The sequence below is a fragment of the Gymnoscopelus microlampas genome, assembly GCF_963454915.1.
Source record: "Gymnoscopelus microlampas genome assembly, chromosome: 3".
In the NCBI taxonomy this organism is placed as follows: domain Eukaryota; kingdom Metazoa; phylum Chordata; class Actinopteri; order Myctophiformes; family Myctophidae; genus Gymnoscopelus; species Gymnoscopelus microlampas.
The window spans coordinates 35476270-35584586 of record NC_139940.1 but is presented as its reverse complement, the minus strand read 5'-3'; the positions used below and the strand labels follow the sequence as shown (position 1 = coordinate 35584586).

Here is a 108317-nt window from a genome sequence, read left to right as displayed (position 1 = left end):
CCCTTTCACTTTTTAGTTCTTTGCACAATGCACTGAACAATGGTGTTGGTCACAGGAGTTTTTGCACAATCCATTGTATAATGTAGTGTTGAAAATAATGATGTATGAACCGTGCGTGGGTATTGTATGTTTGTGCTGGAAGTAGCTGCTGTACCCCTGTGCTGGATGTGTCTTTACATCCATGCGTATGTATATAAATATATATATTTACTATATCTGTGAGTGAATCAAGGAATGAATGGTGTGACTCTGGTTCACAAAACACTGACCCCACAGTAGAGAGCAATGTTAAATGTCAAACTGACTTTTTTTTGGGGTTGTAGTAGTGATTTCCTCTAATTCCCTCAACACACTTGATCTGTTAAATAATGTTCTACCCAAAGTCCTTCCTTCCAAATTTCAGTTCACTCATCAATCATATGAATAATTAAAGAGATAAAGCCCACCACCTCCAACCACCCAAACATTAGCATTTATTTCCGATGGTATTGGTTTAAAAAAAGAGAGCACCATCCCTTGTCCACAGAGTTCTTCCTCTTTTTATGATCGCGTTACTCTTACGACTAAGCTTACATTTGTAAAAAAAATGTGCCCATTTTGTACTGTAGTCTACAAGAGCACACCTTGGACAAGGTCAGAATGGGCAGAACATCAAAGGTGTGTTTTATTCCGCTGCAGTTGGAAGCTAGTAGCCCGGATGGCGGCCATTTTGCTCTTGCATCACTCTCAGGGGGTGGGAGTCTGGGAGACCACAGCCTGTTGGGGTTATAGAGTAGTGGTTCTCAACCTTTTCTGGATCAGGGCCCACTTGAAACTAAACGCGGCCAAAAGTGGTCAGATTATGGTTGGTGCATTTTCAGAGCATGTTTATTTTAATAATCAATCAATCCATAGTGTTCCGGCTTGGATCAATATACTTTAAGATCCTATTTATCACAATGAAAACAAAATGTTGAAGCTTTTAAAGAAAACATACAGTACAGTACTATGACGTTTATGTATTTATTTATTTACATGAATGTTCTGATGTTAATATCATATTATCAATACAATCTTAGTGTTTTGCCAATTTATTTGGGGGCCCACATGAAATATCCTCACGGCCCACCAGTTTGAGAATCGCTGTATTAGAGCAAAATGGCCACAGTGTGAATGTGAAAAGGTTGAGAACGTATGAGAAGTGTGAGAAACACTACATTAGAGCTTTTGATTAGGATGGATTTTTACACAGTAAAAGTTGTTCTCCATATGAACAAAGATTTCTAATCCCACTCTGGCTGTAGTGTAATTGACATTGTGCAAAGAAATGTACAGTACAAACATTTTTATCTGATTTATCTTGCTGAATTTATAGCTGAGATGTACTGATGTTTTGGAACTATGACACCATGCTCTTGCCAACTGTTGATCTAATCTAAATGAGCATACTGTACGTATGTATGCTCAACACCTTCTTAATCCTTGTCTGGCTGCTAGCCCCCAAAGATGTGAAACTACTCTGGTTTTACAGCACTCCCAACACTTAAAAGCTCATAAAGGTTGGGGTCTTTAAATATAGTTGGTCTGTTTAACTTGAATCAGATTATGTCGTTTTTCAAATGTCATACACATTACTGTAAAATACAAAAGGCTTCACACATTATAGAATATCAAAGTCAAATCCCTTGCTGCCTGCCCTAAGTTGTGGTTGTGTGTGTGTGTGTGTGTGTGTGTGTGTGTGTGTGTGTGTGTGTGTGTGTGTGTGTGTGTGTGTGTGTGTGTGTGTGTGTGTGTGTGTGTGTGTGCGTGTGCGTGTGCGTGTGTGTGTGTGTGAATGAACGAGAGGTCTGTTTTTGCCTTATATAAAACTCATAAGCACTGTAGAACACTTTGTAGACAGGATAGTGGTGAAGTGATCGTGGTCAACATTGTATTAGTGAGGAGGGGTGATTCAGACCTGAGCCCTTTTTCCTGAACATCTCTTATAATATAAGATCTTCTTTGTCCATCTGGGTATAAAGTGCATTTGGGAAACTCGAACCTGATTTAAGAATAATGTTTGATTTACATGATGTACTCGAGGTACTCGAGGTAGCTACACTTTGAAGAAAATAAAACGTGTCTTTTTACCATTACTAACTCAATATGATTCTGTACTACGTAGGTGGCTGAATGCTAAATCAGGTACCCCTCAAGTACAGTAATTTCTGGTATTTTAACTGTAGCCTATACTGTAAATGTGATTTTACAGATTTTGATCTGTCAAAAACATCTCTGCACTAAGGGACTCTTTGTTCCATTTTACAACAATGGGACAGTCTTAGTGCTGAGAAAAAAAAGAAAAAAAACATCAGACCAGGTCCTATTGACCATAGTAGGTCTCCCACCCCTGAGTATGATGTAAGAGCAAAATGGCTGCCATATGAATATCGCTGTTGTCGGGCAGAAACCATCTCCATAACTTTTTGTGTTTTTTGGTACATTTATGCCCGACTTGATCATACACAAAAGCATCAAAAGTATCAGATCTGCAAACTTGAAATGTTTTGACCTTGTATCTGCTGCTTTTGCTATTTTTGAATTTGAATCCTGAAAAGTAACAGTTTTGGAGATATGAGGTTTCCACCCGACAGAGACGATATGGTCAAATGAGGCCGAATTGCTCTCTACCCTAAGTAATGTTTTGTTAACATTTCAGTTCTGATGTGAATGTTTCAAGTGTGAAGTGCAGCACTGCAGTGTCACCATAGAGCTTTGACCAATCAAACACCTTGTCCTTTTCACCTGACCTGACTGTATAGTTAACGAAACCTATGCAACACATGACTGTAGATGGTAGTCTCAAAATATTGGGGCATGGGTATAGGGTGAGGAAATTCAAAAGGTTCTGTAGCCTATTTGTTTAAAATAAAAATCTATTATGAAGATCCCTCTGTGGCCTCAATTTCTTGATTTCTTGTTGGCAGAGATGGGCAATATTACAAATACATGCGTTTGAAATACGTATTTCAAATACTTTTTTTTGTATTTTGTCATTTGTATTTGGCTGGGAAAAATTAGAACTTATTTGTATCAAGATACTTTCAGATTTTGAATTTTCTGTATTTTAAATACTTACATTATCATGTCATTTTATTCTCAAATTGACACATTTTAAACATGTACACAGGTGTATACTGTGGAATGAAAATACAACTAGAAAAAGTGCTCAGCGGAGCACAGGTCTCCGCCAGGTCAGTCAGGTAGGTTATTGTGGGCCAGCAATGTTCTCTAAATTCTCCAATCAGGATGGAATATGAAAAATCAGACGGATCCGTCTTGATCACTTGACTATAGAGATAATGTGAACTGATTTGCGTGATGTTTGGACACAATTTGGGCAAAAATCGGCTCCTGGTGGCGCTATAATAGGGCAATGTTAAAAGGGTTGCATTTGTTCCTCAACGTAGTGCAAATGCGCGTGCAAAGTTCGGACGCAATCGGACGCTGCGTTCATGATCTGCAGCATTTTGTTCAAAACGGGCCACTCCTACAATCTTAGCCAATCAGGATGGAATACGAAAAATCTAACAGATCCATCTTGATCACATGACTATAGAGATCATGTGTAACGATTTGCGTGAAATTTGGATAAAATCTGAAGGAGTAATGTAAAGAAATGTGTTTTACATAAGTCGGCCTCCTGGTGGTGCTATAAAAGGCAGATATGAAAAATGCAGGGTAAAGGTTTTTCCTTGGCCTCTAGTGTGCATAGAAAGTTTTACACAGATCGGTGCAGTTATAGGTAAAAATCGATTTTCAATTTCAATTTTTACCATTGAGCTAAGAGCTGCTTGCTCAGGGGATAAATTGAATGTTGATCATCAGGTCAAGATTCGTGTCAGATCCTGTGTCTACTGTAGGTGAGACATGACCTTTGACACGATCTAAATGTCTCAATAGAAGAGCCCGGAGACAAAATACAACCACCCCAGTTGTGTAAGTTATAATGTATTAATATGCTCTACCATACAGATTGGGCAAAATTATTTTTTGCCCAATTTTACATCATAAAAAAATGAAAACGTTACTTAGTCCTGCTTTTCTCATCCTGTTACTCATTTACTTGTACAATGTCATTACTCTCAGCAGATGGCAGCATTCACACACCATAGGACCAAGATGCAATGAAGAACTTATAGATAATATAATCTGTAAGAAATATATAATAATGATAATAGTAATAATAATAATAAAGAAATGTTTCTTTATTTCTTCCCTTTGAGCTGCATATGCAGTGAATAAATCTGTTGAAGTTTACAGCCATGTCAAAATGGATTTAAAACATTTACTTCTTAAAATGTTTAATTGTACACATTTAAATTCCAATCATGGTTTGTATGTCATTTTTTCCCTGAGCAGGTGAGGTGCCACAGTATATTAAGCAAACAATTATTAAACTATTAACCATTTCAGTAACTTACTTACTTTCTAGTTTCTCTTTCCTTACTAAGAATTTCTGAAGTTATATAGAAACATAAAAAACATAGCATGGTGAAGACCTAGCAAGCACATTATAGTTGAAACATCCTGCAGTCTCCTTGACTGATCATAGTTAAAACACCCTTTCATTGTCCTTGACTTTGTCAAACAATTTGACATTTTTGGGATGCCCAGGGTTAATTAAATTATTATTTGACCTTACGTTGTTTTTAATCTAATTCTATTGGCAACAATGGAATCAGTCACAAATATGACATCAGCAAGAACAAGTCTGTTCAAAAGTTCTAGTTCAAAATAAAACATAAACAGGAACAAAGGGACGCAGCTCGCCACGGTGCAAAAAAACAAACAAAAAAGCCCTATTTGTTTCCATTGTGGTCCTGTGAAATGTACTCAGATAATAATAATAATAATAATAATGATAATCAGATAAAGGTCAGTCCCATAATCATAATCATAACAGTACAGGTGTACAAAAGGCTCAAGTAGTACTTGAGCAGTGACTAATCACCAAACTCAAAACTGCACTTAAGTACAGCACTTGAGTACATGTACTTATACTTTCCACCACTGGTGAGCTGTAAGTAAACACTGCTTAACTCTATGCAGTCTCAAGGTGTTTGGAGTTCAACAGAAAATGTATGCGACGCTTTCTTAACATACAGAAACTGAAGTATCTGCTGTTCTGGTCGAGATGGGAAAAAAAAACAGAAGAAAAAAATCTCCCAACTGGTCCACACAGCCTTGATAGAAATGGGATTAAGGCATGAGCCCTCCCTACAAAAGATTTGTATCAGACAGGCCCACAAAATCATATGAGACCCCTGCCATATACTGTATTCTGATTATCAACACTACCTATTATAGGCTCCCCAGGTGGAGATTAAATTGGTTCAAAAAGTCTTTCATCTTCTTATCATTTAATGCTCTGAACGCAAAGAAATAGATGTGCCTGCTTGGCGAATGGCCTCAAACACCTCCTGCAGACTGGCCACGGCGCCTTTGAAATGCACTGCGTGGGCAAGGAGATCGTTGAGGTGGGTAGACCCAGTGGTGGTTAAAAGTACATAAGTAAAAGTATCAATACGGCAATGTAGAAATACTCTGTTACAAGTGAAAGTCCAGAATTAAAAACTTACTTGAGTAAAAGTACAAAAGTATTGGTATCACAATGTACTTTAAGTACCAAAAGTATAAAGTACTCATTATGCAGAATGTCCCATTACACAAGTTTTCAAATGTATAAAATGTATTAAGTTATTTTCAAATGGCCGAAGTGTACTGTATATAGGGCTGAAGTGGGTAATGCACGTTTTGTAAAAATAATTAAAGTCTACAAAGTAACTATAGCAACTTAAGTTTTCAAATAATTGTAGTGGAGTAAAAGTATATTTGCCTCTGAGATGTAGTGGAGTAGAAGTAACTCAAAATTCTGCTCAAGTACAGTACTTGAGTAAATGTACCTTAGTTACTTTACACCACTGGGTAGACCCCACAGTAGTTCCGGGGGACGCTGGCCAGGAAACAACAGTCTTCATAATAAGGTCATAACCGATTTATTATAACTCTATGCTCATAGACCCCTTAACAGACGACGTCACACTGATAAGAACCAGTATGGGCGCAATGAAACCCATTCTATCAGGTCTCGCTAGGACACACCTCACCAGCCAACACACAAGAGGGAGTTGGGGTGTGCTGAAACCAGCGCACCCCAAAACAACAGGTTGAGAATTGATTGCGTGAAACAATCACCTGTGCATCCAGTCTCAATGTTGGTAAACAAATAATTGGTCTATAACCCATCTCCTAACTCAAATAACCAGGCAATAACTGTAGCATCTGAGGCAATAGGCATGCTGGGATTAAGTCCGTCATTACATTGGCACAATTTAGGAGGACACAGGTCTTATTTTACAGTCCAACAAGCCCTAACCAAGGCTATATAAAATCTTTAACAAATAATACATTTTGTAGTGTGCTTGGCTACTAGCAAAAAAAGTTGTGAAATTATTTGACTGCCATGCATCCACTGTGTACTTGAAAGTCGTATTTTAGCTGACCACGAGCCAGCATGAACCAAACTCTGCCATGTTATATCAGTGTATACATACAACTATAGTAAATGACCATCGTCAAACATCAAATTGCCAGTCTGTGGAATTCAAAATGTACTTTTCAGTGGCATTAAGCTGCCTCAGAATTAGTGTACAAGAGACTATTGTGTAATCATTGTGTTCATTGCAGGGAAGAAAAACAGATACAGTAGTTGTCATAGTTTTGTAACTTGTGTCCACTATGAAGAACCAAACCGTTAAACTGAAACCTTATTTAAACCTCTTTATTCAAAAAGGCATCTTTCACACACCAGCATCCAGTTCATTACAATTGATGGAAGAAACCTTGACTTACAAAATCAACACAAAAGAAAATCCTTGCATTTCATAATGGGATGCTACGTCGTTTACTTCTTTTCTCTTTGAGTCATCGCAGCCTCCAAAGTTCATGTAATAAATACACTCACAGACAGTCTCACTTGAGCTCAGGAAACATTGATATTTTCTTTTCTGCCGGTGTATCTATTAAGGCCAAATAAATCCTCGTCACCTGAATATTTTCTTAGGCATTCTCTTGACAAAACGTCAGACAGAAGAATCACAGTTCACACACGTTGGGTTATGTTAAAATATACTTCACAGGATTTACTGAGTAAAGAGGGTACAATTATCGGTAAAGGGGTTGGGAGAGAAAAGAGTACACACCCCGAAATCAAAATGATCAGATATGTATAAAGACAGATTAGACTTGGGCATTAGATAGATCAGAAAAGAGTGGAGAGTAATCTGATGCAATGTTCCGTCTTTAAACCCATGAAACCACATCCCATTATTCCTTCTCTTGGAAAAGAACAGTTTTCTGAGCACTGACTGAATTAATAAGGGAACTGATGTTACAGGAGGACGATTGACACTCGTTACCTTTGACGAGGCCTATTAAGTGCATCAGAAGGAAAAAAAAGACAACATGAAATCAGGTCTTAACAGTAGATTTGACTTAACTTTCAGAATGGTGGACTGATGGGACTCTAGGTTGAACAACAGGGTACAATTTAGGTGCCTACTGTTGTGTTCACTAAAAACCTGTCTTTATATGACAACATGCTGCCTATTATCTCTAAAGTAACAAAATTGCTTTTGTGAATTTAGCTTTTTAGTGCTCAGCATTCTGGGGATTCAAGGCTAAAAACATTTAAATTAGAGAAATTAAGCAACACTTCAAATGGATCGCAGTGGTAGACATGACTAAAGTGTAAAGCCTGATTTACACTTTGTCGTACGATGGTGCCGCGCAGCGAAAATAGCAGATCTACAAGTTCACAACGTGTTGCATCCGTGACACATTGTGAGCTTGTAGCATAAGGCGTCTACAAAACATATACTAAAGACTAATAGCACATACTGAACAGAGGTGGACACAGGCCCTGTTGGTTAAGACTGGCATCCACCCTGTAATGAGCTGCATAGTAACTCTGACAGCCAGGGGCAGTCACTGCTACTCTGTTCAAATTGACCACAGGTAAATCAGGAAGTGCAAATAATTTTGAATCACACAAGTGATGACTTTTCTTCCGTTACAAAACCTCTTCCTGAACCGACTAAAACAAATCACAGGCATGCATTATTTCACCAACTCATCTAAACATTACCCCGCCTTACTCTCATTTTAAAAGATACTTTCTCACACCGATATAAAAATTGCACGGAATGACTTTGGTGAGACTGAAAACCATTTTCCTTCAGCTTGATATATCTTATCTCATATCTTTATGCTGTGGTGTTGTTTGCGTTCAGCTTGAAAGGGATTGAGTTTCTGTGTGAGCAGCAGGGGGCAGTTTCCTTGACACCGTCATGGAGGTTTGCTGACCAGCCTAGAGTACAAACACTGGAGACAGAATTCTTGTTGGACAAATATGACAACACTAGTTCTGTAGTACACTGGTGGGACCCGGGCTCCAGGGGGTCCCCGACTAAATTATTAATAGTTAGGAACCAAATGGACACTTGCAGATATGTAAACTCTGTGTGTACAAGTAGAACTGTGTGTACTGTGTACAAGTGGTTCCATTTGTACACTCTCTGAGTTATGGGCATCCGTGGCCTAATGCAAACTGGGGAACCTTGAAATAAAAAAAAAAGTTTGAGAACCAGTGTTCTACAGCAGTGGTTCTCAAACGTTTTAATTTCAAGGTTGCAGTTTACTTTCACTAATCATGAGCTTCATAATGTATATAGTTCTTCGTTGTGGGCCCGGTTTACTAAAAGCATCTCAAACAAGAAGTTATCATTGAATCACTGAATTCCATTTGGAACAAAGACGATCGTTGTACAAAAGAAGCTTTTGGGAAACCCAGCTCTGCTCTGTTCCGAGGCACATCCAGGTTGAACTAAGTACCAATGTTACAGATAGGTATATATATATAACACACAAAGCTAAGCTGACAACTTCTGCTGTCTAACAATAGTCTGGCCCTAACCTCACCCTACAGTATCAGCACAAAGGGACAAGTTGACATGGGATGGAGGATGACTGTTAATATCCACTCACACTCGTGCCAGCTTGAAACAGGGGAAGTTTGTTTGCCCACATAACACCAGTCATTGGTGTGCCTTTTGGCCACTGGAGGGACCTTTACCTGTGAGCTGATGAAAGGCAGCAGGGAGAGAGGGGTGCTGGGCAGCTTGGTTGTCACAAACCATCAAGATCTGAAAGGAGCAGACAAACCACTGCTGACACCCTCTCTCCCTCTATAACTAACTTCACAGTTACATGTTACATGTAGGGAAAGCATACAGTCCTTTATGTGCCACATTGTGTTGACCAGCCAAATGTTCTCTGGCTAAGGCAGATTAAGTTGAGGTACTGTACTTTAGACTTTTCATCACTGAGTGGAAAATACCCATATTTAATACCATTATTTAGGGCAAATCGCCACTACGCACCCAGACCTCCCAAGTGGGGGGGATTGCATGTTCTCGTCGAGCAGACCATGCACTAAATAATGGTGTAGATGTATAGCAGGTCTTTTACACTCATGGTACGATCGTTGACTTGGATTACAAGTGCGTGGACTAAGTACGTTTTAGGAACTCTAAGGACCTGGTCACCAGTGACTTCAGTTTCAGGTTTTTTCAAGTGGCATGAGGGTGTGTAGGTAATGACGAATTTTCATTTTTGAGCGAACTATTGCTTTAATCATCAACTTATTGAATTTGATTATGGAAACTTGGTTTTATAGACTCGTGAGTAAATTCACGAGGATCTGAGATCAGTGCAGGACATTCCAAAAGCTTTAGAACAAAACAAACTTGTCTTTCCTCCACCCACAATGGCTGGCACACAACGGAGTTAAGGATACGATACGGTTAAGGAAATTGCACCCAGACAGATGTAAAAGAGTTTAGTCCAAGTGGGCAGCTGGTTAGAATTTTTAAGGGGAGGCAATTATGCAAGTACGTTTTCCTCCACTTCTCCCTAAATAAATGTTTAACAAAGAGGGAAACCATTCATGCAACAAGAGGAATATAATCCTCTTTTCATGCCCTCTAAGACACCTAATATCACTTTTATTTGACCAAGATGACTCAACGGTAAGCTTGGGACATTGAACAGGAGTGCCATAGCATCTGAGCATGTAGACTGCTGTACAAGGTATTATTCCTATCTGAAAACTGCGATACACTGACCACTCCTGAAAGGAGCCCCCAGTGGGAGGACCATTAAATTCTCTCTTTTTCTCTCTCTTGTTCTACTCTCTGCCAGCACATTCAAGTACAAAACAAAATGCGAGTCAAAGGTCATAGTTCCTCAGGTTAAAACCGACAAGGGGAGGATCTCGGGCTAGCCGGTATCTCTCCTCCTTCTCCTCCTCCTCCTTGACCTGTTCCTCATCAGGTCAACGGTTGGCCGGGGGGGCAGGGGCGGGGTCAACAGTACCTCCCGTTTCCTATAGGTGATGGTAGAATCTCCAGGCAAGGACGCTTGGGTTAACAGGGGTCCGGAGAAACCTCTGGTGTTCCTTACTCATCTTGATTGGTGGATTAACTTTGCTGCTTGTTTTGCGTTTTTTTGAAAGTTTTTATTTTATGAAAGATTTTTCCTCTACCCCGATGTGCCTCTGTTGGTGCAGGGCATTCTATAAAGATTTCTTGGTCAGTTTCTTGCCTTTCTTGAGGGTAAGCTTATTCTTGATATATCCACGCTTCCTCTTGGCAGTCTGTAGAAGTAAACAAAAACATTAAAACAGAAATATGAGATCAGGTGGAAGCCAGATGAGACGTTGGCTTCATTTCCTTGCTCGACCGTTCAGAGGGAAAAAAAGGAGATACTTCTTGCTCCAACAAAATGTCTGGCCAGGCCAGACCATACCATACTAAGGTTATGATGAAACAACAGGTACAAATAGTGTTTGCAGAGCTTCACTTCAAACTGAGGTCTGTTGAGAACATTCTTTATTTTTTGCTTTTTACCCATTTTTCTCCCCAATGTAGTCGTTACGCCAATTGATTCCTCCCCACACACATTTCTGTGTATCGTCACTGCTGTTGTATCCTACTGACTCACCTGCCAGTGAGGAGCCCCCACCGGGAGGACGTAGAGCCTTCGTCCTACTCCTCCCGCCCCAACACTCCCTGCTGCCAGGTGCTGCACCGTAGGATTACGTGCAGTGATCACCCTCCCCCGAACACGTGCCAATTGTGTTCGTGTAGAGTAGACGCTCGACAAAGCCGGATGCACCACGGTGGATTTGAACCCACGACCTCCGTGGTGGTGGGCAGCTACTTTTATATATAGCACATATACAAGCTCATAGCACGGCACCGAGTCGCTACGAGCTTTTAGATGTTTTTGTTTTTGAAAAATCGAGAAAATTTGTGCAACTCTTTGAATATATGTGTCGAACATTTGAAACTCAAATCTTTGCTTCTGGGGGTCATTGGAACAATATATTCTGAGTTGGGGGTCCCATCTCAAATGGTTCAACAATCCAAATACATATCATTTTGGGGGTCCTTGACATGAAAAGGTTTGAGCATCACTGATATAGAAATGTAGTATAGAAAAGTATTTTCAGAAAACTGTTTTTAGAAGACAAATAATCGGCCTCAGGTCTTACTGGGTTAAAAAAAAACGTACATCCCGGGTGTAATCCCTGCTTACCTTTTTAGAGGTGTACTTCTGCTTGGTGGTGTCGGTGTTTCGGAGCTTGCGCTCCACTGGGCTCCTGTTGTCCAGTTTCTTGACCTTGTAGATCCTGACCAGCCAGTGCTCGGAGGTGAACGCCTCCTCCAGGTGCTTCAGCTTAATGTCCTTATTGCCGATCTCTGCGTTACGGGTCCGGTCGAAACCTGGCGGTGTCCGGAAGTCCAGCTTTGTGTGAGATGAAGAGAGAGAGGGGTTTATGGGTTGGTAGTGTACATGGTGTGAGATGAAGAGAATGGGTTAATGAGTTGGTAGTTTACACAGGGAGCAAAGAATAGGACGTGTTGTCAAATGTCCATAAGATGTAATTTAAAGTTCTGCTACATTTAACACATTCACTACCAGGGGCTCTCTAATGCTGGCAGGTAGCTTCTGCCAGCTTTTTTAAGCATTCTGACAAATTTTTCAAGAACCACCGAATATTTATCTCCAGTATGATCGATCCCCTGATGGTTGCTAATCACGGAGGGTTTCACTGTGCTTCTGTGAAAAAAAAATATATATCATCGCAACCTCCCGTTCTCTTGTTATACCCAGTGGAAAATAGCATGTCTCGCCAAAAATACATCCATACAATTCATTATTTATCTGAAACTTTGTAAAGATATTAAAGGCTTCACTTCCATGGCATGCTCATCAACTACATAGTACATTTTTAGTCTAGGAATATGAGAGATATCTTTTTTACTTCTTTACTAATTGTTTTTGTCGGATTCCTGAGCCAATAATTCAATGACCGAGTGGCTGGTCAGTAGGAGACTCAATTGAGCACTCCGCTGGTCATCAAATTATTGGCTCAGAACAAAACAAAAAAATCTCCATGAATTCAAGGCTTCATTGGGTGTTTAATTGATAGAAAATAAGTAATTCTTTGGGTGAACTATTCCTTTAAGCCTGATGAATTACATGAATTACAACTTGAAAATGATAACACTTGTCAGCTTGCGATGGTTTACACTGCAACTCATGTATTCATTTGCGAGGAAATAACAAGGTTTGGTAGCTCTGCACAGCTCTTCTAAGCATTCATTTCTGGTAATACATCTTAAAACACACATACCTGCATCTCCCCAAAGCGGTAGTAGGACATCTTATACATAAGGCAGTTGAGCAGGGTGGGGGAGCCGGCCTTGTCCACTCTGAACTCTCCCTGCGGGGTGAAGTAGTCACTTTCCTGGGTGGAGAAGGACAAAGGGACGAAGACAAATGACAGGATGACTGAGTGAACTCAAACCTCGTCCAGTGTGCTGAATAATTTCATTTCATTTCATAGTCACACTACTTAAAAATCCATTAAACTGAAGGACTCAGAGCCCAGAAAGCGTATCAAATCGTTATATGAATTTAACTTTCACGAGCGGCCTTCTCTGAAGTGAAGTCATTATTTAACAACAGTTAAGATGTTCTCCTTCAATTAATATGCTGAATTTTCTTATTTTTCAAGCCGTCACATAATCGCGGAACAAAGAAGCCAAAACAGTATCCCTTCCTCACCCTGATGTCTTTGGGGTGTTCCCCTTCTGCGATGCGCACCATCCACAGGAACTTGTTGATGTCATCGCCTGAGTAGCCAATCACACCTCCAAATATGATCAGCACATAGTCTACATCCAATGACCTCATAATCTCATAAGCTGCACTCTCATTAGATGACATTGCCTTGCCCACCTGACAAAGAACAGAAATAGGAAAAAAGGGTCACAGATTTGACTAAGTACAATCAGTACAGAAAGATGTTACTATGCCTAGGAAGAAAAAAAATGCAGTAGAATCAATTACAAAACTGTTAAGAACATGAAAGTTACATACCTATTGATTACAAATTAAAATAAGTACCACATAGCTATCATAATACAGTATGTCATTGATGTAAACCACAGAAAAACAAAGTCATTAAGAACAAACTTTTGGGATGCAGTGCAGAAATATGGGGCATGTCCACTTGGTGGTGCCATAGATGTAGGCACTATATTTAACCCTGCTATGCCACAGTGTGGCTAATACCCCCTAAATGCATGTACGCTACTGTATATCAAGGGTTCCCAAACTTTTCAGACCGCGACAAAATAATCATATTTAAACTGGGGACCCCCCACCCTGACAAGCACTTGGAATTGTAGGCATTACATTAAGTTTGACTTCAGTCTGAAAATATCAGTTACACAAGTTAACGCCTCGCAGTGGATCTTGTAGATCTGATATTTTCACAATGTTTACCTCTTTCTTACGTAATATTTGACAATTTGGTATTAAAAAGGTATTAAAAGTCCTTAAATTGTTACTTTAGAAATGTGCAGATACCCTCTATACACTCTTACTGTATATTGGTTGTTTACTGTTGCACATTAAGCTGCACTATATTAACAACACAGTATGGAGGTCATTTATGTTTATATTATATGTCAGGATGCACGTTCAACTTTGGGTATAACGCGCAAAGACCAACATGTTAAGATACCTTTAGTGAGCATAAAGTAGCACAGCCCAAAGCCATGGTTTCCCCAAACCACCATGTATGAAATATGGTCTTAGCAAGTTGGCATTCATATACCATTGTCAACTAGTGCAAGTGGATTGGTTCTCATCGATGCATTATGACTTTCCGGTTAATAGATTTATAATTACAGAGGGCCATAGATTTTTAAGAGCTTTGTTTGTGTACATGCAGTAGTTAAAAGCACCACTAGTCACTATTAAAGGTAGGGTAGAGGACAGGTTCTCACCAGTGCTATATGACTGTTGTTCCATGTATTGTTGTCTACCAGTGTGGTCCTGTTAGCCATGCCTGCTATCTGATAGCCATAGTCCCACCAGGACATCACTCTGGCATGTTCATCTGTGTTCTGTCTCAGCCAATAGTAGGCCTCCCTGAAGTCGTCAAGGATATTACGGGAGCTGGTGAAAAAAAATAAAAAGAAAACAGAATTCTTAATGAGAAAAACCTTTTTTTGTGTGATATCCACCATGGTTCTATCAGCTCTGGCCTAAGTCAAAGGTTGGAAGTAATTAGTTACTAACTAAAGTAACTTTTTAAAATAAATTAAATAAAAGTGCAACATACTTACTTTTACTCACATATACGGTATGTGAAGAAAGATTTTTACTTTTACTCCTAAATAATGTGTCTACATTTCGCTGGTTACTTTTATTTTAACCATGTCTTTTATTACATGCACAATCTATTTGTTTAAGTCGCTCAGACAGTCGTCAGCCAATTTCATTATTTCTATTGGACAAGTTACAAGTCAATTGCATTCCGTTTATGTAAACAATAAATCAGATCATATGAAGTAACTTGGTACTTGATGGGTCTTTTCACTAGATTACAATCACTTAAGTAATTATTTGGATGACTACTGTCCCCTCTACTTGATTCATTACTTTAAAGTAACAATACGTTTACTCGAGTACAGTCTCACCCATCGTGGTTGTATGAAGCCAGCACTACACTGGGACTGGAGTAGGCGTTGCTGGTGACCCAGGTACAGTGGACGGCGAACATCATCAGAAGCATCAGCATCAGCATGGTAACTATGGACTTGATGTTGGGCCCCAGGCCCTCCTCAGCCTTCTCCTGCTCAGAGACGTGTTTACGCACTTTACCAGCCTGCAGTGAGACAAGTAGCAATGTAAATGACTTTACCAGCCTGCAGTGTAGCAATGTAAATGACCACTGTTTCTCAACCAGTTGGTCTACGGACCACTAGTGGCCCATGGCATAATTACAGGTGGTCATTGGAACTGGCATTCCATTTGGCCTAAAAGCCAAATGGAAATGTAATTTTCATTCATATGTTCCAGTGTTGAACGACAAAAACACAATTAAATATTGTGATAATCGCAATCATTTGTGAGACAATGAATCGTAATGTAAAATGTCATAATCATGACAGCCCCACACAGTGGCGTGCACAGACATTTTGAGGGGCAGGTGCTCAAGTAAATTATACTTTTTTTTGTTTACTTGGTCTGCTCTTTTTTTCCTCTACACCTATACCTCGCGCTGCGAGGCGTTGTGGGCTTGTAGATCGGCTATTTTTGGCTAAAGTTCTCCTCCGAAAAGGGATGCTAGGTTTCGAGTGGTTATGGTAAAAAGAAAAATCATATCACATAAAGATTTGGCGGGCCCCCTGCAGTAACTCTGAGGACCCCCTCGGGGTCCCGGACCCCCTGTTGAAGACCCCTGCTGTAAACTGAAAAAACTTTTTAAAAACTTTTTCAAAAGGGCACTTCTGGTCAAGAGGGCAAAGGACAAGTGCTCTAGCACCACCTAGAGTCTATCTGTGCACGTCCCTGGCCCCACACACACACACACACACACACACACACACGTAAGCCCTGACCTTATCGTAGAGGTTGCCAGAGTTCTTGCGGTCGTCCTCGTCACTGCTGTCCTCGGCGGGCGGGCTCTCTCTCTTCATGTCGTCGCCCAGGTAGTGTTCAAACACACTGGAGAAGGCCACCGCTGACAGCATGCACACCACCGGCGTCAGCGTCAGCATCAGGCGCACCATCACACCGGCAAAGTACACGGCACTGATGGCATACAGCGCCACTGTGGAAGGAAACAACAGAGAGAGAGAGAGTTCAGGAAGTTATAGGGAAGTAGGAGTCAGAGAAAGGGGAAACGTGTGAAAGTCAAAAAGGAGAGAGGAACATGAATTTGATCACTCTGATGAAAGAGCTCTGTGCTCATGAAATGCAGGGCCAATGGGAGTCGGCGGTGGACAGGATTTCACACAGGGGAACAGCAAAGATGCTATGCATATTTTAAAGACAATGTCAAACGGCTTGCATGAATACCGAATGCACAAACACGCACAGTTGAAACCACAGACAGTCGAGACAGCGACAGTTGAGAGGGAACACACGTACGAGCAGGTGAGAACGAGACAGACATGCAGAGAGGATGTGTAAGAGTAAGAGATATTACAAATACAAATAAGCTAAACTATGTGGGAGATTTTTACCGCCCACTTGTAGTCTCACTAAAGCACTTCTCTCCCTACCCGTCTGTTGTCCTTTGGCAAATAGAAATAGCAATCTTTTAAAACACCTATTAATAAAAACTGCTTCACAACAATGTTGGTGTAACTAAGACATAAGCTGCAAAAAAAAGAGTGGATTGCATAACGTATCAAGAAGTTCCACATGCTCTGGCTTGACTATATTTCCTGGTTGCTGAGGTACAGTACATTCACATCGGGCGCAACACGATTATTTCTTTGAGCAACGCAATTTCCTAATATTAAGTCAGTGTGAGGGGAGGTACATGGTCCTGATATGTCAAGAGTCCAGTCTGTTCCCATTTGCCAGAGAAGCTTGCAGCTTAGAGGTGAAAATACACAGGCAGGACATCCATGCACAGTTTAACCACATGGGGTTTTATTTATTTTAAGGACCCCCATCTCTGGGACCCAAATCTACATTGTAAAATGTTAATTTAACACTGAGAGTGTACAAATGGACCCATACAGGTCCAGTCGGTTCCATTTGTAAACTCCCAGAGTTACAGACCCGAGTGTTCCTTTGGAAACTCTAAATAATTTAGCTGGGGACCCCCTGGAAACCCTCAAGAATCCCCCGGAGGTCCCCAGAGCCCACGTCTAAACCAGTGGTCTAGAGAAGTAATGTCAAGTCCTTGGACAAGAAAAAGTACCAAAATCATGGCACTGCAGTTTATCCAGAGAGTGCTAGCAATAAAACATGGAGCAGTGTTAGCAGCGAGTGTATAAAAATTAAACAGGATGGTGAAACGCTGAGCATGCGGGCAGTGAAGCCTTGACTGGGTCTATAATCCACCCTGGGCTTTGGGGAGCTGTGGGTCCATACACAGGCTCAGCAGTGTGGGAAGAATAGTGATGAAACATAGAAAGCGAGGATTCTCCTTGATCTTAGACAACCATAAATATGTTATGGACAAATTCCCTCTACTGCATGGCAATGGCAACATCTCACTCTCACGTGAGGAGTCTGACATATAAGGGGACATGATTCCGTTCCACCCAACTCCATTATGCTTAAGATGTTATCAAAACATTATCTGGACCTGGACCGCACATGTAAAAATCACTCTCAGGGGGATAAACCATTTAACAACTGCAATTCCGATCGTAGGACCTGTTGCAAAACACTTTTGTGATGTTCTTTTCTGGAACAATGCTACTTTACAGGCCGTCTTGGGCCAGGGTGCATGAAATGGGGACAGTGGGCCAAACGTGGCCACCCATAAAGTGATTGCCTTTTGTAAAGTGCCCCGGAGTCATGGATCAACATCAGACAAGCAATCAATGTTTAAAAGATATGTATTGATTTTGTGAGCCAACCACGCTTTGTTCATGTCAAACACATTTGTGAAACCCTGATTGTGGGTGCCAGAAGCTACACTTCATTCGGTGTTGGACAAGCTTGAAATTAATTTATCCCAGACAGGTACACTTCCACTAGCCATTGTTTCTCAACTACTGTGTAAAAACGGGACAATGGACCACCAGAGTAATACACCAGGGTATTATCTATATATTTTTGAGTGGTGCCAACCACTCCTACATTTGACTTTGTCCGTGTGTCTGTATGTCCGTCCGTCCGTCCGTATGTCCGTCCGTCCGTATGTCCGCCCTACTTATGTTTGAGCACGGCTGATTGGTCAAGCTTCACGTGACAATATGTTGTCACGTGTCACGTGACAACATATTGTTGCTGATTGTTGCGGATGCAACCAGTTACACTTTCAAAGGCACCACTCTCTTCACACTGGGTGTGATTTTTTTTTTTTACTGAAGATGCAAACGGATCAGAAATGCAAAGTTTCTCCATTCTTAACAAATCCACACCCTGGATAATAGCTTGGATTTTGAAAAGACATGACTGCAGAAAGAATTTTAAAGCATTCTGAAAGAGGCTCAGATCTGTTTGCACAGCAGTTCTTAGTCTAAGCATCACTGAGATTTCCTAATACAGAGCAAGATGGTGCTCTATTATGCCAAGATGTTTCATGACTTTACTGCCTTCATTTGATAGTCAGTGGAGAGAGACAGGAACAGCTAGAAAGAGCTGGGGAGTGACATGCAGCAAATGGTCCGGCCGGCCTGGGAGTCGAACCGGGCACTCGTCCTCATTAGAGCCTATGTTAGGCCCAAACACATTTCTTTTTTTTTTACCAGACTCAGAGTTTCCGTTTGGATAATGATTGGCACACCCATTTTTTTCATTGGCATTCTCTTTTTGTACGATTATTTTTTATGGCGCTTCAACTTTATTGGACAGCCTGCAGCAAATGCTGGCTGCAAAGTGGGATGAGTGGGGATGAGATGTAATAGCAGATCAAGGACTAGATTTAAATTCACAACCTGCCACAAGCTTAGATTGGAAAGAGAAAACAGGAATGATACACAGCAGCAGCCTAAGAGCTTGACTTAAATGAGCTAAGACATGAGTACATTTGGTATGCGTCTTGGTCTACCTCATCATACGGCCTCCCTGCTGTTAATGTTCCCAATGCACAGCAAGAGCACAATTAAATACCAAGTGATGGACGCAGCTACAGTATAAATAATTAACTACTTCAGACACACTTTTCACTTTGGACATGGACATTTCATGACCATTTTAATGTCATCACAAAACAAATGTGTTGATTTGACCTCAGCAATATAAACTCAATATACAAAAAAAGCCCTAAAGATCAGCGTACTCTGCTGCTTGTTGTGCATAGCTGCATTACTGTAATCCCATAATGACAGTAAAGAACGCCCTCTCGGTACAATAGCTATAATAATGGATCACGGCCTGTCTGTGCTTTGAGGCTAAGAAGGACTCCGATCAATCACCTGCCTCGCCACCGGTGGGTGCCCTTAATGCGGAAGCACAGCACAACACTTGTCTCGTGAAGTACGCCACTGCATATCATTTCTTACCAACAGCAACACTGATCATACTGGTGCTGGCACTCTTGTCACAGAAGCACATTTTGGGGGGGGGGTAACAGTAGAAAATTGTGAATTAACCCATTAAGACCTGAAGCCGATTTCTACAAAATGTCTTCTAAATCCCAGCAGTTTTCTGAAAAACCTATGTTTCTATATCAGTGGTGCTCAAACTTTTTCATGTCAAGGACCCCCAAAATGATATTTATTTGACCGCGGACCCCCCCCCCCCATCTCAAAATATGTTGTTCCAGGGACCCCCCAAGACGCAAAGATTTGAGTTATAAATGTTCACTTTAAAATAATACAAATATATTAATTTGCATACATCTTCTCGATTTTTCAAAAATAGCAGATCTACAAGCTCGTAGCGCGGCACTCGGTGCCGCGCCACGAGCTTGTATATCTGCTATTTTTGAATAGCCAAAGTGTAAAATAATGCTTTTTAGCTCAAATGAAAAAGTGACACAGATGCTTCTTCAGGTCTTAACGGATTAATTGCCCTGTACGTTGCTCTTATTTTGAAGGTAGAAATAAAATCGGTGTGTTCTGGGACTCTTACCGAAGACGCGTTCGTCGTTGATGTTCTTGATGCAGAACCAGAGGCCCGCTGGGAAGGTGCAGACCAAGATGTGGAGGTCGAAGAAGAAGGAGACCCAGGTTGTGGGCTGGTGCTCCGACACAGAGGCGATGATTGGGATGTGGATCTTCGCATAGCTGAGCATGAGCAGCAGAGCGAGAGAATGAGAGGAAAAAGAGGGAGAGAGAGAAATTGAAATGACGGACCACAGAAGCTGTAAAAGGTCACAACACTAAATAGTCAATGCATGAAAAGGCACAAGTTATAAGTATTGCCTTGCATAGACTGTACTCCCTTTGATTGCATCTACTCTGTATTATCCAGTTGACTTGATAGTATTTCAGCTTCAGCTGATGGTAAAATCAAGTCAATCACGAGAGCCTGAGGAGTGGAAGGAGTAACTCTGGTGGAAAAAGTACTCAAATGTTTTACTTAAGTAAAAGTATCAATACTGCAATATAGAAGTACTCTGTTACAAGTTCCCTGCCAGAGTTTTGTTTTTCAATTCCCAACCAGTGCCAGCATTTTTTAACCATTTTTTAAGTAGTCACAAAATATTTTCCATGATCACCGTCCTCACGGTGATCCCCTCATTACACACACACACACACACACGAGTCTCGTAGAATCGTGGAGAAAAAAAATCTGATCGCGGTAATCCGTTCCATAGTTGCAGCCAGTTGAAAATAGCATGTTTCACAAAAAAATACATGGTAAAAAAAAGTATACAGGAGCCGAGATACAGGATTTTTTTTTTTTAATTTCTAATTTTTATCCCGCGATTTTTGTAACCCATTTTTTTTCACCCGGTGCCAATTTCCTAAGTGATCCTGGGCGCTACACCTGCCCTACACCAGCGCTACACCAGTCCCCCACAGCCTGGGAGGCCAGGGCCGAGCTCATGCTTCCTTCAGTGCATGAGAGCCAACTGACCTTCTTATCACCTGACAGGGGGGAGTTTCCCTGGTTGGACGTAGCGCGTGGAAGGAACACGTTATTCCAACCAGTTCCCTTCCCCTCCATCAGGCGCCCCGGCTGTCATGGGGGAGGCGGTATAGTGACCAGGATTACTACATGTTTTTGTGAGGGTATTAACTACCCTAGGAGACACGGGGAGAACATGCAAACTCCACACAGAGTAGGCCCTTTCGCCAACCCCACCCTGGGTATGGGCGCTGATGACGCGGAGGAGAAGACACGCCCCCAGTGCCCACAGCGTCCCTGGCGGGAATCGAACCCAGGACCTTCTAGCTGTGAGGCGACAGCGCTACCGACTGCGCCACCGTGCCCCTAGAGATACAGGATTTTTAAGTAATAAGTTAACCAGGGAGTGAATGGAGCAGTACATCTTGGATAGCGATATCTCTGGTTCTGTTTGAAAAAAAACCCGGACATGTCCGTTTTTGGCAGGCAATGTGTTAAGTACAGTACTTGAGTAAATGTACTTAGTTACTTTACACCACTGGTTGTCAATCATCTTGGGTCCAAGGCAAGCGGGACCCTACTCCATTATTATACTGCACTGCAGCAAAACCAACTCAAAGTCCAAAGAACGCGCCCAGGCCCAATTGCACTACATACAGTCAGAGTGCAAGTTTTAGAGTTGGAAGGCTGATTCTGCACTCTGGCAGGTCCCTATAAGACCAGAAAAGTAAGCTGTATCTGTTTAGGAATTTATGACGGGGGTTGACTGACAAGCCCAAAGAAACATCTCTCTCTCGCTCTCTTTGAACTACTTTGTTTGATTTATTTTACTTGCTAAATCATGAAGCAATCCAGAAAGGGGAAACATTGCTTGTCACATTAAAAAATGAAAGGACTCTTGCCAAGCCTCAGTGCACCAGTTACAGTAGAAGCACTTCATTTCACCCTCTGTGAGGAACAAAGTAAACAAAAACCATGTACTTGTGGTTCTGTCAGAGACCATCAAAGTAAGGGTGCATTATACATTCTGAAAATGAATACATTTTAATAAAATAATAGATTAGGGGGGAAACAGGATTTTTTTTTTATACATACCAAACATATCACGATGCAACGTTTTAGATCTGCTATTTTGTGTGAGAATGTTGTACGACAAAGTATAAAATAGGGCTTAAGTGAGTGATTAGACTAATCAATTTAGATGATGAAATGTGATATTAGAATTGTTTCACATTGCACTCGGGTGGCGCAGTGGTTAAGTGCCTGCCCACCACCGCGGAGGCTGGGGGTTCGAATCCACCGCGGTGCATCCAGCTTTGTCGAGCGTCTAGGAACGCAACTGGCCCGTGTTTGGGGCCAGTTGGCTCCAGGCTCTACTGTACATCCTCCCGGTGGAGGCTCCTCACCGGCAGGTGAGTCAGTAGGATACAACAGCAGTGACAACACGCAAATGTGTGTGGGGAGGAATACATTGGCGTAATGACTAAATTGGGGAGAAAAAGGGGTAAAAAGCTTAATTGTTTTGCATTGATTCGTTGATTTATAAAAAATATACAACAAAACTGGAAGGGTGTATATAAAGTAGAAGTGACCTACCCAGTATCCCACAGGGAATAGAAGCGTCCGCTCCATGGAGCAATGTAGCCTGAGGGTGACAGAGTAAATACATATTACACACAAAACACGTACAAGAACCCACCAACACACATACTGTATGTATTAGAATACACAGGAACCCACACACAACTTATAATTGTTAGCTTGCCACAAATCAGTGGAACATTTAATTGGGTTTGAATCATTCCTTATACTGTATTGTGTATCAATGATATAATTACTCTCCAATAAGTATGTGCTCTAGTGTAATGTGTGTAAGCAGTCTCACAGACAGTAAATTGTTATATTGAGCTTTCCCTCTACTGGTGAGTCAGCTGGACTGTAGAATGATTAACGAGAACATAGAAACTAATCACATTTAACATATTGAAAACATACAAGCTAGCTAATAGTAGTTGGGCTGCTGCACTCATTAAATAGCAAGCATGATCGTATTTACAGCTAGCCACGGTTGATTAACTAGAACTGACAGGGCAGGAAGGGACCCGCCCTAGTGGTCACAAGAAGAAGAAAATTAGTGATTACTATTGGGCTCCCACATTTTATGCACACAATGGCCGGGTTTCCCAAAGAGCTCGTGCGTAGAGCATCGTCGCAGGTCCGACGACGGGTCTAACGTGTGACGTCACATGCTTCGCAGTACCATAGCAGGCACGTAGATTTCAGGTCATGCGTGGCCGTACGCAGCTTGCGCAAGCGTCTCCTACACAGCTGGGACTCGGCCAAACCTACGCTCTACCCTCATTAGTAGCAGGTGGTTGTGCCCCTGCGTGCCATCTAAACTGGCTGCGTGTGTGGTAAAAGTACATTCGTGAGACAGAATGCGCGCAGCATACTCCCCGCCCACAGTAGGAGGGGAGTACTGTCCTACGAAGCATTTTGTAACGAGCGCCCTGGGCCGCCTGTAACACCCATCGTTCTATGAAATCTATGAAAAGACCGACGGGCCGGGCCGGTGCGTAAAAAGGCGAGCGGCTGCAGTGCTTCGTCCTCTATGCATGAACCCGAAGTTTACAAATCGTACTCTCACGGATGATCCGATCATCTAATAAAAATATTAAGCACATGCCAAGTTAACTAAAGGTATATAAATGATGCTGAGCTAAATATGTTTCCTTAATTTCGAAGTTTTATAGTTAAACGTTATGATGAAAGTGCAGTTCCTCTCACAAAGTGACAGCTGTTGCGCTCGGCGAGCGCAACAGCTCGCCATGTTTATGAATGGTTAAAACATCTTTTGAAAATAGCAGATCTACAAGCTTGTGACACGTTGTGAGCTTGTAGATCTGCTATTTTCAAAAGATGTTTTAACCATTCATAAACATGGCGAGCTGTTGCGCTCGCCGAGCGCAACAGCTGTCACTTTGTGAGAGGAACTGCACTTTCATCATAACGTTTAACTATAAAACTTCGAAATTAAGGAAACATATTTAGCTCAGCATCATTTATATACCTTTAGTTAACTTGGCATGTGCTTAATATTTTTATTAGATGATCGGATTATCCGTGAGAGTACGATTTGTAAACTTCGGGTTCATGCATAGAGGACGAAGCACTGCAGCCGCTTGCCCTACCCAAAATAACAGATCTGCAAGCTATCAACACGGCATGTCGCAGTGTGTTTGTTGTATATATGTCTGTTTTTTGGGGGAGGCGTCGCCCGTTACGCGTTAAGCTGTCAATCATGCAGGGGGACGCCCCCTCTATCCTCTGAATTTTTTTGAACGGCGAACAATGGCCGCAGTGTTTATTTAAGATCATTGAAATGTCACCTTAAAAAAATGCATTTTAATACATTACAGAATGTACCTATAAAAATGTAAGTGTCCAATTCATATAAAGGTAAGTTAGATAAAGGTGCGACTTTATCTTAGTATTTTTGCAAAATCCTGTATATATAGATATATGTATGCAAAGGGTGTTTAAACTATAGTAGGATAGCACTACGTAGTTGACGTAGGCTTTACGTAGGCTACGTCCAGGATCTCTTCACGTGCATGCTGTCTCACGAATGTAGTTTTAGCACAGACGAAACGGAACCTACGAAGATGGTGTCTAACTGAAGCCAATTTAGATGAGACGTTGGGCACACACAGCTGCTACTAACGAAGATAGTGCGCAGTGGGGTTGCTACTGCGCAGATGCGTGGAGGCACCTACGCAGCTTCTAGGCTACGCAGGAGCTCAAATTCGTTTGGGAAACCCGGCCATTGACAGTTTTCAGTGAAAGTGTTTGTTTTCCACTAAAGCTGCAATGTACAGGCAGGCTGCATGTGGTAAATAAAATGGTAAATGGTGCATTTATATTGCGCCTTTATCCAAGGCGCTTTACAATGATTGTGCATTACATTCACCCATTCACACACACATTCATATACCGATGGCGGAGGAAACCATCAGCACTTCATCAGAGCAGTGCTGGTTTAACTCAGAGCTTTGCTGATTCTTTTCATAGATTCAACTACGATCCAATTTTCACACTATTCATGCGTTTCAATTTCAATTAACCAGGTCTATCCTGGAATGTTAATGCTGTGTTCGTTCATGGCCTGAGATAGTTCTGTTTTGTGATGTCATGGAACTAGTGGCATGAGCTGTGATTGATCTACTTCTGATAGATTAGATTGATTTTGAGTGTGAAACCATTATCTGAATCAACGGTTTGTTTCAAGCCTAAATTTATGAGCCACGGTTTGGTATATACCTCATTTTTATGTATTTATTATTAATTACGGAGACACAAAGTGACACAGAGTGAGTAGGCAGAAATGGTGACGTGGTCAAAGTGTTCCTTTAAGTACAAAGGATGTAGCCTGGTAAACCCTCCCTCCGGAAATCTCATTTCCATTTGATTCCAGGAGTGAGTCTGGCATGATCGCCCATTGTGGGGGTTTCTAGTGGAATTACCAGCTAACCGAGCCTATCAGCGTCGTCGCTCATCGTTCTGTGATTGACAGCGACAGTTGGCCAATCAGGTGGCGAGTACGAGTGAGCCCGAATGGGACCGAGTGCAGCCGACAAAAATGGAACGATCTGCCATTGTTTCTGTGGCCAGTTACACTTTTTACTTTCAGTTTTAAAACGCTCTCAAACTTCTTTTTAGAGGCACGGAATTTACTTTTAAGATATCGTTTGGATAGAATTTAGTTGTTTAACTTCATATATGTGGTCAATTAATCATGACAGAGCCTATTTAAAAATAAAAATTTAGAGAACCGGGCAGTGCCACGCATGTATCCGAATAAGGCAACCTATTTTGGGCATGGCCATCTCAAAAGTCCCGTTGCGTCACATTAGTCTGGAGGTCTGCTGATTGGCTGGAGGGGAACAACGATCATTGGCTGAAGGGGTTGTCAGTCAACGGTATTACTCCCGCCCAACTCCAGCCCACAGCCAATATTGCAGAATGGGCGATCATGCCAGACTCACTCCTGGAATCAAATGGAAATGAGATTTCCGGAGGGAGGGTTTACCAGGCTACAAAGGATGTCACTGCCTGCAATGTTGTTTGAAAGATGTATTTGACTCCTGTTAGACAGGTGTTTAAGGAACTGTCCTTGAGCACACTCACCTGTGTATGTCAGGTAGATGACAGTGAGAAACACCGCACCAGCAGCCAGAGACACGCCCAGGAAGAACAGAGTCTGGAACTCCTGTCTGGTCAGCCTGTCCTTCAGATACTGCAGAAACGCATAGGCCTGAAGCAGCGCAAACACACCTGGATAGATACGACACACGCAAGGAAGAAGTACACTTTTAACTTACAGCTGTGATTAGAAACGTGATCATCTAAACCCTGTTTATTAGCCCTTGGGTATTGGGGTTGCATGAGCCAACAAAGTGCAAAATACATTCAAATACCAGTGCAAGCGATTATCAAACCATGACTTCCATTATAATGCCCAAAGACTTTCAATAAAACAAAGAAATCTGCAGCCAAATATACTATTAATTGGTGCTCAGGCGGTGCAGGGGTAAAGTTCCTGTTCACCACCACAGACACTATGGGGGTTTGAGTCCTCTGGTGCATCCGGCTTGGCCGAGCGCCCATACGAACACAATTGGCCGTGTTCATGGAAGGGAAGCCGGCCCAGGAGGCGCATTTCAACAGGGGTTGTTGAACACTAGGAATATCGCGTTTCACCACACGTGCTACATCCTCCCAGGTGGGAGAGCCAGTAGGGATCAACAGCAGTAAAAAATAACACGTAAGTGTATGGGGAATTTTGGAATTGGCATAACGACAAGAAATTGGGTGGGAAAAATAACTGGCTCCTCTAAATTAATTAAGAAAATAAATAAATAAATAAATACTACTAATTACAGCATGTGCATTCTACACACACACACACACACACACACACACACACACACACACACACACACACACACACACACATTTAAGCAGTCACCTGCATGCAAGCAACATACTCATAGACACCGCCTCCAGACATGTAGAGACGCAAAGAAACTATAAAACAAAGTAAACAAGGTAAACGAGGCAATTAACAGAACATATTTTTCTGATTATGAAAAATGGGGCTGCCTGCAGCAAGCACACCCAGAACGTGTTTACAAGACAACTCAACTGAGACACTGCTAATAGAGTTGGTTGGTATACAGCTCAAATCTAATATAACGTCTTCAAAAGTGGTCCAATATGAACAACACATGGAAGATACTGGACAACGAATGTCTATTTTACATTTCTATAGCCATTTCTATTGACTTTAAGGTTAATACATTTGTACACTCTCAGAGTTAAATGAACATTGAGGATTTTACGGTGCACTCTCACAGCAGGTGATTGGTTACTGACCTGCTGCGGACATGTGCTCACTGGTTCTGATTGGTTACTAACCTGCTGCAGCCATGTGCTCACTGGTTCTGATGGGCTGGAAGCCCACAAAAGGGATCTGCATGGAGAGGACCAGGCCTACGATGTAGAAGGTACTGTAGGCTGGAGGGAGACAAAAAGCTCACAAGTTAACATGTACATATAAGCAGACATGGGTGAACAGACAGTTACACACACACACACACACACACACACACACACACACACACACACACACACACACACACACACAGTATAGTATAGATACACATAAAGTCTGTATAAACCAACTGGGTGAGATCAGGGCTAGATTCTTTTTTACAGTGTGGCTCCTAAGTGGTGAGCCGTCTAGACGAGCATTCGTCCGTCCGTCCGTATGTACGTATGTCCCCCAAATGTATGTGTGTCCGCAGCTAATCTCACACAGCCCTACACCGACCAGGGCCAAATGTCTTGTGTACGTTGTCAGTAAGTCAATCCCTGAATAGGTTTCACATTTTTGTGTCGTTTCTTTTTTTTTGCATTAATATTTTTCAGATCCATCTATAAATTGTGTGTATATGTACACTATACGTCTCTAAATTACATCACTGCCACTAACAGGTACTGGCCGTCACTTGGCCGGCAAAATGTGAATGAACGTACACTAGGCTACGCAATCATGTGACATCGGTAGTAACTGATGTGGGTCATCCGTGGTGAAGCTATTTTCTAAACGAGCAAGACATTAGCACACCTACAAAGCAACAGGTGTGTAAGAGAAGATCAAGGGTTCAGAGGTCGCTTTTGACCGTTTTTTTATGACAAAGACCGGAAAAAATAAATCTCTCCGGACATCCTGACCGGTTGATAATGACACGGCAGTTCATTAATTATCACCGCAAATTAGGCACATTTCATATCCTCTACTTTGCAAGCTCTCTCTCTCTCTCTCTCTCTCTCTCTCTCTCTCAGCCTGCGTGTGTCTTTGGGAGAGAGAGCGGTAGAAAGAATGTCACACGCTGTTAAGTTACACCTATTTCCTGTTAATAATAACCAGTGTAAAATGTGCTGCATTGGGCATTAAATGGGAGACACTTTATTGTGAAGATACAACAGGAAGAAGAGAGTTGTTGTTGCTGTAACGTAGTTGTTGCTGGTGCTGCGTAGCTAGACTGCGGTCTCGGCAGTCAGACAGAGATCGCGGTCCGGTTACAAGTTACATTTATAAAGTTGTGTATTTAACAGTCAGTCACACACAAGTTGTATCATTACGAGTTAGAATATGTCACAGATACTAGGCTACTACAAGGGCACTTGTGACTCGTGAGTAAAGTTGGCAAGTTGCCCTACAGTTTAACAACAGTTTCATTGAAGATGAAATATCCAACACAGATGCGTAAATACTCTCCACAACAGCTATAGGCTACTGCAACTATGGCATCGAGGTGAAACACGACGTTAATCATAATCGTGGACCTATTTTTTAACTCTATGAGGTGGACACGTTAAAACGTTACCACTTTGAACTGATTAGCTCTATGAGGAGACGACAAGGTTCTCACAACTCATCAACTTTCCCACGGCTGTCCCAACTAGACGCACGGACGGCATCCACTGTCTAACTAAACAGTATAACCACCTGTGAGTGAGTAGTGGTCTATAATTTATTGCCCTAACAGGTCAGCTGAGCCACGTTATGAAGGATTTATCTGAAATGCCCATTTTTTTGCATTGCCCTTTGATTAGAAAATGCATTCAAACGCAATTGATTATTGAGAAACCATTACGCACGCAGCATGCGCAAATGGTAATGTAGGTAATTAATGTATTTGTGTAAGATGACCCTGCTATATAAAATGTGTATATTATGATGGTTCATGTTCAAATAGCTCAATCCAAAGTGTTAGGCTGTATTTACGCACCTGCTTGTCATTATTGCATAACATTAATTATGACCGTTATTTTTGTCAGATGTCCGGTAAATTTTAATCCTTCCGGACATTGGGACCGGCAGATTAAAATCCTAACCCCTGCAAGGGTTATAAGAAAAAACTCCTGCACTGCAAAAATAAGATTTATAATGGGAAATACAATGTTTCAAGACTTTCATCTGGTAAGAAAACCGGATTGAAGGTGACCGGATCGGATGAAGCGTCTTTTCTTTGCATTTAGATTATTCAACCAGCTTTTATCATGGTCTTGACTTGGATATTTCTAGGTCATTTAACTCAGTTATAAGAGCCTTCCTGATCAATCACAAAAGACTATTTGAGTGCAGCCAAGAACAATTCCCTTGTTTCTCACACACATATATATGTATGCCTGCACACACTCACTCCAGGCCCTTGATACAACAGGTACAAAATTACCTGATGAGTGACAGCCTGAGAACAATTAAGCCTTTACCGCAAAACAATTTATACACTTGGGAGCGAGCAAAGCAACCGCACAACAGACTCTGTGATCGCTCTAACTAAAGCCAAAGCGTCTCAAACAAGCCCACTGTGGCCACGCTAAAAACACTACCACACAGTCTTGACAACAAAGTCTCATAACAGGCTCCTAATGGTTTTGTTTTGACCACAGCAATGCAAACAAAACAAAAGGGCTAAATGATTCTTTAAGTGCCTCATAGAGGCTTACTGGAGGCAAAGTAGATGTGAGATGAGCTTTTCAGACAGACAATTATGACACCTTAGGCTATGGAAACTAAAGACGGCCTCATGAGAGTAAATCAATTCATTTGCCAGAGGACTTGTGTGTGTGCATGTGTACGCCTATGCAGAAGCCTTCAGCAGTTTTGCATTTTAACTGATTAAAATGGCAATATCCTGTGAATTGCTTCAGGGATAGAGTTGGAATGATGATTGGCAGGTTATCATAACAGGTTTTAGGTGGGCTCTGCCAAGACTAAACACACAAAAAGAAGAGTGACAGGGAGAATGCAGAATAGACAATGAGAAAACAAGATGCTGTCCATTATGTTCATAACTCAATCTATTTTCCCTCTAATGCAGCCTTTAAAGACCAGCTGAAATGAAAAACACGTTTCACACTTTTAGAGCATATTCGTGGTCACTCATAATGGTGACATAGTTAGTAATACATGACAAAACGTGTCTTTCTAAATTACTTCCAGTCAAACAAAAACATAATGGGTGATTACATCGGCTGGTTTGAACCAATTTCAACCAATAATATGATGAGAATCACCGCTAGAGGGTTGTCCTACTCTACTCTGACGCAGGAGAGTACGAGTTCCTGCAAGAGTTTAGATCCCATAGCCCAAGGGGATGGACAGTCGGCTTAAGGTGTTTTGCTGACTGATTCTTCAGTGAACGACCCACCCGCACCGCCCCATCTCTGTGATTGGCTGATACACACCCAGCTCCTATAGTGACGGAGGAAATACGTCACAACGATAGGCTTGTGAAAAGCGATTTCAGGTGGTCTTTAACTTCAACTTTATTGTCACATCACATGTTCAGGTGTCACAAAGTGGGTGAAATTCGTACAAGTCGTACAAGCTCCCAACATAATTATGCAGTTTTCAAGAAAGGGGAAATTAACAGACATAGAAAGATAGCAAATCAAATATTGTCAAATATTCCTAACGTGAGAAGAGCAAATACTAAATACATGCTGTATGGTGCATGGTCAAAATAAAAACATAGAATGAGGCAGTTCAAATATATACATAAGGTACATATAGTAGTTTTAAAAAATAGCAACAGGTAATGCCTTGTGCGTATAGTCACATGTGCAGGTGAGACATCATTTAGCAGCAGATATCAGACATGTCAGTGTAAACATAAGTGATAGTGCAGCAGCGACGCGCACCTGAAGTCTTATATACACAGAAAGCAATCCTGTGTGGTGGCCTGTGTCGTCAGGACAGCCTGGTGACAGGCGGAGCTCAGCGCAGAGCCCCAAAGATGACGTACGTGCAAAGATGAAAATGCAGGAATAGGAGAGGTATTCTGCAATATCTCAACTGTCTTTGACTGCCCCTGCCATGAAGGTGGCACAAACCTAGGCAATCAGACAACCTCTCCCACTTTCATTCCCTCCTTTCTGCCTTCTCCCTCTCATTATCCGCAGCCAACTTCCAAGTCCACTTTCGATTGCATTAAAATTCAACCCAAAGAAGCTCTTCTCCACCTACTCCTCACTTCAAAACCATCCTCCACACCCACCCCTGGCTGCAGTAGCATTGATCAGATCAGATCAAGAAGCTTGATGATTAGCCTTTCTCCCAGCTTCGCACTAATCGATCAACTAACTCATCTACAGTAATGCTAACACCAACCTCTCACGCCCATCTTCCTTCTCTCCTAGGTCTTCCAAATGAGGTCCTAAACTTGTGTCATTGACCTGACTGAACACCTGTCCTTGCAAACACATCCCTTCCTCGATCTTACAGACCTTTGCCGCTGATCTATTCCCTTTCATTATCGCCATTATGAACTCATCCATAACCTCAGGCTGCGTTCCCATCTGCCTTCAAGCCAGCCAGATTTACTCCACCACTCAATAAACTCAGACGTCAAGAACGGCAGGGAGTGAGTTGTTTCCAACCAGCTCGCTCTCGATCACTCACAGAATAACCTTTCGGATCCCATCCAGTCAGATTCAAAGCTTCCCATTGTACTGAAACAGCATTATCTGCAGTCACAAAGGTACTCTTCATCCTCATTCTTCTTGACAGATGAATCTACAGTATTTGATACTGTAAACCACAAGGTTGAAGGTTCTTCTATAGACCCTTTGTAACATTAGTATCAGGGACGGCACTCAAGTGGTTCTTCTCCAACCCGATCAGTCAGACCTACCAGGTTTCTTGAAGAGGTTGGCACTTTACATAATCTGGAGGATTCCTCTACAAAAGGAGTCTGCTCAGCTCCAAGCTTCAGTCAGGCGCAAATACCTCGACTCTTTCCTTGCTAGTCTGCCTGCATTCTAGGTCACAACTGATGTAGAACAGCGTGGCCTGGCCTCCCAAAATGTTAATGTCTTTACACTTCTGCGCTCACTCCACTGGCTCCCAGTTGCTGCTTGCATCCGATTCCTAAGGCCATTATACAGCCCTATACCCATTCCCCCACACTATTCATCTTGTCTATTTAGATAGATGCTACGTTATTCAGATGTATGTTTTTTACATGTTCACGTAGGCTATGTACATTGTTTAAATATATGTATGCTGTTTGTTTGTCCATAGCTACTAGATGTTATTTAGACAGATACTAGTTTTGATCTGGTCTACCTGCTATCCTAATGTGTAACACATACATTTCTTAGCAGTCTTATTTATATGACTTGCATTGATGGTTTGAAGTTTATATTAGTTGTCGATTATGACACCGTCACTATACAAGTGTACACTTTGCTGCGAAACGTCTGTTAACACAGCACCAGTCTCATGCTCATGAATAAAGATTGAGGAGAGAGAGAGATTGTGCACTTGAACACATCAGAATATGTCAATAACTGGTTATGATGAGTTAAGTTTGTGACCATGTGATGATTTTAACTGCACTGGAACTGGTCATTTTCTAAGCAGGTTCCCTCCTCTCTGTCTGTGCTGAAAAACAAGTCTGCATGACTGGACCTGTACCAGATGACACCCATGGGAATGGTGGAAAAAAAAGGACGGCCCAATTGGTTCTGGGCAGAGAATCAAAATTCTCTCTTCCCTCCACTGCTGTCTTCGACAGATGACACGATTATTAAAGCCCATAAGGTAAACGTGAATGGCTTTGAAATAGCCTGTTGCTCTGTTGGAGGACCATCCACAAGCCTGGAAGATTATTACATCTGCTCCTTACCTATCCAAAGAACCTCTAATGTGGTCCAACGATCTAATCATCTCGATGGCACATAGCGGAAATGAGGGGAATATAACACAAGGTTGAAAGTTCTTCAGCGTGCAAATCACACAATTCTGTTGCTCCTCAGGCTCAGGGACAGTGTGAGGTGATTTGTGTAAACGTGAAAGAATGGCCTGCCCTGCCAATACTGTGCAAACATTTCAACGCGGTATTATGTTTATGAAGACAGCCTGCTGCCTCTTTGGCTGCCCCAAAATCCCCAAAGAACAGAAATGACACAAATTTTACCAAATTTCAAGGAATAGTACTTTTAAATAATAATTCTCAAAGCTGATCATCTGCAAAACTTTAGGTACCGGTGTTTTAACTTTTTTGTCCATTGACAACAAATCATGTATAGATTACTGCAGATCATTTTACAATGCATACTATAGATTTTCAGATTTTGGAATAATTACCAGATTTTCCTGCAGGAAACCCTGGATTGCTATAGCACACTCACGATGCAAAGATTTTCACCATGACATGCTCAAAATAGGAACACCAGATTCAAAGTGATTAAGTCCGTCTGTGGATTTTATAAATATTCAACCAATGAAAAGTATTAACTAGAGCTTGTGACTAAATAATAACTACAATTGATCAATTGGAACACAGGTTATTTTTTCCATTTCCTGAAAGGTCACGGTTTTGGACATGTAGGTTAAAATATAGCCCCTTCGCTTAACATTAACAAACCTTATTAAGACCCTTCATTGTAGCCCTTTCCTTTGTTGTGTCATATGGGGAAAACAGGGTATTCAGTTGGCCCAACATCCAGACAGCTTAACAATTAATACACCTGATATCCAGCCTCTCCAGGCGGCTTCTCATCAAGTATAATCTAATCATTTAGTCCTGGTACTGGCAACCATGCAGAGTGTCTCCTTAATAGATGAGCTAGTCGCCATACCCAGCAAAACGTCTCAGTAGGTGGCATACAGCACCTGTTCCCCAGATGCTGACTGATGTGAATCCATTCAGTATTCTGGGGGATTCTATTTTGGTGCAGAGGAGTTATTGCTCACAAGCTAATAAAACAGCTTGATTTGATTTAATTAAAAGCATTTTGGCTTGATTGGACAGGAGAAATAGAGCGATGGAGGAATGATATGTGGCAGCAGGTCATGAACTGGACTCAAAGTCTAAGTAGGTATGCACCGGGGGACACCCAGAGCTAATATGAGTTTGAGCTAACTCAATTATGACTATTGTTACTCCAGACAGAATGTAGAGGTCTGAGAGAGAGAGAGAGAGAGAGAGAGAGAGAGAGAGAGAGAGAGAGATGGTAGAGAGGAGAGGGAGACTAGTGCAGAGAAAGCAAAAGAGTAGAAGTGAGAAAGACAAGAAATTCAACTAAATTGCTAAGCGCTAAATTATTCATTTTTACCAAAAGCGCCACAGTGAGACAGCACCATCCATCAAGCCTGACCCCAAGCTCATCTCTGCTCTTTTGGATTTATTCCTCCTCTCATCTCCTTTTACGCTCTCCTTCTCTGCTCCCGTCTTTAGTGTATCTCCTTTATGAAGCTTATTAGCTCTCTTTAACTCTGAAGGCTTTCAGCATTCTAGCACTGTGGTTGCCATAGCACCCTAGATCGAATGTCGATTCCTTATGTCCTGCAGTTTTATACTTTGATTATCATTATGCAGCTATGATTGCATTATGCCGGTTTATTTATCAGCTTCTGTTCCCCGCCCTTCCCCCCATCAGGAGTTAGCTGCACATTTTGCAAATATACATACATTTTGTTTTGACTGCAGATGGTTTGCACCTAAGTCAGCCCTTTCATCTAGTTTTCTTATATTTCTCTGCCCATTCATTATCTCCACTTCTTGCCCCAATTCCCGGTCCCTCTCACAGATCACTTCCATCGGTCTCCTGGGTGTTTGACTGAACTCGATATTTGTCTAGTTATAGACACAACACCGTCAGCTGCTAATGAAAGCTATTAATTATCTGCATCTGTGTGTTTACACTGCCCCTGTGGGGAAGAATAATAATGAGGTTGTATGTACAATAAAATCGTCAGTGTTAAGTTTATGGGTCCATTTGAGTCCATTCTTAAACGCGGACTTAAATCTACACTGGGGATTTTACGGTGTAGTGTGAAGGTGGGATGCATGCATGTCTCTACACCTTCACAAATTCACATCACTTGGGGGTCCTACACCAGCATCTGAGACACAGCGTGTGTGTGTGTGTGTGTGTGTGTGTGTGTGTGTGTGTGTGTGTGTGTGTGTGTGTGTAGCTGCTGACTGTACAAGTATTTTGCGCTTGCGACAAAGGTTTATCCAGAATAAATGTAATGCAGTTTGTCAAATGAGAACACAGGAGAACTGCCAGGTCATGTAAAACTTCCTTTTCAACCTTGAATTAATGTGGACTTAAGTTATTCTTGTGTGTGTGTGTGTGTGTGTGCGTGGTACAGTGTGTGTATTGCATCTCACCTATGTATACTCTCCTACTGAAGCGCTGCATAAGCAGCAGGACAAATACGTGAAGTGGAATCAGGTTGATGATAAATACGTAGCCTCCCCATGCTGAAACCTGCAACACACAAACACAAATAGACCACACACACACAGTATTGATTAATTAAGATGAAATCCTTATTGATGTGGTTATGCATGCACACTTGCACATGTGTCTGTGTGTGCACAGTTTACTGCCTCCTATCATAATTATATTTTGATATCTCTTTTGAACTGCGGCAGGTAATATAGTAATGACTAGCCCACTGTTCCCTGTAGACCAGGAAGTGATGTTTACTTGTTGTGTATGTGCACAAACACGTTTGACACACACACACACACACACACACACACACACACACACACACACACACACACACACACACACACACACACACACACACACACACACACACACACACACACACACACACACACACACACACACACACACACAGAGATGTCTTTCAGACAATAGAGGACGACAGACAAGCTTTCTCATAATGGGATATCAAGGTGACAAGGCTGCACGGCCCATCAGAGAGCAGTGAAATCATTCTGAGCAACACCGTTAACAGTGCCACTCAAATGATGTTGTCCAAAGCCTCAATGGCGCACACGCACACACACACACACACGGATATCTCATCATCACTAGCTTTGTGCAGCTCATTGTCTCAGTGTGGTGTACCCATCAGACAGAAGGCTGTGGTGGCAGAGGTGTGACAGAACACAGATATGGCTACATGGCATTTAAACCGTTCATCTCGAAAATAGCACTTTGGCTGAATGATGGTCATTCATGGGAAAAGGTTCCCCTGGGACATCTGTCTTTGTTTGGGGACAATAGGACAGATGATGTGAGAACATCAAAGTCTGATGGAAATCCACTATGATGCTTTGAGTTAGGGATGCATCGATATGGAAATTCTTGGCCGATACCGATGTTTAATATAACAATTTAGCCGATAGCCGATACTGATACCGATATTTGTTTATTTAGTTTTTGGTGTTATTATTTACCCCCTTTGTGCCAGGGAAACAAATACATCTTCATAATAAGAAATAACTGTTCAGAATCTGCAGAAACACAACATGATTGTCTCCTAACTCCTATAACTTTAACTGTTTTTTGCCAATACCGATGTTGACCGGTGCATCCCTACTTTGAGTCATTAAAAACAACCTTGAGGGCTCTATTAGTTGCCGTGTCTAATTGTCTGTGGACGTGCTGCTCTGCAAGTAGTTAAATAGGTATGTCTCTTTGTGGCTCCTTTTTTGTATGTTTTCTTTTGAAAATGTGTGCGATACTGTGTGTGTGTGTGTGTGTGTGTGTGTGTGTGTGTGTGTGTGTGTGTGTGTGTGTGTGTGTGTGTGTGTGTGTGTGTGTGTGTGTGTGTGTGTGTGTGTGTGTGTGTGTGTGGATTGATTGAATATCTTATTAGACAGAAATGTAACAGCACGAGTACAGTCAAACACTTTGTCTAAAAGGATAACACCAAAACAGTCCTTGCGGTCTTATTTCCATTGGGTACATGTTCTCACCATGTAAAAGTAGGACAGGCAGCATCCAATGGCCCAGAAGATAGATCCCGTCTTCACCGACTTCACCTGTAAATCACATTAGAGACGGGTTATCCATGAACACGCGAGACTTAAAGCATGCCTCGGACCAGTCAGGGCCGTCACAATTACACTTAAGCAAACCGGTTAGATTTTTACGACAGGAATCTGGACAAATCTGGGTGTGATTCTGCAGTTTGTGATGCCCAATCCTTGCTTGGCTCAGTGACAGATTGTGTTGGTCAGCGACTGTAATCTGCAATAGTCAGTTGTTGAATGTGTGACGTGGAGTCTATTCAGTTTTAGCAGACTCCTAGTGTGTTCAAGGAATTAGGCGATAACGCAGATACACACAAAGACACAGAGTCTGTCAGAAAGCAATGGAGGCAGAAAGAGAGGCAGAGAAACAGAGGTGGTGGGGGGGATGTGATCCAAGCCGTAGCTAGGTCATGTGGGGAACAAAAGAAAGTTAGACATGGACAAGCGCTATCTCCATTAACCTCCACCATTAAATAGAGTCTGTTCATTCCGTTCTGTGCCTTTCCGTCCTAAAGGAGACATGCAGCTTGCAACTGCTGCTTACCAAGCACGACCATGTGAATTATTCATCACATTTCTCCCTGTAATGGCCTGTACAGAGGAGAGCAGCGTGTCCTATACATCTTTACCTTCCCTATCACACCCCGAGAGGCTCTGTTAGCGGGCTGGTTCTACCGGAGGGCCTTAACGAGGCTAACGAGGCCTGACTTAACGAACACGCGGTTTGGAGCTGCTGTTGGTTGGAGCTGCAGATTAGGATGAATGGTCGACCTGAGCCAATGAGACGTATCGGATAAGGAAGCGAGGGATGAAATGAAAGCATGAAGAGCAGAGGGATAGAAAGAGATGGATAGGAGGGATGTTATTTAAGGTTCTGCTGATAGCACGGCTACTCTGTCTGCCCAGGCATGATGCAACCTGTCAAGATCTTTGGTTTCTGTGTGCATGTGTGGAAAACTTGAGATTTATGTATTTTTCCAGCTACATTGAGGAGATTAAAAATTCATCTTTATATGGAAATAATGTTAAGCTATTCCCCATCCATCCAAATACCTCCAATCAGCAATTACTTAGGGAGCTCAATCCCTTTTATTAAATTTCAGTGGCACATATATGAAATGCCATGGTTGATTAAGTTCTGTGGGAATAAAATTAGCCTACATATCAACATGCATAAACCTCTGTGGACCAGTATATTGTATGGAGCTACGGTATAGTAGGAGAGCGCTTGGGTTTGGTCTGGGGAGGGAAAAGATTCTCTCAAACATAACTCACATATAGCATCCTATGATCTTAAGTTAAATGAATGTCTGGTATTATCCAGCATCTCTCCAGACTTGAATATTTAAATATCAAATGGACTCCATGGACTTGAAAATGGCTTTATCGGCTCTTTTGTGGCATTGCTAACAAATCAACTTCTAGTATTATTAGTAATAATGCTCACACAGAAAGTGACCTGTTCCCTATGTGAAGGAACCTGGGTAGTGTTACGTAACTCCTCAAATGCCTCAAGCTCTAAAAAGAAAAGTGACATCTTGTTCGCAGAATGAAAAACACAAATAATAATACTATTATGTATTCAATGGAGTTCTCTCACTTAATTTGTCAGTTATTTTTTTACATTTTCTCTCCTATTCAGTTTCAGACGTAGCTGTTGAAGGTACTTTTTACTGCATGGTTGCTACAATATTTCTCCACCCCTGATAGGAACAAGTGGAACGTTTCAAGCTACACGTTTCAGCTACAAGCCAAGGAATGGTCTGGCAGTCAGTCAACAACCCACCAACCTACCTAAATACCTACACATCGACAATACATTATATACAAAAAAGAAAGACGGCAGCTCCACTTCTACTAGTGTATGTGTGTACTGTGTAGCAGTGTTGATTTCGTCGACTAAAACTATGACTAAAAATGTTCGTCGACTACCTATTTTCACTGATGAAATAAAAAATTAAGCTATGATTACTGAAACTAAGACTAAACATATTGGCAATTTTGTCAACAAATAAAAACTAGACAAAAATGTTAAGGAGGGACTTGTGGAGAAGAGATCCAAAAGACAAGTCATTTTATGTTTGGTTGCGCTTAGGTGTTGCGCTCTGAAAATAGCCGATCTACAAGCTCACAACGCGTCACAGAGCTTGTAGATCGGCTATTTTCAGGACGCAACCAAGTGTAAAATCAGCCATTACGACGCCATCAAGGCCCACAAAAATACATTTGAGTCGACTAAATCAACTGTAGATTTAGTCGACTAAAATCTTATATTTAGTCAACCAAAACTAGACAAAAACGAAAACATTTCAGATGACTAAAATATGACTAAAACTAAATGAAATTTTATTCAAAAGACTATGACTAAAACTATATCAAAATATTCTGTCAAAATCAACACTGCTGTGTAGCCATACCCAGAGGTAGTAGGTGAACTGCAGGGCGAAGATGGCGATGCCCTCGTTGTCGAAGGAGCCGGCCACCGAGCGGGAGATGTAGCCGGGCACGATGGCGATGAAGCAGGCCGCCAGCAGCCCGGCTCCCTGGTTCCACAGCTCCTTGGTCAGCAGGAAGGTGGAGATGGAGGTGAGGCCGCTGAACACCGGCGCCAGGAACACGCACACGTCCCGGATGTGGACGGTGATGTGGAGCAGGTTCAGCACATAGTGGATGAGACCCGCTGTGACCATCAGCCCGGGGTACACCTGGTGGACGAACAGGGGGGAGGCAAGGGTTATTTAAGTGCAACTAGTGATGGACCAAATACCTTGATATCGTGATGATAATATCGTATAGGAATTATTCTTTTTTTTTTCTCCCTCTCAAAATGACGATAAAAGATGTTTAAGGTCACAACAAGTTGGGCACTTGTCTCATATCACGAAGAAGATGATGACAAGATCATATCTTGTCTCATATCACATTATATATATAAATATATATACATACACCGTATTAGATCTGCTACTGTCACTATTGAACATCTATCTAGTCAAGCACTTTGAGATTTGTGAAAATGTAAAGTAAGTTACAAATAAAATGTATTATACATTAATATTAGTCTCATATCATGATATCAATATACAGTATATACCTTAATATCGATTTACTGCCCAGCCCTACAGTAAGTGCAACGATTCTAACCTTGGGGGTTTGAATGTGTGCGTGCAAAGAGTCTGCGCATGCTAGTTTGTGGGAGAAATCTGTATTCCAAAGATCAACCTTCCTCTCATATAGGTTACACAGTCAGTTTCATATTGACCTTCCTATATTGAAAGTCAGCAGACAGACAGATAGACTGTAATATCTTTCTTCACTGCAATCCTGGAATCAAAAACTTCCATATTCACTAGAGAGAAAACCTCATATGAAAGTTAGAGCTTCAAACGAAAAGAGTGCGAGTAGAAGGGTGCATCAAAGAGACCCTGCTCTGTGAAGACAATATCCTCCAGAATTACACTTGCCGTTGTGGCCAAGTGCAAGAGTAAACCCTGGGGAAAGATTAGCTTCTCATGACCGTTACGGTTACTTCACCGATTTGTGTGGAGAGGATCTATCTAAGTGAGTTAAATAAAAGACAGGAGACACACAAGATGAGTGGCAGGGTAATGGTGTGTTAAAGTGACCCCGGACTGTGTGTCCTTTAGGGATTTATGAAGATGGATCTACTCTATGCATCTTATCCTGGCTAACTTATTGCCTCCCCCTCGTACCCATTTCACCAGCCAGTCAAGTGAGCTTCATGTGAGTGTGTATGCACATGTGTTTATGTGCGAACAGTATGTGAGGAGATGACTGAGAACTTATCACTGCCTGCGACTCTCGAGAAATTAAGCACAGTGTCCTCCCTGACTGAAGAGTTTATTGGGCCAGTGTGTATATACAGTCATCTTATCAAAATGCAAAGTCCACCTGCAGAAACATCTCTTGTTCTCTCGATAGTAACTTTTTTTGAGACCTAAAAGTTAATTATCTCTTCAGGGCAAACTACTGATCATTCCCTACAAGTTTGAAAATGCAGTTAATCAGTTGTAAATTTTGACCTTGACAGTGACCTAGAAGTTTTCAACCCAAAGATTATACTTCTCCTCAGGAAAGCCGATTTCTTTCTTTCTGGGCGCTTGGGTGGCGCAGTGGTAAAGTCACTGCCCACCACCACGGTCCACGGAGGTTGTGGGTTCAAATCCACCGTGGGGAGGAGTAGGACGAAGGCTCTACGTCCTCCTGGTGGGGGCTCCTCACTGGCAAGTGAGTCAGTAAGATACGACAGCAGTGACAACAAATAAATGTGTGTGGGGAGGAATCAATCGGCATAACGACTACATTTGGGAGAAAAAGGGGTAAAAAATAAATCTATCTATTCTCAAGTTGGCTTCTTTAGAATGGAACACACACACACACACGATTACAATACCCAAGCATGCATTGCTTCAGGCAGGATAATAAGGACCTAAGAAATGGTTGTGATAGAGGTAGATGCATGCACACACACACACACACACACACACGCTTATGGTATTCCATCATATCCGATGATGACTTCTACTTCTATTTTTGGTGAGTTCACACACACACACACACACACACACACACACACACACACACACACACATATAGTCCTACGAATGCTTGCACACACACTACCTACCGTGCCTCCAACGATCCTGCCCAGAGGGTACCAGGCTCTCTCATCAAACCAGTTGAGGAACGCATAGAAGCCATTGGTGGTAAGGTGATGGGTGGCTCTGTAGTTGAACCTGCAATGTAGACATAAGAGAGGATTATTGATAGATGGCAGAGCAAAGGAATGATCCAATATGACTTTAATTAACTTGAATCCATATTTGGCCACAGACAGTAGCTTAATTTGGTGGCAATGTGACATTTCAACGAATTCATAATTTGTGTGTGCCTTGCTGAAAAGGTCAAAACCTAGAGACATGAGATAAATTGTACATACGTTCAGAACCCAAGATATCATTTGAAGATTTTCTGCTTCATTCACTTCTTGTTTAACTTATTACTGAAAAAGGCTGTATCTCGGCTCCTGAGCACTTTTTTTTTACTATGTATTTTTCAATGTTATTATGTTATTTTCAAAAGGCAGACAATTAATGTCAACAAGGTCCAATGACCTCGTTGACATTTGTGAAACCACACAGTGCAACCCTCAGTGATTAGCACCCATCAGGGGATCGATTATACTTAACTGGAGATAAGATAAATATTCTGTGACTACTTGAAAAGGGTATAAGAAAATTGAAAAATGACTGGCACAGTTCGCAATTATTTTTGTATTTCATTGGCACTGAATGAGTTAACTACTTAAGTCCTAATTTGAAAAAAAAAAAAAAAAAAAAACATTTCAAAGGATTTCCGAAAACAGCGATACACAAGCTGTCATAAATGAATGACATGCCCAAAATAGGGACACCAGGGTAAAAGTGGTGTATCTTTCATCACTGTCAGAGAGCAGTAAAGTTTCAGAAAGAAAAACGGCTGAAACTCGCCGCGGGGGACTTCAAAGGCTGATGCTGCCGGTAAACTGATGAAACCACAGCAGCCCAAAGGATGGGGAGAATGCTCTGCAGACGGTCCATCATTAGCATACTGTAAGCCAGTGGTTGAAATAACAGAAGCATAGATAGAAGCGATATAGACAGTGCTGCTTGATCAGGCTGCTGTAAACAGCAGGTGGCCTGAAAATCACTGGCAGTATCAGCAACACTGATAGCAAGCAGCTGCCAGCTGGAAGCACTTGGCATGAACTACAATCATTGCTAAAACAGAGACATGACAACCAGAAAAAAGTTCACAGCGCATAATGGTATTATCAGTTGACTGTGTGTCTGTGTGTGTGTGTGTGTGTGTGTGTGTGTGTGTGTGTGTGTGTGTGTGTGTGTGTGTGTGTGTGTGTGTGTGTGTGTGTTAGAGACACATGCAGCATGTCATACATCCCTACAGTGCCGTCACGATCATGAAATATTAGTTGACGATTAATTGTCATGTAAAATAATTGCAATTAACGGTCTAATTGTTTATTTGTAGGCATGTAACGATTTATCGTAAATCGATTAAAATCGATACAAACTGGTGACAATTTAAATCAATTTAATAAAAAATGTATCACGATGCAAAAAGCAGAGGGCACGTAAAAAAGAGAGAAGAAAATACAGGATCTTTGTAAGAGAAAAACGTTTTCAGTCATTTGCTACTTTATTGAAAAGAGGAAAAGAGAAAACACAGTATAGTAAAAAGAAAAAGGAAAGATAATAAAATACTGGATTTGTGAAGGGAGATTTTTCGGTAATTTGTCTGGAAAATCATTTTTGTGATTCAAAATCGTGAAAAATCGTATCGTGAACCTAATATCGTGATTCGAATCGTATTGTAAATTGAGTGAATCGTTACATGCCTATTTATTTGGCTTTGAACATTGGAACATACATATAAATAAAGATTTGCCTTTTAGGCTTTGTAAGCAAAAGGCAAATATGACAAATAATTTGGTACAAAGAAGTGACTGGCAATGACAAATGACATCAAAATAGTTCAGAACAGGCCATGCATTTAATAATTGTATTTGTATACCTTTAAAATGTTTCAAAAATAGTGGAACTAGCCGATCTATTAGGATCTATATGCATCATAACGCGTTGGATCGCAACTTATCCACATGAACCCTATTGTCCCTATTCTGGACACGACAAATAAACAAAAACTGTGCAAATTGGCGAAAAATTGCAGATCTACAAGCTCAGAACGCATTGTGATGCTCATCTTCGGCAAAGAGATTTGGTGTAGAGGGAAAAAAGGAGGAGACCAAGTATAGATCCTTAGACAACCCGACAAATTTTGATAATAACTAACCTACATCTGGGCACTGAAACCACATCAGGCTCTCATTGCGGTGCTTGAGAAGACAATAATGCATAACATTCCAACAGAGTGGTAGCCTGTGTAAGACTGCAGATTTGACCATGTATCTGTCCGACTTCCTGGCCCACGGGAGAGATGACACTGCAACATTTCCGAACAACTCAAAGTTAACGTTTCCATTTGGCGAGGATGGCTTTTTTTCTGAGATGTACTCAATTAGTGTGATGTTAGGAAAGGTCTGAGTCCACAGCTGTCTAGAATAACGTCATAGACAAGCTGCCATCTGCTGTGCTGAGAAATAAATCATTGTTTGCTAAGAGGACCTTTCGGGAATCTCCGATAAACTTGTTTGCCTCCACAAACCCTGTTGTGATCACAGCTAACAACAGACTCAGAGTCAGTACACAGTACACAAGCATCTATTACTGATGCAGCCACAAAGACCCCATTCCCCGCCCAGCTTCCCTCCTGCGAACGTGGCCGATTGTGTTGTGTATGGACGCTCGTCCATGCCGCATGCACCGGGAAGGATTCGAACCCCTTGTCTCCATGGTGGAGGACAGGAACTTTACTCCAGCGCCACTAGAGCGCCCAGAGAGAAAACGTCTGCCACCTTTCTCCTGTTAAGACACTTTTCGACCTTGCTGTACTTCTTCAACTCTATCATCCACCCACGTCTGTCTGTCTTCTCCTTAGCGGTGAATGAGGCCAGCACAGCCTTGAGTGAAATTAGGCAGGCAAGGCAACAATAAGGTGGTCTCATGGGTATGACTATGCCATTGTGCACATCCTGAGTCTAGCTAGCCTCTGGCCTTGAGCATGAGATGCTGTGCAGCCAAAATTCCACTTTCTCCTTCAGGCGGGCCACCATACTGTACTACTGTACAAACGTGGACTGGACAGAGGGCTGCTGCTAGCCATGAGCTTGAGAGATACCATTGCTTCAGAATGTTTGTCCCCAGAGCTTTTCAAGATGTATTAGTGTCCCGCCATGAAAAACAGTAAAGTGCGGCATATGACTTGCTCAGCTACATCAGCAGTGAATATGTTAGGTCTTTGTGTGTGTGTGTGTGTGTGTGTGTGTGTGTGTGTGTGTGTGTGTGTGTGTGTGTGTGTGTGTGTGTGTGTGTGTGTGTGTGTGTGTGTGTGTGTATGCGTTAATGCTCACTCTCATACCGTAACATTACATAGAGGGGATATGCACACTCAAACACAGCAAAGTGTTTCTAGGCCTTTTGTAATTCCTGCCTCTTTAGAGCCCCAGCAATTGTTCAGCATTCTAAAGCTAGGCGCTCAGCAGAAGGTCTGAAAAACCTCATTGACTCACTAAATGACTCAAATCCTTCTAGCCCAGGACCCAAAATGAATAAAATATTGTCTTTCTCCTTGGTAACAAGCTCATTAAAACATTACTTGTCAAGTGCAGCCCTATAAGCAGCAACAGAGAAACAGTTCAGGTACTCATTTGGGTCCAGAACATTAGTTTCAGAGTGTCACTGTAATATATTGTGGCTTTGAAAGCTACAAAGTTAAAAAGTGTAATAGCTAGCTAGGGACTGCAAGATGGGCTTTTGATTAAGTCACATCCTCTGGCACATCCTCTATTATCTTGATCAATACATGCTGTCCCTGCAACATAAACTGATAAAACTAATGAGATAGGACGTGTCACTCCTGGCTGGGATGAATCCAGTAAATTATTCAGCCTTAGCCTATAGGGTATATATATAATGAATGGAAAATGCTCAGTGAGCCATTTGTATAAATGTAACTGGGGCGACAGCGGTGTTGTTTTCCCTCAGTTCTTTACCAAAACAGAAAACACCTAGAGTTAAGGGCATGCATTAGATATTTATTGTAGTAATATCAGTGCCACTACTAACCCCATCTCAAATCACCATCATTAATAAGTGGAGCTCTCCAGTTTAAAATAGGGCGAAGAGTATCTGGAAATGTCTAAGCACCAATCATCCTCTAGTCAACCTGTGCTGGCTAAATAAGGATCAGCTACAGTGTATATAAATGAGATTATTTGTGAATAATTCACCCACATGCAGCTGAAAGCTTTAATGAAGTAAAAGCTGAACGATGATGATATGGGTTAGTTGTAACTCCTAACGCAGGACACAGAGGCTGCTCTGTAGCTGTGCCCACACACACACACACACACACAGTACGCTGGTAAGATACTAGATACCTGGCTTGATTCCTGACTAATCATCAGTGGTGGAAAAAGTACTCAATTGTTTTACTTAAGTAAAAGATAATCAATACTGCAATATAGAAATACTCTGTTACAGATAAAAGTCCGGAATTAAAAATGTACTCGAGTAAAATTACACAAGTATTGTGTAATTTAGTAGTAAGTCGTATTCATGAATACCGAAACAAAGGCAAGATACATATACAGTACATACACAATTTAAAAACACAAAGGTTCAAGAAGAGAATATAAGGAAAACCATCCACCCCTCCCAGGACCAACGATGCCACGAAAAGCAAGGGCCAAACACCATGCATATCTGTGCAAAGTTACACCACTGTGTAAGGACAGCCTAAATCAAGCCCTTAAGCTTATCTGCAATGTTAGACCATACGTTAACGTTTCTCTCGCTTGCTCCATGTCATCTCGCCGTTGACAGTTCCAGATACACTATATCTAAAAATGTTAGAGCCCATTGGCGAAATGTTAAGCCTCCTCTAATGTTGAATTCAAATCCTGGCTACCAGAGGTAATCTGGGATTGGTGGGTTTTGCTCCTGTATGTCCATGCTGCCCTGACAAAGATCCATAGGTTATCAAAGTGTAGGCCAATAAAAGTTATACATATGGAGTTGTTTTCTCTGCTGATATTGGCCTGTGAAACCTGTATTCACTGATGTCATTTAATTGCCTTCTTCACTTGGTGCTCCAGTCTGTGCCAACAGTCCTCCCCTGCCTCACTGACGCCACCTACCCTTTGTGCCAAATTGCTCTGCCGTACTGTGCAAAATGGCAAAAGGGACACATAACAGTCAATGCTGTGGGTGGCATCACATTTTAATGACCTGTCGCCCATAACACAATATTTTTCAAAGGCCACGCAGGGAGCCGCTGAGCCGGCAGCATCTGCAGGGACATCACGCACCCTGCAACTTCAGAAAGCCTTGTGTGGGAGCCCAGCACAGCGGGACCAAAAAACACACAGCCTCTGAAGAGATGGCAGGAGGTGGCAGGAGGGAGGCATGCACACGCACACATACAGTGCAGCTGTTGTCTGATGCAAACCCATACACACTACACATACAAGTGTGTTGCCCAACTGACAGCCACAGGCACACAAAGACAAAGACAGAGACAAAGACAGAGACAGAGACAGAGACAGAGACAGAGACAGAGACAGAGACACACACACACACACACACACACACACACACACACACACACACACACACACACACACACACACACACACACACACACACACACACACGACTGTGAAGCTTACAGATTGATATCTCTCTGCAGATAAGCCATTTTGATCAATGTGCATATGAAACCATTGATTTATACCACAGGCCAGCCACACAGTGACGTCAATTCAACTCGCTAAGTGTGCTTTTTGGTCAAAATTGTAGTCTTAATTGACACTGAGGAATTCACATAAAGTTGTTTCCCACCTTTTCTTTTATGTAAAGCGACCTTGGGTACTTAGAAAAGCACTATATAAATCTGAGCTATTTTGTGCACATGTTCCCTCTTCATCGTGATTCTCAATCACTTCCCTCTTCATCACTTTTTCACTCATGTTTCGTCGACCCGCTTCCTTTCTTCATTTCAGACATTATGACCTACAGTATGTTAGAGAATAATTCTCTCCTGTTAATTTCCCCCTTAAAGGGGCTACACCATGAATTTCATTTTTTTTTAGGTTTTTAGTATTTTTTGGGCTCCCCAGTGTCTCTTGTTTTTTTAACATTCAGTCATTCATGCTCATTTCATGGATTTCCTGAATGGGCGTGTCTGAACAGGCCATTTCAGAATGGCTGTGCAAGTGATGTCACTTGCACTGATTTTGCATTGACGATGGCCAGACAGAATTGCTCAGTAGCTCCCCCCTGCCCAATAGGACGTTTTGGTATTGCAGCTGAAAAAGCTTGGAATGACAGACAGTCAGATTGTGAGAAAAAATATCTGGATGTTTTTTAGGCTTACAACCTGTTTAAAACGTGTTAGGGGGAAATATTTATATATAATATATTTTTTTTTAATTCATGGTGTAGCCCCTTTAAGTCTGTCTGCATTTCCCTCAATCTCCCTCCCTCAGTGACTTAATCTCTGACGTAATACCTTCTCTTCTCTGCCGGCCCTTCGTGTTCTTCTCTGTCTCAGCCTGTTATCCCAGATGACATGATGTCATCAATGGATATCATGCATCATATTACTGGCTCAGTACCAGCTGAGAAAGTCGCACGCACGCGCACACACTCACTGTACTTTGTGGCCAAACAGCACAGCATCATGCTGCATTGGATTACATGTTTTGATACAGTGCATTTGTACAATTCACACAGCTAACACCCACGCAAAGAAACAAGCAAATAATATGCACTCCTCTCACTGCTGCTCATAAACAGCCAAAGGCAACAGTCTGAGCCCTGTGTTGACAGACCACAGCACTGCTTGGTTGGTAACCGGCAACAAGCTCAATGGTTCTGAGGAGAAGCAATAGGATAATGGTCAGACATTGGCTAATCAGGGTTGTGCCCTTAAAAGGATTCAACAGAATGCCTGGAGAACAGAAGAAAAGAGATCAGCCAACATAAGCTGGTGTAACATATGGCCTGCTGCGACAGGCTACATACTGTTACATGCTAGATGCTAGCAACTAACCCAGACTAAAAGGCAGGTTTTTACAGTGGGCAGGAATATATTCCATGTCACACAGTTAATAACTTGTTTGTGGTGGATGCTATTAGGCTGTTTGTCACACTATGGGATGTCAGTGTTTGTCTGAACAGTATGGGTGGTTTTCAGGCAAAATAAGACCATTTTGGGCCATGCCACAAACAGAAAAAAAGGTTTTGAACCCACGGCATACTGTAGAGAGCCATGGGTCTGTAGTAGGCAGTATAAAGACATGGACAACATTCTGTCACTGTACAACACCGTTGTAGCATTTATCTTGTTAACCAGTTAAGCCCTATATACTGTACTTCGTACTTCGTACGACGATTAAATGTTTTGAAAATATTTGCCTGTGATGACATGCCCAAAATAGGGATGCCAGGTTGAAAGTGGTTATTCAAGATATCCAGCTACCTACAGTATAAAGCAAGGCAGCACAATGTAACTCGGAAAGAGCCTGGGGGAAAGAGAAAAGCTATTGGTCAAGTTCTGCCAAGTTTGGCTTTATTCTCCGTAAGAGGGGAATTCTTCAGACAACAAAATCTATAGCTTAAAAAAAAAAAAGAAACATCATAATAACACTACAATACAGGCAGGGGTCTGAGGCAAGTGGAGAGAAATAGATTAACTTCCACACACCATGCTGTCTAGGGCATTCAGCTACTAGCCATGCCACCAGAGGAGAGCAAGCAGGGGTCGGAGGCCCTGGGGAGAGATGCTGAGAACATAATGGCTAGCTTGTGCTGCTGTGTTGGCAGCCATAGTGTGAGAGAGTGTGTGTGTGTGTGTGTGTGTGTGTGTGTGTGTGTGTGTGTGTGTGTGTGTGTGTGTGTGTGTGTGTGTGTGTGTGTGTGTGTGTGTGTGTGTGTGCGCGCGCGCGCACGCACGCACACGCGGGATCAGTGGAGCATGGAGGTCTGTGGTCTAGATTAGGAGACGGGATGAGGCCAGTCAACATGAAAGCAATACTGGTTCAGTTCTTCCCCATGTCTGTCCCCCCTAACACACACATATATATGCCTCATTGTAATCACTAGACCAGATTCTGCGACGGACCACCGCACTACTTTTTTCTTTTCTTTTTTGTAAAACCTTATTTCACAGTCCATGAAGTCCATGGTTGATAGGGCTTTCCTTCTGTATAAGAAATGTTTCAATGATCTGAGGTCAGGCTGAGATGCAGTCTGGAGAGCACAGTAGAAAACAAAAGTGAAGATACAGCCGGGTAGAGATAAATGTTTATAAAACTGTAGTGATACTTTGCATATATATATGCATAATTAACGTTCAAGAATCATTACCGATCCGAATTCACTACAAAAGGACAAAAGGATACACAGGGGAAACCAGAGGCAAAGAAAGGATCACACAAAGCCTGAGGTATACTTGGTTGTGAATCGTGTCACACACTAAAAATAGCAGATCTACTAGCTCACAATGCCTCGCGGCGACACATTGTGAGCTTATAGATCTGCTATTTTCAGTGTGCGACGCGATCCGCAAGTATACCTCAGGCATAAACCAGACAGGGCTGAGGAAAAGTGAGCTAACTAAGGGGAGGCGAGTTTGACAGAAGACCACGACAGTGGCACAAAGGCAAACAAGGAAGGTGGTGAGCAGAGGACCAACAAGGAGAGAAATGTGTATTCCGACTTGATGGAGGACTTGCACATTCCCCCGGCTGTGCATAGCCATGACAATCAAAGAAAAGACGCCATAGTGCATCGTGGGAGAGGACACTGAAAAACACCTGTTACAGGAAACACAAAGGCCTACATCAGACTCCTATCACGGTCCAACAGAAACACACAGGCTGGCTGTGGAGAAGAACTCTGCATGAGGGCAGATTGAAAATTGCTGGTGTTAGCTGAACCAAGCGACTCCCCCAGTAGACGGACAAAATAAAAGTAATCCAAGTGAAGCCATGTTTGCATTGCGTCTTTGTTCTTTTAAATCAGAGGTATTATGTGGTATTATGTGTGAGTTAATTACTTTTTTAAATTAAACAAATTACAGTCCTGAGCAGTGGGCATGGTAGACACTACGTGATGATTAACACATTCACTGCCATTGACAGAGATCTCTGTCATTAACTCTTTGACTGCCAATGACGAGATTTCTCGTCATATTTTGAGACGAGATTCTGTTTCCAGTGGTTTTACGCTAGATGGCGCTGTTCGCTAATACATGAGTGACCATTTTATTCTCAGTCACACACACAGATCCAGGAGATCACATGATCGCAAGATCTTCACCATTCACTTCCTTGTTATTCGATTTGGAAAAACACCTTTTTCTCGCCTCCCTGGATTTCCTCTGAGACATGCTATATTCAACCGCCTATAACTAGCAAACGGGGGGTCACGATGAAAGTACAGAGAAACCCTCCGTGTTTAGCTACGATCAGGGGATCGATCATACTGGAGATAAACATTCTGTGACTAGTTGAAAAGGTAAGGAAAACGAAAAGCCACCAGCAGTGGCTTAGCAAACAATGTTTTATTTCTGTCAGTCAAAGAGTTAACTAAGAGTTAAAAAAAAAAAAAAGGTGATACAAGGTTTCTGCCCGACGGCAACGATATGGAGAAAAAGTGGGAGATGCCTTCTCCCTATCCCGTTATTTTTTATTCAACGAAGAGATGAGATGCAGTTCAAAACCAGAGAAGAGAGACTAAGCCAGCTTAGAGCTCAGGGGAAGAAAATAAAATCCAACTTCACGCCATACATATATTTATTGTCATTTTCATCAAATTCTCCCAAATTCTGCATTGTGTTAAGCAGGAGCACGCAGTGGGACTTAATGAGGATGACTCAGGCCTGAGCGTGACTGGCTTATTAAAAAACAATACCCAAGGGTGGGCATCAGCAGTCAGCACAAATGAACAAACAACTCTATTGCCCCACCACCACCCCCCGCCACCCACACACGCTGTGGTTTTCCATAAGCAAAATAAATCAGACTGAATATTTTCAGACCAGAGTGACCCAAAACAGTCCACTCGGTTTGCGGTTAGGAGGTATTAGGAGAGATAACGGATCATCATTTTAATCACTGTTCAACCCAGGGCCGCTGACGGAGCCAGGCGCGTTAAACAAACTGAGATGGATTGGGAAATTACCACAGAGAGTGGTCACCCTCATTTATTCAGTAAAATCGCTTCGAGGGGAAGGCTGAAGCAGAGGGCATAAGCCCATAGGGGCAGAGAGACAATACTTTACTCAACATAAACTTTTCTGGCGAGTAGACAAATTCAATCCCAGCCTAGGACGTGCTCTAATGTAAACCTGTCTCTAGTCTGTGGGTGATGCAGCAAGAGATAGGGTCCTGAGGAGGTTTTTGAGGTTCAACAGTTGGCCATCTAAAATTAATCAAGGTTGTCAGCCTGCTAGGTAGACCACCTCCTACACTATAAAATTGACCCCTAAGTTAAGAAGACTCAGGATGTTACAGTACAAGTTCTCTATTATGCATGGTAGATAGGGGTGTCACAATTCTCAAAATCCACGATTCAATATTAAGACCACGAATCAATCCACTTTTTGTATTTATTTCACCAGCAGCACTGCTATGGTAGACTACCAAGTCTGATTTGCAAAGAAAAACACTTTCTATTTATATAGTTTCTCATTATGCTTGTTTATTTTTATAATAACAAGTTTTGGTTCCCTCAACACCTGTGCCAAACTGTCACTTGTGTAAACATCATATATGGGGAATATTTCAAGCCATTAGTGGATTCTCAATTTCCCAAACATGTAGTGCGCTGTGATGGTCGAGTATCTCTGTGTTACACAGCTCTTCAGTAATGCTCTTATTTTGAACGTAAGTCAATGGTTTACTTGACGAATGTGCAAAGCTTTGCAATAGACAGACAAAATAGTGCTCTTTTGAAATTGACAAATGAACCAACATAAACAGTAATACTTTTCATACGGAAGCCCACAGTAATTCATTTCCGATGGGAGCCGAGTGAGAAGGTCCCATCTGTTGCGGTCGGAGCAGTTGAATGGTCTCATCGGTCTGACAGAATCTCTGAAGGTAGTACATTCTACGCACACATACAACATACCAGCTGTGCAGTCTTTGAAACGTTTTCCCTTGTGCGCAAAATACAGAAAGACTAGTAACAGCATGCTCCTTCTGGACCTACGCATGCACGGGATGAACAGAAAAGAAATACTGCAGGAATAGCAAACCTGCATATGATTTCAGTGCTCGAAAGCCAACGTTGATTTCAATCGATTTAGAATTTAAATCGATTGAATTTAAAATGGGAGAAAGTGGTTGGACCAGACCACACTACAGGTGCTGAGCAAGAATTTTAGAAACCAAGTTGTGTTATGACCCTGATTCATACAGATAGCATGCAATTACCCCAAGTGTATTTACTCAGCAATGTCCTAGAACTGTCCCCTATGGGAAATGACTGATGTTGTACCTTGTTGCAGCAAAGAGAGGAGGCATACCAATGGGCACGAACAGGCTAAAAATGTAAAAATATCCTTTTTTTTATGAATCAAGCTAAACTCATAAAAGCATTTAATAAACTAGAGATTGCATTGTACATCTGACACTGTTATGCAATTTTATCAATTGCATAACAGTGTCAGAGGTACAATGCAAATTAAGCCATTTCCACGTCAGATTGATAGCACAATATTTGTTCAGTGGCAAATATAGTGTGTTTTGATGTTCAAAATGTTGTCATTCCTACCTTAAACCCTGCTACATAAGAGAAAAGGGTTCAACTGTCCAAATTTACCGACATTTTGTTCTTTTTTAAGATCATGATGCAGAAAACACACTAAATATGTTGTATGTACGTCCATGCGTTTGTAGTAAGACCTACGTAGGCTGTGTATAGACAATTATTTGACATTTCCTAGTCATGTCTGATCATAAAGTTATAATTAATTTGTTGTTATAATACATTTCTGTGTTGCTGATGTGTTGGCAAAACAGGATATTATAGTGCGGCTCAAGTACTTTAATCATCACCGCTGAAATCCTGCATCCTCCATAACTGCAGTGCATAGGGCTGCATATACTTTGCTATAAATACGTATGGAGTTTGCCCTGTCTGAATCTGCATGGCGAATGAACCCTGCTGATTTGGTGACTTCATGGCCTAACCTCCAGCACCACAATTTCCACTTAAACACAAGAAGATCTCAAAATCTAATCGACAGATTGCCATGAAACTTGCTCAGTGCAGTTATACTCTGCAGAGGATGAACTCTACGGATCTCATATACATGAATGAACAAAAAAAAGACAAATGCCAGGGAATAGAGTTCAGGAGAACCTACTGTAACCCCTCTCCTTTTCAAATTCTCCCCTTCCTAGTACATGCTGATTGGTCAGTAAAAGGCAGTAGCGGTCTTGTGTTTATAGCCCCAGCACAGAGATGATTATTTAATGAGAAGTTGCCTCACTTCCTCAGAAGCAATAACTGCGCGCACGCGCACACACACACACACACACACACACACACACACACACACACACAGAGTACAGGTGCATTCACATTAAGTCCTAGGAAAAAAGGTTGAGCCTTCCACAAAGTACAGATGCCATGCCACGCCATGAAGACTAATGCGCGCGCTGTGCACACACCAAGGGTCATGGACATGGAGTGTCTCTGGGATGCACATTTTCAAATAATTATTTTTTTTCCTGGTACTTTCATAAAATCCTATGAAAAGGCTGATCTAACAGCAGCCCACCATACTACATTAACAGTAGAGTACAGTCTTCAAGTCACAGAATAAACCTGAGCACTAGCTACTTTTACTGCTTGAGTACAGGCATAGACCACTTTCAGCATACATACTGTAAACCAGTTTAAAGATGTAGAACAAAAGGATTGCACTGCCTCTTGAATACCACTTAAGATCCCTCAACACAGCTTATAACACAGAGTAGAGCTACTGCCTAGTCTGCCTAGTAAACATGGTGCCATTGGTGTGGATTCAAAGCTGACCATTTATTTTACCTAGGCAGGTTAAACATGCAATTAAGTTTAACCACAATTATATGTACGATAGTATATAACATTATTTACATTGCCTTATTTACAGCCTTGCCAGATGTCAAACACAATGGTATTATAACTGTTTATTCTGATCTGAGTACAAAGGGCAATTGTGTACTCTACAGGACCTGCAATACAGATATACCTGCATAGTGCATACACATTGCCAGGCAACATAATTTGTTACTCACTGTGGAACCATAAGCTTATCATTACCTCCATGTCAAACACGTATAACAACCATTAACCTACCCACACCGGCGCACACTCAGCATCATCACCTCCCAGACTGTACTTGGCACGAATACTTATAGTGCCGCACAGGTCGCACACTAAGTTATAGTGTTGAGCAGATATTATGATCAAACAATTGGTTTAAACAAGTTTAAAGTTGACTATCGAAGTTTGACATTTATCTTCTTTACATTCGAAGGCTCGCCTAAGTTTAGTTTGTGTTTGCGAGACCCTGCACTAACAGAGGTTCAAGAAGTTATGACCCTATCAAAACTAAATGAACCCACAAACGTCAGCAAGGTTATTCACTCTGACAAATTTACCTTGTTCTTACTGCTGCCAACTAAAATCATAGAGGCTCTACCGTGAACTGTAAAATACTACATCCCCCCCTTTCTGTGTTTGTCATGTTTACAACACTGGCAGTGGTCTGCCTTTGGGTGGTCTGAAGCGTGCACTTTGTCCTCTCATATCTCCCGCTGAATGATGAGGCCATTTTCTTCCATATTTCTGCAGCCTTGGCCTGAGGACGGCTGTTTAGTAACTCATGCCTATCAGCCCCCCCCTACAGTACCGCCATAAAATGAGAGCCTGACCAATGCCAGATTGTTGGGTCCGATGCAATCCCATTTTGGGAGAGTCCTAGCCCACAGATAACCAATGTTTTACCATATTTTGTCAAACAGTGCAAAGTTTTCTAATCAATTTCAGTTTCTATTTGAGAACATTTAACCTACTGTATAGGCAAACAATTACATAAAACATTTTTGATCATCACAACATCAGCGTGTTGTGAGTTCTGCTGTCTTGGAATATTCTTTTTTAACTTTTGCCTATAATGACATGCCTAGAGTAGGGATGCAAGGTTGAAAGTGGTTATACATTGGGAAACATCAGCTGCATAATTGCAGATACTGAAAAAAGTCAAACACTGGCCAATATATCTGTCTGGCCGATATATTGGTCAGGCTCTAATAAAATGATTGAAGTAGTATGAAAAGGCAGTGCAAGTCTTTGTACTGTGCTGGGGCCGACTGACAGCTGATCTTTTAATCTAGCTCTATTAGGAATAGGGAGGTTTGGACTCAGACCTGTCAAGGTTACTACTAGGCCTCGAGGGTTTCTGATCATAAAAGTCATTTGAGCTGTTATTGAGCCGGGATTACAGAGGAGCGCTGATGGCTGGCCTCGTCTTGGTTACTTAGCGTTGCAGATGTGACCGATCGTTCCATTGAGGCTGATGTGTTTGCTCCGTTTCTGGGTCGTAAAAATCTGGCAGCATAAGCATGAGCTCACTGGCTACCGTTGTGTCGCCCTCTAGTATCCTCCCCATCTCTGTTTGTTCTCCTCGCCTCATTCTCCCTCGACTCCTTTTTTGGCAGATTCTGTCTGAGGTCACAAATGACTGAATAATATATAGAGAGGTATGGCTGTGAAATCACTGCTGTATACACACACACACACACACACACACACACACACACACACACACACACACACACACTGAATAAACAGGCTGTTGACAGCTAAACAGGGCTGGGCCGCTGCAGGGCTTTGCAACTGGCTTACCTGCTGAGTCATCAGCATCGAGGGCTACACAGTAAAAATCCTCAGTGTTAATTTAACTCAGTGTACAAATGTAATCAAATGGACCCTTAATGGTCCATTTGGTTACATTTATACACTCTCGGGACTTACAAACAGATTGAGGATTTTAATGTGTACAAGCATGATGAAACCCAGTACAAAATTCCCTGTAACATAGGAGACGATCGGGTCACGTTCAGAAAGAAATATGAAATAGTGATGAAAGTATGTTCTATGAATAATTTATGAATAGAGCGGCAGTGTGTCACAGAAAAGCCTACAGTCCCGTTTCTTAAATTAGAGGTCACAGGCCTGGCTACGGTTTGTGATCGCATGATTAAAGAGGCTATATCTTTCCATGGTCATTGAGTCAGGGTCCAGTATTGTATTTGTCATTTGCGTCTCGGACTGAAAATCACTGCATGGTCTAGTGAAACAACTTCATAGCTTGCGTCTTGGGGATGCCCTCACAATCTTCCTTTGGTTGGGGTTCACTGAAACACACAGTACATACAGTAGGGATGCAAGTTCGAAGACATGGAAACTAAGGCAAATATAAGAAGCCAATTCAGGAGTCATACGCAATGAAATATACTGAGTAATACACTTTATTGCATATCTCATCATATTTCAGGTGGTCAGTTAAATTTGCGTAAATGAGCAAACAAACAAAGTAAGCGCTAGAAATTGAAGCACAACGTTGATTGTGTTTACCATATAGTAGACCCTCCAGAAAAACACGGGCAAAAATCCTTGATTATGCGGGATAAAATCCTTGATTATGCGGGATAAAATCCTCGATTTTGCGGTGAAATATGCGACATTTTTATGTGATTTTATGCGGTGTAATTGTTGCAAAATATGTGAAAATATGCACCGCATATTTCACATATTATGCGATGTGCATATTATACAATGCTATGGGATGCGATGCGCATATTATGCGATATGCGCATGTTATGCGATGTGATGCGATGCAGCCTTTTTGAACAAAATATATCCCAGCATAATCATGCGCCATTTTGCTGATTATGCGGGAAATGATGCGATCGAATAATCGCATTTTTCTGGAGGGTCTAATATAGCCACACTCTTTAGTGGTTAAGAAGCGTACAGGACTTGGTGGATTTCAGCTGGCTATCCCCCACATTACAGGCTCCATGAACCATAGCAAGACAGGATCCAGCAGCATCCAATCAGTTGCATAGATCCACTTATTCACACTCTTCTAATCTTTTTATCTGGACATGAGACGACAGACAGAACTCCTTCAGTGGCATCCCCATATGTTCACATCACACCACAAACATGAAAGGCTTTAGTTCTCTCTCCATGGAGGAGAGGCCAAGAGGTGAGCCAGAGACACTGAGAGATAGAGAGAGACAGACAGACAGACAGACAGACAGAGAGGGGTCTGGAAGAGAAAATAAAACATATTTGAGATTCAGGCATGACCAACGAGGAGGACAACAGAGTGAACAAGAGAGTGAAGGACACAGAGAGAGAAACAGCAATAGGAGAGGTGTCTGACGGGGCTACAACAAAGAGATATGATCCCTGCTAGAATCACACATTGCCTCATTTTAATTGGCAGCCTGTACCGGCAACCTAATGGCTGGTGAACGCTTAGTAATGCCCTGCCTTGCTATTATGTTAATTTGCTTCTTTGTTTGTCATTTTAATTAGGATAATAACATTTTGGTGAGGCAGTATGGGTGCACGCTAGGGCTGAGAAAATAACCGCATTACCGTGGTTATGTGTGCACCGTGGGGTTGAGCTCATTACCAGTTTAATTATTTATTTTTGTTGGTGAAAAATGTGCACATGGTATGTGGTATAAAATAAACAATAATCATTGTTAAGTTATCATAATTGATTTTCTTCAATCCTATGTTCATGGACTTAAAGCCCCACTATGCAATGTTGTATATCAGTGGCCACTATGGACACAAATTACATGGCAGCCAAAGTCTTTGCCTTCACTACCCAAGATTCCCTGCGTCCCTGCTCAGTCGCGCTATATATGGAACTACATGGGCGGGTGGGGCTTTCCATCGCCACTGGGCCGGGCTTTCGCCCAACTGGACTTGGGAAGCCCCTTCGGTGGGGGCATTGTCACATTCTAATACAGCCCGAAAACCCCATTCCAGCACCTGCCTCGTGGCGTGCCTCGCTAATCCTTAAGACAGCCAACCCCAACCTCCTGGAATCAAATCCCGCTGCCGCCATTATTTTTCCAACAACCGCAGATTATTTTTTTTCAACGATTAAGTGTAGTTTTTGACCATGACGGAGGCGTGCCGTCTCAAGCGAACTTGAGCCACGAGAGGCACCGCCGAGCGAGCTAAAGAGCGAAATTTGCTTGAGCCGTCCGAGTTATGTTAAGGCACAGAATCGTAAATCATGTTTTGGGGAGAGCGTTTGACCCAACTGCCACTCTAAGTGACTACTGGGCAATCACAGCTTGTCTAAATGGGCGTGGCTTTGCAGGAACTAGTAGTCGTGAATGAAGCTTTGGTGAGCTCCGTGCCCGTCTGCTCATGCACTGCGCAGTTCATGAGTTTTACACAGACACGTGGCTCATGTTTATACATGATAGAAGGTGAGTTACATTTGTTTGTTTCAAGAGGAGATGGAATGTTTGAAGTGGGGGGTAACAAACTCAGATCAACGCCAACATTTTACTTTATAATGTTGTAAATAATATGCTATATAGTTACATAGTAACAGACTAAAAGATGCTTTAAGAAGCTATAAACTGAAATTTGCACTTACTTCAGCTGCACGGGAGGGGGATGTGGGTGCGTGCAGTTAACCGCCGGGATCTGCTACTATTCACCGTGGTAAGAAACATTCCATACGTCACAGCCCTATAGTGCACGCTCATCCTCTCCTCTTTTAGTAGACAGTCATGTGGAGCTTTGGAGAGCAGCCACATAGATAAATAACAAGGAAATACAGCAGAGCGCTGGGGAAGGATATGGTTAGGTTGTTTCCCAACTGCAGGGCCAAAGGGGATACTAGGTACTGTTTCACCATTGCAAACAAATGTATCTCAAATAACAATTCTGTTGATCCTGGGCCAATGGGAGACCATTTCTCAGCTGGGGTGTTGATTGAGAAGTCTAATATTTTCCGTGGAGGTATTGATAGTTGCTTGGTATCACCCATCCCCGGCCTACTTAGCCCCTGGAGGAAAAGGGGGCTATTGTTGTTAGAACTGTGACAAATGTGATATGACAAACACATTGCACTCCCATTAGCCGCCTGGCGTCATGGTGATATGATCTAATGAAGAAATAAACACATCAGCTGCCCCTTCCCCAGTCACAGATCGAGATTGCTTATTTAAATTGGCAATAAAACTTTGTAATTGCTGTGTAATTAGACAGGTAATGTTGCATACACTGATGTTTGCTTTGGATGAGCAAACTCCCGGTTGATGTTTGTTTTATGCTAGCTGCTGCCCTTGAGGGCTCTTGCCTACTACGAAGCAGTGATTTATTTTTTTTACCTGAGCCAACACGTTGTGCGGTTTGTGTGTGCTTATGGATAATGTGTACGTGCTAAGCCTAGCAACATAAACCCTGAGGAGATAACAGCGATTTGAACTGATCTGTCTCGTTTATGCAACATGTAGAGCGAGAAAATGATAGGACTTACAATCTCAGGAGGAGAGAGAGAGCGAGAGAGGAAAGACAGAGTTAAAGAGAGAGCGAAAACAAGCTGGCAGCCAACCAGGTTACATCGGTTTACTCTTCAAATGAACCATGACAAATCCCAACCACTTGTTCACAGCCCAACACACAGAAACGAACAGCACTTGTTTAATTCCCAGTAGCACGCAGGTGGATTATAATGGCAATGGATGACTCTCTTCAATCAAGTGGGACAATCTGCAAGCACAGCATATTTGTTTCAAATTGAGTTGGAGGTAGGCCTACTTGTAGTTAGACCTGTCAGTCATCCAGTTTAATTGCCTCTGCCTTTGTAAACCTGCTGTCTGCTTGTCTGTTCCCCCTGATGGCTTGAAATAGGAGTTTAAAAAATAATGATTAGCATTTGCGGCAACAGGCATGGTGATACCATCTACAGCAAAACCCGAATTTGCAAATGAGATCAAATCAAGTAGTCTAGATCAAAACATTACATACAAAATAAAATGCATAGTTAATAATAAAATAATTATAGTTGATAAATAGTTACGTTTATGTTTTATTTTCACACTCAAATAGACTGATGCAATGTTGTGTCCACAACTTAAGAAAATTGTGCCCATGGTGAAAGCACAGAATAGAAATCAATTTATTTCCCCAGTCCATCTGAATGATTGTGGTGTCGGATCAGTTGTCTCGGAGGCAGGCTGTGAGCCTCACAAAAGGTGAATGGCCTCAGAAAGAATCAGCACCTCCTGGCCTCCCATCAGCCCTCTCCTGATCACTGCTGATGTGTACAGTACTGACCCACAGTACCGAGCCTAGACCCCTAATCACTGATACGAAGAAGGGGCCTGACTGACTCGTTCCACTAAAGCAGCCAGTGATATCCTGCAGACAGCAAGCATCTCTGCATCAGTTCAGTTGAGAGTAGTTTCCCCACTGGAATCTATGTATTTGTTTACTATTTTCTGAACACTTTCAATGTACACATAGGGGAGAGGGGAGAGTGGCATTTACAGAGAAAAATAAAAACATGGACATACAAGAGCAGAATACCAAGAAACAGGAAGCATAGAAAACATACTCCATGTCAGCCAAAGGCCATAATCTCAAATCCCGGGGCAGTATTTCTATGGAAGGTGAATGAGTAATGTCGACCACTCAGCTACTGTTGTTCGGGTACCCTTGAGAACCAGAACTGACCTCTCAGCTGATCCACTGGAGCTGCTCAATGGCCCACTATAAAAGATGTTTGTTGTACTGCATGGGGCAGCAAGGTGACTGCGAATATGTATACAAGTGAAAGTGGGAAGCCATGCGTTGCTGAAAAGCAGTATGCAAGGTCAGTCAAGCTTCCTTCAATACACAAAGGTGAATAAGCTCACAATGGGAAAACTACAAATATAAGCTTTTTTATTTTTGCTAGCAAATTCCTGTGAAACTTCGAAAAATATTGAGGCGCACCTGTGTTAACTACAGTAGTATGTTTGTGTTGGGGGATTTAGAACGACGCTTTCAATGAGCAAGATTGGGAAATTACTGTAAAAGAAAAGCTTTGAGGTGGGAGTACTGGTAAGGGGAGCATTTTGATAATGAGAAACAACTCCAGGCCATAGACTGGAATACTCAATCACTGTGTAGCTGCATTCTGCTTTGTGACAACTACGACACCACTAGCCTGGTGATGGGAGACAGGAACTTGGCATGCACACTGGTTTATGATAGTGCCTGGTAATCCGTGCCCATCTAGACACCCTCACCAGACGCTGAATCTGATGGGAACGGCAACAAGAATGAAATCGATGCTAGCACACAAGATAACGGGAAACGTGGGTCAGGTAGACTTGATCCTAATCCAGGAAGGAGAGCACTAATCCAGGCATGGCAGAGCAATGCCGTTTGAGATATTGTATCCCATCACAGAATCAAATAGGAGTTCTGTGATCTTGCCCATGTCAAATTCCTGCACTTTTGATGTGGATAACATGTCATAAGTGCAGGAAAGAGAAATCATATCGAGATTGTTTCACTGCCCTCTTTAAACATAGGAGAGTTGGCTTAGTCACATGGCAGCCTCCAGCAGCTGGAAAAGGGAAAGAGGACAGAGGGGAACTGAGAGAACTGGTAATGGGAAAACGGAGAGATGGAGAAAACTGGTGAGGGGAAACACCAGACTTCCCACTATGAAAACTATTATGTGGAATGTGGAAATAAACATAAGTCCAAACTCAGTGACGTTGAATGGTTGCTGGACTGATTGAGTGAGTCATCCACGGAATTCAATAAAAAAAATAACAATAAAACCCTCACACTGCACAGAATGAAACCCTGAGGAGAGCAGAAAGTATAAGTCACTAAAGTCACATTACATGGGCTGAAGTAAAATTCCTGGCAGTGGCACTTTCTCTACTGAGGAGCTTGTGCGTATGCCTCTGTCGCTGCACTTTCGCCGTCTACAGTACATACCGGGTAAAGTCAAAAGAAAAGCCGAGCTCACACTCGCTTCCTGTGTGAAACCAACACACTGGCAGCATAGAGGGACACTGTCAGCACTCTCTTTTGAGAGACAGACTGGAATTCGGTGAGAAAAATAAATGTCATTCAGATATTCAACCTTTTCGTCCAATATGTCTGTCACGTTTTACACCATCATCTATCTATATTTCACAAAACGTCCATCCGTCCGCCCATCCGTCCGTCTGGACATACCTCGGGCACCACCCAACTGATTGACCACAAGCGTGTGGGAATTTGGTTGTACCAACTTTTGTCAAGAACCGAAAAACCATGAATATCTGTGTCTGTCTGTCTGTGGTGATGCCCCAAATCTCTGTGTTTGGGCGGGCGTAGGCATCGGCTTCCATGATTGGCCAACCTGTCCCATTGGCTTCACGGATTGGCCGTCCTTTGTGTCATGTTTGTGCCGTTGCGCAAATCAGTAAGTGGTTGCGTGTACAACAGAACTCCATTAGAACTTCAAATATGGAGATATTCTCCAAATATGGAGATATTCTCCAAATATGGAGATATTCCCGTATCTCCATATTTAGTCGATCGATTGCATGGCAGTGGGTACCGCACTGGGTACTCGGACAACAAGTACTACCACTGTACAACTGTACAAGTACAATGGGTATCGCATAAACGGGTGGGGCATGCATTCCCAACTTGCAACGTTCCTGTGTAAGCCAGTGCCCGTTTATATTCTGAAAGAACATAACTCGTTTATATTCTGTACAAACATAGAGCACCGAAGTCTGACATCACTGCCACTAGAGGGCGCTGTTCCGCTGGTTTGTTGCTTTATTTTTTGTGTTGAAATCCCCATTGGAGAATCTTAGATCACGTCATGAGAACTGTGTTGAACACAGTTCCAAAAATAAACACACCACCCTGGCGTTTCTGTCAGGGGGGGTGGCTCTGCATCGTTTATGATATTCATTCATATTTGATACAGCCTGTTTCAGGCAAAAATGGAATTCATTCTGCCTTAAAAGTCTTAAGAACTACACTTCCGGGTCTGAAATCACTGTCCCTACAGCAGCCGGCGTTCATGGGAAATGTAGTCTTTGGGTCGTTTGACTCGTTTCTAGCGTTCATTGTGTTACTCTTTGGGTAAATGTGTACATTTCCACCTTCAGTCGATGCTTCATATCCATATGAGTAAAATCGCAGAGGTGGTGTCTTTATTTTTGGAACACAGTTCTTATATGAGGCGATGTAAGATTCCCCAATGGGGATTTCAACACCAAAAATAAAGCCACGAACCAGCGGAACAGCGCCCTCTAGTGGCAGTGAGGTCAGGACTTCAGTGCTCTATTACTTGTTTATATTCTGTAAGAACATTACTCATATGAGTGCAAGTACACTGCATACTTCAGTATGGATGACTGGTGCTTGGTTAGCAACGCTATTATACCAAAAATAATCTAGATATAAATGATCATCATTATTTAATTCATGGAAGTGGAGGCTAACTCCACACGGTTTGCATGGTGCAGGGAGCACTCTCTCCCTCTTTAAAGGAGAGTGCCGGTCATTTTAGGTTGTATGTTTGATGTGTCGCTAATCACTCACCAACATACAAAGGAACGTTTCTCTCACAAAATCTGGCACACGCCAGGTTCTGTGAGAGAAACAAGCAACCAGCGCCATGTCGTTCTGCACGAACGGTAGCTCATGCGGGACATTCAGTGTATGTTTGAGTATCATGAGACTCCACGATGAGTAGTAGTAGAAAAAAAAACTTTGCATCGGTTAAAATAGACGATTTTCACTCTTACGCACGTCTCCCATTATGCCGCTGCAAGGGGTCTGCAGAATGGACAACAGGGGCAGATCCGGAAATATTCAACGTTCCTTTGTATGTTGGTGAGTGATTTGCGACACATCAAACATACAACCTAAAATGACCGGCACTCTCCTTTAATGCAAGTGGGGTCAGACCAACCCATCTCCATACACTAAGCAAAGTCCCACCGAGATGTCAACAGAAGCCAATTACCCGCTGACGGGGGCAAACCGAGCCGCAGTCGAGGACCGAGAGAAGAGGATAGTGGGAGAGGGAAAATAGGGGGCATGGAAAATAAGTTAACCCACTAAGGCCTGAGGTTCCGATTCTACAAAATGTCTTCTAAAGCCTAACAGTTTTCTGAAAAACTCATGCTGCTATATCAGTGGTTCTCAAACAACGATGGACTGCCAAGGAGGAGGAGGTGTGTGTGTTGGGGGGGCTACTGCCTGTGCATTATGTTTCCTGAAGTCGAACCTCTATCCTCTCAGTCACACACCACCACACCACCTGTAGCTGTGGGGGTCAGCCAAATGTTTGAGTAGTGCAAGTTAAAAGATTAATGAATCCAAATGTTTCCGTTTAGAGAGATAGGTAGTGTGAGAGTAGATGTTGGCTGAGGAAAGCAGAAATGAAGTCATGCAGGCCTCTATCTGATAAAAAACACATCCTGAAGATACAATATCTAGATCTGCAGCAGGGTTATATCTCCATCCTTCCTGTGTGTTAATCATCACTCTTTAGGCAGGTCAGCTAGCTAATGCATGAAATCAAACCACAAGGTCTCTTCTTAGCGGAGTATTATTAGGCCTACGTTATCAGCTTGATAAGTTGATACCCTGATACTCTTAACAATCAGCCCAAAGGAACACAGATTCACGATCACCACCATGCACTCTTCACATTAGGCTTATCACGCAACACAAGCATTAAAAACAAACAACAAAAAACATCTAAAATTATTACCTTACAGTGTGCAGTTGGAGGCTACTTTTACTCACAGCACGAAACCATAGCTTTTCAAATAAACATAGACTGACATTGCGAAGAAGACCGAACCACAAGACATTATCTGGAGATGTCTGAAAGGAACACGGAGGTTTATTGTACTGTTGCTTCATTATCACTGTGTAATGTGCTTGTACATGAACACATATTTTGGGACCATAAATTGGCTGTGGCCTACAGCCCTGTCCCAGCAAGTCAGAGCCCTAAGCAGGTAAACATATTTATTCAAGCTAGAGAGAGAGATAGAGCGAGAGAAATGAAAAGAAGAAATAAAATAGCAGTGAGTGTGACTAAAAAGCAAGCAATTATAGACGGAAAAATACAAAGGGTGAACTATGCCTATATGTGCTGAAGCTGAGTTTGGTTCTCCAACAAAGGGTGACCATGACCACAGTAGAGATAGATCAGTGTTCCAAACGGGGGAAAATATTACATTAACATATTTATTATTATGTTAATGTTACTTTCTATCAAGACTATTCTGTCCCAAGATGACTAGAAAGTCAGGTGTACTACTGTGTATTCAGTTTTAACTGTAATATAAGAAAAAGCACAACTCCTCTTTCTTTTCCTTTTCAGAATTCATTTATTTTACTGATACTAGGGTGTGAATTGTTTAGTTGCTTTGTCCATTTTGTCTTATGCCTCTATGAACGATGGTAAGCTTAGAATGTTTCATCTTCCCCCGAGCCGTTACGTAATTAAACATCAGATTTCATCTTCTTGTAGACTGAGAAACAGAGATATTCCTACAGAAGAGAGGATTACCTAGTGAAACACAAGTCACAGACAAAATACTTATTTCAGACACAAAGAAAAGGGGAAAAAAAGGTTTTCAAGATTTGCTATTCTGCCAAGTAAATAGGGATAGGAAAAAGAAAATATAAATCTAACCTGAATGTGCATTGGGGTTGACTTGAGATGGAATGGGGATATCATTTAAAAACATTAAAAATATATCGGAAGCCCTGACAAGAGAAGAAATACAAGACAGTCTAATAACAGTGTTCTAATAAATGAGAATGATGATTCGCCTGCTGTATCAAAGTGACATATTATTTCCACTTACTGTAGCCTGGTTGAAAAGTTTTGTTGTTTACAACACAAAAGCGCGAACAAAGTATTCCATCAAAGCAGACAGGGAAAACGCTTTTGAGTGTTGTAAGCGTAACATTTAAAATCCTCATAAAAGAGAAATAATCAAAGGCAGAGTGACATAAGGTTTGTTTTTCCCCTTGAAAATAATGGCAGACAATATTTTCATAATGGAATGTGTCTGAATGGAAAAGCAAGAAATATTCTATATTTTTTTCAAAGAAAAATATAATTTTCAAAAGCTATCGAAACTGAACCAAAACCGTGACCCTCCCTGCCCCATCTGACTTGCTATTTATCGATAGCAAGTCACTAGGCGTGCAGTTTGTGAGAGACGCTGCCAAAAACCACAATGGTATTTAGTGACAAAGCTTCATTATACTATACAGGGGAAATCCAGATGGCATGGCATCACACGCGGCCGCATTGACAAACTACATAAGATAGCTTTATAAATACTTCATCTGTAAGTTAAAAAATGCTTCAAAAGAACACTGCTAGTGTAACTAAGAGATTAGCTAAAAATAAATATATATATATATAGATTGTCAGCTAATGATAGCAACTTTCACACTCTTCATGAGTTTCACTGGCATTTCCTGGTAGTACACAAGGAGCTTAGAATATTTGCAGAGAGAAAGATGTGCTGTCTGTTTTGTGAAATTGGTCTACTTTTGAGGGGACATACACACATACAGACAAACCAAGTCAGGCCAAGCCATGAAAAAACCTTAACAACGCTCAAATCCTGTACTAAACTCTTTTGAGGAAGTGCCCTGGCACACAACGCGGTCTCTCTCTACCACCCAGTGGTTCTGTTGATCAGGCTCTCATTGTCAGCCAGCCTTCCTTCCTTTCCAGAGAACCTACCTGCCCATTTACTGTGTCTCCCTGCTTGTTACTACAAGTCGGGGCAGAATCTCTCTGCCATGTGCAAACAGCCAAGTCTGGCACAGTTATTGACACTCAAGGATCAGGTTTCAGGCAGTACAGTCTGTCAACGGAGCTGACCCGCAGTACAAACTGTGATGACCCTTATCCACTATGCTGAGCATGCTGCTGAAGGCATCAAACAACTGAACATGGAGACTATGTTTACTCTAGTGAATCATCAGGCAAATCACAGTATTTGGGTATAAACCAACACAGGCTGGAATGGATGGTCTTTGTGTGCTGTAGAACCGGGATTTGAGCTTTTCCTTGTCTAAACCTGAAAATAAATAAATAAACCACACAGGTACTTATTTTTACCCTCTCTAGATCCCAACACCACAGAAAATATTGAAAATGTGAGATGGCGATGTGAAAGAAAATCAGATCTGTGCTGGCAGCTGGTATAAATGAAGCCAGTGGAGCCAACTCTGGGCTCTGTTTTCCTATTCAATTTCAAACAGACACATTTTATTTCTACTCCTATGTCTGCATCCCTTCTGCTTTGAAACTTTGAAGCCACCTTTTTCCTGTCTGGCAGATATAAAAGGTAAACATAATCCTTTAAGACAGTTGTACAACAGTGCAGGCTGGACACCTATTCATTACAGACTGCATAAAACCCCCATTCTCCAAGTGCGTCTTGTTGTAATGTGGCACAAATGATTACCACTTCTGCAGTGCAGCCTTGGAGCAAACAAGACACACTTTATCAGTGCTATCCTTATGAACCACTAGCCTATTTCCCATTATCTTCAATTCATGCATAGAGGGATAACAACGATCTTGTACAAGACTGTTCCTATTATCTATATAATGAAAGGATATTCTCCATTTAGCTTTTCTGTATTTTCTGGCCCATTGAGCTCATTATTCATGCATGTGTCGAGTAGAGCCACACTAATATTGGTCGGTCGCTATTGGCTTATCCAGATATATTGGCATTGTCTTATACTGTATGTGGTCCGATATGAAGAAATGTATTTGCAGTACACAATGCAGAAACAAAAAGGCATGATGTGTAACACACAGCAGTCCATGTGTATCTAGTGCTACACGATGCTGTTTGACACCAGTTGTCGTTATATTTTGTACATTTACAACTATAGCGTATGCATTATATTTCACGAAATACCAACACAAAATCAAAGCAGACCATATTAGTCACAAAAGCTCTGGAAATACTGAAGCATTTACCTTCACTGAGTAACATAAGGCTATTTTTCCAAATACGTAGAGCATGCTAAAGTTGTATAATTAACTCTCTCGGTTATACGTTACAAAAAAATCATTCTAAAGTAAAGTTACAAAACTAGACAGTAGGCAACATTGCATATTCAATTTCACTCTCTCCCTTTCTCGCTTGATCACTCTATCACTTTAACACACACACAAACGATGACAGCTGTCAGCAGACTTGATTTACAACAATAGCTGACCGCTTACAAAAGATTTGTTTATTTAGACCAGTAATTTAGCTACATTTATATCAATTTATATAAATCTGTTGTTGTTGCCACAGTAAGGTGACTGACTGTTGGGTTGTCAGCCAGGATCAAACGTGATATTTATGAAAGTCGCTCCTATCCAAAAGTTGAACTATTTTCTGCTTGAAGCGCCCAAGTGAGCCCAAGTGCCGAGCGAGGTGTGGTGCTGGGAAGATGAGCACTCCAGCGCAACTTTACAATTGAATTGCATGCCAGAAAGATGCTGGCACGCTTTCTTTGGTCACAGCCCCTATCTATGACAAATGTCATGTCACTTGTTGAGCTTATCACTTACTGTACGAACTTAGCCATGTAACAGTACATAATTCATTAACAGTAGTCACAATGCTTTAATTTGACCTTGCTCAAAATGTATGCTATTGCTAAAATCAGTACATAATTGAAATTATGGGCCAATTAGTAATTACTAATCGGAATATTTTTTACTCCCAAGTAAAAACTATACGATCAAACTAAGAAAAATCTAAACATTATAATAATGATAAGCTTTGGTTATTAATCAGATTTTAAAAAACGCCTTTGATAAAGATGACAACTCAATAATGAAAAGATTGAATGAACACAACAGTATTTTCTTTTAATCGTGTAACATATAGGCTCTAATGTCGGTATGTCGCGAGTTCAATTCCCAAGCATGACGACCTTTACTGTGTGTCACTCCCTGTCTCTCTCTCTCTCTGTCTCCTGTCACTCTCAAAAGTACTATCCAAATAATCCAATAAAGGCAGAAAAGCCAAAACAAATGTACAGTATATATATATATTTTTTTTTTTTCAAATTGTGCATTTCATGTTTGTGCCATCATTGAGCTAGGTCATTCACCCTCACAAAGTACACCAGATACTGCATTTGAACAAGTACAAAAAAAACTCTAGCTTGAAACAGGAAATGACAAATATATCAACCCTGTCCTTGTCAGACCTTGCTGTAATGCAGTGATTCTCAACATTTTTAATTTCAAGGAAGCCTGATTAGTAAGATTTTTATTTCTGGGGGACCCAATCTACGAATATCTTTTATTGTTACACTTGATTTGAGTGCTAACCAAGTGGGATCTAATGCCTTACAGCGAGTCTCCAGTTCGATTCTCAGCCGGCCAGATCATTGTGCTGCACGTTATTCCCCTACACTCTCCATAACTCCTGTCAATCTCCACTATTATCTATCAGAAAAAGTCTAAAAATTAAAAGAAGAGGGTGCCCGCTAGCCTAGCGGTCCAGGCGCATACGACATAGGCTGGTAATCCAGCTTGACAGTGTGTTGCGGGTTCGACTCCCGATCCAGGCGACCTTTGCTGCGTGTCACCCCCCCCCCCCCCCCCCATCTCTCTCTCCATTTCCTGTCAGCCTACTTTCCTATCAATAAAGGCAGAAAAGGCCCAAAGAAATATCTTTTTAAAAAAAAGACATGACATGGTCTGATGTAATTTTTTCCAGGATTCCTTTACTGTCTTTCCTTCCTTAGTGTCTTTATTGAAGTCTAGGTATAGAGATAACAGTGAAACTCAGATCAATATAGCCATTCTTGTACAGTATGTTTTTGCTGGGGTCCACCTATGACTTCTGAAGGAAAAGGAAAAGTAGGAATATTATTAACTAGCCACTAAATGGCACATCCCAGAAAGAAAGAAGGGAATCGAGAGAGAGATCCAGAAAGGGAGAAAGCTGGGCACAGGTGGTACAATGGATGGTTTACTCGCTCTTCTCTCTAAAGATTATTACAATAACATTGAGAAAGATGTTGGAGTGCAGAGTGTAAGTAAGTCGGTGTTCTGAAGGTTGATGTCCCACCTTGGATTTACTTTGTTGTGACATCTAATAGATTCACACTCTCAGTAGTTCTAGCCTTTGTTTTATTGTGTGAAGTGTGTGCGTACATGTGCGTGCGTGTGACAATGGCCAGATAATACAAAAAAACTAAATACAGCTTATATTCAAATTCTAGCTCCATGAAACCTCTAGGGTTCTCCACTTCACAGAGTTTCACCTTCTCAATTTGTTGAAAGGCAGACAAAAAACTGGCCTCATGCCGGTTGTTTGATGCATGGTGCTGGTCCAAGAATAATAATTTTACTGGATGTTTCTATTGTATAAACAATGATGCAACACAGACTTGGGCTAGGCAACAGTCATTTGGTGTAAAATGTAACTGGCTTTGACACTTCCTGGCGGAAGCTACGGTGGAAAACACTTTGGAAGGAAAGAAAGCGAAATGATGATCAATGCAAGAACAGCATCGTCTCTGGTTAGGCAGAGTGCCAGATTACTCTCAGGTGGTTCATTATGTCTGAAGTTAGCTTCTTAAACCACATTGCATGGACCAGTATTCAATGAGGAAGTAAAAAGTCCTCACCAAATCCTCCATTGACAGCCTAGTGTGACTGTTATATCTTGCTAAAAGTCTTCTATCGCTGACTAGTTGTTTAGCACAGAGGTTCTCAACCTTTTCAGGCCGTGACCCCCCCAAAATAATTACATTTGAACCCCACCTCCTCACCCTGACAAGCACTTGGAATTGTGGGAGTTGAGGCATTACATTTAGTTTGACTCGCTTCCACAGATCCCATAAATATTGTGAAAATAGTGCAATGTTTGCTTTTCTTAAATTATTTGAAAAGTTCCTTTTAGAAAGATCTGAAAAGTACTGAAATTATCACTTCACTGTCATCTGGGGACCCCCCGAAAATCATGTGGGGACCCGACCCACAGGTTGAGAACCACTGGTCTAACACTTCCCCTTCTGCTGAATGCCCAGCATTAACAGTCAGAGCAACATTACGCTGTGTGTGAGTAAATCCAGTTGAGAACCTCAAAGTTTTACAGATGAGTCTGCAAGGTGAGTAAACACCTTGGTTCTTATGCTTCAACAAAGCAAAATAAAAAGCATTTATATTGAATAGCGTGTGTCATGGACATAATTTCCTAATTCCAAAAAGTATAATTATGATTATTATTTAACTATGGTTATTAATATTTTGATATATTTTTTCCTAATCTTCATTCAACAATCCCCTCCAACAGTGCATTTAGTTAGACTTAGAGCAGGCTAGTGTTTGTTTCCCAAAAGGGGGTACATGTACCCCTAGGGGTAGGTGGAGATAATACAGTGGGTAATGTGAGAGAAAGTCAAAAATGGAAACATGCATTTTTTTTAAGGTTATGTTCAATGAAACATTTACTTTTTGTGCATCTGCTGATCATCTGTAGTGTGTTACACCAAATAAAAATAAAAATAAACTTGACTAGCAGAATTGTTCTGCAGAAATCAATACTTGTTTGCATAAGTTATGCGGTATAACGGTTTATGCCGTTATATTTTGAATATATTTACATCAAAACTCACTCAAATGTTATGGCCAGTTTAAAATAAATCTGCACAGGTCAGGAGGTACTAATTGCAAATCTTTTACTCCCATTTCTTATTTGTAATCTTATATTATTCAAAACGTTGGTTATCATAGCATCCACTCCCCTACGGCTTTCTGTTGACATGTTCTAAGAAAGGATTATACTATAGGGGGTATTTAAAAAAGTTAGAGAACCACTGAGTTAGAGGATACCTACAGGATCATCGTCCACCACTTCCAGTTAAAATAAAAACCCCACTATAATTACTATCGACACAGCGCTTCACAGTGTCACCCAAGCACCGTTATGTCACCATTGTCCTCATTCATTGTGCGAGATGCGAAGACCCCCCAACCCCCTCTTCAGCTCCCAATGACAACACAAGCTGCCAGTTTACTTGTCCTGTTGTTACATGTCATATATGTACGGCGCTGCCGGTTAAAATAAGTAATATGACAGACCATCTGATATGACAGCCCTGGAGACAGTAGTTAAACTGGGTGGCTGATGATGGAAACACAACATTTACACCAGAGCATAATAAGGACTATTTGCTGTTCTTGTCACGATTTGTAATGGCCTGATGATCCATGCAGCCTTGTGTCTAGTTAGTAGGAACCCACTGGACTCCTCAAAGTAGGCCATTGTGTGTGTGTGTGTGTGTGTGTGTGTGTGTGTGTGTGTGTGTGTGTGTGTGTGTGTGTGTGTGTGTGTGTGTCTACAACAACTCACCAAGGGTCAAACTCGTGTATGATGCTCTCGAAGCGGATGACAGCGAAGAGCCTGGAGCTGAAGCCGGCCAGCCAGGCCAGGAACAGGACGGTGAAGGACAGCAGGGACTGCCAGCCGGCAGGCTGCGTCAGACCGACCGACAGACCTGCTCCTCCTCCTCCGCCGGCGCTGCTTCTCTCCCCGGCGGACACCACCGCCGTGCTGTTGGTGCGTCCGTTCCCCGAGTAAGATGCTGCTGCTGCCCCGATGGAGGATTTGTGTTTGTTGTCGGAGGAAACTGCTGGGTGATGTTCCGCCATATTCTACGTCAGTCCCCGTTGTGGCTAACCTAACAAGCTATCTGGTACACACACACTCACACATACACACACACACGGGAGAGAAAGCTTGCCACGCTCCACTTCTGAAGCCTCCTTTCGCCCCCTTCCTTCCCTCCGCGCCCCCTCCTTGTGCCCTGGATGTATTCCCTGACTTCTAACTTTACTTTCCCAGCCGAGCAGAGATTCCACAAAGTTATTTATCCCAAGGAGTCACATAGCTAGCCGGGTTTTTGCAGAGCATTACAAGTGACACATGCGGCTAGCTTAGGTTAGTTCCTCCTTCCTTCCTTGGGGAAGTGGGTGATGATGGTGATCAGTGTTGCCAGGTTGTGTGAGAGAAATAAGCAACCAGGTCTATGAAAACAAGCCCAAAAGAAGCGACCACTTGAGCACTTTAAACGGATACAGGATAGGTGGGCACTAGGGACATCTGGATCTGGGCACTTCGATGTAAAGTAAAATTGGCTATTTTGTCCAAAATGCACAAACATGCACGGTACATCATTATCAGACTTAATTTTATCCTTCAACGTATTGTTTATGCCACAAAATGACTGGATATACAGGTTTTGTAGCTATTGTAGAGAGATTAGAATTAGACCTTAATTATCGAATGTTTAAGCATGTTCTAGTTCAAGTTCAAGTGTATTATGTCCCAAACTGTGCAATTTATGTTACAACAGATGATGGGAAACTCCAAGACACAAGACATAACAGACATAGACATGATCACAAGATCCAGATAATAATAGCTACTAATAGCTACCTCCTCCTGCTTCCATTATAATAATTCTAGTCATGTATACTTTACTTTATTTAAAAACATTATCCAATTTTTAATATTTTTTTAGACAAAATAGCAATTTTTACATCGAGGTGCCCAGATGTCCCTAGTGCCCACCTATCCTACCCTTTAAACCTATTACAAGCGATGTCGCTTGTGAGCTTGTAGATCTGCTATTTTCAAAAAGAAAAATCTTGGGAAATAAGTGAAAAATGTAGAATATTTTAACAACACAAATCTTGTATGGGGATCCCTGGCACATATTTTTCAGATGATTGATTGATTGATTGATTGATTGATAGAATACTTTCAGCAGTTTGCTGAAAAAAGCACATGAAAGTAGGCCCTACAGTTCAATACAAGGTCAGCTGACTGAGCTAAGAGGATTTAAAACCATTGGGGTCCCTTTGAGACATTTAATGACAGACAGATATACATTACGATGCAAAACATCATAAAAACAGTTAAGAAATAAAAAACAAAAAATCTGTACAGTAAGCAGTTCGAGGGGGGGGGAGGGGGGGGCTAGGCTTTGACTTTTACAGGGGCCAGTTTCTAACCCTAACCCTAACCCAGCCACCTATATGTACTCTTTTAGGGTGGTTTTGAAGGAGAGTAGGGTTTTACACTTCTTCTTCACTACTTTTGGTAGGGCATTCCACATTTTTGTGGGAGCAGGAGAACGAATTCAACCCCTTGTTTGTGCCAAATCTGGGTTAGACGTGACCAGAGGAGCTTCCTGTGGTGTTGTGACTGTGGACTTAGTGTCAGGCTAACTTTGACATGTACATGGGTGTCTTTTTGTAGATGGGGGTCCTCCTTGGATAATTATTACATAATCATTTGAGGGATTTATTAATGGAACCACTGGTTTAAACAACATTTAGGAAACAAGACCAAAAGCAACTGCACTTTAGAAACAAGACCAAAAAACGCAACCCGAAACCACCAATAATGTATAATATAACAAGCAACTTTACAGAAAAAGAAGCACAAAGTCGCTTAAAATAAGCGGACATGGCAACACTGATGGTGATGATGGGGCGGGAGCAGAGTGGCTAGCAGGAAGAGCCCGTCAGCCTGTCACAGGCAGACAGGTACGGCGGGGCGGGCCGAGGCTCTGGACATCAACCAATCCCGTGGCAGAGGAACGTTGATAGACAGCTAAAGCGAACCAATTGTATCACGCCGTTCTGACAGTGGCCGGATGACAGGTCACGAGCGGACGCACCAATCCGTGCGGAGGATTTAGGGTGACTGACAGCAGGGAGAGCCTATAGGAGATGAACAACACAGGATGGCTGGACGTGCACGAGCCAATTAAATAAATGAATTTGACCAGAAAATATTGACAAGGCGGAAGAGGTGTCACGAGAGTGAAAGTGACAGCCGGGAGTAAAGTAATAACAGTAACTCCACCAGTGGTGGAAAAAGTACTCACATTCTTTACTTAACCTAAAGTATCAATACTGCAATATAGAAACACTCTGTTACAAGTAAAAGTCCGGAATTCTGAATTTACTTGAGTAAAAGTACAAAAGTATTGGTATCAAAATGTACTTAAAGTACCAAAAGTAAAAAAGTACCCATTGTGTAGAATGTCCCATTTCACAAGATTTCAAATGTATAAAAATCTTTTGAAAAATAACAGATCTACAAGCTGTAGTGGAGATGTAGTGGAGTAGAAGTAAAAGTACTGAAAATTGGAAATACTCCAGTAAAGTAAAAAATAAAATACCTACAAATGTTACTTAATACAGTACTTGAGTAAATGTACTTAGTTACTTTACACCACTGAACTCATTCACACCAGGACTAATATCATGATTCTACAACAAGGTATCAACATTGAATAAAGTCTGTTCTATTCTAGCCATGGTTCACATGACACTTGACAGTCATGTTTCAGGGCTAGTTCTATTCTATTCTATTCTATCGTATTATTATATCATATTATGTATGAAAGTCTCTTTGTTGAATAGAACTTGTATAGATCAACAACTTAATTTCACTGCCAGCCAGGGAACATCTTCCTTGGCTCATAAGGTTGATTACTGAAGTTGTTCTTGGAGCCTGTGCCTTTGAAATGAGACAGAGTTGTTTAAAGATCCCCACAAAGGACCAGAGGAGATGAGAGGGGTAGTCTTTAAAGAGCTAGCGCTATAGACTATGGAACCGTGCTCAGGAGGAACAACTTGATAATGCAAGAGTCTGCTGCAGAGGGGAACTCACCGCCAGAGAAGAATGTCCTCCACTCACTCACTCAAATGCAGTGGTGGAAAAAATACTACAATTTTTTACTTAGATAAAAGTATCAATAATGCAATGCAGAAACACTCTGTTAAAGTGAAAGTCCGGTCATCAAATTGTAAGTATTGGCATCAAATATATACTTAAAGTACCAAAATGAAAAGTACTCATTATGCAGAATGTCCAAGTTTTAAAACGTATGAACAATCTTATTTTCAAATAGCCAAAGTTTAAATAGGACTGAAGTGGTTAATAATTCAGTGGTTAATAATTCACAAGGTTGGAGTAATCTATCAGTTTATATATCAATTATACATTGAGTATGGTTAGTGTGAGACTCTCTCTCAACAGATAAATACATAGGCCATACTCACAGTGTGAGTATGGCCTATGTATTTATCTGTTGAGAGAATTCATATATAAATGTGTGAACTGTCACTCAAAAATATTGTCACTCAATAAATTATTGTACTCTACAACTTTGTGAAGACTAAGAGGCGTAATTCATATTCATGAATCTTCCCATTCGTTGATTTTCTGGGAACTTTCAATGAGTAGTTCAAGGGTTGAACAGCAGAGTTGTGAAGGAATATTGGGTGATATTTCCCATTACAGAGTATAGGCTAGCTAGACTCAGTGACCTTATAAGAAACCTTATTTCATTCACTCATTGATAGTGTAACCTTTAAAAACAAACCAGTCATTGCAGTGGCATTGCATTCAACATCCCGTATTGCTAGGGGAATAAAATAACCTAATGTATGAAATGTTTCCTTAGAACAGTGACAGACTGAGTATAATGTTGCATTTAAGCTTCAAGTGCTCTATAGTCTCCTGAAATTAGCATACAGTATGCCTGAATCACAAACATCATGTGAGTGTGTATTTTTATAAACATTGGTTTCCATTTAAATTCAAGACATGGAGCAACTGTAATAGTGTTCCTCCAAGTTGACATGCTGTGTGTATCCATGACAATGTGCGTTTCTTTCATTCTCAGCCTGCAGGTGCATTGTACCTTGTTCACTGAAGAGTAAAGGGGGAATAATAAGTTGAGAGAAAATAACAAATCAGAAAGAACTCTTGTTGCTTTGGATTTATTTGTTATCCTGGATGTTGAGCACAACCTCTCTTCAATTACATTTCTTGTTTTTTTAGGGTTAGGGTTAGGGTTAGGATTAGGTTTAGGTTTAGGGTTAGGTAAGCGGGGCACATAGAACCCGGGGAACATAGACACACTCCCGTGCAAACCAGTCAAAACTCCTACCCACAAATATAGGGTAGGTGTTTTGAGAGAAGCTATGGAATATATTGTTTACTATTTTATACTCTTCTATGCTTGTAAATATTCTATTTTTCTCTGAAGTTATGCTATTTACGTAACTGGCATAAATGAAGTGAGATAACTATCAAAACACAGGAAGCTGCAGTGCTTGCAGTGCTATTAGTGTAAAACCACAACTTGACACGCCAAAAATTTAATTTTACGCCTCAGCTCATTTTCAGAAGGTATAGAGATCATTGATTTGATTCTACTGAGATATCGCAATTCACACTTACATTATATTTAAATATCAATCCCAACGAATGTGCAACATATGCAATGTTTGTTAGCACACACAAGCTGACATCCTTTTTAAATAGGTGACAATTCCAGAAACCCTTTACTTTTAATAAGACTGCTATACTGATGATGCACTCTATCACCGCAGTGTAGGCCAGTGGTTCTCAAAGTGGGATCTGGGGACCCCCAGGGGTACTTGAAGAAGGGGTTCCAGGGGTCCCCTGCTAAATTAGTTAATATAGCATCAAAATCAGTTTAACCACTTCAACCCTATTTTATACTTTGGCTATTCAAAAATAGCCAATTAAAATACCACAATGCATTGCGACACATTTTGGGCTTGTAAATCTGCTATTTTATATCTTGATTTTATTTTAAATTTTTGATTTTGTGTATGTATGTATGTATGTATGTATGTATGTATGTATGTATGTATGTATGTATGTATGTATCAGATCAGCATGTATGCTGTCCACACTTGTTGTTGTGCCATGTTATTCCACCCGATGGTACCCTAGAGCTCTTTTTGTAGAGATAGTTCTGACCATGTGTGAGTGCCTACATTTGCGGTCATGAAACCAAACTGATACTTCAGGAATTACTTCAAAATTAAAATTTGTTTGCCACCCATAAGGGGTGCACTAAATAGGAGACTTTTCAAATTTCAAAGGAATTATGTAAAAATACTTTGTTTGAAAGTAGCCTAGATGATTGCAAGTTTGCAACATATTTTTAAAATGTATTATTCTTTATTTACCCAGGGTAGTAACTGAGCACAAGTGCTCATTTTCAGCAACGCCCTGCACGTAGCCACGTACACACAGATAGACACCCACATTAAAACCTGGGAGCTGACCAGTAGCCTACAACCACAGTCTTATACTTTTTGGCCACTGAGCAGCCCCACTGGAGCAGTTGGTTCAGTGCCTTGCTCAAGGGCACTTCAGCGGTGTTGGGGGGAGGATTGAGTGGTCGCTATTGACTTCCCCACCCAGATTTTTCCTGTCGGTCCGGGGAATCGAACCGGGAACCTTCCTCTAACCTGATTAGGTGAGAACATTCTGAAAACAATACATTCTAACTGTCAGTTATATATTTTTTAATAGATGTGTTGTAAGTAAAACACTGTTGTGGTCCTATAAGAGTTATCATTTATGTTGAGTTTAATACTACTGTGTAGGCAGGCAGTGGGCTCTGCGACACCAGGTAGTATCACACAACAAGTTATGAAGTTTATTAACCCATTAAACCCGGGAAACTGTTAGGATTTAGAATAGTGGGTCCGGGGACCCCCAGGAGTCCATGGGGATTGGGGGGTGTTCCAAGGGGTCCCCAGAAAAATGTGTTAATACAGCATCACAATCATTTTAACCCATTTATCTATATTGTATACATTGGCTATTCAAAAATAGCAGATATTACAAGCTCGAGCTTGTACATCTGCTATTTTTTTTTTACATTTTGAAAAATCTTGAAAGTGTTGATTTTTTTTTACCCAAATCTTCTCTTCTGGGGGTCCCTGGCACAAAACGGATGGGGGGGGGTGGTATGCGGCCAAATACATATCATTTTGGGGGTCCTTGGCACGAAAACCTTTGAGAACTACTGATTTAGAAGGCGTTTATTGTAGAATAGGTCTCAGGTCTTATGGGTTAAGCACAGCACATTATACTGTACAGACTCACAGGGGCCTTCAACATGTTTCAGGACATGGATTTCTATTTTGCAGAAAGCCTTCCATGATGCAATTTTATAAGAGGCTTGAAAAGCTATAGCTCACCATTTAGCTGGTTGTCTGATCAATGTTTGCGGAGAGATTTTAGAGTGGGAGGTTGGAAGTATTCCACAGTTTTTTATTTTATTCTAAGTGCCCATGGGTGGCCTCCAAGTGATGCTGCAGCTTTGGCATCGTAGATTTGACAGCACTATCATACTGAAACAAACACACAAAAAATATAATTAAGTACAATAGAACTTGTAAATTATGTTGGATTCATGCTAATGAATTATTGTTTTTTGGAACTCCCTCAAGGACCCCTGGGGGCCACTGGACCCCAATGATCTATGTGAGAACCAATGATCTATGTGATGTTTCTAATGACGTTTCTAATAACAGGCCATACCTTCAATATAACAACAACATACATGTATTTCTTTGTGTTTCTATTTAGCCTATTGTGTTGAACTCAGTGCAGTTAAGACTGTCCAATCAGTTACTCCGTTTTCATCGATGTAGGCCTACATAGCTACTGTAGGCTACCTGACCAATATAAACGCCTAATTCTAAAAATCTCAAAAACAAACATTTATACATATTACCAGCAATCATTAATACCTCATCATCTGGTAGCCTATGTGTTTGAATGGTGTGAGAGTAGCCAGCCTACGTGTGTGCAGTGGTGGAAAGTACATGTACTTGTTGTGATTTCAAGGGGACCCTCGGTCTGGTGACTCTGGTCCAAACACTACTGGGTGGTGTGTGACAATTCAGTTGAAGTACCCCTCTGTGTAAGCGACGGGCCCGTGGAGAACAAGATGACATATAGGCAGTATCACGCGACAGGTGCACAAGTTTATTACACACAAGGAAATGCATATATAGGGCTGTACACATGACGTGACCAGAAGCTATGAGATCAGAACAGAACGTCATAGGATAAGAGTAAGGATGACCTTGCTGTAGACAGCTGTATCTCGTATCAATAATGAACATGATGTATTAGGACAACTACAAGATGTAAGTCGTATCAAATGCATAGGCGTCAATAGATTGCCATGGAATAATCATAACAGTACTCAAGTACTGTACTTAAGTAAAAAACATTTAGGTATTTGTACTTTACTTGATTATTATCCAATTTCCAATACTTTACTTCTACTCCATCTCAGAGGCAAAATTTTTACTTTCACTCCGCTACAATTATTTGAAAACTTTAGTAGTTAGGCTACTTTGTAGATTTTGATTCTTATTACAAAACATACATAATAACCACTTCAGCCCTAAATACATTTCGACCATTTGAAAATAGCAGATCAAGCTCACAATGGATCACATTGTGAGCTTGTAGACTATTTTCAAAATATTTGTATACATTTCATACATTTGTGAAACGGGACATTCTGCATAATGAGTACTTTCTACTTTTTAATAGTACTTTAAGTACATTTTGATACCAATACTTTCGTACTTTTAGTTCTGGACTTTTACTTGTAACAGAGTATTTCATTGCAGTATTGATACTTTTACTAAAATTGGAGTACTTTTTCCACCACTCCGTGTGTTTGTTTGTTTATTATCACTTACAAGAACATTTTTAAATTTTCAAATTGTATGCGTGCCACTGCCTGCGTTAATGTAGCCTATATAAACAAATGGAAATTACCCAACGTGGTTGGGTAATGTGGAAATTAACATAAAGTGTTAGACATAGGATATTGCACAATGATCTGAGGCTACACCATACACCAATACTGACGATTGACGCATGACTGGGTAAAGTAGCCTACTGTGAAATATCCGGGTAAAACTTTCATTTCCTTGAGCTGGATTTCGTCCAATTTCTTCAGTGGTGGAAAAAGTACTCCCATTTTTTTCAATACTGCAATGTACTCTACTTTATTGTTACATCTTGTGTACAGGTACATAGGCCTAAGAGTTAAAAAAAAAAAAAAGTGCAGAATGTCCCATCACAAGTTTTCAAATGTATAAAAATCCTTTGAAAATAGCCGATCTACAAGCTCACAATGGCTGCATTGTGAGCTGAAATGTAGGCCTATATGAGCTGAAGTGGGTAGCCTAATGTATGTTTTGTAATGATAATCAAAATCTATAAAGTAACCAGTAACTCAAGTTTTCAAATAACTGTAGTGGAGTAAAAGTATAATATTTGAATATATGTTGGGTATAGGCTTATATTGACAATGTATAGGCCTACTAGACAGTCCATACCTGCATGGGGACGTGTGCAGTCAAAGTATTAACAGACTTTGGGTTCTGTGCTGTACAGCTATAAGTCCCAAACCGTTTTGGCCCCAACGATCCCTTCATATATATTCAATACCATATTCATTACCAACCACCCACAATGTATGTCAAATCGTGTGTTAAAATCAAATGTTAAAGTAACAAAGAAACATTTATCCATTACTAACCAACAATGTATATAACATTGTACTTTACTAGAGGGTCGGGGCGCTGCGCGCCCCTCCCCCCTATCCGCTGCGCGGTGCTTTGTGTTTGTTGGTCTCTATAATATATAAAGCCATAATAGGAGATGTTCCCAATGGAGCTATGCCCAAATATGGAGTGTGTTGTCTGACCTCACTTGGGTCTCGTTGGGCGGTGGTCGGCGATGACGCTAAGGAACAACATGGCCGACTGTAATGTTGTGAGTTTGTGTTGGCCGCAATTAATTATGCTGCGAGGGGGCAGATGTGTGCTGAGCAGTATGAAGTGGCCTACAGACTGCGCGTAGTAATTCTGCACGTTGTGGCGTGTCTTGTTAGTGACATTGATGTTGTTTTTGTGTTTAGTCCCACACAGTGGCAGGTTTTTTTGGGGGGTTTTGGGTTTAGAAATGTATTATAGGATAGTTGCATAATGGAGATATTTGATATTGGTACTATGAGTAATGTGACTGCATCTCGACTTTGATGAGACACAGGTTGAGTCATGTGTCACACCTCTGTGTAGAATTACTGGTCTACCTTAAGTCAGTCCACCTTAAGGCCAGGTTAGCCAATTTCATTAGCATATTTACTCCGTGACATGTCTAATGTTGGTTTTGAACCACAAACAGAGGCAATCAGCATTATTGTTATAGTCCATACCCGGGGATGTGCGCACTATACAATATAGAGGATATGCGTGTGACATCATCATCAAACCCGGAAGTTATGCAGGAATGCCTACTGAGTGTCAAAAAAAAACTTTCTGGCCTTGACAGCCCATGCATCCAAACAGAAAAGTCATCATATCTGATTGCATTAAACAACATTAAACAATGTTAAACTCACTTTGCATGTTGCTTTGCCACTCGCTTTGCCACTCGATGTGCCATTCACTTTAAGCATGCGCATATCCTCTATAGGGCAGACTTTTGTCTGGCCGTTGGCTTGCGTATCCGCGCGCCTGGTGTAGCCGCAGTATCTCATTGATATCAATTGAATCTGTTCCAAACGCACTGTACGCGTGCAGTAAATTCCATGCATACGCGCGCTTTGAAAAGTCTGCCATGAATGTGCAGTTTGATGATCATCCCATAGCTTGCGGGACTGTAATCATGGTGACAATATCTCCCATAGCCCGAAATCTAAATCTCCTGCGTTTATAAAACGCTATAAAAACAGCTTACATTTTGGGAAAGTGAAAAACGGTCGTCGTTATTTTGTGCATTAGTGCATGGACAGGTTTTGGAGACAGGTTTTGGTGACAGGTTTTGGTGACAGAGGTGTGAGGACAGGTTTTGAGGACATGAGTATGCATGTGAGACACAGCACACATGAACGCTCGCGCGCACGCACGCACGCACGCACGCACGCACGCACGCACGCACGCACACACACACACACACACACACACACACACACACACACACACACACACACACACACATGCCTGTACACTAAAGTGAACTGCAAATTGAATGGGATCACCAGATGAAGATGTGTCAGAAATATATATTATTATAGGCTACACATAGTGGTAAAGTACGTTTACTCAAGTACTGTACTTAAGTACAATTTGAGGTATTTTTTTCTTTACTGGAGTATTTCCAGTTTTCAGTAGTTTTGCTTCACTTCAATTATTTGAAAACTAGTTACTAGTTACTTTATATATGCTTCGGCTATTTGAAAATAGCCGATCTACAAGCTCACAATGTATTGGATGCAACTGTTGTGAGCTTGACTGTAGATCTTCTATTTTCAAAATATTTGTAAACATTTGAACTTGTGAAATGGGACATTCTGCATTATGAGTACTTTTACTTTTGGTAAGTATATTAAGTATATTTTGATGCAAAAACTTTTACTCACGTAAATTTTGAATACGGGACAGAGATCTACATTTCAGTATTGATACTTTTACTTAAGTAAAAATGTTTAGTACCTTTTCCACCACTGGCTACACATGCACAGCATCTTAAAAGTAAGCAGGATATACCGTTATTATGTGGCCTACAGATATTCAAACGGCATCTTGTCACATATGATTCATAGTCTTCCTGGTGTCTTTCCAAAAGCACAAAATCTTCCATGACGCGCTTTACGGAGGTGTCAAAGCGCAGAGGGGCGTAGGACCGTGTGGTTAAATATCCACAAGAGTCCTCATCCGGTGAAGACCTTCAGCTCATCTAGTCGCATCCTAACTGTCACTGAGCCTGAATTAATCACACCTGTACGGATCAACGGACACAATACACACCGATCAGCAATGGCACCGACGAATGACGGACACATCACTGGTAAGTAGCCTATGGCAGTGGTTCTCAAACTTTTTCATGCCAAGGACCCCCCAAATGATATGTATCTGGCCGCGGACCTCCATCTCAAATATTTTGTTCCAGGGACCCCCAGAAGCAAAGATTTGAGCAACAAATGTTCGCTTAAAATATATATGTATATTCAAAGGTTTTCATATATATATATTCAAAGGTTTTCAAAAATAGCAGATCTACAAGCTCATAGCGCGGCACTCGGTGCCGCCCTATGAGCTTGTAGATCTGCTATTTTTGAATAGCCAAAGTATAAAAGGTTACAATTATTGTGATGCTATATTAACACATTTTGCTGGGGACCCCCTGGGACCCCCCCAAGGACCCCTGGGGGTCCCCGGACCCCACTTTGAGAACCAATGGCCTATGGTACATAATTAATGATAGGCTATTCACTGGATGTTTTGGGAAGTTGCATTTTCAACTAAATTCGGACACCTACCCTGTCTGCCTGGCGCTGGTCCACAGCGTTAGTGAGTTCTCTCTTCAACGCTCTGCCAGGCGCTCTGATCTGCTCATAGACCGAAAATGTCCACTACCACGCGAGGTCTCCGTCTTTAGTAAAAATAAACAAAACTAGTTTGCTGTTCACTAAAACAAAGGCTGTTTTGTGTTGTTGAAAGTCTATTCTCCACGGGGGGAGGCCTCTCAGCACCCCACCTTCTCCGTATGATACACTTTTTGAGCAGAAAATAAAATATGTCCGCCAGACGGAAATTATTGTATTTATTCCACTGCGCCCTCTACAGGATAATAGACTTTCAACAACACACAACTGAGTAGTCGGACAAGTTGGTTAGGACTGGATAGTCTGGATAATATAATGAAACGAAACTATCTGAGGCACTGATGTAATAGCAGTGGCGTAAAGTAACTAATTACATTGACTCAAGTACTGTAGGCTACTTAAGTACACATTTGAGGTATGTTTTACTTTACTGGAGTAATTACACATTTCTGTATATTACTTCTACTCCAATACATCTCAGAGGCAAATATTATACTTTTACTCCACTACAATTATTTGAAAACTTGAGTTACTAGTTACTTTGTAGATTTTGATTATTATTACAAAACATGCATTACCTACTTAAGCCCTACATACATTTTGGCATTTGAAAATAGCAGATCTGCAAGCTCACAATGTGTCGCATGCATTGTGAGCTTGTAGATCTTCTATATATATATATTTTTTTAATACATTTTGAAAACTTGTGAAATGGGACATTCTGCATTTCTACTTTTGGTACTTTAAGTACATGTTGATACCAATATTGTACTTTTACATTGCAGTATTGATACTTCTACTTAAGTAAAAAATGTGAGTAGCCTACTTTTTCCAATGATGTAATAGGCCTAGTTATTGGCAACATGCTAATGCCCATAAAGTGAAAGTGCAATCCGTCACAATAAAGTAACTATTCTGGATGGAAAGTGGGGTCCACACATATATGATGGATGTTTTTTCGCCACCTGATTTGTATTCATCCTTGAATGCACATAATATCCTGAACCCAAACACGAAAATGGAAGAAATAGAAAAGAGCATAACTTTAGAAGGAAACAAGGTTCCAAAGACAAAAAAGAAAAAAATGTTTGTGTTCAGGATATGTGTAATAAAGGGTTATAAGCATATTTGGCGTCACGGCTCTGTCTCATTTCATTCATTCCCTGTAAGCATGAATTATAATAAATGATTTGCCAACTAGATTCTAAAAAAAAATAATCATAGAGCAGAGCACAAAGTAGCAGCAGAGTAGCAGCATAGCAGAGCAGCAAGATGGCAGAGCACTGCAGCAACAAGAAGTTGTGAGCAGGGAGGTTTGAATAGCCTGCCCCAATCAGATGGAGTGAGCATGTGACTTATCAGCTGATCAGGATTTGGCGCTCCTTTGAGGTTGTCTGCCTGAACTAGCTCTGCAGGCTTCGCATCCACCCTATACGCCTGGACTTTCCATCTGACTAAACCCTCTGTGGGCTTTCCTGACCTTAAGGACATGGCACCGGCCAAATGTGGGTCAGATGATTAAAGCAGTAGACTAATAGGCTATCAATCATGCACCCTATTTTTTTGCTGCATACCTCTGGCACCATTTAGGACATTAAGCAAGTGAAGACACCCCAATACTTCATTATTTGTTTACCGTTATGCTTGTTTATGTGCAATACAATATATTGTATTTATTATAGCTTAGTGCGGTGGCATCATATTAACGACCTGTGTGTAAGACGCTAAAACATCATCAACATGAGTCAAGAACTACAATTCTACATTTCTTACTCTTGCAGAAAAGAATCCGGGTAAGGGACCAAACTCTGTACTGGATCCTGGGCTTCAGGTGAAGTGTGCGCCAGTCCTGACAGATGGGGTTGTACATAATGGTCCAGCTGTTGACCAGTTTACAGAAGAGAGCTTTATCCACAAAGCTGTGGACATGATCATTGAGGATGCAGTTAAGAAGGCAACTGATGTAAAAGAAAAGGTATTTCATCATTTTGTTAATTTTTTTTCTCCCCCGGCCAAAGGGGGGTTTTCCTTTAGGCCTGTGGTTAAGATGTGCCCGGTCCTGCGTGGGAGACCCAGGTTTGAACCCTGGGTTTTACGTTGGTGCCGTGAACCGGATCGGGTTCACCAGTAGGGGGGCTGCCTACAGTGATATACTGTAGGCATTCAAAATGTCTGTTAAAGAAACTACAGTTATACCATCACAATCCTGCAATAACAATGGTGGTAGTAATGGTAGTGGTAGTAGTATAGCAGTAATAAAACAGTAGCAGTTAAAGGATTAATAACAGTTGTTAGTGCAGAGGAGGTGTACCAACATGGATATAAGTTTAACGCACCCACCCTGTTTCCACCGCTTTCGCGTTTCCCTTCTTTATGCATTTCTACTTCAAACAACACAGTAGAATCCTGTGTGTTAATGTATCCATTTGTCAACCATTTGAGAGTGTGCAAATGTAAGGGTCCATTTGGTTACATTTAGATGAATACTTTACAGTGTACGGCTACTGTAATTTGGCTAATGTTCTTGTTTTCCATCATGGTCAGGTGTGTGAGTGGCGTGACCCTGAGCAGCTGAAGGAGCTGTTGGACTTTGAGCTGAGGGAAGGAGGCGAGGCACAATCAAAGATCCTACAGCGCTGCAGAGATGCCATTAGATACAGCGTCAAGACCGGTAGGACTCAAACCGCAGTTCATGAGGAAATATCATTCACACCATGAATTTATCAGCAGATAAAGTGCAGGGACTCACCAGACCTGTCACTCATGTAACATATATGAAAAATGCACTAGAGACAAGATTTTAGAAAGAAAATAATCTAGTGTCTACTTTCAAGACACAGAAAAACTCCCGTTTAAACCTGTTTGACTCCTGGCCATCTTATGTAAAATGGTTTTCAGCAGTGACCCTCTGAACCCCAGCCCGCCACAATTACCCTTATCCCCCAAGTCCCAGAATAACTCCAGAGTGCGCCAGCAGACACAGTTCCCTGCTAGTCTCCAATGTCAAATAATATGGGTCATAAATAGATGGTGAACTGCTGGTGAAGAGAACGCAAAGTCTGTGATGTTTGTTGTTTTAATCACAGACTTCTGCCATATCAATTGTTTTCAATCAAGGTTTTAGTGTTTGCTTTCCAAAGGCAAATAACTTGCTTTCCATGCCTAATGGCTTAAAAATACACTGTACCTATTTACATAAATAAATAAATGTGTGTCAAAAGAGAGCCAGCAATGTAAACTGTTACTATATTGTACACTGTCTTTCTTCTCGACATGACTTAATGAAATACAAATGCGTGTCTAAAACCAATTTCATGCCACTTTACAGCACTACACATGAACAGCATCTTTATTATACATGTGGCAGGGATCTAACTATGTGATGTAACGATCTCTGTTTACTTCTACCCAGGCCATCCTCGCTTCTTCAACCAGCTGTATGCAGGCATGGACCCCTACTCTCTGGTGGGAAGCTTCATCACAGAGGCCTTGAAACCCAGTTTGTGAGTTTTTCTAAAAAACATTTTATTACATTATTTTCATTTATTTTATTATGTGATTTAAAGATATATATATTTTAAAATGTATGTTTCGTGAACAGAAATGACAAACAGATGTCAAAAGCTTTTGCGAGGCAGAGTTACAGACTCTATAGCGTTTGAAGATTGTGCAAGAGTTGTCTTACTTGAGACACTAAGTAAATCCCAACGTAATGAGGAATCTAATGGCGTTGGTGGATGCGAGACAAAGTTGCTTGCCAAGTAGTCTGTCTGGTTGAATTTAAGGCAAAAAAATTAAACACAAGGGAGGAAGTAGGTAGTCAGGTCATTGTAATGTACTGTAGATGGATGAGAGTCCTATGAACGAGATTATTTTCCCATTTCCCCCAGCACATATATTTAAGGGTGGAAAACCTCCATAATTTATCAAGATTTGAAAATAGAAGATCTACAAGCTCACAGCAAAAACTTAACCTATGTTAAATGATCTTCATGAATTGTTGGATGCTAGAGTAACATTGCATACTGTACATGTTTTTTGTCAGGTACACGTATGAGGTGGCTCCAGTTTTTACCCTGGTGGAGGAAGCTGTGCTAAAGAAGATGATCGAGTTTGTCGGCTGGGAAAGAGGAGATGGCCTTTTCAACCCAGGTGAGAGCGCCAATACACTTGGACGAATAGTAGCCTACTGTAGGTGATTGTGAAGTGAGATTTTGCCAGTGTGATGCAGTAAAATGTTACCATATGTTTACCAGTGATAGAAGATGACATCATTTGAAAAAGAAAAAAGTGAACTAACTTTCTGAACAATTTGTTTGGTGGAAGGTCAAAGTTCAGAGAAATGCGTTGATAATATTTTTAGCGGTGCCAACCGCTCTACACTTGACTTTGTCCGTATGTCCGTATGAGCCTGACGGCAAAGAAGAAACACATACAAACACACGCACACACACACACACACACACACACACACACACACACACACACACACACACACACACACACACACACACACACACACACACACACACACACACACACACACACACACACACAGACTTGGAGATTGCCTACGCCAACTCTCCCCTCATTGCCCACACGTGCCACTGGCTATCAAAGAGGGGTCCAGGGACCCCCAGCTTCACTTTGTCCGTATGTCCGTATGAGCCTAACGGCAAAGAAGAAACACATACAAACACACGCACACACACACACACACACACACACACACACACACACACACACACACACACACACACACACTTGGAGATTGCCTACGCCAACTCTCCCCTCATTGCCCACACGTGCCACTGGCTATCAAAGAGGGGTCCAGGGACCCCCAGCTTATGTTGTGTCCGTCGTCCGTTTCAGCACGGGCTTTAAACAGCTATAACTCCAGTTCGCAACATGCCAGCAAGTCCAAATTTGGTATGTGGACTTAGACCACCAATAGGGACGAGCATTGACTGCTGAAGCCCCGCACCGCCCTATTATAGCGCCACCAGGAGGCCACTGGCTTTAAACAGCTATAACTCCAGTTTGCAGCATGCCACCAAGTCCAAATTTGGTATGTGGACTTACACCACCAATAGGGACGAGCATTAATTGCTGAAGCCCCGCCCCGCCCTATTATAGCGCCACCAGGAGGCCCCGCCCCAAAGGCACCGCTTCCTTCACACAGGGTGTGATTTTTTATTATAACACCAGCACCACCATTACACTATTAATGTCACGCACCACTAGAGGCAGATTGTGCACCACAGTTTTCATTGGTGTTAGACAGCAGAGAACAACAATGCTTAGTAAAGGTCACATATCATACTCTATGGGTGAAATATACCTTCACAAAGTTGTGAAAAAACCTATGAGTGTTGGTGTTTGTCTCTTAGAGGATACTGAACGATGTGTTGAAGGACGATTTACAACATGAAAGTAAAGATTTTATACCACCAAATCTTGTAATAATCAGGATCTATCTACACCGTTATTTCAATTATAGTCGGAAAAAAAGAGTCTAATATAGTACAGCCATTTCAGTTTTGTATTTTCCCATACTTTTACACAGTAGTTTTGTGTATTTCAAATTCTTTAAAACAGTAACACATTTTTGTCCTAAGTGTCAGTTAGAACCAAAATATCTAGCTTTGGGGGAAAAAATGCATCAATTAAATAATCTTACTTCTCACACTAAGGTATCAGTCTGTGTTTGGAAAAATAAATCAAGTATTAACAGTAATCCTGTGTGCTCTGTAGGTGGCTCAGTGTCCAATATGTATGCCATAAACGTAGCCAGATACCATCACTGTCCTGATGTCAAAGAGCTCGGTCTCTCAGCAATACCTCGACTGGCCATGTTCACATCACAGGAGGTAGGATTTTATAGGACATACTACTACTACTATTGAAATGTGATACAGCATGTGTTATATAAATTATGATTTATTATAATATAACATTCTTCAGAAGGACAAACCTTTGTGTTCTTGGGAAACACAGCTTGACTCTGCTAGATTATGCCTTGATACAGACTACTGCCACCTCCTGGTATGGAGAGTTATGTTCTCTCAGGCAGGCACCAAAGTCGCCATTCAGCGGCCAATCAGCTGTAGACTTTGTGGTGTGTTCCCAGTAGGGTTAGTGTGTCAGGGCTAGATATTATGTTTTAATGAATTAATATTTAGCTATTATGATCTCACCAAATGTAAATAATAATAGTAGACAATAACAAGAACAAGTTTAAATTGTAGCTTACCGTTGAATTTTACATACTTAAACCATGTAAGCATTTCTGTTCTTTGAATATCTATTGTCCTTCTTTTCAGTGCCATTACTCTATTGCCAAAGCAGCAGCTTTCCTGGGAATCGGCACCAAGAACGTTTATGTGATACCGTCCGACAAGAGGTATGCTGGTTCTGACACACATCTTATAATCATAGTAATAATTGTCACTACACTGTAAAAGCCTCAGTGTTTATTTAAGTCTGAGCGTGTACAAATGGAACCAAATGGACCCATAAGGGTACATTCGTAGTTCAGTTAACACTGTAGTATGTAGTGTGCCAACATCATGTTGTGTGTACACAGAAGCCTGTCGTGCTAGTTTCACATACTGTATGGTTATTTCTGCTTCTTACTGTATGTTGTTTGGATGGAAACAGAGTTGTCCAAAATCACTACAGTAGCTCTAGTGAACTAGTGATCCATTACTTAATTTTTTGTAAGCTTCCAGTCTTTGTTAGTTTGTCTCTTAGTCTCACTCAGCAGAACAGGTTGCTGGCTTCAATAATTTATTAATCGTTTGAATTAATTCTATCATTCATGCACGCTTTCATTTTGTATTTGGCAGAGGGAAGATGATTCCTGAACAGCTGGAGGAGAAGATAATGACTGCTAAAACTGAAGTAAGTATAATAAGAAAAGGTTGAGCAGAGTTAAAAATGCTATTAGTATTCTATTTTATATTCATTGACAAGTAGCAAAATATTTTGAGTGTTCTAAAATGCTTCCTTGGTGTGTGTGTGTGTGTGTGTGTGTGTGTGTGTGTGTGTGTGTGTGTGTGTGTGCTTGTTTGCTGTGTTGCGTGGATGCGTTCTCAGGGTGCAGTGCCCTTCATGGTCAATGCCACTTCTGGGACAACAGTCCTGGGGGCTTTTGACCCCCTAGAAGAGATCGCTGATATCTGTGAGAAACACAACCTATGGCTGCATGTGGACGTGAGTGGATTTGTATTAGACACTAGACTTACATCTTTATTTATTTAATGCATTTATTCAGTCTGTCATATTCCAGAGATCTTTGTACCTGTATTTCCAGATACATACTGTCAGCATAGTCACAGTTTCTGTTTCTTGTCCTTCAGGCATGTTGGGGTGGAGGCGCGCTTATGTCTAGGAAACATAAACACTTGTTAAAGGGCATCCACAGGTAAGAACAACAGTACAAAGTCTCTTAGTCTATTAACTTTATGATTATGTAACATAAACACTTGTTAAAGGGTATCCACAGGTAGGAACAACAGGCTCCAACAACTGGCGGGCAACTAGGCTCCAATGTTGCCTGACAGCGCAACGCGGGTTTGAGTTCCGATCTTTACTGCATGTCTCTCCCCATCTCTCTCTCCCCCTTTCCTCTCCATCTCTGCTATACCTATAAATAAAGGCAGAAAAGCCCAAAAAATATCTTTAAAAAAAAAGAAGTCTCTTACATAATCATAACGGTAATAGGCTTGTTATTTAAATGCACACACTGTATTTCAATTCTGTCACCTCACATAACAACAATGTCAGAAGCGATTATGTTAACTTGTAGGCATTTTGTAACGCATATTGCATAATGCGTCTTGCATTTTTGCCACATTCATGAATGAGACAAGTAAACCTCAGTGTTCAGACATTTCATGAATAAGTGAGGCTGACTGTGAAACCCCTTGTTTCTCTACAATTGTGCTGTGTCTGTCTCTTAAGGGCCAACTCTGTTGCTTGGAACCCACACAAGATGCTGATGGCTGGCCTGCAGTGCTGCGCTTTCTTGGTCAGGGACCAGGAGGTAAGAGGGACAACTCTGTAATCAGATCCTGTTGCTACTGATATTAAATGCCACAGCATCTTCTCTTCCACTGTCCCACCACTTCCACTCTGGTGTCCCTATTTTGGGCATGTCATTATAGGCAAAAATCAAAAAAATCAAAACAATGTGTCATAAGCGGCTGTTTTAGAATGTATTTTGAATAGCGCTTAGTATTTAAGTCCTTTGGCTCTAGATGTGGTTAGAGGGGATTTGAACATGAGCCTGAATAGCAATAAGCTCGAGTCTAACTTGTCTAGATATTGACAGGCAGCCTGCGACGAGTCTCGGCTGAAATCTTTCAAAAGAGGATATCAGTCATTATGGGCTGGAGTCAGACCTGAATGGCAACTGCATTCTGCAGTTGTGGACTCTCCTATTACCAGGCTGAATGTGAGTTGACACAGAGATGTGTGGTCAGCGTCGTAGCCAGAGAATCATGTGTCACAGGCAGCCAAATGGCAGCGGACAGCTGGACACCTACTACATTATCTCCACTGCGAACTGCACCATATCCTCTTACATTATAATTTATATCTTGGTGCTGTACGTACTGTAAGTTTAATAAGTTCAACAGTAACACTGATACTTCTTCGGTATAACCTCCGCCAGGGTTCCTGATGCAATGCCAAGAGATCACGTGAAAACACTGCAGACTACCTATTGGTCAGAGAGAATCGTCATTGCATCATCGTGTTATTGCGTTACAATGGACTCCCTCCCCCTGCTACATGGAACCAGACTTTTAAACTAGCCATTGTAAATGCGAAATGAGTTAATAATGAGCAACTGCATGGCCTATTTCTCGCCTACAATGTTATCAGAAATGGTCTTTGTTGGACTGGATAGATAGGTCAAGTAGAGATTGTTTCCCGACAAGTCACCATTGTTCTTTAGTGCTCTCATACGCAAAGGGTTGGGTGTCATTATGTCAACCAGCTGCATTGAAGGGGTATGGTATCTGCAGTGGAAGACAAAGTACTAAAAGCGCCGGTGCCATGCAATAGAAAAGCACCAATGAGCACTGTAATTTAGTCCTTTTCATGAATCTAACCTCATTGGATAAGCAGAGCTCTCTTTTCTATAATGTAATATGTTACATTCATTACATCATATCATTCACATATTTTACTATGCATTCTCTTGGCTCCTCTGCCTCTCCAGGGTCTTCTCAAGCGTTGCCACTCTGCCTCTGCCTCCTACCTCTTCCAGAAAGATAAGTTCTATGACATCAGCTACGACACAGGGGACAAGTCCATCCAGTGCAGCCGTAAGGCAGATGCCTTCAGGTTCTGGTTGATGTGGAAGGCCCTGGGAACCACAGGGCTGGAGGAGAGGGTGAATAGTGCCCTTGACATGGCCAGGTTAGTCTGATGGGACAGTGATTCTCAACCTCATGGCCCCACAGTTTGATATGCATTAGGCCATGAACCCCCATTTATAGTGATCATTTAAATGGTACCAATTGGTAACATTTGTACGCTCTCTACAGACCGCAAGGGTCCATTTGGTTCCTAACTATCAATAGTTTAGCTGAGGACCTCCTTAAGGACTCCTGACCTAATTGAGAACCAGTGTGGAATAGAATATGGAAGTGAAGAGCATAGAAGTGGTGTTAAAGTATACACATATTGTAAAATACCATACCTTTAAATATTCATGGACTTTGTATGCCACTGCTCTGTAATGTGCTGGTGTTTACAGCATTGAAAGGCTGTATCACCCACATGAATAAATTACCTCAACCGTTCACCCCAGCAATTGGTGTAATTTGCTGTTGGTGTGTCCTGAAAGGCTGCAAAGTGTGCACAAAATAACGAACACAAGTTCTGCACATGAATAATTCATTCAAACGTAACTGTTCAAATGAAACACAGAAACACATTGTAGCTCACAGCGAATGTGATACTCAAAACGTATTCTTGCGATACAATGAAAACATTTATTGGGAAACCATACTGAAAATGTGCAGGCTGCAGTGCTGGCGAGAATGTCTTATCTGCTCAAGGTTTGTGGAATAACATACATGGTTGCTACAGGCAATTCAAAATGACCATGAACCATGCAGTCTCTGGCATCAGTTGCACCATATTTAGAGGGGACTCTTAGACTATTTATGGCACACGGTGTAGGGACTTGGATACAGTTTGTGGCAGTTGTGCTATTTTGTCTGACCTTTAGAAGGGAGTGCCCTGACCCATCTGAACTGGCCACCTTTACGGGTGAACCACAGTGAAGCAGCAGGGTCTCATAGAGAATACTTTTTTTACTATGTATTTTTGGTCCAGACATGCTATTTTCAAAGGCAGACAACAAATGTCAACGAGGTCGCGATGACCTCGTTGACATTTGTGAAACCACACAGTGAAACCCTCAGTGATTAGCAACCATAAGGGGATCGATCATACTGGAGATAAATATTCTGACTACTTGAAAAAGGTAAGAAAATCGAAAAATCGCTGGCACAGTACACAATTATTATTTTATTTAATTGGAACTGAATGAGCTAAGCACTAGAAGATGGATTTCTCACTGGATTCATCAAATGCTTGTCTGGTAGACACTGCACTCTAGTGGTTTATGGTGGAAAACAATTTCTTGTAAGTATCCTTACAGCAATATGAGGGTATACAGTATGTCGCTGAGTATTAATAACAATGGCCACACAGCAAGTCCCCACCTACATATATATTGGTAATATGACTGAGAGTGTACAAATGGAACCAAATGGATTTTACAGTGCAGTTTTGATATACTGTGTTGATTGTTGAGCAGTAACCAAGATTCTAAAAGATAAACCAATGTATAGTAACATAATCAGATGTCCTTAGCTCTAAATACTATGTTCTTCCCCCCACCTTGTAGGTATCTTGCAGATGAGATCAAGAAAAGAGAGGGCTTCCGCCTATTGATAGAGGTAAGAGATATTCCAAGCATGTTTTTGGGACTAGTCACAGTGTAATATTATCTATAAATCAAATATATTTTTTAACAGAATCAACATTTATAGCAATTATTTATTTTTTGTTTTTATCACCTACAGCCGGAATATGCAAATGTTTGCTTTTGGTACATTCCACCAAGTCTGAGGAGCATGCCAGATAGTGCTGAGTTCTGGCAAAAGGTCCACACTGTAAGTAAAGAAATGCTTATATCTAATTATATAAACGACACAGATCATGTCGCGAAAACAGTAGCCACGGCCGACTTTCACAATTTACGGGTGGCGTAGGGCACCTATCATTGCTCACTCCACAGTTTCCACGTCGCTACATAATTTATTACACTCACCACATTTCGGACAAAACGGAAGGTGAATCACTTTCTTACCGTTTAGCGTGCGCACCACCGACACCGAACGGCGACGGGTTTCGCCGAAACAACACGAACGGCCGCCATTGAAACTCCGCAGCTCTCTCCGTCGCCAGAAAAACAACAACACAAGCGGCTCCTTCACCTCCCCTTCACCGTGTCTTCTGCTTCCACGCTCAATTCAGGTGACTACAATGCTAATACATTCATGCTCAACCTCACAATCATAAGCTTCTCCGTTTAGTGTTTCATTAGCACGAGCGTGGAAAACAACTACAGCGCGTACCGTTACTCCATGTGCTAAGGGTAAACATGAGGGTTGCCAGGTTGGCATGCAGGTTCTGTAAAAACAAGCGCCAGAAACAAGCAACCACCTTCATGAAAAAAAAAAAAAAACACCGAAGGGGTCCGCAATGTTCCAGGGGGGTCCCCGCGCGTCCCAACACTCCACAGGATGTCCGTGGACCAGCAGGGGGTCCGCGGACCCCCTGTGGACCCCCTGCAACATAATAAATATAATTTCTTCTAATTTTTTTTTAAAACTTTTCCACAGTTTTACTCCGACGATTTGGGTACCCCAATATACACGCGCCCACGCTGGGCCCCGTGCGCGGCTGGGGTTGAGGGGGGCGTAGCCCCGCGAAACTCTAGTTTTAACATATATATGTTTTTTATTTCTTTATTTCTGCCCTAGAAAAGAAACCCACAACCTGTCACCAAGTGCTTCTGTCATGTTCTTGTAACCTGTAAGGTAGATGTTGCAGTAAGACTGCCAGCGTTAAGGACTCTTAAGGCTCCTTGATGATAATAGAATAGAAAGGGGCACTCCACTAAACACATTTCTCCACCAGGCTGGGTTGTCTACCCAGGGCTGTATAAGTCATGGGTTGCAGCCGCCAGGACCCGAGGAAGCGGTAGCGATAGTGTTTCTATGATTGTCTTTGTGGCGGCCCTATGGCTAAAAATGAAAGCACTTTTTGGGAGGCCTCCTGAAAGGGATCCTCAACATATGATTCCAATTTGGGGTTGATTGGATGATATATGGCATTTCTTGTAAGAAATAGCCCCCTCCCATAACATTTGGAAGACAAAAACATGTCAAAAACCTGTTTGACGTCCATTGTCTCCCGAGATCATACAGTATGCACCTAATTTGGTGAAAGAGACATTTATGCAACAGTGACATTTTTAGCACTTGTGGCACCCCTTATGGGTCTACGTGAACTGGCCCCTCAATATGTGATTGCAAAATAGCCTGCTACTTTGGAAGCCTCAGTTGGAATGGAATATGAAACATAGGTTTAATACATGTTTATCACATGACTCCAGAGATAATGTGTAGTGATTTATATGAGTTTGGGACAAAATCTGGAGGAATAGTAGAAAAAAAGTGTGTTTTTAACAAAATGCTGAATGGCAGAAAATGTAGTTAGGCAAAAATGGACGTGGCCTATATGATGACTGTGTCATGATCATGACATATTATGTTATAGGCCAAAATGTAAAGCGGGCTGGTATAGCGCTACCATGAGGCCGATTTGAAAAATCTGGGGTGGATTGTCTTCCTTGGCCTACTGCCAGTGTACACTGTTTGAGTTTGACACACACGCGGACAGAGGCGAAAACAATCTCTGCCTCCTGAACCTCTGGCCTGGCAGAGATGATAAACTTATACTGTGGTTACTGTGCTTTGGTTAGAAGTCACCAAAATTGCACATGTGGGAAAGGGTAGGAAAATAAGCAAAATATGTGAAGAAATAGAAGGAAAGCATTTTATTACTGCTGTCCATGAGAGCAGTCTCCGTGAGGCTTTGTTCACATTTGTCTTAGAACAATCTCATTCTGAACTATTTTCAGTCCCAGGCGTCAGTCATTCATTATACCTGACTGGAATCTATATAGTTAATCACTGTAATGCATCCTCTTTCCCCCTAGGTGGCACCAACTATAAAAGAACGTATGATGAAGAAGGGCAGTATGATGGTAGGCTACCAGCCCCATGGAGACAAAGCCAATTTCTTCAGAATGATCATTATCAGCCCTCGGGTCAGTAAAGAGGAATTGGACTTCTTCTTGGATGAGATACACCATCTGGGAGAGGACCTGTAGTTTCAGTGTCATTGTCAAAGGTCCTTTGTCTCTGTGTTCATCCATTCGTCATGGAAGGACTTGTGTATGGACAAAATAATGTCACTGACTTTCAGTCTTTGTCAAGGCAGTGTCATTGGCCCTCATTTATCAATCTAACATAGAAACCAGCGCATATCTGAGCTTACGACAGGGTTCACGTGTGATTCATGATCATGAAATCAATCATATCTTGCTAATCGCAGCATAAGAATGATTGGGTGTTGATAAATGTGGCGGCTGAAAACAACATTTAGTTGTTTCGTTTCTTAGAATGTTAAGTTCTGTGTGACCTGGAAGAATCTGGATTGAGAGTAAAAAGTTGAGCGTCTTCATCTGTGTGTTAAGATTGTGTAGGTCTGGAGAAAGAATTCAAGGAATCAAGGACAGTGTTTAAATTGGAACAGGAGGAGCCGTTCTCTCTTGTTTTTTCTTTTGATTCTTTTTCTTTTTCATCTTGGCTACACTAAATCAAATCCATCCATAAACTGTCAGGGATTCTTGAATACAAATCCTTAATGCTTGACCAAACAGTAGTCCCATCTATCTGTATTTGTTGTTGGCTTTTATTCTCATCGATAAACAACACACGACAGATTATAAGTAGACTCATTCATCTGTGTTGGTAATATGGTATTTAGGACCAAGTTTGCCAAGAGTGTTTGTTTCCGAATAAGTTTTTGTGTTACTTTTCTTACCTTTTGTTATTTTGCCGGTCTCAGGTAGCGTTGTCTCGGATTTGAGAGGACAGTTACAGTACTTTTACTACACTTGCTACTGTGGGATGAATCTTTACAAACATTTAGAATTGTAATTAAGTTTGACATCAGGGTAACAAATGTTTACAATTTAAGGGTTCATGTGCAATTCACTGCCAAGTTATTATGTATTTTTTCAAATCAATGCACTAGTTACATTAAAACTCCAGATGGGCAAACGTCCATGTTTGTATGATTAAAAGAACAAACTGCACTTTCGGGTATTTTCTTTTTTTATGAGTTGTTTCCCATTCAAAAGTGATGCTGATCAGCCTAGTAGTTTTGCGAGAGTACGGACGGACGGACGGACGGACGGACAGACAGACAGACAGACGGACAGACGGACAGACAGACGGACAGACAGACAGACAGACGGACGGACGGACGGACGGACGGACAGACACACAGACAGACAGACAGACAGACAGACATGCACATCATTCAATCAATAAGGGTTACAATATGTTCAAAGACAAACAGTATAGATGTGCAAAGTACAGTATAGGTAAGTTAACAAAGGACCTCTTCGTTACAGGGACTCAACTAAGTATAGGGTTCTTAATTGCATTCTTTGCACTCTATTTACTTGACCATTTACGTTAGTTTGTTGACTGCGGTTCATGTCATTTTCTCTGTAATTGCTCTTTGTCTCTTTGCTCTCTGGATAAGAGTGTCTGCTAAATGCCTACATTTTAAATGGTACTGTAGCTATTCAGAGGCAGAGAGTAGTGACAGCCAGTGGAATATGTGCAAAAACAGTACCACTAGTGAGGCCTATAAAAGAGTGGAAAGCAGGCCAGAAGTTAATTCTGGACACAGGATGTTTGGCCCTAAGGAGAGTCAGTGATTCCAGGAATATACCAGCAGACACACAGCCATAAGGGAGGGAACTTGGGATTTGAGACGGAAAATGAACAAAAGATTGGGAATAAGGGTGAAAGAGAGAGAGAGAAACACTGATAGAGGGCGAGGACATGGGGACTGCACATAAGTCCGACATCCCATGACTCCGACTACGTGTCTTCCGCGTGCGGTTAAGGTTAGGGTTAGGGTTAGGTATAGGGTTAGTATAGTAACCGTCGGAACAATGAGCCGTCGGAACAATAAGCCGTCGGAACAATGACATGGCACCGAGGACATACAGAAAGACAGACCAAAAGCTTTCTGGTGCGACAGTGTCACTTGCCGAAAACAGGCTTTGAACTGCAAGCTGAAGCAGGATTTAGCTGAAAAGCTGTTATTTTCGGCGATCAACACAATTGTATGACGAAAGGAGGACACGAGACACAGTAAGGAGAGAACAGGGTACACAGCAACTATATTTATGTGTTTCAAAATACACTTAGAGTTAAACTAACACTCAGTGTTGCTGTGTACTGTAGGACACATTGTATGCATGTATGCTTAAGAGCTGGTAGTAGCCGCTGCATGTCCCCTGTTGCCAGACGAGAGCCAGTACGTTGGCCTAGCAGGCCTGTCATTTTATTCTCCTGGTACAAACTCTGGTCTGCACTGGAATGTCTACACCACACAACCACACACACACACACACACACACACACACACACACACACACACACACACACACACACACACACACACACACACAGTAGCCTCGAGCAGACCTCTGTCTAGATTGGTGCTCACCTCACTATAAACAAGTGCACGCTACACAGCTCAGACTGAATAAGGAGGTTATTTCGCTCAATGGATCCTGGCCGACTACAAATCGTAGGTCCATGATTGTCTTTTTCAATCAGGGCACCTGCTACATTTCCTCAGAGCCTGGGACAAAAACGAATGATACAAAACATTACTTCTTCAGTTGAGATTGTTTCTTTTAGGTGGGGTTGGCGAAAGGGCCTTTCTGCGTGGAGTTTGCATGTTCTCCCCGTGTCCCCTAGGGTAGGTACCCTCACAAAAAAACATGCAGTAATCCTTTCTGCGTGGAGTTTGCATGTTCTCCCCGTGTCCCCTAGGGTAGGTACCCTCACAAAAAAACATGCAGTAATCCTGGTCTCTATACTGCCTCCCCCTGGTCAGCCGGGGTGCCTGATGGAGGGGAAAGGAACTGGTTGGATAAACGTGTTCCTTCCATCTGTCAGGGACCGAGTTGGTTGGAAGGAGAGACACAGGGAAAACTTTGTTGGTTTTAAAACATTGTTCTCTTTTTTTATTTCTTTTTATTTATTTTCTTTTTTCGTTGTTGAAAATAAATGGTTTAACAAAACAAATGTGCTCAACACAAAGGAAATTGAACTAAACAGACACTGGACAACTGAACTGAAAACTGAACTAACTAGAATGGCACAGGAGGTGGACATATATAGGGACGGGTCAGACCACTATTAACACAAAAGGGGGAAAAGACAAAGACTACCATTGAAACACACTGAAAACCCCTGCCCCACCCCATGCTACAGAGGGACTGTGGTGCAGTCCAATTTCTCCCGATTAGCTGTAGATCTGGAGCAGCTGATCCCCATTGCTTTGGCCAGCCCATCATGTCCATGTTTGTCAGTCAACACCTCCCACAGAACTGGTAACTCAAAGAAAACTCAGTCAAATCAAATTCAAATAAACTCATAGAAAAACAAATACATTATGTAATTTCAACTTGTTAATAATGTCCAACTTAAAATAAACACACTAATCTGGGATAGCAGTATGGAATACATACATACTTGTTCGATTAATTCACGCCATTGTTTAATACAATTCAAAATATTACATAGGTTACACTACTCAAAAGTAAAATTACACAAAATATTCCCAGACACCTCCCCCCAATGTGATAAGTGCAAATCAGCAGATGCAACGCTACTGCACAGTTATGCCCTGTGTCCCAACCTACAGAATTTCTGGATAGAGATATTCAGACTACTTTCCAATATACTAGAGGTAGAGATAGATCCAGACCCAGTGTTAGTCATCCTGGGGGTATCAGAAGGGATGAAGAAACTACAACTACCTCAACAACGCCTTCTTTCATATGGCCTTATTGCTGCAAAAAAATTGATACTTTTATTTTGGAAGAAGAAAGAGACCCCCACAATCAAACTCTGGCTCAACGAGATGACAGAGTCCTTACATTTAGAAAGAATCAGATATATACTCAAAGATAAACTGAAAGATTTTGAAAAGATTTGGAAGCCTTTAGTCTCCTTTCTTAAAGGTTGAAAGGCTAATCCTTGTGGATGACCCGTGTCGCACGTAATCTGGGGCAGCACTTCTGGGGAGGGGGAGGGGAGGCGGGAGGGTCCCTTTGTTTTTTGCTTAAGTTTTTTTTTTTTTTTTTTTTTCATGTTACCTGTCTGTTTTGTGTTTATGTCTGTTTGTTTTTGTTTTTTAAAAAAAGGAAGCTAAATGTACAACTATAACCTGTGCTTCACAATAAAAATTTGAAACAAAATAAACACACTAAATATATAAACCAAAAGGAAGAGTTACCATACATTATAGTCTCTATGTGTGGCTGCTGAGTCAGCCATCACACACGTGCTACGTCCTACCAGGGAAACTCCCCCCTGTCAAGTGATAAAAAGCGCCCCATGCATTGAAGGAAGCATGAGCTCAGTTCGGGACTCTCCCCAGGCTGGCAGAGGGAGAGTAGCGCCCAGGATTACATGCTTAGGCACTGGCACTGGGTGAAAAATAGGTTACAAAATCGTGGGATAATTTTTTTTAGAAAAAAAAAGAGATTGTTTATTTTCTTTTTATTAGGGAGAACAGTCTGGGGGTGGACCAATGGTTTTCCTGGACCGCAGGAGGCGGGATGGAGGGGAAGGTTGTTTAAGGTTGCATAAATTCAGTTACCGCTTCACCCAGCTATTAGGGGTTAAGTGTCAGCTCAGGGACACTTCAAAACTTGGACATGGGGAAAGGAGGCGAAGGGATTGTTGGAACGAGAGGGAGGACAACGTAGCAGAAGAGGGATGCAGAGCAAAGAGACGACCAATAAGGGAGAAGTGAAAGGATGGGGAATGAAAGGAAAAAGAGAGGAGAGAAAAGAGACATATTTGCATTTGCAGGACAAGACCCAGCCATGACAGACCACAGTAAACTGGAAGTATACATACAGTACAGTACTCCTTTACACTGTAAAATCCTCAGTGTTCATTTAACTCTAATTTCTAAATGGTGGGTGAGAAACGTGTGGAATATTGTAAACAGTAGTCCTCTGTTATTTATCCATTTGTAACTCAGAGAGTGTACAAAGAGCTGCATTTGTACCCTCTCCGAGTTAGAATGTGAGGATTCTTCAGGTCCATTTGGTTACATTTGTACAGTCTCAGAGTTAAATTTGACTGTGTAGAAACAGGCCCTCATGAAAGGCCCTGACGATGAGAAGAGAATCTCCTAAAGAGTGGATCATCAAAATGTTGAGACAATGACATGTGTGAAATTGTCAATACAGAAATATTTTTATTCATAAAAGATTTACAATATCTTACATATTACATACAGTACATACATGGCAAGATAAAAAAAAAGATCTTTGGCACAATAAATGATCATGTCTTCAGGCTGATGATATAAACCAAAACCACACCTTTTTATTTCTCTGTAAAATATTTCTCCATTTGCATTAAAAAATAAGTAGTAGGATTACTTTCCCTTTTGAATCTTGTCTTTTTTATGTACAGTTGTCTATATACATTGTGCTTGCTTATTTGGCAAACAAGTTTAAACTCTAGCTATGTAAAAACAAACGCATGCATTCACAAGATACACACAGAACGTATACTCTGTACAGTACATCTGCATACCCACGCACGCACGCACGCACGCACGCACGCACGCACGCACGCACGCACGCACAAGCACACACAGACACACACACACACACACACACACACACACACACACACACACACACACACACACACACACACACACACACACACACACACACACACACACACACACACACACACACACACACACACACACACACATTCCTGCTGGGATCAGCATCATTAGTGTTATGGCAAAATATGTCTGCTTACATTTTGGCTCATTCCACACGAAGGCACTAAAACCCGTCATTAACCCAAACCCACCCACATTAGAATATACCAACAAAACAACATCTGTTATGCAAAGGTATCTCACCGTAAAGTGCAAATGAAATGTCTTTGGTTTGAAATCAGCCCTGTCCAGTCTCTTTCATAAGGAGTAACTGTCTGACTCTGTCGATACAAGCGCTGCATGCCTACACTGTAAAATCCTCAGTGTTACTTTAGAGTCCATTGTAAGCAAATGGACCCATATTTGGTTTTAAATTCTAAGAGTTACAAATGGATAAATTAACATGGAGGATTTTATTGTGTCCTGGAAGCTTTCCGTTTACTTTCAGTATTTGTGTCTTTGGCTTTTCAGCTGCATAAGATGACCCATAAAGAAAATAAATATATTTAATGTTTTAAAATATATAGATATTTTAGAGAAACTACAGGGGGAAACTATATTTTTGAGGTGCTAAAATAAAATTTAAATATATTTCAGAGAATCTATTTAGAGTCCAAAACATATTTTCAAGTATATGTTTGGCCAATGTTTGCATATTTTGAAGGATACCTGTGAGACATTTTCTTTCCAGTATGGGATGGGGACACAACATATTTACTAAACATTTGCAGTAGCGCTAATGCATCTGAATGCGTAAAAATAACTTCTGCAGATCTATCAGATCAATCTGTGTGCATGAATGTTGCCTTTGTTTGTGTGGAAACGAGGTTTTAGTTAGGTGCTAGAGTCCTGAATAAAACAACTATTTTGCATTAAAAACAAACCCCACAAAGGGTTCGTAGAGATGTTTAGATGCTGTGACACAACTCTTCCTGGCTCAAAGTGTTCTGGACACAGGAGCTCAGCTCCTGTGATATTCCTCTGTGAACCACCTGCACCACAGCTGTCTTCAATCCCATAATACAGACGGTAGAACAAAATTAAAACAAGTGCCCGCGGTGACATTCATCCTCAATAGTCCTTGAGGATAAAGCTGACCTTAAATGTGCTCTCCCTTCTCATCGCTGACAGAACAGTCCACCGCTATGATCTCCTGTATCTCCGTTATCTTCACCTCCTCCGCCGCATTCTCCTCCTCCAACGGTATCTTCAGCTCCTCCGGAATCTTCTCCGCGGAGGAGCTCCGGCTGGAGAGCTTGTCGATGTCGTACTCGACCTCGTCGAGTATGACGTCGAGGCGCTCGGCGACGCAGTGCGCCGTGAGGCGGGCCTCGGGGTCGTGGTCCCAGCACTCTTCGATGGTGGCGCACATCATCGCCACTCCCTGGAAAGCAGAGGAACGAATGATATTCTCAGTTCACTGCATACAGCAAGAGAGACATAGTGAACAGCGCTGCAAACATTCCACCATTGTATTTACTGTATGTCCACGTATTTCGTATAATATGTTTTTCCACTGGCATGAGATACACTGAAAATAATGGGGGAAAGGTTGAGAACCACTGATTTAGATCAGTGATTCTCAACCTTTTTAGTTTCAAGATCCCCCAGTTTGATTTGCAAATATGCCTAATATATATTTTTTTTTGGAGGGGGGGGGGCTTTTATGCCTTTTAATGACAGGACATGGGGAGAGAGATGGGGAGTTACAGGCAGCAAAGGTCGTCGGGACCGGGATTCGAACCCGGATTGCAACCTAGGGTGCCTGGACCGCCACGCCGCGGCACGCCCACAGCCCCTCATTTGATTTGATTTTTATCTCTGGGACTCCAATTCGTACATTGTCAGAGTTAAATGAACACCGTAAATGTTGCAGTGAATGTGTAGTGTATTTGTGTGCAGTGAAGCATGCACAATACAGTATGTATAATATGCATGTACTGTATGTCTTACCTGATGACTGAGCCAAGTGTTCTGAATCTCTGGTCGTCCTCTGTCTCTGAGGACGTTATCCTTCATACTCTCCACACAGGGGTGCTCTCGCACCTTGGTGCCAAACGGAGGCTCATAATCCTTCACCTCTGCAAACACAAAAAGCCACCGATCAGAGCACTGATCTTCACCTGTTTGTCAAGTGAACACATAGGGAGGCACGCACAGGCTGTTCCCCAAAGATAAGATAAGAAGATAATCCTTTATTTATCCCTGCAGGGGAATTCAGGCGTCATAGCAGTATTCATTTATGAAAAAACATAAAAAGATACAAAATAATACGGAGAAAAGGTTTCTGCTTGGCAGCAATGAAACGTCAATGGTCAGCAGCGCGCGCACGCACACACACACACACACACACACACACACACACACACACACACACACACACACACACACACACACACACACACACACACACACACACACACACACACACGATGTAATCTGTGACACCCCGTATGAACATAATTTCCAATGATGGAAACATGCTGTTATTACAACGCTGTTATTACAGTTGAATAGATAAAGGGAGGGGGCGTGAGAGACGGGGGCGTTGACAGGGGCATAAACAGGTGTATCTGTTACCATGGTGAGAAAGTAGGCTCACATCTTTCCTATGAGATCATGATTTCAACCTGAGCCAATGAACACTTATTTTCATTAGAGTTGCTAGGGTTTATCCGTTGGCACTAATAGTGCTGACTAGCAAAATATTCTTTTATGATGCCTCCATTGGGAAGGCAAAGGGCTTGCTCTGGCATTCGACTGATTGTTTCTAAAAACAACAAATCGGCCTGTACTAACAACCAATTAGGCGCGACCTCAGACCGTTCAAAAACACCAAACTCTACAATCTGTTATTTTTCTGTTTCATTTTAAAAAATCCAGCAAATGAAAGAGAGTTGGAGATCACAACACCAAAGCCATGAAGCCATGAAAGCCAGATTTCTGGGCCACTGTCCAGACCTCATGAAACTGAACACACAACAGCTGCAAAGTCTGTCTCCAACCCCAAAGAGAAGGCTTTTGAGACCTCTTTCACAGTTACCATTAAACGAAACACTAGTTGCAGCCAAGTCTTTAAAGGCAAATAAGCCCTATTTAAAGATACAAGATATTAAACCAATCATGACATTTAACCTCTTAGTAGTATTCTACATTCTCTGTTCAACTAATTGCTATACATTTTGGAATTATTCACAGCTACATGGTCTTTCCATACAGCTCCACATACTATCAAATTAGTCATTGGACTGAATAAAGCAGCCATAACGTGCTATTTTGACAGAAGTGTTTTAATTGCACTGTACAGTTGCATTCAGCCTTTGGCTCTAACAAACCCTCAGTTTGCCTCATCAAGCAAAACGCAAATAATCTTTTACAATCAGTTATGCCACAATTTGTAGCTTTACATTTGACCACATCTGCACTGCACACATCACATTAACGTGTTATTTATATTCATTAACCACGCGAACCCTAGCATTGTGAGCGTTGTCAGATT

General features: G+C 41.6%; 3 protein-coding genes across 4 annotated transcripts in view; 1 reads left to right on the top strand and 2 right to left on the bottom strand.

Moving 5' to 3' along the window:
* Nucleotides 1-6786: 6786 nt before the first annotated feature.
* Nucleotides 6787-74330, bottom strand: LOC311042386 (dolichyl-diphosphooligosaccharide--protein glycosyltransferase subunit STT3B-like). The gene is made up of 16 exons (XM_084053081.1): nt 73726-74330; nt 42181-42289; nt 39950-40237; nt 37476-37541; nt 35907-36006; nt 27628-27726; nt 26338-26484; nt 22747-22795; nt 20209-20363; nt 16065-16276; nt 15141-15328; nt 14445-14616; nt 13216-13389; nt 12782-12895; nt 11680-11889; nt 6787-10735 (listed from the first exon to the last, which is right to left on the bottom strand). The coding sequence occupies exons 1-16, from the start codon at nt 74022-74024 to the stop codon at nt 10655-10657; spliced, it is 2463 nt and encodes an 820-aa protein (XP_083909207.1). The 5' UTR covers nt 74025-74330; the 3' UTR covers nt 6787-10654.
* Nucleotides 74331-79529: 5199 nt separating this feature from the next.
* LOC311042388 (acidic amino acid decarboxylase GADL1-like) lies at nt 79530-100119 on the top strand. The gene is made up of 16 exons (XM_084053083.1): nt 79530-79693; nt 84886-85107; nt 87427-87620; nt 88190-88316; nt 89058-89148; nt 89691-89797; nt 91400-91515; nt 91969-92048; nt 92494-92548; nt 92744-92860; nt 93007-93071; nt 93611-93692; nt 94875-95074; nt 96576-96627; nt 96754-96843; nt 98958-100119. Exons 2-16 carry the CDS (start codon nt 85077-85079, stop codon nt 99129-99131), a joined length of 1581 nt encoding a protein of 526 aa, XP_083909209.1. The 5' UTR covers nt 79530-79693; nt 84886-85076; the 3' UTR covers nt 99132-100119.
* A 4188-nt stretch (nt 100120-104307) lies between these two features.
* LOC311040272 (TGF-beta receptor type-2-like) overlaps nt 104308-108317 on the bottom strand; it is a 44828-nt gene continuing 40818 nt past the window's right edge. For both annotated transcript variants that reach the window (XM_084050449.1, XM_084050450.1), the window contains exons 9-10: nt 106772-106899; nt 104308-106202 (exon numbers count right to left, since the gene is read on the bottom strand). In XM_084050449.1, coding sequence (XP_083906575.1) covers nt 105918-106202; nt 106772-106899 — 413 coding nt within the window. In that variant the 3' untranslated portion in view covers nt 104308-105917. The remainder of the gene's footprint in view (nt 106203-106771; nt 106900-108317) is intronic.

Excerpts from the sequence above, each read along its gene's own strand:
- LOC311042388 (XM_084053083.1), top strand. The coding sequence starts at position 85,077 with ATGGCACCGACGAATGACGGACACATCACTG. Across the intron at positions 87,621-88,189 it reads CAACTGATGTAAAAGAAAAG|GTGTGTGAGTGGCGTGACCC; the intron begins GTATTTCATCAT and ends CATCATGGTCAG. Across the intron at positions 96,628-96,753 it reads GCTTCCGCCTATTGATAGAG|CCGGAATATGCAAATGTTTG; the intron begins GTAAGAGATATT and ends TATCACCTACAG.
- LOC311042386 (XM_084053081.1), bottom strand. The coding sequence starts at position 74,024 with ATGGCGGAACATCACCCAGCAGTTTCCTCCGACAACAAACACAAATCC. Across the intron at positions 14,617-15,140 it reads GCTTCATACAACCACGATGG|CTCCCGTAATATCCTTGACG; the intron begins GTGAGACTGTAC and ends TTTTTTCACCAG. Across the intron at positions 11,890-12,781 it reads ACCGCTTTGGGGAGATGCAG|CTGGACTTCCGGACACCGCC; the intron begins GTATGTGTGTTT and ends TCTCACACAAAG.